The sequence below is a fragment of the Sphaerodactylus townsendi genome, linkage group LG03 (genome assembly GCF_021028975.2).
Source record: "Sphaerodactylus townsendi isolate TG3544 linkage group LG03, MPM_Stown_v2.3, whole genome shotgun sequence".
Lineage (NCBI taxonomy): Eukaryota > Metazoa > Chordata > Lepidosauria > Squamata > Sphaerodactylidae > Sphaerodactylus > Sphaerodactylus townsendi.
This window is the reverse complement of record NC_059427.1, coordinates 24,171,428-24,315,606: the sequence shown is the minus strand read 5'-3', so window position 1 is coordinate 24,315,606 and position 144,179 is coordinate 24,171,428. Positions and strand designations below refer to the sequence as shown.

At 44.4% G+C, this 144,179-nt stretch overlaps 3 protein-coding genes across 3 annotated transcripts; 2 read left to right on the top strand and 1 right to left on the bottom strand.

The window, feature by feature from the left end:
• The first annotated feature begins 35,608 nt into the window (after positions 1-35,608).
• Positions 35,609-60,312, top strand: LOC125429435 (monoacylglycerol lipase ABHD6-like). Its single transcript, XM_048490555.1, has 9 exons — positions 35,609-35,724; positions 35,927-36,074; positions 40,784-40,940; positions 45,672-45,785; positions 48,482-48,614; positions 51,930-52,090; positions 54,969-55,023; positions 58,046-58,146; positions 59,518-60,312. Exons 2-9 carry the CDS (start codon positions 35,956-35,958, stop codon positions 59,683-59,685), a joined length of 1,008 nt encoding a protein of 335 aa, XP_048346512.1. The 5' UTR covers positions 35,609-35,724; positions 35,927-35,955; the 3' UTR covers positions 59,686-60,312.
• A 17,875-nt stretch (positions 60,313-78,187) lies between these two features.
• Positions 78,188-108,110, top strand: LOC125429436 (monoacylglycerol lipase ABHD6-like). The gene is given in 9 exon segments (XM_048490556.1): positions 78,188-78,309; positions 81,079-81,235; positions 83,308-83,433; positions 87,061-87,193; positions 89,202-89,359; positions 90,030-90,084; positions 91,213-91,313; positions 96,380-96,578; positions 107,349-108,110. Coding segments are annotated over 8 exon segments (1,020 nt in total). The 3' UTR covers positions 96,548-96,578; positions 107,349-108,110.
• An 8,393-nt stretch (positions 108,111-116,503) lies between these two features.
• LOC125430024 (monoacylglycerol lipase ABHD6-like) lies at positions 116,504-130,945 on the bottom strand. Its single transcript, XM_048491691.1, has 8 exons — positions 130,824-130,945; positions 127,083-127,239; positions 125,395-125,508; positions 123,619-123,751; positions 122,604-122,761; positions 122,069-122,123; positions 118,963-119,063; positions 116,504-116,671 (listed from the first exon to the last, which is right to left on the bottom strand). Exons 1-8 carry the CDS (start codon positions 130,943-130,945, stop codon positions 116,504-116,506), a joined length of 1,008 nt encoding a protein of 335 aa, XP_048347648.1.
• Between the last annotated feature and the right edge of the window lie 13,234 nt (positions 130,946-144,179).

Sequence of the window (144,179 nt, the reverse complement as noted above, 5' to 3'; positions counted from 1 at the left end):
ATTCCTGTTGTCAGGCTCTTTTCCCACCATCCTTGTTCCCCTTGGACCAATTCACCCTATCAGAAATCTTTCCACTTACTGGGTCTCCAACTCCTGCTGAGGGCAGATGACAAACAGCATTCCTGCCAAAGAGATACAGTTTCTTGGTTCCTCTTCTGGGTAGTGTCAGGACAGGGGCAGAGGAACTGTCTCTCAGACTAGTGAAAAGAGCGGGTGAAAAATGACACGTATCCTGTCCCTCAATTGAATAGGAAAACACAAGCATGCTTTCATCTCCACCAGGAGGTGGTGATGGCCACTAACCTGGATAGCTTTAAAAGGGGCTTGGACAGATTTATGGAGGAGAAGTCGATCTATGGCTACCAATCTTGATCCTCCCTTGATCTGAGATTGCAAATGCCTTAGCAGACCAGGTGATCGGGAGCAGCAGCAGCAGAAGGCCATTGCTTTCACATCCTGCATGTGAGCTCCCAAAGGCACCTGGTGGGCCACTGCGAGTAGCAGAGTGCTGGACTAGATGGACTCTGGTCTGATCCAGCAGGCTAGTTCTTATGGTCTTCTGTTCGCGCGCGCGCGCGCGCGTGTGTGTGTGTGAGTGAGTGTGTGTGTGTGTGTGTGTGTGTGTGTGTGTGAGAGAGAGAGAGAGAGAGAGAGAGAGAGAGAGAGAAAGGAAAAGCAGCCCCCTTCAGAGCAGGAAGCTTCACTTTTGCATGAAAAGGAGTGTTTGCATGTGTAAGAAGAAACACCTCTCCCCAGTCGCCAGCGCGTAAGTGCCCCCTATCTGTTTTGCCTCTAAGCCTCTGAACGCACACAGCACTGAAAAGCTTCCCTTCTCTCTATGAGACGATCCCATCAGAAGAAAGCAACAAACAGCCCCTTCCTCTGTGTGTGTGTGTGTGCGTACGTGCGAATGAACAGAGAGTCTGTTTTCAGCAGAAAAGCTCCCATTTGGCAAGGGCACACAACACTGAGAACAGAGAAGCCCTCACCGCCCCATTTGCTCCTAAGCCTCTGAAATTGCATGCATATTCATCAGTGAGTGCATGCAGTACTGAGACAGAAAAGGAGCCTCCATTTCAGCAGAAAGGCAAGCCTTCCCCAGACACTAGCAGTTAAGGCCAGACCATAGAAATGCAAACAGCTCTTAGCCATTAATGCAGTGCTTGAAAACCCATGCCATGCACACCTTAAGCAGCCTAAGTAAACAGATTCAGGATAAAACCTCTGAAAGCAGGAAATGGAAGCAGGAAGACCTAAACAGTTACATAGAAAACCCCAGGGTGAGGGATTTCAAGCAGCATTTGCAGAGAAAAGAACCCCTAGAAACTTTACAAGGGTTAAAGGAACTGCAAAGAGCAGCGCCGTCTACTGGCCAAGGCAGGCACTGTGGTGACAACCTAACCTAATGCAGCAGTGCCATCTTGAGCAGTACCAACCTACAACCTCTCAAAATCTAAGTATTAGGACAAGTCAAGGCAAAGGGGGAAGATGTCCGGTAATTCTGAAGATGTGCAACCCTCGGGCAAAGAAGAAGAGAAGGCTTCAACAATGCAGGCAGATGCAGATGACGAATGACTGCAGAACAATGATGCAGAGCAAATTAAGATTCTAACATCCAGGATGAAGGAGCATCTAGTCAATGAGAAGGCACAACTGGAACAGAAAGCTACGAGTCACTGAGGAAAGCTGCAGGTAGACCTCCAAGCAAGCAAAAAAAGTGACATTGGCAAAGAAGGAAAAAAAGTGATAAAAATATTGAAAAGAAAAGGAATTCAAACTGGCAAATTTGATCAGGGAAGGAGGAGAAATTATGACATTACAAAATTTTATAGAGATAGGAGGTTGGTTTTGAGAGGCATTTGGGAAAGGATAAAGGTTTCACGGATAAAAGGAGAATGTATAATGTCAAAATGTCTGGAACTATATGGAAAATGCAAAGGGAAAATTCTAGGGCATATATACAAATATATGGTAGATGATAAGGAATTCATGATAAGAACATTGAAACAAAAATGGGAGAAGGAAGGATTTCTAGACATTGGTAATACTGAAAAATTAATAGAAGTTGAAAAAATATAAAAATTGAGAAATATATGGAGTTAGAAAGAAAAGTGATATTAAAATGGTATAGAACACCAAAACAACTAGCATACATGATAAAAGGACTTAGTTCTAAATGCTGGCACTGTGGAGACCAAGAGGCATATTATAGCCATATGTAGATAGAATGTGCAGAAGTAAAAAAAATTTGGACAATTGTATTGTTATATATCGAGAAACTGGTGAAGACAAATATTGACTTCAATAATGACTTAATGTTCATGGGTGTAATGGAAGACAGAAGGGTGGATAAAACAATATAGTTATATGTATAAAATAATGATTGTGCTGGTTAACATGCAACACTAGCCTTGGGCTGGAAAGAAAAGAAAAAATGGACACTTCAGAAATGGTTAGAATATATCTGGGAACAAGTGACACTTGGTATTTTTGATATATTAACCAAAAATAAGACGTGGCAAGATAAACAGAATGAAATTTTGAAGATATGGATAATATACGGGGACTGGATGAAAGAAGCTCGAGTCGATGAAGAAATATGGGAGAAGAGGCTACAGAGAATGAACTTACTGCGGTTTGTGTGACAAAACTATGAAGAAGAAGTAATGGGGGGAGGGAGAAAAGGGGGGAAAGTATCATTTGAAAATGTATGAAGAAGGAAAATACTATAAACTGTAAAATTCAAATGATGCAATTAAATTTTTTTAAAAAAAGATAACTATCAAAAAAAGCAAAAATGTGACAGACTTGCAGGACCTGCACTCCTGCAAGTCTCGACTGCAAAGGCATGCAATGTTGCGGCATTGAGGACCATGATCTAAACTGTCTGAAACATTTGGATTCAAACAAAGACTTGGAAGAATGGCTGAACTTTATGCAGGGCCCCAAGGCGAAGGAAAATATTGCAAATGAGGCTGACACTGACATGAACACACAGATGTCATCTGGAGATTAATTATAATAGCAGAAGATCTCCAGGTACCACCTGGAGATTGGTAACCCTAAGTGCTGGTCACTGACATGAGCCCTTTATCCCAGTGCTAGTGGGGCTGGACTAGGCCCAGTTGCAGAGCATGGAACCTGAAATAATATGTTATGGATACCTCCCTTTCAGCTATTGCCTCTCCCCACACTGTTTTTCTGTGCCTGACAGACTCCCCATCCTCAGTTTTTCCTGCTCCCTTCTTGTAGCATTGTGAACAGCAAGACACATCAGTTTGGTTTTAACTTAAGAAGATTTTTTATTCCGCTCTCTGACACTCTCTTTCTCTCTAGCTTGGCCTTCTTTTAGTCAGCCTCTCAGTCTGCTCCCTCGGGAACCCGCTCACATAGGTGAGCTTATCAGGGCGAAAACTGCCCACTCACTAACCTGTGCTTTCCCATCTTCAGCTATATTTATTTGTTATTTCCTTCATTTATATCCTGCCTTTCTTCACAATTAAGACACAAAGCAGATTACATCATACTTATATCTTCCATTTTATTCTCGCAACCCGCAGGTATCTTCGAAACTATGGAGGCATGATAAGAGAATCAGGAATATGCACAGATTTCGAGTCTCTATAGCTTCAAAGATGCCTCTCTTTGAAGACTCATAATATCCAGTGTGGGGTTGTGAATAGAGTTTCACATTAGCACTTGGGAGATCCTTGTTTGAATTCCCTCTCCTGTACCAGATATAGATACTTAAAAATGGACCTCAAACTTAATAGAACGTGGAAATGGTGGTAGAAATCTGATAAGACAACACACACTACTACTCCCTGACCGCCAAATTTAGGCTGTGGCCATACTGAGAATCTTGAGTGACTACTGGAAAAGATCAGCCCTATACATTTTATTCCAGCAAGGTCTTGACAGTACAAATCAGATTAGCCTTCTCACCCTAAATTAAATTCCCAGAAGGCTATATTCTTCCCATGGACTGACCTGGTGGATTGTCAAACCCATCTTGGGCAATTCCTGAAAATGTTGGGATGATGCCTGAAGAAGGTAAAGTGGAGGGAGGCAAAGGAGCTCTGCAGGAATCTGATACCACACAAAATACCTTTGAAAAACTGCTATTTGCTCCAAGAAGACTCTGCAGTTTGGAAATCTGCTGTAATTCCTAGCACCTGTGGATTCAGTCCTGAAGTTGTACTCACCTGGCCAGCATAGCCTTGGTAATTGGCATGGATACATCAAATGTGCCCTGTCCTTCACAGGACCTGATCTTCTCTCACTTACATATAGACCTCTCCCTGTAACAGAAGATGTGGCGGCACCTCTCTTATACCTGAAGCATGTAGAGAAGAAACAAACTAAAATTAACATCGGACACTCAAACAAGGAAAACATATGCGCAGACAAAACACCGTCTATTCCACACAGGTCCCTAAAACTGCTTTGCCAACATTTGCAAGATGTTTTCAACCTGCCCGCGTTCATCTACATTCATCCAGAGGTGGGATCCAGCAGGTTCTCACCAGTTCCCAAGAGTGGGTTACTAATTATTTGTGTGTGCCGAGAGGGGGTTACTAATTGGGTCTGCTTTTCCGTTAGAAATTCCATTAGGTCCAAAAATCATAAAGTCCTGTTGTTTCCTATGTGGCTGGTTAGCGAAGGTAGAAAACGGGATAATTCTCCCTGTTTTAAAAACATGTTTTAATAATATGGTAAAGTTCCTTGTTTAAGGAAAGTATCCTTCTTTTGATTTCTAGAAACAAAATTAAGTATTTGAATATGTATTTGACAGGCAGTCAATTAGAGGAGAAGTAGTTGTTTCTGTTGGCAGTAGATGATAGGACTTGCTATAATGAGTTTAAATTATGGACAGAAAGATTGATACCAGCTGGAAATTAGGAACTTTTTTTTTACAGTAAGAGTTTTTTACAGTAACAGAGAAATGATTAATGCCTCGCCCCTGGAATGCCCGGCCACGCCCCCGTCGTGCCCTGCCCAGCCCCATTGGCGCTATGCCACTGTTTGAATCCCCCCACCATGGGAACCTGTTACTAAAATTTTTGGATCCCACCACTGCATTCACCCCCTCAAAATGATTGCTGGCAGCCAGACGGTGGTTCTGTTTCTTTTGAAAAACTCCATGGATCTGATGCTGCAAAGCGTCAGAGCCTCAAGCTGCCATTCTTTAGGGGTCATGCCTTTGTAGCTATGAAGACACAATTCCCCAAAATAAAAAACCTAAAAAGATATACAGACAGAAGCCTTTATTGGCATTATAAATTACCATATTACAATATTAAAAACAAAAAAGGGAACGTTTATCAATTAACTGAACCCATTAAAACACATTAAAAATATGCATTAAATATCTACGTCCAGACCCTGTTATACAGAACACAGAGCTAAATTAACCATGACTATTTTGTGGAGAATAATTACGTGTCGCCAGGTAATGCTTCAGAAAGCTTGCAACATTCTCACAGATAAAATCACAAGAACCATTGAGTAGGAAGTTCATAACAGATGATGACATATCAATATTTAACCTCTCTATAAAGGTATGAATATACATGGAGCGTGGAAGATCATATGTAGAACACTCTAAAAGTACATGTTGCACAGTCTCAACAGCCATTTTACACAGGCATAGCCTATTCTCATTGTATCTGTAATGTCATAGCATTAGGCAAGGCATTGAAACGAGCTAATGAGTATGCTCTGCGTTGTTTAGGATTGCTCAAGATGTACAAATAGTTGGCACAATAATCTGACCTGTCAATCCCCAAGGACTGAGGAGAGCAACTTTTCCCCTCTCCTGCATCATTTCCTGTTTCTCTTGTTCTATTAATGCAGATTTGATTTCATTATAGATTCTGGTGGCAGACATTTTGTGGAATTGGTCCAAAGATATAGTGCCAGAAGGCCAGCCGAGCTCAAGAAATGGTGCCAACGAGGAAGTCCAGGAGGCAGAGGAAACATGTTAAAGAGATCACACAGCAAGTGAAAATGTTTTCAGAAAAAGAACCACCAGGGAACAGCATGCAAATACACCGTTCTAAAGCTGGAAACAAAATATTTTGGGCTAAAAACGTTGCTGAACTCCATTTTATTCCCTGCCTGAAAACATTTTATTTGGGTTGTGTGGAATGAACCACTGTTTCTCAATAATCTGTCTGAATTCTTCGAGGTCTTTTCCGCACCAGTCACTTAGAAGGTTTCCACAACGCCCCCCTTTACTACAATACTTGTCTCCTCTTACCTCCTACAAATGTTTCATGGCTGCCATAATATTTTTTAAAAAACTGCTTATTTATTGGAAAAAAATGCTTTGTTGATCCATTGATGTGATGTTGTGTCGATGCAGGCGATGAAACATTGATTAACTGGGGCCCCTTCCGCACACGCAGAATAATGCACTTTCAATCCACTTTCAATCCACTTTGCAGCTGGATTTTACTGAGCAGAATAGCAAAACCTGCTTGCAAACAATTGTGAAAGTGGATTGGAAGTGCATTAAACTGCTTGTGCGGAAGGGGCCCCAGTTAATCAATGTTTCATTGATTTACCCAAAACAGCCCAAACAAAATCCATGAAATGACGAAAATGAAGAGGCGAGGGGGGAAAGGAGTGAGGTGATTGTAGTAAGGATAGAATTACGAGGAGGGGAATAAAGAAAGATGCTTTCTGACCCATGGGGGAGAAAGGCAGCATCTGACATTTGTTGCTGACAGTTTGCAAAAAAGGATGCTTAGTCTTGCTGTTACATCATCCAGTCTTACTGCCACTTTTTTGACAGCAAGAACTGCTCATTCAGTATTTAAATAACCATTAAAATATGATGAGTGGCGCGAGGTGGCACACCTTGACTAAATAATAATGATCAATTATTGCAAGGGAACATAACTCCATAGCAGATTGCATTTTAACAGGTGAAGCAACCTCAGGAAGCAGCAGTGGCGTAGTGGTTAAGACCAGCAGTGGTGTAGTGGTTAAGAGCAGGTGCACTCTAATCTGGAGGAACCGGGTTTGATTCCCCGCTCTGCTGCCTGAGCTGTGGAGGCTTATCTGGGGAATTCAGATTAGCCTGGGCACTCCCACACACGCCAGCTGGGTGACCTTGGGCTAGTCACAGCTTTCCGGAGCTGTCTCAGCCCCACCCACCTCACAGGGTGTTTGTTGTGAGGGGGGAAGGGCAAGGAGATTGCAAGCCCCTTTGAGTCTCCTATAGGAGAGAAGGGGGGGATATAAATCCAAACTACTCCTCCTCCTCTTCTTCCTCTTCTTCCTCTTCTTCTTCCTCTTCTTCTTTCTCTTCTTCTCTGTCCTTTACAAAAATACATACAAACAAAGTTGTTTTATGGCATCACAGCAATAACAGATTTATTGTACTTAAGGCAATTGCTGTTGGCTTATAATTTAACAATCGGCTGTATTAACTAAAACTAACAGGTGGTAGCCACAGAATCTTATTGTTGCGGGTTATACTCTGAGGCTTGGTCACAGGAGCAGGGTCAGGTGCAAGGCATGGCAACACAGTCCAGTCAGCCAAAGAGGTGGAGAATGAGAACCCAAGCTAAGGGATTTCCGAGAGAGTCATCAAAGCAGTCCAAGTAACTCAGGGAACCAAGGAGACCGAGAGAGTCCAAACCAAAGGGGAGTCCAAGAAAGCACATCAAACAGTCCAAGGTTGTAGCCAGCCCAGAGACAGACAAACTGGTAGGTCAAGGTTGCAAAAAAGCAGTAGCACAAGCCAAGCAGACATGTTGCTTCTGCAGAGGCAGCGGAGCCTCACTCTTGCACATGCAGAGGAATGCATTTTTAATCCACTTTCAATCGGCTTTGCAGCTGGACTTTACTGTGCGAAAATCCATTTGCAAACAATTGTGGAAGTGGATTGAAAGTGCATTATTATGCATGCGTGAAGTGCCCTCAGTCTCTCATATTCCTGCGCCTCCTTTCCAAGGGTGAGGGAGAGTCTGGTGGATTGGGACAGTGGCTAGCTCTGAGAATCCACAGTCAGGAGGTGAAAGAGGTGTGGGATCATCAAGATCTGAGCTGCTTGTCTGCTTTGATCTATTGGTGTCAATTCCAGATCTGTAATAAGTGAGAGAATCAGCAGCTGGCAAGAATGGAAAGAGGTTTCCTCTTTTCTGTCTGAATCAATGGAAGCTGCGTCAGGGTAAAGAGAAGTCATGACACTTAAGCTGCAAGAAGCCTGTTAGTCTTTAAAAGGGTGCAAGATTTCCTTTTGGTTTTGCCAGATCAGACTGACAGGGCTACCCCTCTAGAATTTGTCTCCAGAATTAAGCCTGCCCATTTGATCTTCTGGAGGCAGTTGAAGATGGTTTTATTTAGAACTGCATTAGATTACATTACTAACAGTTCTAAATTGTGGCTTTAAATTTTGGTTGTATGTATTTTATGAATTCTATTTCATGTATGTTATCTATGGGCGTTTCCCCACTTACCTTTGCTGCCCTTTGCTACGCGCTACTCTCAGCGCGCGTCATCTCTGGTGCGCGCCCGGGCATCCCCATGTCATCAAAAGGCGCCGTTTCGAGGAGCACCAGGGATGCCGCGTGCTGAGGGGGCACAAGAGCGGCAGTGTCGGGGCGGCTGCGTTGTCGCCGCCCCTGTAGTGGGGAGTGCCGTGGGACCCCGCGCTACTTGAGGAGAGTAGCACGCGGCTTAAGCTAAGTGGGGAAAGGGCCTATATTGTAAGCCAACCTGAGCTCTGCAAGGAAGAGAGGCCAGCAAGTAAACATTTTAAATAAATAAAACAGGACTGCAGTCTATGCCACTGTGTATGCTGTATATTTTCTATTTGTTGTATGAGCTAACTGCATTATTATCTTCTATTGTACTTCCATTTTCTGTGTTGCTTCACGTATCATTTCTGATATGCTTTGCACTGTTCCTTTTTTGTAATCCTAGTCCTATTGCAATGCTTGTTAGCTCTCTTGTGCTATTGGAATACCTTGTTTTACACCACATAATTTGCCTCACATCTCAGTGAGAAAAGCAGACTATAAATGAATGAATAAAATGGGAGGTAGCAAGATGAAGGGCAGGATGAGTTCAACATACAACGATAGATATCTGTGCTGAAATTAGCAAACTCAAGGTGGGACCACAAGTTCTCTTGGGATTACAATATATCTTCAGACTACACAGATCATTTCCTATGGATGAACTGGAAGTTTCAATGGACAGACTCTAGCTGACCTTCTTCCCAAACCCTGCTGACCTTCTTCCCTAACTGTTGCTTTCCCCAAGCAAAGATCTCCAGGAATTACCTAAACCAGAGCTGGCAACCTTGCAGTCTTTGCATTTGAGGCAGATCGGTGCAATAGTCCTAGCTATGCTAAGGATGAAAATTTAATACAGTAGGTATCCAATTCACAGCAAAATTGAATGGAAAATTAATATCACCTGAATCAAAAACAGGAACAGTAGTAGAGTCCAAAGAAACATGGCCAATCAGAGTGCGGTATGCTGATGATGTCCCTGTGTTACTCATCTATGGAAGGAGTCAATCCAAAAATCTTTCTGATGTTACATCTCCATGATGTCGCCTACATCACCACACAGAAAAAAGCACAATCCAGAAGATATAAACTCAGCACAGTACATGTACCTGTTTCCAGCATCAAGAACTCTATACAACAGCTGTGTAACTAGTACTTTTCAAAGATCCTTCATATGGAAATTTTAATCTTGTTTTATCAGAAACATTTCCCTTTTTTGCATATGCAGATGTTATGATAAATTGGAGTTAGAGGAAGACTTCTGATTTCAATCTCAGAGTGCAAAAAGATAACCATCTTCTTACACCCCCAATTTGATCAGTTGATACATACTTGGAATATAAACATATAATATAATCAGATCCTCTGAAGATGCCAGACACAGATGCAGGCGAAACGTCAGGAGAGAGTGCTGCTAGAACACGGCCATACAGCCCGGAAACCACACAGCACCCCGACATATAATTTATTTTATAGTTTAGTTTGTGGAATTTAGTATTGATAAATTCACGAACAGTCATGAATTTTGATTCATTAGGTAAGCAATGGAATGCACAAGAAATATTTTATTATCAAAGTAAGTTATGAATCATTGTAGTATCTAGAAAACATCTGCATACCTCAAACAACCCCCCTTTACAATAATTAAAGGATCACATATCACTTAAAAAGGTGGCAGACCTAAATAACATCTTAGGGGAGGGCCTGTGGCCAGGGGCTCACATGTCCCCGGGCGCCAGGTCTGGGGGGGTGAAAAATTCCCCCACATCTCCCTGTGTAGAGGCGCCCCTGCCCGGCATTCCCCCCTCCCCAGGGAGACCATGGCGCCATTCACCTGCTGAACTGTCTGCCACAGCTGCAGGCCTCCTGCCCTCCCCAGTCACCAACACCCCTCTGCCGTACCGGATTGAGGGACCCCGGACAAGCCGGCAGGTGCAGCAGGGCTCAGCTGCCAACCCCCCATTTGACCGCACTTACAGCCTCCCAGCCCGTGGGGGCCGTCCTTCCACAGGAAGGCGGGGTGGCAGCTGGGCCTGCAATTTTGCAAGATGGTCCCTCAAATATGTGGGTCACAGATCATGAAGGGCTTTAATGGTCATAGCCATCTTCTGGAGTTGAATTTGGAAATGGAATTTGGAAATAACAGCCTGTAAAGGTTTCAGCGTGTTGATGCGGCGCAGTCGCCTAACCCCCCGCGCAGTACATTCCACAAGTCTGGCGATGGGTCATTTCATCGGGCGGAGACTTTATCTCTGCGCGGGAGATGAGGTCTCCGTTCCCATGGGAAGCCGGGAGGGGGATGGGATGAATAGAGTTATAACCTGTGCTTCTGGCGGGAAGTGTCATTCCTGCCACTGCGTGTACTTGAGCTTTCTAAGATGTCTGAATAAACGGTCTTTTTTCACCAAAGAGCCTTTTATTTCTGCTTCTATGGAATTCCTTACACAGCCAGTATTGCTGTGTTAAAATGGACATATGTCTGGGTGGCTAGCCCCTGATTATAATCAGGCTGCCATATTCTGGACCAGTTGTCATTTCCAGCTTATCTTCATGGGCAGCCCCACATATAGCATGTTGCAGTAATCCCACCATGAGAACAGTCATGACCTTTATAGCTGAAGGAACCAAAGATTCAGGATTCACCACACAAAGTACTTCTTCACGCAGCGTAGAATTACACAAGATGCAGTGATGGCCACCTGGACAGGTGTTGGCTTTAAAAACAGTTGAACAAATTCCTGGGTGAAAAGTCCATAAATGCCTATTAAGCATGATGGGAAAATGGGACTTCCTTGTACGAAGATAATTCACTGTTGAACACCAGTTGCAATAGTCCAACAATAGAGGGCGCTCTTGGCTTTCCAGAGGCATCTGGTTGGCTGTGTGTGGAAACAGGATTCTAGCGCTGACAAACTTTTGACTTGACCTAGCAGAACTCATCATGTTATGCTTTTACAACAGTGTGAAAACCAGCCTATTATGTTCAAGGGTGGCTGTGGTCTGGTGGCTTCAAGGCGGCAGTAGTAGACAAGTCAGTACATTCATTTCAGAAGAGTTCAAGGTGTGGGAGGCACATTGTCATTTCTCCTTGCACTTGGATAACTAGTTTGTAACCTCCTCCCAACTTGAGTAGAAAGGTTACAAAAAAGGTTACAAAAAAGGGGTCTTTTATAATTTAACAAGGTGCAAAAGCTAACATTGGCCCCCTCCGCACACGCAAAATAATGCGTTTTCAAGCCACTTTCACAACTGTTTGCAAGTGGATTTTGCTATTCTGCACAGCTTCAAAGAGCACTAAAAGCAGTTTGAAAGTGCATTATTCTGCATGTGCGGAATGAGCCATTGTTTGTGTAGGATACAAATGTAACATTTTTCCCTCCAAGGCTATCTTACCTATCAACTGCTGTGTAGGAAGCAACTTATTCAGGAAAGACTTAAAGTGGCTAATGAACAATTGTGAAGTTGCTTGACAGTGCATCCCATTCAACTCATGAACAAAAATAAACTGAGGTTTAGCTTGCATGTAAACAATAGGACAGAAAGTTTAAGTGCTAATAATTTTCACCCTGAAGGTCTCTGCCTGTCTGGCTTTTAATCACTGTAGTGAGCTGACTTTTAGGAGCATACAACATGATCAAATGCATCAATAAATCCAAACATTATTCATTTTTGAATTTCTTAGCAAATAAAATACAGTTTTATTCTTTGGTGCAATTTTCACATGTTTATGTCTTTCTTTGGAAGTAAGACCAGTTTAGAAGACCAGCCCGCCGCTTCATGCCATCATCGAATGCTCCTGAACGCCTCTCAAGACCGCCTCACACCCCTCACGGCGCGCTCTTCGGTGCAGGCAAGACGTGCCCTTGGTCCTCTGGGCGCTACGCCACTGGCAGGAGGCAACTGGCTTTTTAACAACTTGTGCTTCTTCCCCGTGGCAGATATCTCAGAATTTTGCCCAGGGCTCCAGTTTGCCTAGGTATGCCACTGTCAGGATTACATTAGCACATCATTGTCCAAAAGCAGAGCGAACAGCAGGCACAATTGGTAGTAGCACTGGATGTGGGCAGGAAGGTGTAGAAACCTACTTTTCTTGTTCATACAATTCCAAGGGGATGATCTTTCAGAGCTAGAGAAAAACCAACAAAGCGGATGGCTATGTGATAATGTTGTGTGGAAGCCCCAAAAAGAACTCCTTCAGTTTGGAGGTGAAATGGAATAAAACCTTCAGGCTTCGTTATACCCATTTGAATTAGAACTTTCAGGGAAGTATTTCATTTCAAAATACAGTAATGACATCTACGGTGCTATACCAACAAGATGTAGGCAGTCAACTTCAGTGGACTGAGAAGCATAGAACTCTGCTTACGATGGATCAGCAGACTTGATGGCATTAAATAAATTGTTTGGACAAAATGTTACAGAAACGTTGTCTTAAATGCCTTACACTTGTGCAACCAAAGACATGTTTTTAAAAATCTGCACAGTCCTTCAAATCTCCAATGGCCAATTAGAACCCTTGCTGAGCAAAAAATCCCATTTGGCACCATCCATTTTCTAATACACTTGCCAGGTGCCATGAAAGGTTTTAGCATGTGCCTTGGTATTCAAAAGCATATATTGGAGACCTCAGCTTTACTAGATGTGGCAATCATAAAAAAGGGAAACTGCAATGCACCATAGCACACAAATGTTGAGTTAAAAAAATACTTGCATGATAGCACGAATGAATAACATGATCAACAATCCTCAGCAGTTCTACTTGGAAGTTAGTTCCATTTTATTCACTGACGCTTAATCTCGAGGGAGTGTTTTAAGACTGCATTCATAACCACCTTCAACATTATCATTATTGCAGCTGTTTTTTGATTGTAAAGAATGTTTCAGCAACAAACTTAATGATGAAACCTGTTGTTATTTTTACTTTCCAGTGATCTGGTGAACAACATATGTCAATGCAGCAAAATTAACCCATAATCAAAACACATAACAATTTCACATGCCATTTTGTTCTCTCTTTAAAAAAAAATAGAGCTCATAAGCATTTCTCAAGTGCATACATGTAAAATATGTACAGCACAGAAGTTACCTTTTGTTCACCTCAAATACCTCCAGGGCTAGTCTTTCAGGAAATTTGTCCCCTGAGGCATTATCTACTATAATAACAAAATTAATCTTGGCAAATAACATTTAAAATTTTTTAGCACATTCAGATTAGGTAGAAAACAGGCTAAAATCTTTACCTGTCAAAAAATTTTTATCAAGCTAGAGCTTCCTACAAATGCTATGTTGCATTTGGCAACTAGTTCTGACCATGAATTGCGCCAAACATATGCTTTGAGACTAAAAGAAGAGCAGCAAATGCTGGCTACTAAGACAGGAAGGTATGCATGGTGTTGGTATTTATAGGTTTGAGAAGAAGCATAAAATAAAGGAAATGGAAGGATCGCTACAAACAAATAATGAAGCAAATGTTTAAGAAAGAGAGAAAGGAAGGAAGGAAGGAAGGAAGGAAGGAAGGAAGGAAGGAAGGAAGGAAGGAAGGAAGTAAGGAAGGAAGGAAGGAAGGAAGGAAGGAAGGAAGGAAGGAAGGAAGGAAGGAATGGAAGAAAATAGAAGAAAGGAAGGCGAAGGAAGGAAGGAAAGAAAAAGAATGAAGGAAAAGAAAAGAAAGAAAGAAAGAAAGAGACAAAGAAAGAAAGAAAGAAAGAGGAGAGACAAAAAGAAAGAAAGAAAGAAAGAAAGAAAGAAAGAAAGAAAGAAAGAAAGAAAGAAAGAAAGAAAGAAAGAAAGAAAGAAAGAAAGAAAGATCACTTCCCCACACACACCCAGACCTGAACAGAACTGAACATACTTATTGCCTCTTACAGCAGAATTTCAGCTGGAGGGAGGAAAGGAAACAGAAGGGGTGATCAGATTCTCTTGATCAAGTTGATAACAGTTCATAATAGCATACAGTGAGCAGAATAATGACTGGGGCCCCAATTCCCCCTCTCCCATTTCAAGAAGCTACAAACTGTTGGAAGTACTGACGGCTTTGCAGCTCAAAATATTTCCGGGTGGGTTTATAGGTATTAATTAGGGTCAGAAGAAAAGCTCTTCCTTTGATCTTATTTAGGCTATCCTGCATAGGCGAAGTAGAATGGTTCACTTACCTTGGTAGCACACTGGCCTGTGATGGAGATATCGAAGCCGATGTGAAAGAATTGGCAAAGCATTGGCAGTGTTCCAGAGGATGTGCCAAATCTGGCCAACATCTACTATCAATATTAGGATGCAAATATGACTCTTCAGTACCATCATTGTACCAACTGCAATTTATGCCAGTGAAATATGGAAGATCACCGCAAGAATATCCCGAAAGTTGAATGTGTTTCAACAGTGATGCCTTCGCAAGATTCTTGGACTCACTTACTGTGACCACATTACACACTAGGAAATTCTGCACAGAAGTGGTATACGGAGGCTGCAGGACATTGTGACAGAGCGATGATTGCGTCTTGCTAGGCACATCCTACATTTACCAGGTCACCATCACCCAAAGACTGCAATGCGATGGGTATGGAGGTGTATGGCCTTTAGGGACATGGGGTCACCCATGTCCCTGGGTGCATGCCACCAAGCCATGCCCCCCCACCTTCATGCAGGCCTCCCCAGGCCCTCCCCAGGCAGATGCATCTGACCTATAGGGAAATGGGGTCACCCCTGTCCCCGGGCACACGCCTTTGGTCACTGGCTCCCTGCAGGCTGGCTTAGGAGCCGGCCTGCACAGAGGTAGGGGGAGGACAGGGCTTGGAGTCGGGCAGCTTTGGCAATTGCCCGGGCTGCCATCGAGCCCTGCCCCTGGCCTCCATGAAGGCCTCCCCAGGCCCTCCCCCAGCCCTGTGGGGCTGCATAGAGGTTGGGGGGCAGGCCTCAGTGGTGGGTGGCCCTGCCCCTTGAGCCCCACCCAAGCCCTGCCGGCCTGCACAGAGGCTGGGGGTGGTGAGTGCTGGGGTGGGACTTGGCCTGCATGAAGGCCAGGGGCGGGGCTCAGTGACAGGCAGCTCCACACCTCTGAGCCCCAGCCCAGCTTCCATGCAGGCCTTCCCAGCCCCTTCCGAGGCACTGCTGGTCTTCACAGAGGCTGGGGGCAAATCTCAGTGGCAGGTGGACCCACCCCCCAAGCACCAGCTTCCATGCAGGCCTCCCCAGGCCCTGCCAGCCTGCACAGAGTCAGGAGTGGGTCTCAGCCTGCACAAAGGCTGGGGGGGGTCTCTGCAGAGGGTGGCCCAGCCTACCATGCCCCATTCCCTAGCCTCCATGCAGGCCTCCCCAGGCCCTTCCATGGCCCTGCCGGCCTGCACGGAGACCTGGGGGTGGACATGGGTCTCAGCGATGCGATGGATATGGAGGTGTATGGCCTATAGGGACATGTATGGCCTTCAGGGGTGGTTCCTCCCCTCTGAGCCCCACCTCAGCCTCCATACAGGCCTCTCCAGACCCTGCCAGCCTCATAGAGGCCGGGGTGGAGATCAGCCTGCACAGAGGCTGGGGGCGGGGCTTGGCAATGGGCGGCCACCCTATGAACCCCACCCTTGAGCACAGAGGGCACATGGAGAAGGGGTTGTCTCCGGGCGCCATTTCCCCCCCGAGACGGCTCTGGATGGGTACCATATGGAGGAAAGCAAAAATGAGGTAGACCATGGAAGACATGGCACCAGACCTTCAAAGAAGACCTAAGTGAAATTTGCATTTGAAGTGAGATTTGAAGTTGAACTGACCAACTGACCAAAATTGTTGGAGAACGCTTGTTGCCCAATGTGCCCAGTTTGCAGTTGCAGAACTAAGTCTAAGTAAGTCTAAGCATAGGCGAAGGGGGGAAGCCCATCTTAAAGTATCCTTAAATGGGAAGAGAAATTAGAATTAGGGAATGCATCCCTCATCCCTCAAGTAGTATGTGACCCTCAGAATTCATCAGTCACTCACATACTACTTGATTGAAGAAAGGCAGTGAAGGTAGGGTGATTCCCTTCCTCTCGCAGTTTCCTGCTTGTTTCCAACTTGTAAACAAAACACAGACAATGGCAGATAAGTAAAGAAGAGACACATAAAACCCTGGAAACACTTTGTCTAGCAGACGCCCAACGGTAGGTGATGGAGGGTGGAGGATAATGAGATATTCCACCCTTCTCCCTAACCCTCCTAGATTTGTACTGGGTGCCTGTAAAAGACTCAGGTGGTGTTTGGGGACAAGGAAACAAGTAGAGCAACCTCTCTCTCTTTCTCTCTCTCCCATCTTGAAGCTGGACAATCACCAGCCCAGGATTGGGCATCTGGATAAGCTTCTGGGCTGGATAAGCACCAAAGGGTGATACCATGACCTCTGTGTCATGCCCCTCTGGTGTGGGACACCAGTCAAGAACGGATTTTATGTGTTTTTATATGAGCTGAATGTGTTAGTCATAACCATTCAACGTTCTCATGAAAAATTTTAGAAGGTATAGTAGGGGCTGGTTTTCTGCTGGGCTTTGTTTGGCTGGTTGGAGGGAAATTGGAGATGGCTTTAGAGATATTGAGGTGTTGCACATATTAAGAAGAGGAAGAGTTTGGATTTATATCCCCTTTTCTCTCCTGTAGGAGACTCAAAGGGGCTTACAATCTCCTTGCCCTTCCCCCCTCACAACAAACACCCTGTAAGGCAGGTGGGGCTGAGAGAGCTCTGAGAAGCTGTGACTAGCCCAAGGTCACCCAGCTGGGGTGTGTGGGAGTGTACAGGCTAATCTGAATTCCCCAGAGAAGCCTCCACAACTCAAGCGGCAGAGCTGGGAATCAAACCCGGTTCCTCCAGGTCAGAGTGCACCTGCTCTTAGCCACTGCTCTTAGCCACTACGCCACTGCTGCTCCAGGAAATATAGTGAAAGGTGGGGTGTAGGTTGGGTAAGGAAATATAGTGAAAGGTGGGGTGTAGGTTGGGTAAGATGGACTTTGAGATATAAGTATGCTCACTGCCTTTCTTATCTCCATTCCATCCTTTGGTATGTAGGTGAAAGGACTCAATTTATTTCCACACTTCTTCTTTGATATCATGGAAGGCTAAGTCAGTTCATAATAAGATTTTACTGACCTGTAAAGATACTGACTTGACCTGGTTGACTTGATGAAGATCACAATTTTATTCTGCTTCAGATTGGTATATAATCTTTCATTAGTCCTGATCTAGTAGGCGGTGAAGAAGTACAGCAATCCTCTCTTTCTTAAGTATCAATAGAGAATATTGCGGCAACCAGGTGTTGTCAGGGGCTGGTTGGGTGCATTACTGAAGTCTTTGCACTGTCTTTCTGTGTGTTTTAAGGTTAAATTCAAGATAAGGCAAAGCCCTTCCTGGGATTCACATATTTCAAGGAACAACATACCTCGTTCTCGATGTGTGGTGACTCCATTTCTCAAAAAAAAAAAAGCTTTTTCTTTCAGTTCCTCCCTTTTCTGTGTCCCTCTTTCTTAGTCTCAGCCCCCCCCCCTTTTGCACAGAAGACTCCATTTTGTGCAGAACATCCCCACATCTTTAGCATGCAGTCATAATACTGAGCCCTTTTTAAAGGGTTGTGGGCATGGCACTGTTAGATTTGTTTGATTATAGTGTGAAATACAACCATTATATTTTGGTGCTTTAAAAAAAAGGATTGTATTAATTCTGATTTGTACGTTGTTACCAACCCCGGGGCCCTATGTTGGGGAGAAAGGTTTTATTTATTTGTTTTTTGAAATATTTCTAAATTGCCTTTCCTTTTGGTTCAAGGGGGCTTTCAATAACAGTTAAAGCGTCCCCAGCTAAAACCAAAGATAAAATAGCAAGCCACAACAACTCCCCCCCCCCCGTGTGCCATTTAAAACCCCTTAAGAACATAAGAACAAGCCAGCAGGATCAGACCAGAGTCCATCTAGTCCAGCTCTCTGCTACTTGCAGTGGCCCACCAGGTGCCATTGGGAGCTCACATGCAGGATGTGAAAGCAATGGCCTTCTGCGGTTTTTGCTCCTGAGCACCTGGTCTGCTAAGGCATTTGCAATCTCAGATCAAAGAGGATCAAGATTGGTAGCCATAAATCGACTTCTCCTCCATAAATCTATCCAAGTGCCTTTTAAAGGTATCCAGATTAGTGGCCATCACTACCTCCTGTGGCAGCATATTCCAAACACCAATCACACGTTGCGTGAAGAAGTGTTTCCTTTTATTAGTCCTAATTCTTCCCCCCCAGCATTTTCAATGAATGCCCCCTGATTCTAGTATTGTGAGAAAGAGAGAAAAATTTCTCTCTGTCAACATTTTCTACCCCATGCATAATTTTATAGACTTCAATCATATCCCCCCTCAGACGTCTCCTCTCCAAACTAAAGAGTCCCCTTAAAAGCTCTGTCAAGTAGGGAGGCATTACAATACCTCCTGAAAATCTCGAGGGGAGGGAACTTCTCACCTCTTCAGGGAGCCTATTCCACAGAGCCACAAAGGAAAAGCCCCAGGCTCTGTTTGATGCCTGAGGGGTCACCCTAAGTGGTGGGATAGCCAACAGATGGCTGCCTGATTATCATAGTTGGAAGTGGCGTAGCACCAAGGGGCCGGGGGCACGCAATGCACTAGGTGCGGCCAGTGCAGGGATGTGGGGGGGCATGGCAGGGGCGTAGTGGGGGCATAGCAGGGGTGCAAGGCGCACGCTTGCCCTGGACGCAGTTTTTCCCAGCTCCGCCCTTGATGGTTGGCACACAGGGCAATATGGAAGGAGATGGTCTCTCAAATATTATTGTAGATTTCACAGCTGCCAGATCTTTAGCTGGTTGTTGGCCTTCATTACAATTCGAGCCTCACCCAGAAGCCTAGGAAGTTGTAATGTATCGGCATAGTATTCGTGCGGATCCCAGCAGGGCTGCCTTCTGAATTTGACAGATGTTAATTTTGTCAATTTGAAGATGTTTCAAGTGCTGCCCTAGTGTTTTTATTATTATTATTATTATTGTAGATTTCACAGCTGCCAGATCTTTAGCTGGTTGTTGGCCTTCATTACAATTCGAGCCTCACCCAGAGGCCTAGGAAGTTGTAATGTATCGGCGTAGTATTCGTGCGGATCCCAGCAGGGCTGCCTTCATCATCATCATCATCATCATCATCATCATCATCATCATCATCATCATCATCATCATCATCATCATCATCATCATCATCATCATCATTTAGGTTTATATACCACCCACCCTCGAAGGTGTACAGCATAAAATGACATAACATAACAGGAAGAGCACAATCATAATCTCAAATATAAGTGTAAATATAAATATAGGCTCTATAACATGGGTCCAGGATCATGAAGGGTTTCAAAGGTCATGACCAGAACCTTGAAGTCAACTTGGAAACAGACTGGAAGTCAGCAAAGATGTTTCTAAATGGATAAATAGATAGCATTCTAAATGGAATGAGAGGAACTAGTTCCTGACAACAGCTGGACTGCAGCATTCTGTTATAGTTTCTGGGTTATCAAAGCCAGCCCTACATAGAGTGTGTTGCAGTAATCCAGCCAAGAAGTTATGGAAATATGGATCAGCATGACCAGATCAGTTGAGTCTAAGTAGCAAGAAAGCTGGCAAATCAGATACAGCTGATAGAAGGAACTCTGGGCCAACAACCTGCCAACCTGCTCTTTTCAAACAGCACCTTCCAAGCCCTTGACCTGCTCTGAAAAAGCCAACATCACTCCATATAGCACAAGTGGATTCAGTCCCTCTAGAAATATCAGCCTTCCCAACCAGCATTACCTCATCTGGATTCAGCTTCAGCTTGTTCTGCTTTGGCCACCTGACCACAGCCTTTTTGTTAGAGTCTCCGAAAACCATGAATAGGAGGAAGTTTTTGCCTTCTTTGGGGTATTTGGTCCTGAAGTATTTCTATCAGGCCGATTATGCATGGAACTCTTACCTCTTTGCTGCTCAGTAGGCTTCTAGTCGGGTCTCCTTGCATTTTTCTGTTTACATACAAGGAGGCACTCATTCCTTATGTAACCTATATCTGTGGGTTCTGTGGGGCAGAACTTGGAATGAGTTTGCAACAACAAATTAAAACAAAAATGGTTTACTTTCTTAACATATAACATCAACATTTAACATCACACTTCAAGGTCCTGTTCAGGTTGCATTTTCAAGTCCTTATATTTACAGTCTACTGATACTGCCAAGTCCAATTCTTCTTTGCAAGTGGGTTGGCTCCTGAAGACTCCAAGGGTTTGATGAACAGGATTCAACATGATGAAGGTTTCCAGGAGAACTCTCACCCATTACAAACATAAAAAACCCTGAAACAAAAAACTCCAACATTTACAACATAGCAAAAATAAACAACTACCTTCCCACTAGTTCCCAACAACATTGCAGTTACCTTAACAAGGTATTAAGGGCTTATACAAACCAAGGTCCGAGTTTGGTACCCTTGTCTCCTCCAAACTACATGAGCTCTGCAGCCTCCTGCTCCACCCCTTTCTGGATCAACCCATTCTGAGCATGGGGGTTACACTTACACTGTAGCTTTTCGGCTGAGAACTCAACTGGGCCTTCTGAGAACTCTACTATTTACACTATGCCCAATGGCTTAAAACATATACACAGAGAAGGAAGTGGAAGTGCTCTATTTATGTGTAATAAACATACAAACATATATACTAATTCCTTTATTGTACTGCTTATTTCCCAATACAGATACCAATTTCATTTCCAATTTCTAAAAGAACATTTAAGTCCTTTTAAATCGCCACAGTCCTCAAAAGAATAGATTTTCACCAGTATCCTGAATGTCCACAACTTGTAGAGAATTTATACATGTTCCAGACCAAAATTATACATGTTCCAGACCAAAATTATACATGTTCCAGACCAGAACCGCAGTTGTGGAAGGTTTTCAGTTCTTCTTCAGTGGCACTGGAAGTTCCAAATCTGGCTTGTTCGGAGTCATTTGAGGGGATCTAAATTATAGACATATAATGTCTCATAACATTTGCTCATTTTTAGAATATCATATCATTTAAGACAATTTTATATTTACTTACATTTATCTTGGTATTATGCCCGGCGTACCTCTTTACCGACAGCACTAATTGGTCATAAATTGCAGTATGCTGGCTCGTTACAACCGGGAGATAAATCCTCCCAGAACATGCAGGTGATACTAATTACATCAATTTAGTTGCAACAGCTTAAAGTTATTCCAACATTTTGTTACTGGTATCTACTCTCATGAAATATAATAAGAGAAGTAACTACCAATTACACATAGCAGAAAACATGTGAAGTCTACTTATGTATTCATTCCCCACTGAGTATGGCTTTCCATTTAAAAAATCAATTTTATTTCTTGCCTCATTAAAATCTTTTTTATATTATTTATGCATGCATGTATGTATGTATGTATGTATGTATGTATGTATGTATGTATGTATGTATGTATGTATGTATGTATTTATTTATTTATTTATTTATTATTGCATTTATAAACCGCCCCATCCCCTAAGGGCTCTGGGCAGTGAACAACAGATATTATAAACAATATAGCAATAGGTGGCATTCTCAGAGATGCTACCCGTTCCACGCGCAGGGCGAGCTAGGCAAGCGGAGATACAGGGTCTCAATGCGTGGATGAGAAGGTGGTGTAAGGCAGAGGGTTTCAGATTTGTCAGGAACTGGGGAACCTTTTGGGACAAGGTAGGCCTGTACAAACGGGACGGGCTTCATCTTAACCAAAGAGGAACCAGGCTGCTGGCGCTCAACATTAAAAAGGTGGCAGAACAGCTTTTAAACTGATCACTGGGGAAAGCCATTACAGGAGCTTCGGAGGTGACTTCGGTTCTGAATTACACTATCTATGGGGATGCAGACAGAGAGGGAGGTTTTTTCTAACCAACCACATACAAGCGAGTAGGAACATAGCAATGTGCATGTGACAAGGGATAGCAGGTCCTGCAAAAGACTTGAGGGTAAAGCACATAAATCCCAGGTTAAGGACAGAGACAGGGTATACAGGTGTCTCTATGCTGATAGTAGAAGCACTGACCTAAAATGGGGGAGCTAGAGTACAGAGTTTTGAAGGAGGACTTTGATATAGTGGGCATTACAGAGACATGGTGGAATGAGAAGAACCAGTGGGATGCTGTTATACCAGGCTACAGGCTCTATAGGAAGGATAGGACAGGGCGCATTGGGTGGAGTTGCCCTTTACATCAAAGAGAGCATAGTATCACATAAAATAGACAATTCAAGGGGAGCTGGTTCCCCTACAGAATCACTGTGGATATCAATACCAGGTGTGAAGGACAGTTTAATATTAGGAATATATTATCGTCCCCCTGACCAAAGTGCACAAGAGGATTCTGAGATGGAAAAAGAAATTAGAGAGGCCAACAAAAAAAAAAATGTAGTGGTAATGGGTGATTTTAACTATCCCCATATAAACTGGAAAAATGCATGTTCAGGTCATAGTAAGGAGAGAGCATTCCTGGATATGCTAAATGACTGTGGCTTAGAGCAGATGGTTGTGGAACCAACCAGGTGATCCTAGATCTAATTCTCAGGGACTCAGGACCTGGTGCAGGAAGTCAGTGTTGTTGAGCCAATAGGGAACAGCGACCACAATGCTGTCAGATTCAGTATCTCAGCATGCGAACAAGTGACAACTACTAATGTAGTTACATTCGGCCAGAAAGGGAAATTTCAAAGATGAGGGGGGATAGTGCGAGGAAGCTGAAAGGAAAATCAAGAGAGTCAAAACTGTCCAGGATGCTTGGAGGTTATTTAAAACACAGTAATAAAAGCTCAGCTGGAAATGTGTTCCACAGGTTAGAAAAGCAGCACCCAGTCCAAAAAAGAAAGCCACCATGGTTAACAAGAGAGGTTGAGGAAATTATCAGAAAAAGAAAATGTCTTTTAGAAAGTGGAAGTCCAGTTTGGCTGATGAAGAATATGAGAGGGAACACAAATGGTGGCAAAAGAGAAGCGCGCTAGCTGTAAGGGAGGCAAAAGGATTATGAGGAACGATGGCTGCAAAACATCAAGATCCAGCAACAAACAGTTCTTCAAGTACATCAAAAGCAGGAAGCCAGCAAGGGAAGCGTAGGCCCGTTAGGATGACAAAGGAACAAAGGGTGTGCTAAAAGATGGCAGGGAGATTGCAGAGAAGCTGAATGAATTCTTTGCATCTGTCTTCACCCAAGAGGAGGTGAGGAACATTCCTGCACCTGGAACCAAGCTCTTTTAGGAGGCTAACTGAGGAACTAGCGAAGATAGTGGTAGACAAGGAAGAAGTTCTTGGCAGCCATTGATAAACTAAATGTTACCAAATCCCTGGCCCAGATTGCATTCATCCAAGAGTTCTTAAAGAGCCTGCCATGAAATTGTTGATCTTCTCACTTTAATATGCAACTTATCCCTGAAATCAGGCTCCATCCCTGAAGACTGGAAGATGGGCCAATGTCACACCAATGTCACACCAATCTTTATAAGGATCTAGGGGACCCGAAATTAAGCAGACCAGTCAGCTTTGACATCTGTTCCTGGGTGTAAATTAGTAGAATCTATCATTAAAGATAAAATTATAAAACACGTGAGAAAAGCAAGACCTGCTGAGAAAGAGCTTCAGCATGGCTTTTGGGCAGAGGGCAAATCCTGCCTTACAAACTTACTTTCATGAGTTCTTTGAGGGTGTAAACAGGCATGCGGACAGGGTGAACCGGTGGACATTGGACATTGTCTACTTGGATTTCCAAAAGGCTTTTGACAAAGTTCCTCACCAGAGACTGTTGAGAAAACTCAGCAATGAAGGAATAAGAGGGGAAGTCCTCCTATGGATTAAAAACTGGTTGAGAAACAGGAAACAAAGAGTGGGTGTAAATGGGAAGTTCTCACAATGGAGAGATGTCGGGAAGTTCTCACAATGGAGAGATGTCGGGAGTGGTGTCCCCCAAGGATCCGTTTTGGGACCAGTGCTCTTTAACCTATTCATAAATGACCTGGAAGTAGGGGAGGTAGGAAGTAGATTTCCCCCCTTTGTTGACTCTGGTAACTTAACAGAATGGTTGGCAAATTATGTAGGGTGGTGAGAACCACAAAGGATTGCGAAGAGCTCCAAGCGGACCTTGATAAAGTGGCCCTGGCATTCCCTGGCAAACTTCCTTCCACCCAAGTACTAACCTGCGTAGCTTCTGAAATCAGGTCAGGGCGCAGGGATGCATGCAGCTGTTTCATACTGAAACCCATCATTCATCTAAAGTTAGCATTGTGTGCCATGAGTGGCAGCAGCTCCTCACAGTTTTGGTTAAAGCTCCTTCTCCTACTGCCTGATCCTTTTAACTGGCAAACTCTATGCTGGGGATCATTAGAAAAGGAATTGATAACAAAACTGCAAAGATTGTCATGCCTTTATATAAAGCCGTGGTGCGACTGCACTTGGAGTACTGGAGTACAGTTCTGGTCGCCACATCTCAAAAAGGATATTGAGGAGATAGAAAAAGTGCAGAGAAGGGCAACAAGGATGATTGAGGGACTGGAGCACCTTTCCTATGAGGAGAGGCTGCAGCGTTTGGGACTCTTTAGTTTGGAGAGGAGGCGGCTGAGGGGGGATATGATTGAAGTCTACAAAATTATGCATGGGGTAGAAAATGTTGACAGAGAGAAATTTTTCTCTCTTTCTCACAATACCAGAACCAGGGGGCATTCATTGAAAATGCTGGGGGGAAGAATTAGGACTAACAAAAGGAAACACTTCTTCAATGCGAACGCGGTGATTGGGTGTTTGGAATATGCTGCCATTATGAGGTGGTGATGGCCACTAACCTGGGATAGCTTCTTTAAAAGGGCTCTTGGACAGGATTTTATGGAGGAGAAGTTGATTTTATGGGCTACTCAATCTTGGATCCTCTTGATCTGGAGAGAGATTGCAAAATGCCTCCTTGAACATGACCAGGTGATCGGGAGCAACAGCCGCAGAAGGCCATTGTGTTCACATCCTGCATGTGAGCTCCCAAAGGCACCTGGTGGGCCACTGCGAGTAGCAGAGAGCTGGACTAGATGGTGGACTCTGGTCTGATCCAGCTGGCTTGTTCTTATGTTCTTATGTTCTTATTTAAAATTGATTGGAATTTCTTCCTATGTATTCTATGTATGACTCAGTACAAACCCATGTAGACTTGTTCCAATTAATGAGACAAATAAAATTAAAATAATTGTTGATAATAAGCCAAATACTACAAATCCGGCTTTTAAATGCTGCTGGGGAAAAAGGGACCACGTTGTACAACTGATATTCTCTTCTCCTCCCTCCTCCACTCCATATACACATAATTTCCTGTTGCTGCTGCTGCTGCAAAAGAAGACAGAAGCTTGTTATTTCCAGACACACTCTGGTCGTTTCCCCACTTACCTGCAGTGAGTGGTTACGCCGCTACATTCCCAGTGCGCGCCGCTGATTGACGCCAGCCACCGGCTTCCCCATCGTGCTACCAAGCCAAAAGTTTCCGTGTTATGCCAGGAATGTCGCTACGCTGAGGGGCGCCGACAGTGGCAGCGCTTTGGGGCAGCTAAGGCGTTGCTGATACCGGAAATGGGGAGGCCAGGGACCCCGCGCTACTTTGCCTAGAGTAGCGTGGGGCAGAAGGTAAGTGGGATAACGCCCTTTAATATTGATATATCAGTATGGGAACTAAGAGGTTGGTGTGCTTTGGCTGAGCCCATGTGGTTGAGCTTCTTTTATTTGACTTCCACTTGCTGACTACCTAAATATGCCAGCAGAGAGTAGGAAGAAGGAAGGAGCCGGCAACATGGAAAGGGGGACAGCAGGGTGAAGCTAGGTATGCTGGCTGTGGGCAGAGGGAAGGTGTTCAGGACAATGCTGTAGTCACTGGCAAATCTGCCCCACTGTAGTGGAGAAGCAAATTAAACTCACACAAGAAGTGGCCCATTCTGTGGATGGCCAGCCAAAGAGTAGCATAAGGCTGATGAGGCAGGCTTTCCTTTCATCACTATCATAGTAACTAGGATGCATGGGGACATTTAAGAGGTATCATTATACATTATATACATCTGCAGTCTACATTTGCAACAGTATACATTTGCAACAGAGCAGCTCATGCGTACAACCTAATGCCCTCTTTTCAATGCTATACTTGTGTACAAAATCACAACCTCGCCTCTGATTCCTAATCCCTTTTAATTATCATTTATAGTGGGTTATTGCCACCAACCTTCTGTACACACTGTTCGGTGTGGAAAATACCTAATGGCTTCTTAGAACACAGCTCCAAAAGATAGGTCAGGCTTAATGGTAGTACAACAGAGTCAGAGATGACCATTCCACTGTTTGGACTGCAAATGGTTCATACATTGCAACACCCACAACCCTTTGAAGAAAATAATTTTAAACTAGAAGTAAAAGCCCATTTCAAGGGGAAATGAAATGGGCTCCAGCGGGGGGGGGGGGCAGCCTTTTCCAACTGGCCTTCTTCTGGCAGTTCTTCTGCCCGCCCCCCCCCCCCCATCACCATTCATGTCAGCTGGCTGGGAGCTTTTATTTATTTATTTATTTACTTACTTACTTACTTACTTACTTACTTACTTACTTACTTACTTACTTATTTAATTGTTTGGATTTGTAGACCTACCCATCCCCCATGGGCTCTTGGGCTAAAAGTAACAACAATATCCACATGTGTACCATTTATCATTACTAAATCAGTGCAATTACTAAAACCAAATAAAATCCATTAAAAGCAGCGGTCAAACAAAGATATCAAAGGCCCCAAAACCCATTCTATTTTAGAGGGCCTCCCTAAGAAGAGGGGAACGGGCTCTGGGTCTCCCTCTAAGAGGGTAGCATAAGATGGTAAATTAAACATGTATAGGGGCACATTTCAATGGCTTACTTGGACATCTTCTTAGGTTCCTGGCTCGGTGGGAACACTCTTTCCTCCAGCTGCTGTCCGGGTCTCCCAAGGGACCTTGGAACAACTTCAGTTTTACAGGCTCTCAAGTGAACTCTCACTACACGTCGTTTAGGGCCTGGACAGCTGGAGGAAGAGTGTTCCACCAGGCCGGAGCCAGGGCTATAAAGGTCCTGGCCCGTGTGGAGGCCAGCCGCATCATCATCAGGGTTTGGAGGTGGGGTGGGGTGGAGTGGGAGGCTAGAGGCCAGGGCCCCGGAAAGGAGGGCCTGGGTTGGTTTCTGGGGCTGGGAGAGGGTGAGTGGGGAGAATGGTGGGCAGGGAAAGGGGCAGCTTTTGGTTGGGCCAGTGGGAGAGAGGGTGTTGGCAGTGCTCTCCTGCGGAGGCCAGCTTTGGTTTGGGATTCAGGAGAAGGGGGGCAGCCTTGGTTTGTGGTGTGTAGATGGGCTGACAGCTTTTGCTGGGCACGGTGGGAGAGTGCAGGTCACAGTCACTCTGGCGCAGAGCCCAACCTTACTTTTGGGTGTGGGGAAGGTTGGCAAGGGGAAAGGCCACTTATTACCAGGCCCAGCAGGAAAGAATGGGTTCAGTGCCATTTTCCCGCTGGGTCCAGCTTTGGTTTGGGGTCGGGGTGAGAGGTGGGGACCAAGATGGGGACCAAGTTTTTGTATTTGAGGAAGAAGACTAGGCAAGAACCCTTCCTTGTAATACTGTGTTTCCCCGAAAATAAGACAGTGTCTTACATTAATTTTTGCTCCCGAAGATGCACTATGTCTTATTTCTCTAGGGGATGTCTTTATTTTTCTGTGTTCTGTTTGTCGGGCATGCTTCCAAACAAAAAACTTTGCTACGTCTTACTTTCGGGGGATGCCTTATATTTCACACTTCAGCAAAACCTCTAGTACGTCTTATTTTCAGGGGATGTCTTACATTTGGGGAAACAGGGTACTGATATGGATATAGCTCATCCTAAGAGTTTCCTTAGGCTGCCAAGTATGCTTATGACAAGTTGGGGTCTGAACACAGGACTGCCTGGTAAATAGTTCACACTCTTGGCTGCTATACCAGCCGAGCTGCAATATGTATTCTAGGTTAGCAATCTAGGAATCTTCTTTGTCTGGAAGACGTGTTTATGTGTCAACTCAGAAGTCCCATTTTATTCAAAAGGGCTTGCTCCAAGGCAAACACTCTAAGGCAGTGGTGGCAAGCCTATGGCACTCCAGATGTTCATGAACTGCAATTCCCATCAGCCCCAATTGGCCATGCTGGCAGGGCTGATGGGATTTGTAGTCCATGAACATCTGGAGTGCCATAGGTTCGCCACCATGGCTCTAAGGCATGCAGCCTAAGTCAGCCTGTGAGAGTATTGGGAGCAAATGCATTGCATTGTTCATTACAATATGTAATGCTGCACATACACCCACACACATACACCCACACAAATGCACAAACAAACCCTACTCTAGGTTACTTGGTAGGTAAATCCAAGAATATCCACAATTACCATGTAGGGCAAGTATTTGTAATTTCCATAGATTTCCCCCCTTTGTTGACTCTGGTAACTTAACAGAATGGTTGGCAAGTTTTGTAAAGGCTGGATATTCTAGACAGATTTCTGAAGTCTGTCACTTAGAAGTGGGGGTGTCAGTTTCAGAGCCTTTATTGGTATATCATAATATTAAAATAAAATATTAGGATAAAACTAGAATAATAAAAAAGGGGGGAAGGTTATATATATTTGTTCTATACATACAAACACAGACAATTTAGTGAATCATTTGCTTTCAATTATTTCAAGAAGAAAATTTGCAACCATTCTACTGTCATTGTCAGTAGAAAACACTGACTTTGTTGGATCAATGGTCTGATTCAGCGTAAGGCAGCTTCACGTGTTTATGTGTCAACTCAGAAATAAGTCCCATTTTATTCAACAGGGCTAGCTCCAAGGCAAACACTCTAAGGCATGCAGCCTAAGTCAGCCTGTGAGAGTATTGGGGGCGAATGCATTGCATTGTTTATTACAATATTCAAACCCTACCTTTTTCTTTTGCTTAGGATGGCTCACCAGCAAACAAGCAAATTAAAAACAGCAATCGACCCAGTAAAATTATAACATTACTACAGCCACAAAAATAATATTGGAAGAAATGTTGCAGGTATCAAGTTGACATTATAACAAAACAATAAATGGCATTATTTAAAGAAACACCATGTCTAGCTCATTCCAGCACCCCAAGTGCCCTTTTAAGGAGTACCACCTAGTTTTCATTCCAGAATTACAATACAGTGGGTGCTTTTTGGATTTACTCAGGAAGCCTGTTCCAAAGTACTGATGCAACAGTCAAGAACCATCAGTGGTCTTTACCTTTTCTAAATTCAGCACATTAGAGTACTGTAACAGAAAAAGGAGGAGCCAGAATTATGATCTTACCAGTGTCGAGGCCAGAATCTTTGTTAACAGACCCAAAGAGCTGGGTCAGCAATCACAAGACATACCATAGTGAGAAACAAGCCACAGATCACAGCAGTCCAATCAATGAATAGCATCAGCTCATCAGTGTGGTGTAATGGTTAGGAGCAGATAGAGCTCCAAATCTGGAGCTGGGTTTGATTTCCTGCTCTTCTGCATGAGCGGCAGACTAATCTGGTGAGCCAGGTTTTTCTCTTACTCTTCCACATGAAGCCTGCCGGGTGACCTTGGGCTAGTCACAGTTGTCTCGGAACTCACTCAGTCCCACCTGCCTCACAAGGTGTCTGTGGTGGGGACAGGAAGGGAAAGAGTTTGTATACCACTTTGAGACTCCTTGTGGCAGAGAAAAGCATTACATAAACCCAATTCTTCATCTTCTTAATCCAAAGGCAAGTGAGCCTTCTGAAGAACAACTCCAAGGGAGTAGATGTGAGCAGTGCAAACGGAGGGCTTTTCAGAAATTGTATTTTCCTTGCTTATGTCTTCCTGTTACTTTTGCGGAAAGGGTTCTCTTCTGTGTGTGTTTTGCTCCCTCATTTTATATTCAGAACATCTTGAAGATTTAAACTGCAGGTTTTTATGCCAGACAAAAAGTGATGTAATATCAAATTGACCACCATAGGGAGCAAAACCCATATGAGGCAGGGGCAGGGCGGGGCGGGGCGAACCTGGAACAACAAGATCATGCAAACAAGCAAAATGAGAATGTGGAAAAACTCAGTAGTTCCCATACAGAAAAAAAAATCATGTTCCCTCTGAATGTTCATCGGAGGGCGCAAGAGTAGCCTCTCAGCTGCAAGAGCACGTCCAGCCGGTTTCTTCCCAGATCCAGAAACTCAAAAGATTGGTGGCATGCAACAAAAGGGGCTCAGCTTGGTAGTCCACCAGCACATCCACCAAAGCCCAGCTTGCGCATATCACATTCACACCCGTGCCAACTGTCTCCCCAGTGGCCATCCCAGGAGCTGATGTGGGGGGACCCTGGTAGGGTTGCCAGTCTCCGGGCTGAACTGGAAGTCACACAACAGCCAAAACCATGGCCAAGCTTTAATCCGCAGAAAAGGATCAATGGCTTTAAAATCCTCCACTCATTTATTGCAGATGTGTCTCTTGGAGTTAAGGCTCACTTATGCCACAAAACTCTACAATGCATCTGTATTGCAATACACAATGCCTAACAAGTCCTTTGCATTGTAGTCTTTGTTGTGACGTAGGAGGTTAAGATTCGTGTATCTAATCTTGGAGGAACCCGGGTTTGGATCTCCCAGCTCTGCCGCCTTCGAGCTGTGGGAGGCTTATCTGGGGAATTCAGATTAGCCTGTACACTCCCCACACACGCCCCAGCTGGGTGACTCTTGGGCTAGTCACAGCTTCCTCGGAGTTTCTCAAGAGCTCTCCACCCACCCTCACAGGTGGGTGTTTGTTGTGAGGGGGGAAGGGCAAGGAGATTGTAAGCCCCTTTGAGTCTCATGCAGGAGAGAAAGGGGGGATATAAATCCAAACTCTTCTCTTCTCCTTCTCCTTCTCCTTCTTCTAAATATCCTTTGCAGATTAGGGTAACTCATTTCTGGCTTCCCACAACAAGTTCTCCAAATGATCCACTTGGTTCATATCATGGATATGAAATTATGACAGCCACATCCCTGTAAGATACTAGGCAAGAATATTTAGGAGCTCCAGGATTAGGAGAAATTTATCATGGATGTAAAGGCAAGATCACTGTCTGATCTGTGTACTGTTGCAGATACAAAGAGCCACTGAATACTGATAGTGATTGTATATGCTTAGTTGGTAGATCTATGAGTGATTGCAGAATTAGTGTTATACTCACCCCTGCAAGGTAAGCAAATTAGTATTATACTCACACCTGTTAGGTAAGAATATTTAAGAGCTTCAGGATTAGGAGGAGTTTATTATGACTGTAAAAGCATAATCACAGTTTGATCTGTGTATTGTTGAAGATTTCATGTTCGTGCTTAGGGGTAGGAATAAGTTGTTCCTCTTGATGTACTTATTTTAATGAATTGGTGAATAAAAATTGCAGACTAGTCAGGCTACTATAGGAATATCCTTTATGGTATTGTATTCTTGGGAGGAGGGAATATAATAGTCTTTCTTGGCACCTGATGAATCAACAGTTTATTGGGCACCATAAGAGATGAGTGGCTCATCTGGAGAACTTGTTGTGGGATGCCAGAAATGGAATACCGTAATCTGTCAAAGATATTCAAGTTCTATATTATAAAGACTATAATGCAAAGGACGTGTTGGGCGTTGTTTATTGCAATACAGATATATTGCAGAGTCTTCTTGTTATTTGAAAGGATGTCATGTTGGTGAGGGAGCAAACTTGTTTTCTGCTGCTCCAGAGACTAGGACCAGGAGTAATGGGTTCAAGGTGAAAGAAAAGGAATTCCAACTAAACATCAGGAAAAACTTCCTGACAGTGCTGTTCGACAGTGGAATGCACTACCTAGGAGTGTGGTGGAGTCTGGAGGTTTTTAAAGAGACGGGATGGCCATCTGTCAGGACTGCTTTGATTAGGTATTTCTGCATTTCAGGGGGTTGGACTTGATGGCCCTTGTGGTCTCTTCCAACTCTATGATTCTATGATTAATTGAGAGAGAGAGAGAGGGAGAGAGAGAGAGAGAGAGAGAGATGTAATAAATCAGTGGACGATTTTAAATGCAATGATCTCATGGAGTAGTTTATAGTCAGTCAGTCAGTCAGTCAAGTATTTATTGTTTGAGCCATTGGCTATAACAATACAGAGATACATGCAGTTAAAACAGTAACTTAGTTAAAACAATAATTTAAATTAAAACAATAACTTAGTTTTACGTTAAAATATAAATTATTTGTATTCGCAATCTGTAGTTTATAGCTTGGTCAGGGCTTTGGTCATTGTATTATAGCAGCCTTTTCCTCATTCTTTTTTTGTTGCATTGGGACTGGGAGCTATCCTAGAATTACAGCTGATCGCCAGACTACAGAGATCAGTGTCCCTAGAGAAAATGGTTCTTTGGAAAGTGGACTCTATAGAATTATTTTCTGCAAAACTTCCTCTCCAAACTCAAAAATCTCCAGGTGTTTTCCAATCAAGAGTTGCAACCAAACTGCCCAGAAAGAGTGGCAGTATGGGGAACCAAAGGGATGTTTTCCTTCTCTTCTCCCTCTCCTGAAGGTAGTGTGACCTCCAGGTCTATGCACTTAAAAGGGCGTCATCTAGATTATGATCATACATTAAAGCTTAACAACATGGTCATGGGTAAACTATTGTCAGGAGATGGGCTAAATGTAACCTGAATGTAACCTTTGATATCTGTAACCAACCTGATATGTGTAACCAGCCTGGTGAATGTAACCAGAGGTGGGATCCAGCAGGTTCTCACAGGTTCCCAAGAGTAGGTTACTAATTATTTGTGGGTGCCGAGAGGGGGTTACTAATTGGTGATTTTGCCACGTGGATTTTTTTTGCCTTTGGTTACTTCCTCCTCTCAGCAGTAGCTGCTGCAGAACTTCTTGAAGCACTTCTAGCGTAGGAGGTGCACTCCAGCGCGGCGCGGGCGGTGCCTCGCGCCTCGCGCAGACCTGGGCTTCCCCTCGGCCCCAATGACTCCCTGATCAGCGCGAGAAAGCTGCCGCGCCTCTGCCAGAGCCCTCGCCCAGGAATGCCTCCCCAGAATGCCTCTGTGAATGCCCCATGCCCCCCCTCAAGCAGTTGTGCTACCAGCCCCATTGGCTTACGCCACAGTTTGAATCCCACCCGCCACCATGGGAAACTTCGTTATTGTGTATCTTTGGATCCCACCACTGAATGTAACCATTGTCACCTATGCAGAGGTGGGATCCAGCAGGTTCTCACCAGTTCCCGAGAGTGGGTTGCTAATTATTTGTGTGTGCCAAGAGGGGGTTACTAATTGGGTCTGCTTTTCCATTAGAAATTCCATTAGGTCCAAAAATCATAAAGTCCTGTTTCCTATGTGGCTGGTTAGCGAAGGTAGAAAACGGGATAATTCTCCCTGTTTTAAAAACATGCTTTAGAAATATGGTAAAGTTCCTTGTTCAAGGAAAGTATCCTTCTTTTGATTTCTTCAGGAAAACAAAATTAATTACATTTGAAAGTATTAATGTGATTTGACAAGCAGTCAATTAGAGGAGAAGTAGTTGCTCTGTGTTGGCAGAACGGCAGGACTTGCTATAATGTGAGCTTTAAATCTCATGGACAGAAAGATTGATACCTCAGCTGGGAATTAGGAACTTTTTTTTTTACAGTAAGAGCTTTTTTACAGTAACAGAGAAAATTGTTAATGCCCCACTTCGGAATGCCCCGCCATGCCCCAGTCGCGTCTCCCTGCCCAGGCCAGACATGCCACGCCACTGTTTGAATCCCACCACTGTGGGAACCTGTTACTAAAATTTTTGGATCCCACCACTGCATCTATGCATTCTTTCCTGATTTTATGGCTTACCGACTCTTGTTAGAGAAGTAGGCCTCCCCTGGCATGATTGATGCATAGGAAATAATAATTGTTGTTATCTTGTCACAGGCAGAGACAGCCACTGCTGACCTTGGTGCCTGGCACAAATATAATCTAGGCACCAGATGCTTGCTCTGGGAAATTGATAGGGAGGAACCTAGGGGAATGTATGGAGCTAACGTTGCCAGTTCAGATAGATTGGCTTTCTCTTAATCTATACCTGATCTACCTCTTCAATTTAGGCTGCTGCATCATATGCTAGAGTATGTTTATTGAGCAAAGATCCAGGGATCTTACAACTATTGTGGAGAGGGCATTCCACAACTTAAGCACTACCATACAAAGGCCTTTTCTCTGATTTTCTCCACATTATCTTAAAAGATGGAAGGAAAAAAGCAGCGCCTCTGGTTCCAATCTTAACTGTGGGGAAAGTTCACGTACAGCCCCATCCAAGAGGCCAGGCACTTGAGTGGGTGCTGCAGCTACACTGAGCCACTACTAATTATTTGTGTGTGCCGAGAGGGGGTTACTAATTGGTGATTTTGCCACGTGATTTTTGCCTTAGTTATGCCCCTCCTCTCAGCAGTACCGCGCAGAGCTTGAAGCAGTCTATAGCAGGAGGCGGTGCACCGCTAAGCGCGGGCAGCCTGGCACCTGTGTGCATTCCTTTCTCTGCCCAAGGATCTCATGCCCAGCCGCCGCGCCCTTGCCACAGCCCCGCCCCAGGAACACCCCCACCCTCTTGAATACTCCTCGCCGCCACGCTCTGTTGTGCCCCCCAGTCCCTTCCACCCAGCCCCATTGGCGCTACTCCACAGTTTGAATCCCACCACCATGGGAACCTGTTACTAAAATTTTTGGATCCCACTACTGCCTATAACCCATTCCAGTCAGACATCTGGCTGTAGAATTCTGCTTCAGGGCATTCTTTGTAGATGGCTCCACATACAACACATTAGAATACTGTAATCTAGAGGTGATCAGGGAAACATACCACAGTGACAAGATCTTTTTTGCCCAAGCTAATTCGGGCAAAATGATACCTAATTGATACATGTTGCTTGCAATCCAAACTATGTGACACGTGTTAAAAAAGCAGCTCAGTTTCAACATAGAGTCTTGTGACTACTCAAAGGTTAGATCGTGCTACAAGATTTCATGACCGAGGCCATTTCGTCAGGCACGAAGTGTTTCATTGAGTTGCCAGGAAGATGCACATTTATAAACTTTTAAGCAGACGGAAGGCAGAGTAGTGAAGGAAGATGCTACAAACCAATGCCAGAAAGACTAGCATTTCAAGTCCCAGGTATGTTACAAGTTCATTCAGGATAAATTTATCATTCAGCCAGTTCTGTAAGAGTAATGTGCACCAGCCATGGTTAGTTAATTTGTATAACAACAGACAACATTTTGATTTCCATGTCTTAACTGTGCTAATGCTCCCGCTCGTTTCTTGTATCATATTTTATTGTATCCTTTTTTTCTTATTGCCTTTTTGCTATGCGCAGGTAGCAAAGATCTATCTTAACTAGGAGGGATGGAGATCAATATGATCACAGTATTCTGGATGACTGCAAGCTGTGTTGTGGCTGCCTTGATTACTTTTGCCACGATGTACTACTGGAGACCTTCCTTAGTAGTCAAGTTCCTGATATGGTGAGTAGTTATCTAGGATCATGTAGGAACAGCTTCATGTAGGAACAGCTTCCCTCTCCTTTATTATAACATCAAGTGGATCCACCGCCTCATCCCCCCTCTGGGGCTCTGGGTGAACTGAGCTGGCACCATCTTGTTTTAATGTTAGTTTAATGTTAATTTTAATAATGTTGTATTTTAATAAGATAGGGTTTATTTTTTAGAGCCATATTAACTTATATTTATTGGATTTTAATTATTATTGTGCTCTGTTATATGCTGTTCACCGCCCTGAGCCCTCCAGGGGAGGGCGGTCTATAAGCCCAATAAATAATAATAATAATAATAATAATAACAATAATAATAATAATAATAATAATAATAATAATAATAATAATAATAATAATAATAATAATAATAATAATAATAATAATAATCCAGAGACACAGAAGACTGGAAATTCAAAGGAACTAGTACACGGGTAGGGAACCTGCGGCTCTCCAGATGTTCAGGAACTACAATTGCGACACGTGTTAAATTGGCCATGCTGACAGAGGCTGATGGGAATTGTAGTTCCTGAACATCTGGAGAGCCGCAGTTTCCCTACCCCTGCACTCTCACCATCCAGCTAGCTAGACAGATTCAAATAGAGAACCTATCTCTCCCCTTTTCTATCCAGAATGGAGTTCACTAATAAAGACTCCTTTTACTAGTTAGAAACTAGGAACTGACTCCAAGTTTTCTTTGTTGCCAGCACACACATGCATGCCTGGGGGAAGCTCTACTGTGTTTTGCTTCCTGCTTTTAATGCAAGGTATATCTTGTAATGCAAGGTATATACCTGCTTGTAATGCAAGGCATATCTTACCAGAGAGAATTACCAACCACATGGACTGCCAAATAGACAAAAAAGTGGGCCCTCAGCTTGTAAGGCCTGAGCAAGGCTCTTAATAACATGGCATTTTGGAGGTCATTAATTCATAGGCTTGCCCACCCCCACCCACAAGAGGACTTGGTGGGTCCCTTAAAATCTTCATTTGCTAAAATCCTAAAGCACAAATACATTATAATGACTGATTGCCATGAGTTATTGGTTATTGAGAATACCAGGAAGCCCATAGGCTCAGGGAATTCTTCAGTTTACCAGCATGGCCAATTGGCCATGCTGACAGAGGCTGATGGGAATTGTAGTTCCTGAACATCTGGAGAGCCGCAGGTTCCCTACCCCTGCACTAGACTTTAGAGGATCAGCAAACATGATGTTGTGGGTTTTTCTGGGTTGTATGGGCATGTTCCAGTAATATTTTCTCCTGACATTTCACCTGCATCTGTGGTTGGCATCTTCAGTGCCTCAACCCTTGGACTTATGACACCCTATGGACTTATGACACCCTTGGACTTATGACACCCTTGGACTTATGACACCCTTGGCCCTCAGTCCTGCAGCAGTGAAACCCAGAAGACTGGGCCATGACAGGGCTGTGCTGGCACCCCAGATGGACAGAAGTATGGGGGGACAGGTTCCCGGGGTTTTCCTGGGAATGGAGTCAATGTAAGTAGGCTTCCTCCTGGGGTTTCAGGCCAAGAACGCAGTGCCTCAACCCTTGGGCTTGTGACACCCTAGGGGACTTTCCAGCAGTGGGGGATGGCAGAGGTGTTTTTTTTTTTTTTGCTCCCTCCACCCTCAGAGAGCCCTCTTGGAGGTGGCAGGATGATGCCACATTGGCTTTGGATGGGGCTGAAAATCATCATTCAGTTTTCACATATTGTTGCAAAATTAATCTGGGGTGGGAGACGACATCAAAATAAATCACTGCTCTAACTTGTATCACGCGTGCCTTCTAAAAAAGAAGGCCACTTGAGTCTCTCAAATTATGTCTATATCTCAAAATTTAATAATCAACAAGAATGAAAATTTTTAAAAGATAATACCTTCCTAACTAGTGATTTAGATTGTGATTTAAATCATAATATTAATACATTTTATTTAAATCCACTGAACTTTGACTAATTTTCAACAGTGACACAGAACAGCTCTTCTCTAGACCTTCCCTAATGGTTTTGTTATGGACAAAAGTTATGGGAGGCCAGGGTGCTCCAAAAACAAAAGGATGCAAGGTCTTTTCAAGTATCCCATCAAAATAATAAAAAACTGCATGCAAGTGTAACCTCAGCTCGTGGGTTCTGTGGGGCAGAACTTGGAATGAGTTTGCAACAACAAATTTTAAAAACAAAATGCTTTACTTTCTTAACATATAACATCAACATTTAACATCACACTTCAAGGTAACCTGTCTAGTTGCATTTTCAAGTCCTTATATTTACAGTCTACTGATATTGCCAAGTCCAATTCTTCTTTGCAAGTGGGTTGGCTCCTGAAGACTCCAAGGGCTTGATGAACAGGATTCAACATGATGGCGGTTTCCAGGAGAACTCTCACCCATTACAACCACAAAAAAGAAACCCTTAACAAGGTGTTAAGGGCTTATACAAATCAAGGTCCGAGTCTGGTAGCCTTGTCTCCAAACTATGAGCTCTGCAGCCTTCTGCTGCTTTGAGTCTCCACCCCTTTCTGGGTCAATCCATTCTGAGCATGGGGGTACACAAGCTCTTTAAGTCTCCAGAAGTCTTCATCAAGCTTGATGTTTCAGAGCCAAAAAAGGTGGGGAGGGAGATTTTCTGGGCCCCTGTTCTCTTCATCCTGCTAAGACTGTGGTTGAATCTGCCATTGAATGAATTGGTGGTGCTTCTAGTTACCTTAGATGGAGAGTGAGAGCAGTGTTGCCTTGGATCTAATGGTTAGAAGATAGCCTCCTGCTTGCTGTTGAATGAGATGCTGCTCAGAGGCTGACTGTAGAGGATGGCATTCTTGAGCTGTAAGAAAGGCTTGCTTGATGTAGTGTGAGTTGACATGAAGCAACAGGTTTTGACATCCAGAAAGGGACAGGGAGGGCTGTGAGTTGGCTGAAAGTGAAGCTCCATGAGAGGTAAAAGTCTTTCTGAAGTTTGGACATGCTGCAGCAGTTCTGCCACCTTGTAGGAGTATCCTTTTGTTGTTGTTGTTGCTCTTATTCATTCTAGGGTTGCCAAACTCCCAGATTTCCCAGAATAAAATCTGATCTCCAGGTTACAGAGATCAGTTTTCCCTGGAGAAAATGGCTGCTTTGGAGGGGGGGGGGACTGTATGGTATCATACTCTACTGAGGTCCTCTCCCACCCCAGGCTCCACCCCTAAAATATCCAGGTGTTTCCCATCCCACAGTTAGTAACCTTACTTCAAACATATAATTGTAAATTAAGTAATGGTCACAAAGACTACACCAGGGGTCTGCAACCTGTGGCTCTCCAGATGTTCATGGACTACAATTCCCATCAGCCCCTGCCAGCATGGCCAATTGTCAGCATGGCCAGAGGTTGCAGACCCCTGGACTACACAAACTTCCAATGCCAGACCCAGGAACCTTCATTGCTTCGGGAAATCACCTAAAAATGAACCACCATCGTCAACAAGATCTTTTTGTCTCCCCTTTCCCACTACCCCAGAATCTGATGTAGGAACATCCTTCATATAGAGTGGTGGCGAACCTTAATTCGATACACTGAGGATCGATAATTCCCATCAGCCCCTGCCAATTGGCCATGCTGGCAGGGGCTGATGGGAATTGTAGTCCATAACATCTGGAGTGCTAAAGGTTCGCCACCACGAAACTACGGCAACTTTTAACAACACACAAAAAAACCAGTGCCTTCATAAATCTGGCAGTGTCTTCTGACATTTGACCTGGTGACTTTTTAGATGAGCGGTGTCTTTGATAGCAGGATCATTAAAAAAAACAAAACCCAGGAACCATAATGGAATTTCCGCAAAGAAATGTATGTTGTTTTTAAACAGAGAGCTGGATGTAGCATTCCATTAACCTTGTGCAAACCTCTTCCAACATCTGGTGTGTTGATTTTCAGGGTCAGCAGAAACTCATGGAGTAACAGCCAATGAATGAGTGGGATGCAGTGAGGAGGGGAAAGGGGGTACTCAATGCAGCACCATTGAAGGAAGAGACAAAAAGGGCAATATCTTCCTCTTGAACACTTGAAGCTGCCTTATACCGATTCAGACCTTTGGTCCATTGAAGTCATTATTGGTTCATTTGTCTTAGTTGCAATAGTCTTAGCCAGGGTGCCTTCAGTAGAACACAAACTTACCCTCAAACCTGGTTAGTTTGTGTTCTGAAACCTGGCTAAGACGGTAGTGGGGATTCGACTGGGGAGGTCATCCCTCAAACCTGGTTAGTTTGTGTTCTGAAACCTGGCTAAGACGGTAGTGAGGATTCGACCTTGGACTGGCAGTGTTTATCCAGGGTCTCAGGCAAAGATATTCCACATCACCTCCTTCCTGATCCTTGTAATTGGAGATGCCAGGGATTAAGCCTGGGTCCCCCTGTATGCTAAGCTGATTAGCAGCCCCCACCCCACCTTTCTCCCTCTTCACTGGAGCCCACCAGTCTACATGACTGCTACTCCATGTGGGTCCTGCAATCTACAAAATTAATGCCTCAGGGTCCAAAGGGCAGAAGAGAAAGCAGGAAAGACCTATAATTGTCAGCATCTTGTACTGATGGATGGTTGGATCCGACTCAAAGAAACATCCTGGTTTTAAAACGTAAGTCGCTAAAAAATACCCTTCCTGAGCAGAATCATTTCTCTGACCATCTTGCTAACCTTTTTGCCTTTAGGTCCGCGAGTAAATTTATTCGTGCGGAGATCAAATATGTTGAGCAAGACGGCTACAAGTTCTGTTACCTCAGCCATGGAAAGCCAGGATCCCAGCCATCTATCTTGATGTTTCACGGGTTCTCACTTGATAAAAACATGTGGTTGCCTATAATGAAAGTAGGTTTCCATTTTTCTATTCTGAAAGTACTATAGCCCAGACAAAAGTGATCCAAGATGTGGTGGTGGTGGTTGGGTTCCGGATAAAGGCTCTATCTCCACACTTGCGCGCATTCTCGACCTGGGTTCCCGAAGCAAGCAAGCAAGTGTTTCAACCTGGTGCTCAAGACAAAACTCACTGGGATCGACGAGTTTTGTGTACCAGCTTCGGCTTCACCCCCCCATGTAACGTCAAATTTCCTAATTCCAGTTGGGAACTACTACTTTTTCAGGGAACCACGCTTCGAACCTTTTCAGCTCGGATTCCAGTAAAGTGCGGAATCTCTGGTGCCAGGAGTCCCCATTCAGCTCAATCACAGCTGAGTGTTTTGTAGGCATGCTGCAGTTGGCTGGCTAAAGGCTGATCAAAAATGCCAATTTCGTCCCCTCCATTCCTGTGGCAGTTTTTTTTTTAATAACATGTGTGGGGGATAGGGACGGAACATGGCCGTAGAGAACAGTAGCCACTTGGAACAGAGCCAGCTAAGAGTAAGCACACAGGATGATTCTCCTGCCCTCCAAGCTGGGGATCAAGCTGGTTGCAGTGGGGAACAACAATGGCTTCTGACGGGATTAGGTCAGTACCTCCTTTCCTTCAGGAACTTCAAGTCGAAAGCTCTATTTTTTACTCATCATGTGCGGAATCGCCCAAAGAGTCCTGATACAGTTCCATTGAAAGGGCATGTGTAGAAGTTTCCCACTGGATTCTGTCTGATCTGCCTGCTCCCAAATCTGCTTCCTGACTTGACTATGGCTGAATGAGTGGATGAGGCTCCATGAATCATCAGTCATTTATCTTGCAGTACACTGAGTGGCATAGGCCAATTACAAAAGCAGCAAAACCAAGCCCTCTTTAGAAGAAGAGTTTGGATTTATATCCCTCTTTTCCCAACTACAAGGATTCCGAAAGCGGCTTGCAAACTCCTTCCCTTCCTTTACCCAGTGCAGACACCTTGTGAAAGAGGTGGGGCTGAGAGAGTTCTGAAGAACTGTCACTAGTCCAAGGTCACCCAGCAGGCCACATGTGTAGGAGTAGGGAAACAAAGGTGGTGCATCCGATTAGAATCTGCCGCTCTTGTGAAAGTGGGGAAGTACGCCCAGTTCTCCAGATTAGAGTCTGCATCTCCTGACCACTATGCCACACTTAGCCATAGACAAGGTTGAGGTTTTTACATCATCAGGTCATGGGGAGAAATGATTTTGTCAGGCAAAAGGAAAACAAAAACAACCGGATGAGAATGGGGCGTTCTTCCAAAATCACAGAATATTGAGAGCAGCTGAGCTGAGGTTCAAAAGGAGGTTTGGAAATTTGAAAGCTGAGAGTGCTTATTTCTAAAATGCTATTTTGAAATGCTGTTTAAAGGTGGGAGTTGGTGGGAGCTTGGTCCCTTTTCCCTCGCTATTTAAGCTCCTCAAGGCCACTTTCCTAAAAGTAGCTGGGTCCAGCTGCACTCCCCACTTCAGGGGCGGCGAGAACACAGCTTCACGCCTGGACGCTGCCTTCCTCTCAAGCGCTCCTCAGCACGGTAATTCCTGGTGCCTCTTTCAAATGGCTTCTTTGATGACACGCTGGCCTGTCGGAAGCCAAGGCCACGCTGGAATTGCGCATACTGGAATTAAGCTTCAGCAACCCTCCGACAAGGGTAAGTGGGGAAAGGGCCTCTCTCACTTCGATGAGTTTTGTCTACAAATAGTCCAGTATAATTAGCTGCTGTTTTTTTATCCAGCTGCCCTGTCCAAACCGTCTCGTAATTGCCAAACCCCTGATTCATTTCTGGTTTTGCTATCATCTGGGCCTACAGCTCATACACAGCTCTTGTCAAGAGGAGTTTTATTTCTTCCCTCTCCTTCCTATTGAAACAAATTAATATTCTTTTACTTTGTCTAGTTTTTGCACAGTGCCTGCTGATACCTGGGCAGCTGATTTGTCCCATACAGCTGAGTAAATCAACTGTGGCTAAACGAATAGTTTAAAAATGGAACCTCTGTGTACAGAAACACTTCATTTTCAAAAGACTGAAAAGGAGTGGTTCTCGTCATCATGCCTTGTTTCCCAGAGACATCAGTTTCACAGTTCACTACTATTACACATGACAAGGGTCCTTACTTTATTGAGCCTGCAGGCACTTTTGAAATTCTGTCAGTTTGGTGGGTTCAGCCACAAGATGAATGTGGCTGGCATCTTCAGAAATATGTCACAGTGGGATGCGTTTGATTCCCCGCTCTGCTGCCTGAGCTGTGGAGGCTTATCTGGGGAATTCAGATTAGCCAGTGCACTCCCACACACGCCAGCTGAGTGACCTTGGGCTAGTCACAGCTCTTTGGAGCTCTCTCAACCCCACCCACCTCACAGGGTGTTTGTTGTGGGGGGGGGGGAGGGAAAGGAGTTTGTCAGCCCCTTTGAGTCTCCTACAGAAGAGAAAGGGGGATATAAATCCAAACTCCCTCCTCCCTCCTCCTCCCTCCCTCCTCCTTCCCTCGCACAGTGTGGGAGTGGGATTGTCCTGGTGTGGTATATATTTTTGCATTCAAAGTGTCTGGAGTGGGAGTTCATTTATTGAAGCTGCAGGTATTTTTTGCATTCTCCTCACAACTGCATCTAAATTTGCAGTCACATACACAACTGCACTAGCAATTGCATTAGCATGTGTTTTTGGATGGAGTTCATTGGCACTTGTCTTTGAATGTCTCTGGATTTTGGTTTTGGTGTATTTTAGTACCAGGGGGCAACATATTTTTGACAGAAAACAAAGTACTGGTTGCAATATGCATAAATCACTTCAAGTACAGAGTGGGAAAGAATCATGAAAAAACATCTACGCTTGCATAAGAGATACATTGTACACTTGCTACCTGAAAACACCCATCTACTTTATCAGAGAGCCTCTGCAGTGTAACTATTAATCTGCCACTAGAAAAACCATGGACCAAATCCCCATTCAGGCATGGCACACATTGAATGACTTGGGTCCAGAGGTGGGATCCAGCAGGTTTACTTCACTTCTGAAGTTCCCTTTAGAGTGGAGTGTTACTAATTATTTTGTGCCTCTTGTACCGAGAGGGGGGGTTACTAATTGGGCCCCTGTTTTCTCCTTTCCTTAGAAAATGCCATTAGGTCCAAAAAAAACTACATATAAAAGTCCTGTTGTTCGATGTGGCTGGTTAGCTTAAGGTAGAAAATGGGATAATTCTCCTGCTGGGCTGTTTTAAAACATGTTTTAAAATATGGTAAAGTTCCTTGTTTAAGGAAAGTATCCTTCTTTTGATTTCTAGAAACAAAATTAAGTATTTGAAAGTATTAAGTATTTGACAGGCAGTCAATTAGATGAGAAGTAGTTGTTTCTGTTGGCAGATGATAGGACTTTATGGACAGAAAGATACCAGCTGGAAATTAGGAACTTTTTTTTTTACAGTAAGAGTTTTTTACAGTAACGCCCCCGTCGTGCCCCGCCCAGCCCCATTGCCGCTACACCACTGTTTGAATCCCACCACCATGGGAACCTGTTAGCATAAGCATAAGCATTTTATTGTCATTGTGCACGCACAACGAAATTTACAGCAGCATTCCTCGATGCACACAATTTCAGACTCATACCCCATCCTCACTTTCCCCTGAAATTTTTGGATCCCACCACTGCTTGGGTCAATCATGTTCTTCCTGTCTCAGCTGATGCACCTCGCAGAGTTGCTGGGTGGATAAAATAGAGAACAGAGTAATGTACCCGAACATGTGCTCCCTGGAAAAGATACAAATATGACAAAAAAATCAGGAATATGCAAGACCGAAAAAAGCCCTCTCCGATGTTTTACAGCTGAATATTTGATGTTATTTTGCTGTATTATAAAGCATTTCTATTGGATATATGGTTATTAATGGAGTTTAAATTCATTAACCACTGTATCTGAGGAAGCAAATTTTCATAGCTCCCATTGCTTGATTTTGATAGGCACAGGGCAAGGCCCTGTCCACAGAGCAAAGGCTCTGACCGGTTACAAAAAAATAACCATCCACAAGCTTCTTCAGTGTTCAGAGATTTATTGTTTTCAATTCTGCGCAGAAGAGGGAACTCTCCTCTGTTAGCAACAGGGAGGAGGTTCAAAGGGGCCGTTGCTTGTGTAACATAATTTATACCCTCTTACAAACATCCCTCCTTGTCTTCTGACCATTGGCTAAATTTGGAATAATGCACACATTGCCATTTGAATTTCCACTCCTCTCTAAAGCCCACCTTGCTTTCCACAATTGGGCGTAGAGTCTTTATAAACAGGAACCTGAGGGCTTTCCAGATACCAGGGAATTCAGCATCTCCTATCAGTTCCCTACCAGCATGGCCAATTGGCCATGCTGACAGAGGCTGATGGGAATTGTAGTTCCTGAACATCTGGAGAGCCGCAGGTTCCCTACCCCTGCTCTATGTCATCTTGCCCCATTCAGAGACTTTGGTTGCTATAGTATTTTGCCCTTTGTGTTTGTGAGCTTCTGCTAATTCCTTATCTCCTTGGTGGGGCCCTGTTTTCCCAAATCAAAGCTCAGTGTCAGGCTGCTCTATGAGTTTCGTTTCTTCCAACGAAAGTAAGTTTTTGAAGTGATTGGTACCCAGTGAATTACACTCATATAACTTATATGATTAAATACAATGGCTTAAAACATTATAAACTATATGTTCATATCAATTTCATTTGTTTCACAAGTATATTCCAAAGAAGGTGCACGTGGTCTGTGTGGACCTGCCTGGACATGGAGGAACAACTCGCTTGCCAGGAGAGAGCTACACAGCAGTTGAGCAGGCTAAGCGGATGCACCAGGTAAAGCTTCCCTCTTGACGCCCTCAGGTTACGTTCCACCAGCAGCGGCTGTAGAAAACATCCCTCTTTTTTAAAACTCTCTTAACTGATCAATGGAGCATAAAAATTGTCATTACAGTAACTGGTTGAGAAAGTGCCGTTAAGAGAGAATGGGACAGTTCAGTGGTGGGATTCAAATAATTTAACAACCGGTTCCACTGGTGGGATTCAAACAATTTAACCACCGGTTGTTTACAAGCGCCAGTTTAACTGAATGCCGAACTGGTGTGTACTGGTGTGAACCTGCTGAATCCCATCACTGGGACAGTTGCTAGAAACTAATTTGTGCATATCTGCAATCATTTTTGGCACCAGGCACTGCTGCTATTGTAACCCCTATGTTCAGAATGGGTTGACCCAGAAAGGGGTGGAGACTCAAAGCAGCAGAAGGCTGCAAAAACTGGTGAAGTTGGAGGAAGCAAGGCTACCAGGCTGGGACCTTGATTTAATTCTTTATAAGCTCTTAAGACCTTGTTTAAGGGCTTGCTATGTATGTAGTTGATGGGAGTTCTTTTGGGGACCTTCATCATCTTGGATCCCATTCACCAAGCCTCTGAAGTTCATATATTCATAGGAAGGGTTCTATCTCCAGATACAGGTGGACTATAATTTATCAGCCAGTTTGGCCAGTTGGCCATGCTGGCAGGGGCTGATGGGAATTGTAGTCCATAACATCTGGAGTGCCAAAGGTTCGCCACCACTATCATAAGCCAACCACCAGCAGGAAGAATTGGACTTGGCATTATCAGTAGATCGTAAATATAAGGACTTGAAATGCAACCTAAAAGGACTGTAAATTGTTAATGTTCAATGTTAATGTTAAAAGGGTTATTTGTTAAGGAAGTAAACCATTTTGTTTTAAATTTAGTTCTTTGCAACTCCTTCCAAGTTCTGCCCCACAGAACCCACAGATAGAGGTTACACTATGCTATCACAATACAGAGGAAAATCTTGTCAGCTTCGTAGTCACAAGTTCAGAAATATATAATGTGAGTAAAGGGTGGTCTCAAGTCATGAGTCAGCAATGCCCTTCTATCTTCTACATACCTATCATATAGATGGAAGAGAGGCAGCAGATATTTTGAATCCAACAGCATCACATCCCAAGGCTTGGGAGCTACTACAACAGGGGTCTGCAACCTGCGGCTCTCCAGATGTTCATGGACTACAAATCCCATCAAATTGGCCATGCTGGCAGCGGCTGATGGGATTTGTAGTCCATAAACATCTGGAGAGCTGCAGGTTGCAGACCCCTGTACTACAGACACATGGTGGAACTTTGAATTTCTATTTCTGTCCAGAGTTCTCACCATGTCAGAAGAATTCACAGCTTTATTGGACACCTCATTATTCTATTACAAAACTTCTCTGTTCAGCTTGGAGAGAATTAAAGATGGAATGATAGGAGACAGTGCTGCCTCTGAGGTATGCATTTCTTTTGTTCCATAACCATTTCTAGCCAAAAAATAAACAGAAGACAGAAACCCTGCAGATTTTTGAAGCACCACAAAACTGCAATGCTTTTTCAATCAAAGATGATCATGCATACCACACTGACCACTTCTCCTACTTGTAGTGTTTTAACACTTTAAACAAAGAGCAAGTGTTTGTGCCAGTCATAGACAGTTCAGAAAATGTTCTCAACCACTTCCACATTGTTTCTCAAACTCAGGTCTACAACAGGCTGTCAGACGATCCTTGCCAAATCCATAAACATACTCAGGACTGTCAAAATAGTGGAGATTGGAAGCCCAAAGAAAAGGGCAAATCAGATTACTCTTTTTCTGGGTAGTGGTGTGACCAAAGGAAACTTTGGCCCTTTCCCCACTTACCTTTAGCCCTGCGCTACTCTAAAGTAGCGCGGGGTCCCCCGGCACTCCCCACTACAGGGGCGGCGACAACGCAGCCACCCTGATGCTGCCGCTCTCGCGCCCCCTCAGCGTTCGGCATCCCTGGCGCTCCTCAAAATGGCGCCTTTTGATGACTCCATGCAGAGCCCAGGCGCGCGCCAGAGATGCCGCACGCTGAGAGTAGCGTGCAGCAAAGGGCAGCAAAGGTAAGTGGGGAAACGCCACAAATGCCACTTTGTCTTGACTCCCTCAGTGGCTTTCAGCAGTCCTGTGCTTACAGTGCCACACCCATGACTGATCTTAGCTTTGAGGCTGAGAAGAAGTGCACGTGTAGCACACTACACATACTTGCTCAAGAACGTTAGAAACCATACTAGCAGGAAACTACAAAACATCACATGGAAGGGGATGAAGAATAGAAGGAGAGAAACCAGGCAGGGGATAAAAGAAGAAAGAAATGAGTCTCTTTGTCGGTCATATTTTTTGGTCAGAGTTTCTTCTCTTGGTCATATTTTTCATGAGCACAGATCAGTTGGAATATCCTGGACAAGTAGCAGCAATGCTTATGTGTATCTTCTCACTAGCAGCAGAGTGGAAGGAATGACCCATTGGCCACCATGAAGGTCACTGACTTGAACTTCTTCAGCCAAGCAGTGGTAGCAACATTTGACCTTCTTGCATGCTGCTGTCCCTCTCATTCCCTACCTATCTCATATCACGCAGGAACAGAAACACCTTTCTTGCAGAATGCCCTAAGCGAGCATTTAGAGCTGACACATGCTTCTTCCTTCATGCTTCTTCTCCTAGTTTGTTGAGTGCACTGGTCTGAACAGAAGGCCTTTCCACCTGGTCGGCACTTCCTTGGGCGGAATGGTTGCTGGGGTTTATGCTGCTCTTTATCCATCAGATGTCTACTGTTTGTCCCTCCTTTGTCCAGCAGGTGAGTGTTAAAACCCTGAAGCAGCTTATTTTGGAACTAGCCCCCAAAGCCCATCTTAATCTGAAATAAAATGGGGTCTGGTGGAGGGGGAGTGAGGGCTAGAGGGGGATTTGCCACCCCATCCTTTCTCCCCCCCCCCGGGGTCTGCACCCATACCATCGTGCACCCAAGGTAGACCCATCTACTTTATCAGACAGAGATCTGAGAGTTCAGTGCAAAGCTTGGCTTTAACTGCTGCTGCTCCCTCTGAGTTTCTGGTGATTCGACTCTTCCATCCCTTGGATTCCTGCCTGTTTGCCTGCTGCCTGGAGAAGATGTCGAAACAATTGGAGACTCCATTAGAAAGATGGGGCACATCCTTTGGGGGCCCATAAAATTGGGCCCTCTGACCCAAACTTCATCCAACTTGGTGGTTCTTTTAAGACGTGTCTCCCAGGGCGTTTTGGCGTAGGACATACCTGGGCATTATACGGCCCGCGGGCCACATCCGGCCCGCCGGATGACCCTGACTGGCCCCCTTGCCGTGCTGGGGAGCGAGGCGCCTTTGAAACCCCCGCAGAAGCCGGCAGCCAAGGCAACCGGCTACTGCGGGGCTTTCAAAGGCACCTCGTCCCCCTGCCTTTTGGCCCGGCCCTCCACAATATTTTCTGTTTCTTATGCGGCCCCATGGAAAAAATAATTGCCCACCCCTGGCATAGGAGGTTAAGAGCAGTGGCGTAGGAGGTCAAGAGCTCGTGTATCTAATCTGGAGGAACCGGGTTTGATTCTCCACTCTGCCGCCTGAGCTGTGGAGGCTTATCTGGGGAATTCAGATTAGCCACTGCACTCCCCTTTGAGTCTCCTGCAGGAGAGAAAGGGGGGATATAAATCCAAACTCTTCTTCTCTTCTTCCTGCATCTAGGCACAAATTTTGTGTCTCTACCTTGAAAAACAGCCCCTAGAGCCCCCATATAATTCCCCATAGACTTTAATGAAGTTGAAAATTTTCAATGTCAAAATTTTCAATGTTAAAAAAAGGCAGAAAAAACATTTACTGATACAAGTAATCAGGTTTTAAAGCTTTTTCTGATGAGGGGGGCAAAATATGAAAAATACCCCCCCCCCCCAAAAAAAGTGATGCACACCTCTATTTTGGATTTCGGCTCTCCCAAATCCTAGGGATCTCTGACTACTAACTCAGCACTGGTTCTCATGCACACTATGTGCTTGGTTCACATGGGGGCTGATATCAAGGTATGTGAACATCTTAGGCCGTTTCCGCATGGCCACGATTGGGATTCGCACGAACGGTCCCAGAAACAGCCGGGAAGACGGCGCCATGGAGCGCTGTCGCCCGGTCGACCTGCCGTTTCTGTGGCCGTCTGGCACGTTGCCGAGGCCTGGGGACACCCCCCCCCCCTGCCCTGCGCGACTGCTCCGGCGTCACAGGACAGGGGGCGTGTCCCCAGGCCTCGGCGACACGCTGGACGGCCACAGAAACGGTAGGTGGACGGTGACAAGGGGGAGGGAGGGCACCTTTGAGCTGTTGCCGTTCGCACGGCAGCGGCTCGAAGCTGCCGTTTTCCATAAACCTCGCTTCGGAAGCGAGGTAGGGAAACGGTGGCTTCGTGCCACTCAGGCAGAGCTAGGGCGGCGCGGCTGCGAAGCAGCTGCGCCCCCTGTGCGAACAGCTCCCTGGGGAAGGCTTTTTTGCCGTCCCCAGGGCGTCGTATTTGGCCCGTGCGGAAAGGGCCTTAGACACATTTCCTCTCTACACCTCCAAACATCTTTTCAGTATTAACCCATGGAGCCCCACATCATCTTCTTTCTCCACTACTCTTTGTGATTTCCCCTTCCCTAGAAGTAACTTTTCCTAGCTCATGGTCAACCTCCCAAACAAGTGTGATGACATAATATTTTGGGAGCAGATCTGGATCTCATTGGAGGAGGGTGGAGACTGGTAGTAGGTAATGTGACTACCCACCAGGGACAGGGTGATTCCAGATGAGTAGATTCACTTTTCCATGGCAGTGTAATCCAGTGGCACAGTTGAGACTAACAAAATTTATTCCAGTGTATGCTTTCAGGATTCAGTACTCGCTTCATCAGGTGCCTAAAGTGTACATTAATTAATGTCAATACATTTTATTACATCAGGAAGATGGGACAAAGAGAGACGTTTCAGAGAGGCCAGTTTGAAACGAGATTGATCAGGGAGAGTGGCTCATGCAGACGCCTCACAAAACCTTGGTTTGATTAAACTAGAGCCTACTAGTGATGGTGGGGGAAACAAGCTCCAATATAAAAAGTACTCAGTCCAGTGAGACTGCATGAGGGCCAGTTTCAACTGTTGTCAGCTAGCCAGATTGAGATCAACATGAAATCCAATGCAGGAAGAAGATAAGCAGACTTACTAGGAAGTTACAAGAGGCTATCACGGAATTAATTAACATCTCAAAGGGTTTGAATATACGAGATATTAGAAGGGCACATCCCATCACGAGGACATAAAGGCAGGGAATATATTTTGTAAATAACAATGAGTGGAGAAGAATAATAAATAACAAAACATCATGAGTGAGGAGTTCCAAGAACTTAAAAACCAAAAGGGTAAATTATCTTGAACTTCTTAAAGAATTACAATCCAGCAATTTTACATTAGATTCCGCTGGAAATGTTTTTGTAAGAGATCAGCAACAAAACGCCCTGGGAGATAAAACTGCTTGTCCACTGTTTTCTGACTACTATGGTTCTTAATGTCCAACTGGTGTCCATTTACGCTTCTGAACAGAGACTGACCTGTTTGGCCTGTCCTATGCTGATATATGATCGTGGACACCTGGTCCCATTATTTATGCCCATTAATTAGTAACTGTACCTTTGTAATTTCCTGATGCATTTGCATATCTTGCTTCATCCTGCATTAGATCTTATGGTAATTCCATTTTGCCTGTCTAATAATATTTTGGAATGCCACCCACTCTGAGTGAACTGAAATGGTCACTCATTCAGCCAGAACTTGTTTTAAACTTGCCTCTCTAGCACCCCCACACACAAGCACCCCCACAAACCACGACCACCACCTTTCTGTTGTGACTATACACTTAATAGATGCATACTTCCAGTTTATGCTGGAATGAATGCTGTTACTCTCTAATGCTGCCACTGAGGTATCAGGTAGTGGGTGATATGAAAGTCCTCAGCCTACGACCCTGGAAAACCAGTGCCGGGCAGACTAGAGAGTCCAAGAGTTTCACTCAGTAGAAGACAGATTCATGCATTCATGTGTTTGCTACTAAAGTAGTTTTCAACTATGCATGCTTTCTCAACTCTTAGGTCTAAGGTATCCAACAGATAATGACTTTGTGAAGCACTTGAGGGAGCTGGAGAAAAGCAAGAACTATAATGACAACCCTCTCGCTCCTGTGACTATAAAACAGTCAGAAGAAACGCTCAAACTTCTTTTCCACCGTGTCCCACTGAAGCCAACCAAACAGGTGAAAAAGTGGTGTTTTGAAGGCTATGGGGCTCCAGCGCAGTCTTCTATAGCTCTCTTAACTGCTTTTATTGCGAAAGCAGCCAGTGGCGTAGCGCTAATGGGGACATCCGGGGCGGCTTGTCCCGGGCGCGCCCCTGCCAGCTCACGTGGGGGGCGCAAAAACACCCCCACGCACAGGCAGGGAAACCCCTCTGCTCCAGGGAGCAGGCTCCATAGGGCAGAGGGGGAATGGAAGCGGCGCCCTGCTTGATGCCACCGGCTCTTGTGCCGTGGGAGCCGGCGGCGCCAAGCAGGGAACCCCCTCTGTCCCACGGAGGAGGCAGAGGGGGGAATGGAAGTGTGCCCTGCTTGGTGCTGCCAGCTTTCGCTCCGCAGGAGCCGGCAGCAATGAGCAGGGAAATCCCCCTCTGCCCCACCAGAGCATGCTGTCCATGGGGCAGAGGGGGGATGGATGGCGGCCTCCGTGTTTTCTGCACCCCCATGGGTCACTGTGCCGCAGCCACCTCCACGCACCATCATTCAGGATAAGGTAAGTGGTGGTGCAGGGGTGATGTGGGGGCCATGGGGGGGGGGGCAGAAAATGTGGAGGCTGTCCCAGGTGCAGGTTTGCCCAGCTACGCCTCTGGGCAGAACATATAGACATTGAAATCTGGGGTGGGGGTGGGGGGAGGTAATGAACAGTGTTTGAGGAACATGCAAAGTATCCCTAAGGAAGAAACACACACCCCAAAGTGCCCTTTCTTGCAGGACTGTGTACAGAGTATCACTGTTGCCTGTCCAGAAGTCACTCGGGTCTTTTCTGAAAGCCAGTAGTGTACCAATAACCACACTTATATCAGGCATATTTGCATGCTTAACGACCAGCACACCAGATTAACAAGAAATTGTTTGGTTTCATGGCCTGGGAGAAAAAGAGCAAAAATAAATGCGGGAATACAGCAATGAGCAATAACCAGCACAAGTTATTCCTTCTATATTCTGTCCATTTGTTGGGCTTTCTGTTAGCTTATAACAGATGCCTTTTAAGTTATGAAAGCTTATGCCAGGAACTGACGTAGAAGAACTATTTTTCCTTGATTTTTTTTTTGTAATTTTCAGTGTATTTGTGCTATTCTTATCAGAATCTGTCTTCACAGCTAAGCAATAATGTCTTGTGCGGAGCTGCTATAGATCAACCTCCCTTGTGTGGGTCTTGGTCTTTTCTTGGTCTGGTTCTCAAAGCCTGGGCCCAGCCTTCCAAGGGCGATGCAGACATTTTCTAGAGAATGCAACAGTCACTCTTCGTCTTTGTCATTCTAGACCAGTGGTGGCGAACCTATGGCACGGGTGCCAGAGGTGGCACTCAGAGCCCTCTCTGTGGGCACTCACACACAGAGTTCATCATGTGGGAGGAGGGTGGAAAATCACCCCCCCCACACACACACACACACATATAGGCAAGCCTGGGCATGATCCTTTACCTGGGAGTAAGCTCGGTTGCTGGCAATGGGACTTGCTTCTGAGTAAACCCTCCTAGAATCGTGATTCACCCGTTGAAAGCGTTGCACAGTTGCTTCACTAAGCTTACTCCTGAGTAACGCGTGCCTCAGAGCCAACCGGTTTTTCTAAACGAAAACCTCAGTATTCAGGTTAAATTGCCGTGTTGGCACTTTGCGATAAATAAGTGGGTTTTGGGTTGCAATTTGGGCACTCGGTCTCGAAAAGGTTCGCCATCACTGTTCGAGACCACAAGATAGATGGTGTGCGTGCTGTGCTGTGCTCCACTGAAGAAGATATGGGGTGATGGTGCACCAGCATTTAGTATTCTTCAAACTGGCACCCTGTTCCTCTGGCAGTGTCACCCTTGTGTAGATCCCCCAAATGTTTCCAGACAGAGTACGTTTGGCTGTTGTTGGTGTTCCGAGCTGTGTGGCCATGGTCTGGTAGTTTTTGCTCCTAGCATTTCACCTGCATCTTCAGAGGCATGTCATGGTAGGATGCCGTGACATCAGCCTCTGAAGAATAGGTGCAAGTGAAATGATAAGAGCAAGAACTACCAGACCGTGCCCACACAGCCTGGAAATCCCACAACAGTCAGTTGGCTTTTGGCTGCAAAAGCCTTCAACGATACAGGATGTCTGTTTGCTCAGAAGGGTATTTAGAGCTCCCTCCAGCAACATCGTGATGGTTTGCTCCAGCACTGAGAGCTGCTCCTTTGGTGACTATCCATCCTATTAGGTTGCTTAATTGTTGAACAGGGATCAAGTCCATTATCCCAAACTGTTTCAAATGAATATGAGCAATCTCAAACTAATTTTTTTAAAGTTCATTCCATTTGGACTGTGGAATACATAAACCAAGAAATGAGGCAAAAGGAAAAGGCTGAGATATAGTAATACTCAGTGGTGGGATCCAAAAATTTTAGTAACAGGTTCCCATGGTGGTGGGATTCAAACTGTGGCATAGCGCCAATGGGGCTGGGCGGGGCATGACGGGGGCGTGGCCAGGCATCCCAGGGCGGGGCATTTCTGGGTGGGGCTGTGGCAAGGACGCAGCCACTGCGCCGGTCCTTGGGCGGAAAACGAATGCACGCAGGCGCAGGCTGCCACGCACGCCGGTGCACCTCCTGCTAGACTGCTTCAAGTTCTGCGAACTACTGCTGAGAGGAGGGGCGTAACTAAGGCAAAAATCACATGGCAAATTCACCAATTAGTAACCCCCTCTCGGGACACACAAATAATTAGTAACCTACTCTCGGGAACCTGTGAGAACCTGCTGGATCCCACCTCTGGTAATACTTCTCTCTTCCTCCAGAAAGCATTTACGTAGTGAAGCTCAAGAGCAGCTTCTTCTATACTCCTGACCCCACTCCTCTGTATCTTTTCCTTCCCATTTAGATCGTGCAGGGACTTATTGATGATCGGAAACCACACATTCCATTTTTCATTAAATGTAAGTACAAGCCATGAACAGACTCTACCCGAGATCTACGAAGCAGAAGGAAAACCAGGTTTCCTTCTTACACTCAACAGAGTGCTTCAGCTGCAATAACAAAACAGTGGGCTCTTCTGCACGCAAGCAACAAAAATGTCAATGTGGGAGAGTCCAGAATTGACTTCTAGAAGGAACTTGTTCATTTTGTCAGAGATATCTGAGTTTAATGACTCTTATTTGTCAATTTCTCACCAGTTATGTCCTTTGGAAAAGGAGACCCGATGGGCTCAGTGGCCTCCACATCTGCTTTGCATAACAATGGTCCAAGTTCAATCCCTGGCACCTCCAGTTTAAGAAAAAGGATAAGGAAGTAGATGTTGAGAAAGACCTCCCCCTGGGATCTTGGAGAGCTCCAGCCGGTTAGAATTTAACACTGCCCTCAACAGATCACTTTAAAAGTCCTGAACTCTGAGTTGTCTCAGACAAACGGAAATTGGGGCAACACAAACATCTACATGTTAAAATCCTATATTGTAGTTTGGCCCTTAAAACAAAAATGAGGGTTTGCTCATCAGTAAGCACTTGACCTGGATGGCCCAAACTGACCAGCTCTCATCAGATCTTGGAAGCTAAGTAGGCCTGACCCTGGTTAATATTTGCATGAAAGACCCCCAAGGTAGTCCAGGGTCACTATGCAGAGGAGGAGGAGGAGAAGGAGGAGAAGGAGGAGGAGGAGGAGGAGGAGGAGAAGGAGAAGAAGTAGTTACCCAGTTTAACAGGTTATGAACGTATTTTTAAGAAATCTCCACCAGCTGCTAAGAGTGTAACAGCACACGAATATCTTTAAACTGGCAATGAGGAAAATAGCTCGGCTTGGCAATGCTTTGGGGAATTAGCTCACTTGTTGATACGAGAGGCAGACTGGGAGGGGATCTTTTAGACTATGTATACAGGGAAATATAGCATGGAGCATTCCGCAGAGTAACACAAGGAGTCCAAATCAAGTTTAAAATGTTTATATAAATTTGGTTTCAAGCACACATACAGGAAGATATGGAGGCACATACACACAAGTTCCTAGAGGTATAAAAAGGTGAGAAAAATAGGTTTGGATGATAGAGAGGGAATTGGGAAGGCAGCAGGGTGATACGTTACCTAATGGTTCCAATGCAGCAGAGGAAGTAGAAAACAGGGACTCTATGCCAGCACAGAGATCCCGTAGAAGGACAATATCGTGTCTCACACCAACTTGACCAAGAAAGGTTCAGGTTGGAAATGAGCAATGAGCTTAAGGTGAGCAGGGCTTTTTTAGGGTGGATCGCTAGTTTGGCGGGAAAATAGACCCTTTGCATTAGGTTTCATTTCTTGCAGCTGTGCTGGGTTGCAAGGGCTGAGCTAATCAGCAGCTCTATCTATTGTCCTAAACCCAGGGGTTGGTAGCCAATTGTTTCCTTGATTACGTTAGCAACACCTTGAATAGGTGGTCGGAAGAGCAAGTCTCTGGCTATTGTAATTTAGCTGAGGCAGCGAGATTAAATCAGGGATGGGAGTACTTAGGGGCTTTTAGGAACAGCTGAAGGAAAGGAAGGGTGCAGCATCTCAATTCAAGGGATAGTTTTTTAATAGAATTTACAATTCTATTGACTGTAGCTTTGGCTTGGGTGTGGACATCAAGGAGCAAATGAGTAGATTTAAGAACATAAGAACATAAGAACAAGCCAGCTGGATCAGACCAGAGTCCATCTAGTCCAGCTCTTTGCTACTCGTAGTGGCCCACCAAGTGCCACTGGGAGCTCACATTCAGGATGTGAAAGCAATGGCCTTCTGCGGCTGTTGCTCCCGAGCACCTGGACTGTTAAGGCATTTGCAATCTCAGATAAAAGAGGATCAAGATGGGTAGCCATAAATCGACTTCTCCTCCATAAATCTGTCCAAGCCCCTTTTAAAGCTATCCAGGTTAGTGGCCATCACCACCTCCTGTGGCAGCATATTCCAAACACCAATCACACATTGTGTGAAGAAGTGTTTCCTTTTGTTAGTCCTAATTCTTCCCCCCAGCATTTTCAATGAATGCCCCCTGGTTCTAGTATTGTGAGAAAGAGAGAAAAATTTCTCTCTGTCAACATTTTCTACTCCATGCATAATTTTATAGACTTCAATCATATCATCCCTCAGACGTCTCCTCTCCAAACTAAAGAGTCCCAAACACTGCAGCCTCTCCTCATAAGGAAGGTGCTCTAGTCCCTCAATCATCCTCATTGCCCTTCTCTGCACTTTTTCTATCTCCTCAATATCCTTTTTGAGATGTGGCGACCAGAACTGAACACAGTACTCCAAGTGCGGTCGCACCACTGCTTTATATAAGGGCATGACAATCTTTGCAGTTTTATTATCAATTCCTTTCCTAATGATCCCCAGGGTAGAGTTTGCCTTTTTCACAGCTGCCATGCATTAAGTTGACATTCCCATGGAACTATCAACTAAGACGCCCAAATCCCTTTCCTGGTCTGTGACTGATTTATTTTCTACTGACTGTTTGCTATTCCTTAGGCTTGCTGTTAGCCCATTTTATCCTGTGCCACACCATATATATTTGTTAGCCTTAATATAACCCAGAAATATATCTCATATATACCTTTGTATTCATAAATATCCCGGCTTGGATGCGTGATCTGAGATGTGGGGTGCAAGGGATACATAACAAAGAGGAGGCAGAGGAGGAGGAGGAGTTTGGATTTATACCCCCCTTTCTCTCCTGTAGGAGACTCAAAGGGGCTGACAATCTCCTTGCCCTTCCCCCCTCACAACAAAAACCCTGTGAGGTGGGTGGGGCTTAGAGAGCTCCGAGAAGCTGTGACTAGCCCAAGGTCACCCTTTTGCTGATACAATGTGCGTACAAGGTACAATGGCAAACCACCAGTGAATGTCTCTCAACTCTGAATGTTTCTCTCAGGTTGCCTAAATTGGCTGCAATTTGATAACACATCCCACCACCACCAAACAAGAAACTGAACAAGGTCTGTTTTTCTTTCTTTCTAAGGCTTTTTAGATTTTACCAGTGTGGAGTCCAGGTACAGCCTTCAGGACCATCTAAGCAGGATAATAGCTCCAACACAAGTTATCTGGGGAGAAAACGATAAGGTAACGTATTCAGCTGCCTTCAGAAGAAATTCATTTCCAGAGCTGGCAGCTGTTGGAAAGTAAGAGTGAGGCTGCTGATCCAAACCAATCTCTCTGAATCCTGAGAGAGCCATATGTTCTGGTGTATTTGATCAAGGTAACGGTTAGCACAGTGTTTCCCAACCTTTTTGAGGTCAGGGTACCCTTGACCTCACTCTTCATATCTCACGGTACCCCTGGCGCCACCCTCCACCATCCCCTCCCATTGCCCCTGCTTGCCACACACACACCCTTCCCCTCCCAGGGTGAAGGGAAGCACTGGGGGTGGGGGTGGCTGCTGACCTTGTGGCAGGCCCTGCCCCATGGGCCAGCTCCATGTCCTTGCTGGCGCCGGTGGGAGACACCACAAAAATGAGGGGGGGGGGCAGTAGTGTTTCCACAGTACCCCTGGGACATGCTCACAGCACCCCAGGGTACCCCGGAACCCTGGTTGAGAATGGCTGGGTTAGCATATTGGTAAGCAATGCTTTCAGATACAGGCTCTTTCTTGTCCTTTATGAATATAGATCAGTGTTTCCCAACCTTTTCGAGGTCAGGGTACCCTTGACCTCACTCTTCATATCTCATGGTACCCCTGCCGCCACCCTCCACCCTCCCCTCCCATTGCCCCTGCTTGCCACACCCCCCACCTTCCCCTCCCAGGGTCAAGGGATGCACTGGAGGGGGGTGGCTGCTGACCTTGTGGCAGGCCCTGCCCCATGGGCCAGCTCCATGTCCTTGCTGGCTGTGGGAGACACACTACAAAAATGAGGGGGGGGGCGGTAGTGCTGCTTCGCTGCACTCTGCACATGCTCTGCACCCCAGGGTACTCAGCCAGAACCCTGGTTGAGAATGGCTGGGTTAGCTGCATTGGTAAGCACTGCTTTCAGATACAGCCTCTTTCTTGTCCTTTTTTTATGAATATGAATCCAGTGTTTCCCAACCTTTTTTAGTCCCGGGGTACCCTTGACCTCACTCTTCATATCTCATGGTACCCCTGCCGCCACCCTCCACCCTCCCCTCCCATTGCCCCTGCTTGCCACCCCCACCTTCCCCTCCCAGGGTCAAGGAGGATGCACTGGAGGGTGGCTGCTGTTGACTTCTGCTGTGGCGACCCTGCCCCATGGGCCAGCTCCATGTCCTTTACTGGCGGTGGGAGACACCACAAAAAATGAGGCGTGAGTGCAGCGGTACCCCTGGGACATGCTCACGGCACCCCAGGGTACCACAGAACCCTGGTTGAGAATGGCTGGGTTAGCGTATTGGTAAGCAATGCTTTCAGATACAGGCTCTTTCTTGTCCTTTATGAACATAGATCAAAACAAAAGTTTACACTAACTCTTTGTTGTTCAGATGCTTGATCCAGCTGGTGGAAAAATTTTTGCCAGTGCCATGCCTAGCTGCCAAGTGCATATGCTGGATAGATGTGGGCATTTTATTGTATTGGAGAGACCAAGGAAATCAGCAAAGCTGATCTTCGAATTCCATGCTTCAGTTTGTGGCATACAGAAGAATAAATAGGAAGAGTCTTCATTCAGGAGTAAAACAACTGGAGTATTCAACGTTTTTTTCCTCTCTCACTACTCCGGAAAGAAAAATGTAGAGGTGTCGTGATGGAGTGAAGTGATTGTCATCCCATATTTGGAAGCTGGTTCTTAAAAGATGGTTCTTAAAACATTTTCCCCACTCCACCCTAAGCTAAATTTGCCATTTTAATCTTTGCATTTCTGTACCTCTAAGTAAGCATAAGCTGAAATAATGAACTGGGGTTTTGAAACCATTCAGAGGATAACATTTTTGAACAGGACAAAGTCATTTCAACCAAACAATATTTAGAACAATCTTTTTCAGTTTTAAAACTGAATTGCAGAACTTCGTGAAAGCTGTTAACAGTGAATGTTGACATTTGAATGTCCACGGGTTTCTTCCCTGTCTTGTAGAAGCAATCAGCCTTTCCGTTTCCCCCTCAAACTATTAAGCAAGCCTGCCAAATTTCTAGCTGTCTCCAGCATTTAGTGTGTGCTCCTTTACAAGGACTATTCTTAATGCCATGATGTAATGTATGTTTCTATGTGACAGTTTTGGCCTTCAATTTGCCACTTCCTCACTGTTCCTTCATTAAAGATGGCCCCTCTGGCATCAGCAAAAGACCCTGCTTCATGATGTCTGTTTCCACTTCCCTAGGAAGTGAAGGACACTAGCAACTAAGACTCTGACTCGTTTATTCTTGCAGCTCTACTAAGCTCTACTAATGAACACATGTATTTCTGACAATAAACTGCCCTTGAAGACTTTCCAGAAACTACAGTTGGTACAGAATGTTGCGGTCAGATTATTGACTGGAGTGAGTTGTGAGACCCTATCAGTCAAGTCTTGTTCCTCGTACATCGGCTTCCGATTTGTTCAAGTCAGGGTTTTGGTATTGACCTCTGAAGCCCTGTATGGGCTGGAATCAATATATTTTAAGGACAGTCTTCTCCCATAAGACCCTACCAGCATTCTCCATTCATCCTCAGAGACCTGCTTCAGTTGTCCTCACCATCTGAGTTTAGGCTGGTGGAGATCTGTTAGATCTCAGAACCTTAAGCCAACAAACAGGTTCTGAGGTATTGATCAGCAGTGTTTATTGTTGAGGTAACAGAGAATCCAAGCTTGGCAAAGCCAGTTCTCACGAACCTGGCCTTTGCCAGCCCCTTTATTCCCCATTGTAAATCCCCCCTCCCATTTCCCCAAGAAGTTGTGAAAGACAGAAAAACAGTCCCTGGAGCTGAGGCACCCCAAAGTTGGCAGCTGATGGTAAGAGAGAGACACCTGACTTCCTGCCCCATGAGATAACGGAGGCAATTCCATTGCCTTGGAATCCACACAAGAGGCCCAGGGGTAGCCCAGTTATCTGCAAAGTCTGTGAAGCCATTAAGTAAGGATCAAGGGAAGAATGCCCCAGATGGAGATGGTTACACATATCTTTTAGCAGCATTGGTTTGTTGTTTTAAATGGTTGCATTGATTCAGGAATGGATCTCCATCACATAGATACCATCCCCCTGACAAGATTCATTGTGGCTGAGCTGTCTCTGTGTTCACCACAAGGTGCTGCAGATTTATTTCTTATGAGAGCAGCAGTGGCGTAGGAGGTTAAGAGCTCGTGTATCTAATCTGGAGGAACCGGGTTTGATTCGCCGCTCTGCCGCCTGAGCTGTGGAGGCTTATCTGGGGAATTCAGATTAGCCTGTACACTCCCACACACGCCAGCTGGGTGACCTTGGGCTAGTCACAGCTCTTCGAAGCTCTCTCAGCCCCACCTACCTCACAGGGTGTTTGTTGTGAGGGGGGAAGGGCAAGGAGATTGTAAGCCCCTTTGAGTCTCCTGCAGGAGAGAAAGGGGGGATATAAATCCAAACTCCTCCTCCTCCTCCTCCTCCTCCTCCTCCTCCTCCTCCTCCTCCTCCTCTTCTAATTCTTCTTCTTCTTCTTCTTCTTCTTCTATTTCTATTTCTATGTTGCTTATTCAGAGTCCTCCCTGAGGTGACTTACCATTAATAACCACAGTATAAAGTCCAAGCCATTAGATGACATGAAATGCTAGGCTATTTGCCACCAGTCCATAAAACTGCACAATCAAAGTGTAAGGATCTTACGGTACAATCTTGAACAGAGTTACACCCTTCTAAGCCCATGTAAGTCTCCTTGGAATTGCTTTGCCCCTGTGCAATTCCCACTCGCTCTGGCCCTGCATGGTAGTTGTCATGATTGTCAGCTAATGGTCATCAAATTGAACTCTTTCTTGTCTCAACCTGTCCTACTGCAGGGTTGTTGTTTTTTCTCAGACTTTAGGATGTAAAAATTGTAAACTTTCAACTGCCATTCTTTTTTAGTAGGAAGTATCTGGGTCTTGAAATGTCTAGTGAAAATAGTTCTTGCCATGGTCAATACAGAAAGTTTACAAAGTTTTTTTACATAACTTGGAGTAATTTCAGTCATTCCACTGCTTGAAAACCATCCTTGCTAATAAACTGCTAGTAGTGAGGTCCTCACAGACTATGGGCGTTTTCCCACTTACCTTCTGCCCCGCGCTACTGTAGCCAAGTAGCGCGGGGTCCCCCGGCACTCCCCACTACAGGAACTGGCGATTAACGAAAGCCGCTCTCGACACTGCCGCTAAAGCTAAGCGCCTCTCAGCTGTCATTCCTGGCACTTCTTCAAAACGGCGCTTCTTCGAATGAATCCCTCGCCAGCTGGGTCGTGGGGAAGCCCAAGCGCATCGCTTGTAGAAAATGATTCGCGCTGAGAGTAGCGCGCGGCATAGGGGGCTATAGGTAAGTGGGGAAACACCTTTTGTTTCGGCTGCTTCCACATGAACTCTTTGCTCATCTTGCCTCTCCAAATGGAGTTGGGGGAAGGTTAGGTTCCATATGATAATGTTGTGGCATATCCACCTTCAAGGTTTTCCCATACCTCTTTGCATTTTCCCCCAAACTGGTTCTGGTATACTCTTTTCAGAAAATGAGTTCTCTTAAGAGGGTTTTGTCATCCTGTGGATGGGAAGGTGCAGATTTTCAGTGGCATTTCCCCATCCTAAAGTCTGAGAAAAAACAACAACCCTGCAGTAGGACAGGTTGAGAGTGAAGGGACAGAAAGCAGAAGTTGGAGAGTCCCTCCATGTTGATGCTCTGCTGCCACTGAAAATATTGCACTCACAGCATCAGGGAGTAACCCCTCTCCCATCTGGAAAAAGACTTTGATCTCTTGGTATCAAGTGGGGGCCCTTGGGGAATCTGCAGTCAAATCTTTGGCACAAATATTGTACAGTATGGACATGGTTTTGACTATAAGTCTGATGACTTTGCATTCTGTAGTTGCAATTCTGGGAGATCTGGCCCGATTGCAAGGATAAAGTTCTAGGTACTCATAGGAAACTGCTGCTAAATTTTTTGACCATGGCAAGAACTATTTTCACTAGACCAGGGGTCTGCAACCTGTGGCTCTCCAGTTGTTCGTGGACTACAATTCCCATCAGCCCCTGCCATCATGGCCAATTGGCCATGCTGGCAGGGGCTGATGGGAATTGTAGTTCATGAACATCTGGAGAGCCGCAGGTTGCAGACTCCTGCACTAGACATTTCAAGACCCAGATACTTCCTACTAAAAAAAAATGGCAGTTCAAAGTTTACAATATTCTGTGAATGCTAACATTAACTGTGCTACAACTGCATTCCAAGTGTGCTTCACATTTCGGGAATGCGAAGTATGATGAAGAAAGTTGGCAACCTTTAATTAGCTATTTCATAGTAAAGTAATTGGCTATTTAGTCGTAAAGCAATGCATAAAATCATGTGGTTTGTTAATTATAAATGAATGCCATCTAATTTTCAAACTGAAGATTGTTTTGCATAATTAAATGTATGTGAAGATGCTGCAATTGATAATATATGATTTTCAAAAATTGAAAAAGAAGGGTAGCAGAGGAGGAGGAGACTATGTATACTGCCCTAAATTCCTTCCTTGAAGGGAGGGCTGTAGAGGACTTAGAATACGTGACCATCATTGTCCCAAGTATATTTCATCCTTAACCTTCCCTTCTTTTAAGGAAGATATTTACAAGCCTAAGTTATGTGTGGTCCTTGGGTATGGTAGATGTCGCTGAACATTACATTTAATGTTGGACTTTTGTGCACTTACAGCTTTCTGTGCATCTGTGCGCTTCACAGTGAATTCTTCGCTCTGCTTTCTTAGCAAACAGGATTCTCCTGCTGCAAAACACCTCCCCACACCCCACAGCCACACGGATCCACTCTTCTGACTGCCCCCCCCCCCACATTTCGTGGCTGTATCCCTGCCAGAGAACCGCTGTTGTGTGAGTGGATAAAGTCAGAAGGAGCAAGAAGACCCACACAAAGCAACACGCACATTTTTCTTTCACTTTCTCTGCAAAGAAGGGGGAAGAGTTGAGCTTGTCCAGTTTTTTAAAGCCACAGGACTTCTCTCATCTGAGGCAGGCTGAATTCAAAGGAGGGGAAAATGTGTGTGTTGGAGGGAGATTCCCCCAAAGGGGGAGTGAATGCTCACGGTGGAGGACACTCCGCTTGCAGGAAAAAAAAAACATTGTTCCTTCATAATGGTCCCAAAGATTTCTCTTTCATTACTGGTCCTATATAGGAATGTGTCCAGTTGTACCATTAACTGTGCTCCACGATCAGACAAGGATCTACTAATTCCATATGAAACTGCATTGCTGTCTATAATAGCCACATTTGTAGTAGGCATCTCATAGACTATTACTGAATCCATGTTGGCTACCAATTCATTTGGGAACATGCACAATGCACTCTGTTTCCCTGGAATGACCTTTTCATTTTGAATTTATAAGCAAGATTAGTAGTGCATCATGTCTGAATATTATGGTTAACTTATATTACAATCATCATAAACAATAAAGTGTTGAAATCAAGTACAAACAGCAACGTTTCTCTGGGTGTTTCAGTAAAACTAATCCCTAACCAAGCAGTAGAACTTGATTTTTAATTCATGTGGCACCCCAGGGCAAAAGTTTTTGGTACTGTATGAAACAGGAAACTGCATTAGATAAACTGTCATCTGATCCAGAAGGGCTCTTCTTATGCTGTTACTAAAAACAAAACAATAAACAGATATCATCAATAATCTCTAGAATGTGTTGATGGAAATTAGCAATGCACAGGACAACAACGACGATCCACTGAAAAGTCTCTCTTGTGGATTTGCACGCTCTTTCAATCCCTGGTCACTGGACTGATTTTTTATGGAGGAGATTTTTAATGGAGATCTTTCTCCCTGCTGATTTTTAGAAAGTCGTATAAGGACATAATATTTCAGAAGGCTTTAAGATATGGAGTGTTTCATTTTTTTAATGATGGTGAGAATTTTTTCCAGTCCTGCTTTAAATAAAAGTCATATAATCACTTTGATTCAATTCAGCTAAATAAGCACAGTGCAAAACTTTTGAGTTTTGGGGGGGGACTGTTTTGGAATTGAGGCTGGGATGACGACGAAAAAAAGATACTTCGGGATATGATTTTTTGCATCCTCTGTAGAAGGCCAAGTAGATTTAACGTTATGAACTCCCAAAAGGGGTGCCCCCATCCCCCATTGTTTCCAATGGGAGCTAATAGGAGATGGGGGCTACACCTTTGAGGGTCCATAACTTTGGACCCCCTGAACCAAACTTCATCAAACCTGGGTGGCATCATCAGGAGAGTCTCCTAAAGATACCCTGAAATTTTGGTGCTGTTAACAATTGCACCCTTGACAGCAGGCACCCCGCCCCAAATTTCCCCAGATTCTCCTTTTAAATCCACCCCCTTTGGCATGGATTTAAGGGGAGAATCTGAGGTCCACAGTTTAAACATTGAAAGTGATGTTGTTTCAGGGTAGGAGAGAACCCACCCCAAAACATCATCACTTTCAATGTTGTTTTAACTGGGGTCCCAGATTCTCCCTTTAAGGTGGATTTAAAAGGAGAATCCAGGCTCCCTAAACACCATTGAAAGTGATGCTGTTTGGGGGTGGATTCCAACATCACAACAACCACCCATGGGGGATTGGCGGTGCAAAACTCAGATTTTGCATTGAGCTCCATTTTTCCTAGCTACGCCTCTGGGTCAGGGCAGGAAAAATGTATCACAGACTTCTGACACAGACAGAACTTTCTAATATAAAGCAGAATCAAAACTCCTAAGACAATCGTAACATAAGTGACATATACAATATATTGAATACAGGGGTATATCAGGCATAGCCTAGTCTAGTACATAAGCAACTAACTAATAAGCACAATACTGAGTGGTGTGAAGATGTGTAAACTCATGCAAAACTAGGAAAACAAGGAAGCCTAAAATCTAATTCTGGGGTGACGCTACATTAACTCAGGCCTACTATCAGAGTTACAAAAGTATAGCCTCTTTTAAATTAAAGGATGAGGTTTGAACTCAAGTGTGAAAAAGGTACAATAAAAGAAACCTCACTAGGCAATCACAGAGGAAGATTTCTGTTGAGGAATCAGGAGAGTCTCCTAAAAATACCCTGAAATTTTGGTGCTGTTAACTTAACAATTGCACCCCTGACAGCAGGCACCCCCCCCCCCAAATTTCCCCAGATTCTCCTTTTAAATCCACCCCCTTTGGCATGGATTTAAAGGGAAAATCTGAGGTCCACAGTTTAAACATTGAAAGTGATGCTGTTTCAGGGTAGGGGAGAATCCACCCCAAAACAGCATCACTTTCAATGTTGTTTTAACTGGGGACCCCAGATTCTCCCTTTAAGGTAGATTTAAAAGGAGAATCCAGGCTCCCTAGTTTAAACACCATTGAAAGTGAGCTAGACTGTTGTCTAGCATCTGAAAGTGATGCCTAGACTGAAAGTGATGCCTAGACTGAAAGTGATGCCTAGACTGTTGCTGCTGTTTCAATATGGTGTTTTTGTAAATTATTGTTAGTTGCCTTGGGCTGGATGAAGAAAGATGGGTTGGTGGGGGGGGGTGCTTTAAAAAGGTGAATGCAAGTGTTGTTTAAGAGGGAACTATTCTGGGAGACAACAATGATGTTATTTTTCTGCTCTATACCTTAGGAATTGCCTTGTGTACTCCTGCAGCTGATGATGGATGTAAGTGAAATACACCAGAAGGGGAGTAGGCCCTTTGGTCAGTGCTGGTCTCCCAAACAGCCTCTGCCTTAAATACTGATGATGATCCCAAGCATGCTCCGGAGAGAAACAAAGGCAGTCCATTTCCGGCTGGTCCTAGGGGAGGCTGTATTATTCTAAGGAGGGACTCAAATTTGGAGCTCAGATCGAAGACAAATTAATGTATCTGGACTGCTTTAGCAACAATCTCACTGCATACAGCGTAGACATATCTTTCCAGATTTTTCACATTACAGGGGAAGATAACTTTGCTTATTTGCCGCAAAACCTTATTGATCACTTAACAGACCAGGTGATTGGGAGCAACAGCCGCAGAAGGCCATTGCTTTCACCTCCTGCACGTGAGCTCCCAAAGGCACCTGGTGGGCCACTGCCAGTAGCAGAGAGCTGGACTAGATGGACTCTGGTCTGATCCAGCTGGCTTGTTCTTATGTTCTTATGTTCTTATGTGGATGATACAGAAAACGCAGCACAGTGAAAGGCACAAGAAACTTCCTCTAGTTTTCAGGAAAACATTGATCTCTTATTAATAATTGTGATGAATGGATACATGACTGGATGGACTCAGCTTGCTGCTGAAAAAAATAAAATATAAAAGAAGGCCATCTGCTTGGATTATGGGAACAAGCCCGATGATATTCACCTCCTGCCATGCCTGTCAATCAAACGGCCCACTTGGGAGGAAGCTGGTCATGCACCGTGGCTAATGGACCCACCCCAAGCAATCTTTTTATAAGATGCCTGTCTGGCAAACTGGGAGAGCAGGCAGACAAATAAACCGTCATAACAGAAGACCAATCTCTGCGGTATTTAATTTGCAGTCCATTAAATACTTATCTGGCCTGATGAATAATTTCAGTTTTTGTGTGGAACCAGCAATTATCATCTTGATCACAGAACAGCTTGCCTGCAAAGGTTGCTTAATAGAGAGAGAGGCGATCTTCTCGAGCTTTGAAATGTGGTGCTGCAGGATCAGCAGCGCTGATGTGGTAGCAGGATCGACTCCACCAACTCCCCAGACTAAGGAAGGAATTGTATTTTTAAATCTGCGTTTTGAAAACATGGCCTTGCTAGTCAACTGGGTAGAGGCTGTCAGAAGGGAGGAAGCTGAAGATTGGGAACAGATAAAGGTAGATTTGTCATTAGGTGGGAAGGCAGGAAGGAAGCAGGAAAAGAGGAGAGATTATAGGGGCTTTCAGGGGAGGGAAAGAGGAAATGAGATACCCCGCAGAAGTCCATCCAGGTCCCCAACTTGTAGTCATGTAAAATTCTGGAAAAAAATTTTTTTAAAAAACCCTGCAGAAACTAAGGTTCAAAATAGACATTATAAGAACATAAAAACTAGCCTGCTGGATCAGACCAGAGTCCATCTAGTCCAGCACTCTGCTACTCTCAGTGGCCCACCAGGTGCCTTTGGGAGCTCACACGCAGGATGTGAAAGCAATGGCCTTCTGCTGCTGCTCCTCCCGAGCACCTGGTCTGCTAAGGCATTAGCAATCTCAGATCATGGAGGATCAAGATTGGTAGCCAGAGATCGACTTCTCCTCCATAAATCTGTCCAAGCCCTTTTTAAAGCTATCTAGGTTAGTGGCCATCACCACCTCCTGTGGCAGCATATTCCAAACACCAATCACAGGTTGCGTGAAGAAGTGTTTCCTTTTATTAGTCCTAATTCTCCCCGCCCCCCAGCATTTTCAATGGATGCCCCCTGGTTCTAGTATTGTGAGAAAGAGAGAAAAAATTCTCTCTTATGATTGTTCACATTATGATTGTTCACAGATTGGGTCTGGGTTCCCCAACTTGACTTTCAGAATGTCACTCAAATTGCTGAGAATTCATTTTCCAAGCATGCAGCCCAACTTTGTATCAGGATGACGGTCTGGAGGAAGAAAGGGCTTCAGCTTTTCCCATCATGCCACTGTCCATTTGTTAATTTTCCACAGGTTTCTCATTGTGCTTTTTCAAACTGCCTTCAACCCAACACTGAGAAAATTTTCCCATCATGCCAACTGAGATGTTTTCCCATCATGCCAAAATTGTCCTGGAGGTCACTATTTGCCTTGGGGTGGGGAGCCACACACCCACTGATGTCCTACACATACAAATCTCTGACATAATAAAACAGCTCTCCTCCAGGGCTGTTTCAGATTGGGAAGAGGGGAGACTGACGCCCCTTCTCCCCTCACAAACTGTTTCCCAATCCTAACATTGCCATTGTCCATTTGTTAACTTTCCAAAGGTTTCTCATTGTTCTTTTTCAAACTGCCTTCAACCCAACATTGAGAAAATGTGGTGAACAAACAAACACAAAAAGGCTATAAATGGAAAACGATGTTGCAAGGCACCTCAAAGGAAAAAAGTTCCATGTGAATCCATCTGCTTCTCCTTGGGTGCTGAAATCAACTAGATCAGTGGTGGCGAACCTATGGCACGGGTGCCAGAGGTGGCACAGAGCCCTCTCTGTGGGCACTCGCAGACAGAGTTCATCATGTGGGAGCGGGGTGGAAAATCACCCCCCCACACACACACACACACATCTAGGCTGGCCTGGGCATGATAATTTACCTGGGAGTAAGCTCAGTTGCTGGCAATGGGACTTGCTTCTGAGTAAACTCTCCTAGGATCGTGATTTACCCATTGGAAGCATTGCACAGCTGCTTCACTAAGCTTACTCCTGAGTAACGCGTGCCTTGGAGCCAACCATTTTTTTCTAAACTAAAACCTCAGTATTCAGATTAAATTGCCGTGTTGGCACTTTGCAAAAAATAAGTGGTTTTGGGGTTGCAATTTGGGCACTTGGTCTCGAAAAGGTTTGCCATCACTGAAGTAGATCAATGCACTGTTGAAAGCTTTCCCAGCCAGAAACAACTGGGTATTGTCAGTTTTCTGGGCTGTGTGGCCATGGTCTGGTAGATTTTGCTCCTAATGTTTTGCCTGCGCATGCCCCACCACACAATCACCCCACTCTGTGCCACAAAGAGAAATACATAAGAACATAAGAACATAAGAACAAGCCATCTGGATCAGACCAAAGTCCATCTAGTCCAGCTCTCTGCTACTCGCAGTGGCCCACCAGGTGCCTTTGGGAGCTCACATGTAGGATGTGAACGCAATGGCCTTCTGCAGCTGTTGCTCTCAATCACCTGGTCTGTTAAGGCATTTGCAATCTCAGATCAAGGAGGATCAAGATTGGTAGCCATAAATCGACTTCTCCTCCATAAATCTGTCCAAGCCCCTTTTAAAGCTATCCAGGTTAGTGGCCATCACCACCTCCTGTGGCAGCATATTCCAAACACCAATCACACGTTGCGTGAAGAAGTGTTTCCTTTTATTAGTTCTAATTCTCCCTAGCATTTTCAATGTATGCCCCCTGGTTCTAGTATTGTGAGAAAGAGAGAAAATTTTCTCTCTGTCAACATTTTCTACCCCATGCATAATTTTGTAGACTTCAACCATATCCCCCCTCAGCCACCTCCTCTCCAAACTAAAGAGTCCCAAACGCTGCAGCCTCTCCTCATAGGGAAGGTGCTCCAGTCCCTCAATCATCCTTGTTGCCCTTCTCTGCACTTTTTCTATCTCCTCAATATCCTTTTTGAGATGCGGCGACCAGAACTGGACACAGTACTCCAAGTGCGGTCGCACCACTGCTTTATATAAGGGCATGACAATCTTTGCAGTTTTATTATCAATTCCTTTTCTAATGATCCCCAGCACAGAGTTTGCCTTTTTTACAGCTGCCATGCATTGAGTTGACATTCCCATGGAACTATCAACTAAGAATAAAAATTAAAATAAAAAAATAAGAATAAAAAATACATCTCACTGTGATATGCCTCTGAAGATGCCAGCCATAGATGAGAGAGAGCAGAATGTTAGGAGCAAAAACTACCAGACTATGGCCACACAGCCCAGAAAATCCATAAGACCCAGTCAACCAGATCACTTTGTAGTGGTTTTTGGCAGGCAGGCAGGAGGTCTGCTTAATATCATTCCACAAAGAAAATATAAATTTTGTTCTTGAATGTGCAGGAACTGTTCCTGCTCAATTTTTTAAAAATCATTTGAAGTTTTAATGTTGCAATGCACAAATTTTGTTCATAACTTTTAAAAGGGCAAAGTCATTATTATACTTTATTTTAACATTGTCCTGCTCCTCAACCCATTGGTAGGGTTCCAGAAGTGGCTAAATATTGGGTATGCACCATGTGAATTTACAGTGCCCTGAAATCCTTAGAGGAAGGGTGGGGTTAAAAAAATTAATAAATATACACACATGTATACACCTATCACTTGTGGGGGTAGAAATAATTTAAAAAACCTTTAAAATTCACTGTAATGACAGGGTAAGAAAGAATATTGTCACCGTCGGATTTGTGGAAATTATGTATAGTTTTATGTCTAGATTTTATTATATTTATTATGTGAATTTATTTTTGTTGGAAACTGCCCTGAGCCCAAAAGGGGTGGGGTGGCATAGAAAGTTAATAAATAAATAAATACATTTATTGCCTCTACACCCTTCCTTTCTTCCAAGGAACTCAAGATGACATTCTTAAGAATCCTTCTCTCAGAAAGAAAAAAAATGTTCCCAGAAAAGCTTACCTAAAATATTCATATTGCTGCCGCTCTGCCCTCCAAAGCACCAAAATTTAGTCCTCAGGATGGGGACATGAGTTAGGGATGTCAGCCTCCAGGTGTGGCCTGGGGATACCCTGGAATTTCAGCTCATCTTCAGACTACAGAGATCGTTTACCTTGGAGAAAGTGGATGGTTTGGAGGGTGGACTCTATGGCATTGTACCCCATTGAAGTCCCTGTTCTCTCCAGACTCTATCCCCAAATCTCCAGGAGTTCCCCAACATGGATTTGGCAACCCTACCCACAATCCCCTGCAAGCAGAGGTGGGATCCAGCAGGTTCTCACCAGTTCCCGAGAGTGTGGGTTACTAATTATTTGTGTGTGCCGAGAGGGGGTTACTAATTGGGCCCGCTTTTCCATCTCCACACCCTTGCCTCCCCAAGAGGCATACTGCCTTTGAACGTGAGGGTTCCATATAGCAATTGCGACTAATAATGTAACTCCCTGAACTGGAATTTAATCCCCTTTCAGGTGCACTACGCACCTATCGGATTCTCAGCCTGCATTCGTGCCTTTTTATCCTCACTCAGTCTCTATCAAAGAACCTGTGTGTTTCACCATTGCTGTGTTCAGATTTGTGAGTTGGGCCATTTTCTATAATGTGATGATGATTTAGAAATGACCTGGTGCAAAAAAAGATTTTTGGGGTCGTGGTGGGGTGTCTGCCCATGGTGGGGGGGGGCATCCAACTCATGGGTTTCTTTTGGCCCCTAGGGCTCCTAGGTTTGCCTCTTAGGGTACGCCTCTGCCCCTTTCTTTGCTTGAGGGAGGGGGCTTGGGCGAGGAAACCTTTGTTACTAAAAATTCTTTTGGATCCCCACCTCACCTTCGCTCTCGCAGAGTGACCTCAGGAGGGCCTAGCAACCCTACCATGAATTCTTCTTCTGTCATCCTGGACGGATAGTATGACAGACTTCTGTAAGATGGCATGACCCTCCTTAACAGCCTCCCTTGGCCTTCCCAATGAAATATGGCCAGATATGTTTCTGCAGTTATGGACACCCAGAAGAGAAACAAAGAATGCAAACAAGCAGGAGCCATGGCCTCTAACCCTTAGATCACGGAACCTCTGGGTGTCTCCATGTTAGGGAAATGATGATTCTCCATCAGTGGGGAAAAAAGCTTCAGGTGTAGGAGATAGAATCGTCATAACACCTCCACAAAACCAAAAGACTTTAAAAAGGCTCCTCCACCCAGCATGAAGATGCAGATCCCAGGAACTACATCAGCACTAGAAAGGGTGGACACCACTCCAGAACTGGCAGTCTCAGGTAAGGCTCAATATATGTCTGATATATGGAATTGGAAAAGGTCCAGCAGAAATAACTTGTAGAGACTCTGCACAATATGTTCATCTTCTTAGTGTATATCTCTTACCTTTCACCATTTTGATGAGCTTAGCTTGGTAAGTAAGAGGAAGGCAATTAATACATGGCATTGAATGGGCAACTAGGCAGTTCTAACGAGCAGTGTCTAAAGATGGTAACTAACCAGACTAATCGGTAGTATTACAAACTTACCTTGGTATTAAAACAAGTATTATGTGAAGATGTCTTTTGTCTTGACTCCATTACCCATCAACTTTGTCAGATGCCCCTGCTTTCTGTATTTTGGGAGAAGGAAAAAAAGTTATTTTCTCTTCTCCACACCATGTATAATTTTATAAGAATTCTTATCAACCCTACCTAAACTCATCTTTACTTCTAAACCAGCAGTTCTCAACCTGTGGGTTGCGACCCCTTTGGGGGTCGAACGACCCTTTCACAGGGTTCGCCTAAGACCATCGGAAAACACATATTTCCAATGGTCTTAGGAACTGAGACACAAATAATTTTATGGTTGGGGGTCACCATAACATGAGGAACTGTATTAAAGGGTCACTAGGAAGGTTGAGAACCACTGTTCTAAACCAAGAATCTCCATATTCCTATATTGTGTTGTGTTTTTAATTTGCTGATAAAACAATATTAGCAAGTAACATTTAAATCACTATATCCCAAATATTGGGGGGAAATCCACCATTGGGAAAATTACATTATTTTACACGTAATATGAAACAGTCATATTTGCAGAATAAACTACATTTCCTTTCAACTCCAGATTCACATACTTTGCCAATTCTGTAGGAGTCTTAATAGCTTCTGAGCTTCTCAGTGTATCTCAAGATAATATTCTAGAATTTTGCAAGTTTACTACATTAAGAAAAGAAATGAACGTGAGACTCACCACACTGCCAACAAAACATTTGATAATTTCCTCACCCAATCACATGAATTTCATAAAATGAATTTCCATATTTATTGTGAATCTATTGGAGACCTTTATCCAAACTGAATTCTATGTTGTCTAGTTCTTCCTTCATCCATCTGTGCTCATAACTATCACTATGTCCACTAGCAGGGAATCCCATAATTTCTTATTGAGTAAAGAAGAAATTCAATAAAAGAATTTTATTGAGTAAATAATAATAATAATAATAATAATAATAATAATAATAATAATAATAATAATAATAATAATAATAATAATAAAAAAACTGTTCAAAACCCTTTCAGCAGCTGCGGTTTGCATTAGATAGGGCCAGGGGCAGTCTCTGCTAATGAGCAACAGGGGCCCCTGACCCATGCTCTGTTTTGAGGAGTACACCCACCAATGGCCCCACTTCTCAACAGAGAAGGGGAAAGAACCAAAGAGCAGGTTTCCATCACTAGCACCGCTCCCGCCCAGAGCCTGGGCAGTCTGCTCACAGCAGTAGACAAATATGTAGGGAGAACAAGAAGACCCAATTACAAAATCAAAGGGCTGTATGAGAACATTTGATGAGAGCTGGCCTTGATTCATAAATCTTATGCCTTCTGCTTTCCATAAATAAACAATGACAGAAGGGCCAAAAAGCATCTTTATTTATTGTTGAAGGCTTTCACGGCCGGAATCACTGGGGTGCTGTGTGGTTTCTGGGCTGTATGGCCGTGTTCTAGCAGCATTCTCTCCTGACGTTTCGCCTGCATCTGTGGCTGGCATCAGATCCTCTGAAGATGCCAGCCACAGATGCAGGCGAAACGTCAGGAGAGAATGCTGCTAGAACACGGCCATACAGCCCGGAAACCACACATCTTTATTTAGTTCTGTATAATACTGAGGATTGACTTTTCCTGGAGTTGCCCTTGAAGCTTCAGCAGGTTTTTAAGGAAGCAACTTGCCTTATGATAGAGTGTGGAAGCCTAGGACTTTGTCAACCAGCCACACTGGATGGCTTCTGGAAAGGACACAGTTCTTATCTTTACAAATCTATTTGATCTTGCTGATCTCACCACATCCCCCTCCCATCTCTCCTTTATGGAGCAGCCAAGTCCCCAGCAATTCAAGCCCTGAGATTTATTTGAGGGGCAGGGCCTGGTGAATATCACACTAATTAGCAGCCAAACGGAAAGGGAAGAATTAAACAAGATTTCCCTGCCCATGCTTTTTCTGCTCAGATGATTTAGATTTAAAGATTTTTATTTTTAAAAAACTATGGATACAACTGTCTTATGATTGAATCACACGAAACTATTTTGTACTGAATCAAACCATTTGGTCCATGGAGGTCAATAGGATTTCAGGCAGAGGTCTTTCACATCACCTAATGCTTGGTCCTTTTTTTACTGGAGATGGTGGGAATTGAACTTGGAACCGTCTGCATGCACAGAAGAGGTTCTTCCACTGAGCTATGTCTCCTGACCACTTATTTGCTTTTGTTTACCAGTCTATGCACAGAAGTGGAAGTTTTTCATCATTCCTCTCTGTTCTTTTCTTAAATTTTATTTTATATCTGGAAAAAAACGTTCTGCATATATTACAATTACTAACACCAATAATACATAATAGTCTTGCCTACATTTCCACCAGATTTAGCTAGTGATAAAAAAAACCCACATTCATAATCATAGGCTTCCATATATGGTCAATTGGCCATGCTGGCAGGGGCTGATGGGAATTGTAGTCCATAACATCTGGAGTGCCAAAGGTTCGCCACCACGGGTCTTGTTTGTTCTGTCCCTAATTTTCTGATATTCAGTTGAATAAGTGTATACAATACTGTCATCTTATAGTTTCTGGCCCCCAGAAAGATAATTTCCAGGGTGGTAGGACCCATATCAATGTAGAGGAACATGGGTTGGGTGGCTGTGATTAGAAAGGACATGGGGTTGAAATCACTTGTCCCTCTTCTTTGGCAAGCACAAGTCTGCTAAGGAAAAGGGGTGAGTTCGTCTTCCTTTTCCCGCCCCGTTCCAGCCCACTAACCTCTATCAGGATCCTGTGACTCCAAGAATTACCTTTCTGAAGACTGGAAGAGGCATCAGCAATAGATAGGAATATGGAATAACTCTGCTTTCTGTGCATTAGATAGTTGAATGCCAGCCAATGTGTAGTTTGAGCCTGAAGGCCAAAAGAATGAATGCCAAAAGATCAACATCTTTTGTTTACAATATTAGTTAGCTTTGATCTGCACTGACAAATGTAGCCGATGTTATTGGGAGGTTTGAAAATCACCACACACACTAAAAATGGTTTTTAAAAAATCCCTGTTTACCTTAAATAAACAGAAAATTCTTAACAGCTTGCTGAGAACTTTCAAACACACACACTTCTTTATGCGAACGCATACATTGAAATCTGAAAGGTTAATAAGGTAAAGTGAGCTGTCAAGTCGCAACCAGTTTGCAGAAGTGCCATCATCAAGTTTTCAAGGCAGATTGATAAGCAGAGATGGTTTGCCATTGCCGTCCTCTGCAGAGCAACCCCAAACTTCTTTGATGGTCTTCCATCCAAGAAGAAGAAGAAGTAGTAGTAGTAGTAGTAGTAGTAGTAGTAGTAGTAGTAGTAGTAGTAGTAGTAGTAGTAGTAGTAGTAGTAGTAGAAGAAGAAGAAGAAGAAGAAGAAGAAGAAGAAGAAGAAGAGGAGGAGGAGGAGGAGGAGGAGGAGGAGGAGGAGGAGGAGGAGGAGGAGGAGTAGTTTGGATTTATATCCCCCCTTTCTCTCCTGCAGGAGACTCAAAGGGGCTTACAATCTCCTTGCCCTTCCCCCCTCACAACAAACACCCTGTGAGGTAGGTGGGGCTGAGAGAGCTCCGGAAAGCTGTGACTAGCCCAAGGTCACCCAGCTGGCGTGTGTGGGAGTGCCCAGGCTAATCTGAATTCCCCAGATAAGCCTCCACAGCTCAGGCGGCAGAGCTGGCAATCAAACCCGGTTCCTCCAGATTAGATACACGAGCTCTTAACCTCCTACGCTACTGCTGCTCCATGTCTGACCTTACTTAGCTTCTGAGTACTAAGATCAAGTTAGTCTAGTCCAGGGGTCTGCAACCTGCGGCTCTCCAGATGTTCATTAGCCATGCTGGCAGGGGCTGATGGGAATTGTAGTCCATGAACATCTGGAGAGCCGCAGGTTGCAGACCCATGGTCTAGTCTATCTAGGGCCCTTTCCACATGGGCCAATAAAAGTAGGGGGAAGGCGGGTTACATAAACCTATCTTCCCCTCCACACAGCTGGCTGTCCTGTGGAAAGCCAGCACATTGGCCGTGGTGCACGCCTTCGCACGGAGGTGCTTTTTTTCCTTCCCTGCCTGGCTTTTTTGTTTCCCTGCCTGCCTGCAAAATCGCATTATGTGCGATTCTCTTGTTTTAATGCGGCTCATAGCCATGCCTGTTTGCTTCGCCATGGCTGCAAGCCATGTTAAAACACAAGAATCGCACAAAACACGATTGTCAAAAAACCCAGGTTGGGAGGGGGGACGCAGAGCAGATCTGCATTAGGATCTGGATCCATGCAATGATCTCCTTCAACCCTGGCTTTTTACTGGGTTTATCCCGGTGTAATTGGCCCGTGCAAAAAGGGCCTTGGCTATTCAGAGGCTGGTAAAATGAAATAAACCTCCAGGACCATGGACCTAGATCCATCAGAGAAGGCACAAATCATATCAATGATGCTGCTGTAAAGACGGGAGAGATCATGTTGAATAATCTCTCGCAGTGGCGTAGTGGCTAAGAGCAGTGGCTAAGAGCAGGTGCATTCTGATCTGGAGGAACCGGGTTTGATTCCCAGCTCTGCCGCTTGAGTTGTGGAGGCTTATCTGGGGAATTCAGATTAGCCTGCGCACTCCCACACACGCCAGCTGAGTGACCTTGGGCTAGTCGCAGCTTTTCGGAGCTCTCTCAGCCCCACCCACCTCACAGGGTGTTTGTTGTGAGGGGGGAAGGGCAAGGAGATTGTAAGCCCCCTTGAGTCTCCTACAGGAGAGAAAAGGGGATATGAATCCAAACTACTACTACTACTACTACTACTACTACTACTACTACTACTACTACTACTACTACTACTACTATTATTATCATTATGATGATGATGATGATGATGATGAATAATTCTGTGCCACCTCTTCTTGTTGTTCAATTCAAACCACACAGGAAATAAAAGAAAATGTTCAAGTTGAGTAGCATTAAAACCAAATGGTGAAAACAGTCTACTCCTAACAGCCCACCTCCCACCCTGCCAAGGACAGGTCTAGCAGCAGAGCACATTGTAATTTATGGACCTTGATGGTATTAAATGCTACTTCGTTTTCTTTTTATCCTGACATGCAACTTATTCTTGTTTTCTTATTTGTAATGTTATCCAAAACGTCTTACACTATGTTGTGCAGGCAGCAAGGGCAACACATAACCAGAAACCATGGAGCTCACTTGGATTAAGATACTGTACATCGTTCTTGGCTCCATTTTGGCTTGTATCACAAGTATTCTCGTTGCAAGGTACAACTTGTGGCATAAAATACTGTTCCAGACGTGGCTATGGTGAGTGTGTATCATGGCATTATATTCATTTGGAGAGAACTAGGAAATATTATCTTAGGCGAAAATTAGTCTCCCACAGAAATCCATCCCAGAGAGATAAATACTAGCAAGGCTGGCCCCCACTGGTAACTGGATGAGAAACCACACCGGAATTCCCTATGCATGGCTGGGACCTCATGAAAGTAAATGATACAATTGTCATAAAAACATAATAAAAAAGTTTTTCCAAATAGTAATATTGCTGTGTTAAAAGAACAAATTGCCCCCTGTAAGACATCTTGGTCTGAGGGACTGTTTTGAATAACCAATAATATCGGGGGATGGTTAACACACGGATTTTTACAAGGAAAAACAGGATTTGTTTTTAAAGGAAGAAAGCAAGGAGGCTATGAAATCCTTAGAAACTTCACAATTGTTACTTCCTGTTATGGACTGACAGTTGCTCCCCAGAGCCTTGCTCACCTAATTTTCCCATTCAATCTTCTTCTGCATAGCAGCCCCAGACTTCCTTCGTGGTCTCACACCCATGTACAACCCTGCCTACCATTTGAGCTGTGATGAGATCTGGCTAGTCTAGGCAATTAGGGCTGTTACTAGTAACTGCCAGTGAGGATTGAAACTGAGGTTTAAAACGCCTTCCCTAATCAAATTGGCAGCCTCACACAGCAGCTTTGGAGTTAAAGATCCTGACCATTCGTCTCCCACAATCCTTCTGCACAGTAAGTTGAGGCCAGTTTTCTACCCGAATAGCGGAGCTGCCTGTTTTGACAGCATTTTGGGATGTATGTAGGTTGCTGGGTGCCAAATTCTTATGTTTTATTTTGATGTCTGACCCCTTCCGCACATGCAAAATAATGCATTTTCAAACCACTTTCACAACTGTTTGCAAGTGGATTTTGCCATTCCGCACAGCTTCAAAGAGCACTGAAAGCAGTTTGAAAGTGCCTTATTCTGCATGTGCGGAATGAGCCCAAGTTAGGATACTATCTTACTATCTTACTTATTTTAGGCTGGTCTCTGACTGTAGTCGAAATAAAGAAATACTTATTTTGAGATTTTGTTAGTTTTGCTTTGGTTGATCAATTGTTCATTGAATTGTTGTGAGCCACTCAAGCCCTGTGTTGGGTAAGTGGTATAAGTCAAAAATTAAGTAAAGTAAGAATTCTGCATTCTGCATTGATTGTCTTTGTAGATGCAGAAGCATTCACCACTGGCAAGAGAATGACCATAGGCAATTCCCTGTACTATTTTCCCTGTTAGCTACCATTTGCCTTGCATTTTCCCCCCTGCTAGGCTACCAGAGGACTTCTGAGGTTTTGTTTTTTTAAAAAAAAAATCAGTAATTGCTATAGTGCAATTCAAGTCTGGTAGCACTTTAAAGACCAGCAACATTTTCAGAGTATGAGTTTTCAAGAGCACTATAACAATTAACCATGAGTTTTCAAGAGCACTATAACAATTATTATTATTATTATTATTATTATTATTATTATTATTATTATTATTATTATTATTATTATTATTGTTGTTGTTGTTGTTGTTGTTGTTGTTGTTGTTGTTGTTGTTGCTGCTGCTGCTGCTGCTGCTGCTGTTGTTGTTGTTGTTGTTGTTGTTGTTGTTCATTAGATATATAGGCTGCCTCATCCCCAAAGGGCTCGAGACGGCTCACAATACAGCTGTTCCAATAACAGCACATAAAATACATAACTAAAACTAACCCCATTAAAACAAATTTCCACAGCAGCAATTTCTTAAAATTTAAATAACAAAGTTAAGAGCAAGCAAAATTAAAGACAAAATTAAAGACAGGCGCCCGATCAAAAAGGCTGAGAGGGGAGGGGCAGGGCCCAAGATGGAATCAAGGCCCTGCCAAGATGGAAAATTGGCAGCCTCAGTGGGGGGCGATAGATCTGCGGCCAGCCTCCCCAAAGGCCCGGTGGAACAGCTCAATCTTACAGGCCCTGCAGAACTCACCAAGGTCCCGCAGGGCCCGGACAGCTGTAAAAAAACCTACGGGTTGCATGGGAGAGAAAGATGGCACCCATATGGGCAAGATTTTTTTAAAATTGAAATAAGTTTTATGTAAGGCATTGAAATAAGTACAATATCATAAGTACTGATGTTACATATAGAAATGTAACAATATTTAGACAGGTTTTCATGTTTGTCACTTATATATCTCTAAATAAATTATTTATTGATTTGAACTGGTTTTATGGTTGTAATTGGGTTTTATATGATTGGAATTTACATGTTGTACACCCCTCAGAGCCCTTTGAGGGTGGGTGGTGGTATAAGAAATCCAACAAACAAATAAATACATAAATAAACATTTCTATTGTAAGTTGTTACTAATGTTTTCTTATTAGTGGGCACGAATTTCAATGCAAATGTTCCCATCCAGATGGCGTGCTATCCTGCTTGAAGTCTGTTTTTTCCCAAAAAGATGGTAGTTAACCAGATCTGAGAAAAGAATGGAGAAAGGATGGAGAAAACCTGGATAGAGGATGTGTTGAAAACCAGCATTTTTGTTTGGAAGCAGAGGAAGAGAAAAAGTATCCATGTTAGGCCCCTCTGAAAAATCCTGAGGACTAGGATCATAGTTTGAGGACTGGGATCGTGCTCATTTGGTATATTGGCAATTCTATGAATCCAGTGTCTTCCTCATGCGTGTAGAAACTGTTCCACCGTAGCTATAAGTGTGTGGTGCTAAAAATATTCATCCAGTCCAGAACCCCTTGTTTGTTTGTGTGGGTTTTTTGCTTTTAGGTTTAGACGCATGAAACGGGGCGTGAAGGTGAAACACATCAAACACAACAGCTACAACTTCTGTTACTTCACTCGAGGGAAGCCTGGAGTCCAGCCATCTATACTGATGCTTCATGGGTTTTCACTCAGCAAAGACATGTGGTTAGATACTATTAAGGTATATTATTTTTGGTTGGCCCTGCTTCCCATGGCAGCCATTTTGTTGATACATCCACCCTGTTGTGTCAGAATTCCAAACGTGCCCCACAGCTTGAAAGAGGACCCCTGATCTAGGCTATTCCTACTGAAGTTTCAGGCACCACAGAGAATTAAGCATAAGCATTTATTGTCATTGTGCACGCAGAACGAAATTTACAGCAGCATTCCTCGATGCACACAATTTCAGACTCATACCCCATCCTCACTTTCCCCTTCCTCCACCCATCCCTACATAGCCCCAAACACATCAACACGAAGCCGCGGAGTTTAGCATAGCCACAGCTCTAGATAGAAGCTGTCTCTAAGCCTCTTTGTCCTAGTTATGATAGACCTGTATCGTCTGCCGGATGGTAACAGTTCAAAAAGAGAGTGTGCTGGATGAGACGGGTCTCTCAGAATATTTTGGGCTTTCTTTAGGCTTCGGGAATTATAGAATTTTTCCAAGGAGGGAAGAGGGCAGCCGATAATCCTCTGTGCAGTAGTGATCACCCTTTGGAGCACCTTCCTATCTGCCACTGTGCAACTGGAGAACCATTCTTGATATAGCTTCCAGTGAGGATGGAAAAAACAGAAGTTGGTACTGCCTTGCCACCTTGTGTAAACATTCATTCCAGACCCGTGTGCCTTTGGTATCCAAAGCTGCTCCTGTTCATTTTCTTTTTTCGCCAGTTTCAAGCCACATCACCAGCTGTTGCCAGAAGCTGTTTAGAGAAAGCATTCTCATTAATCTGTGAAATGGGATTTAAATTTGGATTTAATATATTACTGTAATTGCAAAGGAGGATCACTGGACATTATAATTATCCCAGGGCTCATTCACGTTGCGCAACATTTTCAGAATATCTCATTAGTTTGTGCTCACCCCCTCGAAAATGCTCCCTGGCCTCCATTTTGCGGTTATGCCAGGTATTTTTTTTTACAGATCTGTAGATTCAATGCTACGAGGCTTCAAAGCCTCACGCTGTAGTTCTCTAGGGTATGCGTCCACATAGCTATGTAGGCACAACACCCTGATTTTTGTTTTGTTTTAAAAATGGCAGAAATATAGCACAAGACTGCCTGTGGGAGCTCACAACATTGTGCCAATGAGAAAGACCACAGACTGCAGAGCGGCATAGGAAATGTGTTAAAGAGGTCCGCACAGCAAGTGAAAAGGATTCCACAAAAGTTTTCAGAAAAACACAGCTTGGGAACAGCTTCCAAATAAAATGTTTTGACCAGAGGTGGGATCCAGCAGGTTCTCACCAGTTCCCGAGAGTGGGTTACTCATTATTTGTGTGTGCCGAGAGGGGGTTATTAATTGGGTCTGCTTTTCCGTTAGAAATTCCATTAGGTCCAAAAATCATAAAGTCCTGTTGTTTCCTATGTGGCTGGTTAGCAAAGGTAGAAAATGGGATAATTCTTCCTGTTGGGCTGTTTTAAAAACATGTTTTAGAAATATGGTCAAGTTCCTTGTTTAAGGAAAGTATCCTTCTTTTGATTTCTAGAAACAAAATTAAGTATTCGAAAGTATTAAGTATTTGACAGGCAGTCAATTAGAGGAGAAGTAGTTGTTTCTGTTGGCAGTAGACGATAGGACTTGCTATAATGAGTTTAAATTATGGACAGAAAGATTGATACCAGCTGGGAATTAGGAACTTTTTTTTTACAGTAAGAGTTTTTTACAGTAACAGAGAAATTATTAATGCCCCACTCCCGGAATGCCCGGCCATGCCCCCGTCGTGCCCCACCCAGCCCCATTGGCGCTACGCCACTGTTTGAATCTCACCACCGTGGGAACCTGTTACTAAAATTTTTGGATCCCACCACGGTTTTGACACAGAAAATAAAGGGGTTGGGGCTAAAAAAAAAACCCCATGTGGAACCACTTCAGCACACTGGCACTTACATCCCTCTCATTGCATATTCTGCATTATGTTTCTCTTGAAAACTAGCAGCAGTGTTCCAAGAAGATTAACCTCTTCATGGTTTGATATTTAAAGGATCTTAGTGCCATTATTCTGATTCATTTTTAATGGTGTTTTCTCACAGTATATGCCTGAGGACATCCACGTGGTCTGTGTTGACCTTCCTGGTCATGGAGCAACCACCCGCTTGCTGGGAGATAGCTACAGAGCACCTTCGGAGCCAGGGCGCTAGAAGGCGGGAATTCATGAGGTGATTGGAGACCTCCCTCTATGAATGTCACTCAGGTTTAGCTAGGTCTACAGCAGAGTTGAGGCAGTCACTGGATCTAGTAATAATGCCAAAGATTTCACCGATCCAGTAAAGGATGGAAAGTGGTGGTTGCTTCAAGAACAACAAGCAGGGTAGTTACCTTACCGGGCAGCCGGTTGTGCGTTTCAGTAGTTAACATTGCGCATTGTGTCATTATCATCCTGGTACAAAGGAAATTCTCATCTGTTTCTGACAAATCTTTTTTTAAAAAGTATTTCACCAGCTTTTATGTCTCACTCAGGGCGTTTCCCTCTACTCACCCACAGGCCTCGCTATGCCTTAGACGCGCTGCTACTCAGCGTAGCGTCATTTTCTGAAAGTGATACTGCCTTCGAGGCGTCCCCAAGTAGGGTCATCAAAAGGCGCCGTTTACAAGAGCGCCAGGAATGACGCATGCTGAGCGGCAGCGTCGGGGCAGCTGCATTGTCACTGCCCCTGTAATGGGGAGTGCCGGGGGACCCCACGCTACTTGAGGAGAGTAGCATGGGGCTTACAGTAAGTGGGGAAAGGCCCTCAGTCACAGAGAAGGAAGAGTTGCTGCAGATCATTTGAGTCCAGCCCCCCACCTGAAGGCCTCGTAGATGACAAAAAGAGGGGCAGATACAGCATTACCCGTCCTAGAAATCCCCTTATACTCTCGCAATATATTATTCCTGGGATTGTAGGAAGTAGATGATTTTGCCCTTTTCTCCCTCCTCGCTGCAACTGCTGGGATACTTAAAACTTCTGCTAATGGAAGGGGCAGGGAAAATTCCCACCGATTCCTTCTCCTTGCTGCCAACTCCCTATTTTCTTCTCACGCTTTCAGGAGGACCTGCTGTCCCCGTGGAGAAGTAGTTTGGGGGAGATCAGTAGACAGTAAGAAAAGGGGGACAACAGCAGCATTCTATTCTGCTGATTGAAGTGCCTTGCGTGAGTGGAAAATTTAGTCTGGATCCAGCCCCCTAACCCAAGCGGATGCTTGTCCATGTGACCCCTGCAGCTACAGCAATGATCTTGGGTGGAGGGGGTCTAAAGGAGTGGTTCTCAACCTGTGGGTTGGGACCCCTTTGCGGGTCGAACGACCCTTCCACAGGGGTCGCCTAAGACTCTCTACATCAGTGTTCTCCATCTGTAAAATGGATCAATGTTAGGGTTGGGGGTCACCACAACACGAGGAACTGTACCAAAGGGTCGCGGCATTAGGAAGGTTGAGGACCACTGGTCTAAAGTGACCTCTAAAGAGAAGGGAAGCACTGGGACAGTGTGTTACCACCTTCTGTCAGTGGTTGGTTGGATACCTAATGTGCCTCTGTCCAGACCAGGGGTAGGGAACCTGTGGCTCTCCAGATGTTCAGGAACTACAATTCCCATCAGCCCCTACCAGCATGGCCAATTGGCCATGCTGACAGAGGCTGATGGGAATTGTAGTTCCTGAACATCTGGAGAGCCGCAGGTTCCCTACCCCTGGTCCAGACATTTCTGCAGACTCTCCAAGTCAAGAGAATCCACAGTTTCTCTAGGGCAGTGGTGGCGAACCTTTGGCACTCCAGATGTTAGATGCTAATACAGATTTCCACCATCATTTTACCAGCAGTGGCCCAATTGGCCCATGCTGGTGAAACTGATAAAGAGTATGTAATCCCCATGGAGATCTGAGGCCAGAGTCTCGCCTGCAATGCTCTAAAGGGAGTTTATTCCATTGTTGAACAGCTCATTTTTAAGAGAAATAAAGGGGGAATCACAGAAGACAATATTACCCTTACCATTTCCATTACAAATGTCTCTTGTTCCACTGTGCTCTCTGTTCAAACCACTTTGGCAGGTTTTGGCATCTCCACCAAAACTTGCAAAACTGCTTTTCCAGAGATAAGGTGATTTTATAGGGAAGCTTCCGTTGCACACTTTAAACCTTGTGTGGGGGTGGGGGGGGGGGAGGAGGAAGTATTGTTGATCTTCGAAACGTGTCTCCTGAGAGATAAGCCTTTCTGCCTTTCCGGCAAAACAATAAATGCCGGCTCCACGCACAAAAGTATTGTGGAGGAGGGAAACTGAACAGGGATGTGTGTGTGTGTGTGTGTGTGTGTGAATGTGGGTTTCTGTGTAAAGTGCCATCAAGATACTTCAGGGTTTTCAAGGCAAGAGACAAGCAGAGGCAATTTGCCATGGCTGTCCTCTGCATAGTGGCCCTGGCATTCCCTGGCAAACTTCCTTCCACCCAAGTACTAACCTGCGTAGCTTCTGAAATCAGGATAGGGCGCAGGGATGCATGCAGCTGTTTCATACTGAAACCCATCATTCATCTAAAGTTAGCATTGTGTGCCATGAGTGGCAGCAGCTCCTCACAGTTTTGGTTAAAGCTCCTTCTCCTACTGCCTGATCCTTTTAACTGGCAAACTCTATGCTGGGGATCATTAGAAAAGGAATTGATAACAAAACTGCAAAGATTGTCATGCCTTTATATAAAGCCGTGGTGCAACTGCACTTGGAGTACTGGAGTACAGTTCTGGTCGCCACATCTCAAAAAGGATATTGAAGAGATAGAAAAAGTGCAGAGAAGGGCAACGAGGATGATTGAGGGACTGGAGCACCTTCCCTATGAGGAGAGGCTGCAGCGTTTGGGACTCTTTAGTTTGAGAGAGGTGGCATTTTGAGGGGAGGATATGAGATTGAAGTCTATAAAATTATGCATGGGGTAGAAAATGTTGGACAGAGAGAATTTTCTCTCTTTCTCACAATACTAGAACCAGAGGGCATGTACATTTGAAAATGCTGGGGAAGAATTAGGACTAATAAAAGGAAACACTTCTTCACTTAACGTGTGATTGGTGTTTGGAATATGCTGCCACAGGAGGTGGTGATGGCCACTAACCTGGATAGCTTTAAAAGGGGCTTGGATAGATTTATAGGAGGAGAAGCTCCATGGGTTATGGCTCACTCAAACTTGATCCCTCCTTGATCTCAGATTGCAAAATGCCTTATGTGTATAGACCAGGTGCTTGGGAGCAACAGCTGCAGAAGGCCATTGCTTTCACCTCCTGCATGTGAGCTCTCAAAGGCACCTGGTGGGCCACTGCGAGTAGCAGAGAGCTGGACTAGATGGACTCTGGTCTGATCGAGCTGGCTTGTTCTTATGTTCTTATGTTCTAACTGGAGATGCCAGGAATTGAACTTGCAACCTTTTCCATGCAAAGCAAATGCTCTACCAGTATGCCATGGCCCCTCTAAACAAAAGCACCATCTGATTGCCTGACATGGCTCAGGCCACAATATCCTCTTCTGAGTAGCATCAGGTGCCTCACCTCCACGAAGGCAATGTGGAGCATTACATTGGTTGCTATGATTGGGGAAGGCTTTAAGAACATAAGAACATAAGAACAAGCCAGCTGGATCAGACCAGAGTCCATCTAGTCCAGCTCTCTGCTACTCGCAGTGGCCCACCAGGTGCAGTATGTGAAAGCCTCTGGAAATGTCATAGTCATAGTTCCCCTTGCATTCTCCTTGCATACATTGCCCAAGAAATTGAAGCAAGGATCTTGAAAAAAACCCAGAGCAGTATTTAGCTCTTTTTTCTTGCTTCTTTCACAGTTTGTCGAGTGCATTGGTCTGGATAAAAATCCCTTCCACCTGGTTGGGTTCTCCATGGGCGGAATGATTGCCGGGGTTTATGCCGCTCTTTATCCGTTCCATGTCTGCTGTTTGTCCCTCCTTAGCCCAGGTGGTAAGTGTCTGAATTCTTTTTAGGGGGTCCGACCAGTTACCGAATAATGCAAACAAAATTCAATGAATGTAAATAGGAGAATGGATAGTTATACCAAAGGCCCTAGCACAGTGGTGGCGAACCTATGGCACTCCAGATGTTATGGACTACAATCCCCATCAGCCCCTGCTAATTGGCCATGCTGGCAGGGGCTGATGGGAATTGTAGTCCATAACATCTGGAGTGCCAAAGGTTTGCCACCACGGCCCTAGCAAGACACTGCATTCCACCCTCTACATGAGTCCTCATAATCCACACGCACTTGTACGTTCTACCCTGGTAATTCAGTTCCCTGAACAAAGAAAAGAGGGAGCAAACTTAACCCTGCAGAACTAGAATTCAGTACTTAGAAGGTCAAGAAAATGTTTAAAGGATCACTAATACAACTTCTAAATGTCAAAACCACATAAGTATTTATTACAGATTAAAATCATTTACACATGTAAAAGGCCACAAGAGCTGACCTCATACATACAAAATCACACTTAGAATGTACAGAAGGGTCCAGTAGGATACTTTTTTGACACTAACAAACAGATACATTTCAGCCAAACAGCTTTTCTTGGTGGTCAAAATTAATACAATAATGTAGTGTCAAGCTTCCAGACTACAAATAGCAGCTATAAAGCTTTTTTTTAAAAGACTGTGAAAAAATAGTCTATAAAAAACAAAAAAAGGGAAAAAGAAAATAAATAATTAGCCAATGTGATATAACACATTAAATGTTCATAAAAAATAATGCATACATGAAATGTCTGAAACTTACTGAAGAGTATCTTGGAGGCCCCTTTGCATACGCGGACTAATAAGCAAGTATTCATTAATGAGAGGCTGCATGCATCACAGCAGCCACCTCTTGCTCCTCCCCTCAGTGGCGGAAGCGGCTGTTTCCTATGGTTTTCTAGAGCAACAGTATTTCCAGCCGCTGCAGTGAACAGTACTTGGCGGCTGGAAGCGCTTCATCCCCCCCCCCCCTTTCCCGAGTCGACTTACCTTCCCTCTGATGACCTTCCGCGTCGCTTCCAGGCTCTGAGGACCACGCTCTGCCCTGCAAGTACTCACAGAGCTGCACGCCAGAAGCTGGGTTGTCAGAGGGAAGATGACGGGTTCATTCGGCGACGTTACGGCGAAGCAATGCCAGCGTAGCGTCTTCTACCCTACCGGGACCATTCGAGGCAAAGCTGGTCCTGGAATCGCGTCAGCTGCTTGTAATGCATGCCGACATCGACTCCTCAGGGTGGCCGTGCTGAAACGGCCTTAAATTGGTACCCTGGTCTTCCACACAAAGTCATTTTCTCTTAGAAAGTGCAATACAGTCTGCCAATCATCCCCAATTCTTAAAGAGAAAACAAATTAAAAAAAACAAATTCATAATTATTTCCAGCGAGGGGAAAAATTTATGTTACATATAGCTGTATATCTACCAAAAATCCAAATTTATCCCCTAATTAATTACCTGCTAGTGAAAAAACTCATAATGCCTCAGTTATAATAAATTCTTCTAGTCTGGAACAGAGTTCCAGGGGGGACCTCAGAAGCACATATCTGACTGACTGAGAGGTCACATCATGGCAGGCCCAGTCTCAACCCATGTATTGGGCGTAGCGCCAAAGCATTCATCAGGTTTTTATCATCTTGTAACGCCCCTTATTAAGGGCTAGAAATTAAAGAGAACCATGGTAGATTTCACAGTGTAAAAACTTCTTGGGCAGTCTCTAAATCTGCATCTTTCCGTTTTCTCCCTCAACCCATTCCCATAACTTTTGGCTACTCTTCCTCCTCCCCCTCTCCTCCCCCTTCTCCAAGACTTGGCCTTTGGTGTTACTTTCTCACTCCACCCCGTCGTTAATTGCCTCGTCATCTTCATAACAAACTATCTTCTCAGAGCTGATCTAAATCCCATTTTTTTAGGATCAAATTTGTCACTAATTTCTGTCAAACAATCGGCACATTGTCTCCCAATTCATAGGTCTCCAGTATCAAGGAGGTTATGAGTTCATCAAGCACTTGAGGGAAGTGGAGAAATCTATCAATGTGGGAAGCAATCACCTCCTTTCTTTGACCGAGAGACAGGGAGAAGAGCTATTGAAGCTTGGCCTATACCACCCAAGCATATCACAGTTGCAGGTAAAGAGGGGCATGATAGGATGCCGTGCTCTGGTCCAGTCTTTCATTACAAAATTGTACAGTTTTGCACATCTGTCTGTCACTCTGTTCATATTTTGCTGGTGTGAGCAGCAAAGGCACTGTCTTAAATCAGAGAGTTAGCTAATAAACTGTTGGGGGGTATCTCGCAACCTTTAATCTCCAACTTAGACATACATACCCCTTCCAAAACTTTTGCCCCTAGAAACTGCACACAGATCTCTAACAGTCATTCCAGTTCTTTTTTTGTTGGTCAAGAATCGCTTCTATTGCATCAAAGGGTCTTAAACTATAATTAGTAAGAGTTGCCACTTGGGCTAGTAAATGTACATTAACTGACTGTCACATAGCAGAAGGATTCTCCTATCTCGCCACATATAGCAGCCATCGAGTCACCGGTGGCAGCCATTGCGGCAGAGTGAGCAACACGAGGCAAAGAGAAGGGGGCATTCAGCTCATAAGTGAAGTTGCAGGGAGCTGCTTGCCATTGGCCTGAGCTGAAAAGTGGCGAGGAGCAGCAAGAGCTATATAAGTGCCACGCCCCGAGCCTCGGCCTTCTTGGCTAGCCGAGGCTCAACGGAAGGAATATTTTGTTGCCTGGCAGAAACTTTTCATTTCCTGCCACTCTGACACATCTCTTTTTCCTCCTCAGCTCCTTAAGGGATATCTTGATGATGATAGACCACAAAGGATGTTCTTCATTAAAAGTGAGTGAAATAGCAGAAATGCAAGCTACTTTGGTCATTTCACAAATTACACATCAAGGGTACTCTCGGACAGGCAGTGACAACCAGCCACTGCTCCAACCAACATCCAGAAGAGCTCATGTGTGCAGAGAAGTCATAGGATACAGATTCAGCCTTAGTTTCTTGACTTAATGGTAGACGTTTATCCGAGTGAGAATGAGAATCCCAAGGGTGTTCCCTGCCCATGCCTTTTTAAATAGTTACTCTTAGATCACACAACCCAAGATAGGACAAAGTCAAGAGTTTCTAATGCCTGCGAGATGTACACAGATCTTCAGTTTCCAGAGACATCCAGATGGGACTCTATAAATAATCCTCAGTCTTAGTGTCTGGATTTCTCACTGATGCTTTCTGACAAACCCGTCTTATACAAATCTAAGCAAACTTCTCAATGTTGTTGGGGTTGCAGCTTTGGCCCAGCCTTCCCAGCATCAGTGGGGCGAAGTTGAGGCAGGGAGGGGGGCACTTAAGTATTCTGGTGGGAGCCAATCCCTTGTACTCTTCTTCACTATGCAGCCTTGACGTTTCCTGGAGTGCTGTGCAGAGTGAAATGGCCAGGATGTTCCCACTGTGGAATGGTCACTTGGAGGAGTCAGGCTGTGAATCAGAAGAGAAACGTGGGGACATTTTGAAAGAGACAAGGGAAAGCCAGCACAAAAGCTTAACACGGATGGAAACAGCAGACTCAGCCTGAAAGAGCATGTGTGTGGCCCACTTAAGACATCAGTGAAGGAAGAAATGATTTTTCAGTCCAAGATATGTAGCCTCAGTTGAGAATAGGGCTGCCAATCTCCAGGTATGGCCTGAAGATTTCCCATCTATCTCCAGACTACAAATATCAGTTTTGCTGGAGAAAATGATTGCTCTGGAAGGTGAACTCCATCACATTATATCCCATTTAGGTCCGTGCCTTCTCTTCCGTCTATATCACCCCTCCTTCCCCTGGTCCCAACCTCAAATCTCCATGAATTTCCCAACTTGGAGTTTGCAACCCTAGCATACAGGGAGACACAAACAGCCCTGCTTCAGGAGAAGATGCACGTTTGTAGCAGTGATGACAGCTCTAACTCTGATTCTTTCTTGGGAAAGGCTTTCTAGACCTTTCCAGTATGGAGTCCAGGTACAGCCTTCAGGACAATGCAAGCAAGATCAAGGCTCCAACTGAGATCATCTGGGGAAAGTATGACAAGGTAGGACAACGGGGCGAGAAAACCATCCATGAATGCCAATTACCTGGTTTCAGTGGCTTTTCATTTCCAACCGGTGGTAGATCTAGGGAACTAGAAGCGTGAGGCTGCTGCACCAAACATCCAAGTTCCTGGTCTCGGCCATGATTCCTGAGTAGTAACATGGGTGTAGAACTAATCCGCTGTAGGATCAAATGACGAAAACAAATGTAGGAATCCATAAACTTGCCAATTTATACATCTGACTCAACCATGCACCTCTAATTGCAGGCACCAATAATTACAAACAGATACAATTACTCATACAGATCCCAGCCACTGTGCCTCATATACCTAATATTTAAGTCCAAACAGTAAACGCCTTTAATATCACTTATGCTCATCTTGAATCTGAAATTTAAAGCACCAAATTGCTAACATTTTGGTCTGGTCTAACAGAACAGGTGATGTGGAGACTGAAGGACGTAGTAAATTTTCTTTGAGGAGGAAGCAATGCCAGCAAAATATTCATGATGTACAGATGCAGCCCCAAATATCTGATTTATGCTGCACCCCATCTAGAGATCTTAGGCCTGGTACCTGCAACAAGATGGACTCTAGAAGAAGTTACAAAAATGTCAAGTTAGGTAGAAATAAAAACTGTTTAAGATAAGGAGGCAAAGAGAGGAGGAGCATCATGACAGCCTCCAAGTAATTGGAATAGCAGAAAGAAGCTGGAAATGGTTGGCCATTTTTCCTACTGAGGCTAGAATGACATCATCTCTTGAAACTTGATTTAAGACCTCCTGAAACTCTTCCAGCCGTGACTCTCATTGAACAACTCACAATGCAGTCCAAGAAGGAACACCAGTACATCCTAGGGAAAGACAGAACATCATACAATGAAAGTAGCCTCACTTGCATGCTTTAGCCCTATGGCGGAAGGAGCCAGGGGCAGGGCTCCTGGAGTGTGTTCAAAAGGCCCAGGTTCAGACCCTGTCATCTCTATTTCAACTACCTTAAGTAGCAGGTACCAAGGATGTAGGTAAGGGGGGGTTCTTGGGTTCAAACCCCCCATTGCATGTCCAAAGCTCCATCCCCCGTTTGTGGGGGTTTTTTTGTATTTTAAAGTGTTTTCCGGTTTTTGCGTGCAGGGGTGCAATTTATAGGCTAGAAGCACCACAATTTCAGTTTTGGGAGCAGCAGTGGTGTAGGAGGTTAAGAGCTCGTGTATCTAATCTGGAGGAACCAGGTTTGATTCCCAGCTCTGCTGCCTGAGCTGTGGAGGCTTATCTGGGGAATTCAGATTAGCCTGTACACTCCCACACACGCCAGCTGGGTGACCTTGGGCTAGTCACAGCTTCTCGAACTTTCCTCTGGCCCCACCCACCTCACAGGGTGTTTGTTGTGAGCGGGAAGGGCAAGGAGATTGTAAGCCCCTTTGAGTCTCCTACAGGAGAGAAAGGGGGATATAAATCCAAACTCTTCTTCTTCTTCTTCCTGATGATTGTCCACTTGGGTTTGGTGAGGGTTTGGTTCAAGGGGTCCGGCAGGGATTATGGACTCCCTATAACTCCTGCTCCCGATGCTCTATTTGTTTCCAATGGGAGCTAATAGGAGATGGAGGCTACACCTTTGAGGGTCCATAACCTTTGGACCTCCTAGAACCAAACTCTCACCAAACCTGGGAGGTATCATCAGAGGAAAATCTACTGACATACCATTCAGGCGTTTTGTGAAGTTTGGTCCAGGGGGGTCCAACGTTATGGACTCCTTTAAAGGGAGTGCCCCATCCCCAATTGTTTCCCAACGGGAGCTAATAGAAGATGGGGCTACACCTTTGAGGGTCCATAACTCTTAGACCCTGAAACAAACTTCACCAAACCTGGGTGGTTATCAGTAAGAGAACCTCCTAATCGAGATGGCTTGAAAGTTTGGTGCTGCTAGCATAAAGGCAATTGCACCCTGACAGCAAGCACCCTCCAAATTCTCTCCAGATTCTCCTCCTTTTTTTAAATCCCCCCCCCCTTTGGCAATGGATTTAAAGGGAGAATCTGAGGTCCCCAGTTCTAAACATTGAAAGTGATGCTGTTTCTCAGGGTGTGGGATAAATCCATCACTAAAGCAGCATCACTTTTCAATGTTGTTTTAACTGGGGACCCCAGCTTTCTCCCTCTTTAAGATGGGATTTAAGGTGGGCTCTCTTAGTTTAAAGCAATTCATTGAAAAGTGATGCTGTTTGGGGTGGATTCCAGCATCAATAGCGAAGTCTACTGCCCCCCCCCCCCAAGAAAAACTCAGAATTTTCACTGGGTTGAATGTATTTCCTAGCTATGCTAGGGAACATCAAGAGCCAGCAACAAACAAAGTTCTTCAAGTACATCAAAAGCCTGAGGGAAGCCAAAACAAGGGAAGCGGTAGGCCCGTTAGATGATGACAGAGGAACAAAGGGTGTGCTAAAAGATGGCAGGAGATTACGTGAGAAGAGAGGCTGAATGTCTGATTCTTTGCATCTGTTCAAATTCACCCAAGAGGAGGTGAGGAGACATTCCTGCACCTGAGACAGAAGCCCTTCAGGGAGGCTTAATCCAGGGAACTAGCGAAGATAGTGGTAGACAAAGGAAGAAGTTCTTGGCAGCCATTGATAAACTAAATGTTACCCAAATCCCCTGGCTAGATTGCATCTACACCCAAGAGTTCTTTAAAGAGCTCAAACAGCAGAGTGCTGATCTTCTCACTTTAATGTGCAACTTATCCCTGAAATCAGGCTCCATCCCTGAGAAGACTGGAAGATGGCCATAATGTGTCACACCAGAAATCGCTTTAGAAAAAGGGATCCTACAGAGGGACCCAAGGAAATTACAGGCCAGTCAGTTTGACATCTGTTCCTTGAGCCAAATTAGTAGAATCTTATCATTAAAGATAGCATTATAAAAACATGTAGAAAAGCAAGACCTGCTGAGAAAGAGTCAGCATGGCTTTTGCAAGAGCAAAATCCGATCTTACAAACTTACTTCAGAGTTCTTTGAGGGTGTAAACAGGCATGTGGACAGGGGTGAACCCACGGTGGACATTGTCTGCTTGGATTTCCAAAGAAACTTTTGTAGAAGTTCCTCACCAGAGACTGTTTAAAAAACTCAGCAATGAAAGAAGGAATAAGAGGGAGATCCTCCTATGGGATTAAAAACTGGTTGAAACAGTGGAAACAAGAGTGGGTGTAAATGGGAAGTTCTCTCACAATGAGAGATGTCGAGTGGGTGTCCCCAAGGATCCGTTTTGGGACCAGTGCTCTTTAACCTATTCATAAAATGACCTAGAGTAGGGTGGGTAGTGTGGTGGCCAAGTTTGCAGATGATACCAAATTATGTAGGGTGGTGGAGAACCACAAAGGATTGCTTGAAGAGCTCAAAGCGGACCTTGATAAATTAGGTGAGAGTGGACTCAGAAATGGCAAATACAGTTCAATGTAGCAAAATGTAAAGTGATGCACATAGGGGCAAAAAAAGCCAAACTTCACATACACACTACAGGGGTCAGTGCTATCAGTCACAGACCAGGAAAGGGATTTAAAGCTGTCTTAGTTGATAGTTCCATGGGAATGTCAACTCAATGCATAACAGCTGTAAAAAAGGCAAGCTCTATGTTGGGGATAATTAGGAAAGGAATTGATAATAAAATGCAAAGATTGTCATGCCCTTATATATAAAGCAGTGAAAAGTGCGACCCTTTGCCATCTTGGTACTTGATGTCCAATTCTGGTCGCCCATCTCAAAAAAAGGATATTGAGGAGATAGAAAAAAGTGCAGAGAAAGGGCAACAAGGATGATCGAGGGACTGGAGCACCTTCCCTATGAGGAGAGGCTGCAGCGTTTGGGACTCTTTAGTTTGAGAGGAGGCTGACTGAGGGGGGGATATGGATTGAAGTCTACAAAATTATGCATGGGGTAGAAAATGTTGACAGAGAGAATTTTTCTCTCTTTCTCACAATACTAGGAACCAGGGGGGCATTCATTGAAAATGCTACCAGGGAAGAATTAGGACCTAATAAAAGGAAACACTTCTTTCCACGCTAGCGTGTGATTGGTGTTTGGAATATGCTGCAACAGGAGGTGGTGATGGCCACTAGCCTGGATGGCTTTAAAATGAGCTTAAGACAGATTTTATGGAGGAGAAGTGGGTTTATAGCTGCCAATCTTGATCTCTTTGATCTGAGATTTACAAATGCCTTAACTGATCCAGGTGATCGGGAGCAACCGCAGAAGGCCATTGCGTTCACATCCTACATGTGAGCTCCCAAAAGGCACCTGGTGGGCCACTGCGAGTAGCAGAGAGCTGGACTAGATGGACTTTGGTCTGATCCAGCTGGCTTGTTCTTATGTTCTTATGTTCTTACGCCTCTGCTCAGAGGGGCTACCGGCTACTTCTTCTGCAAGCTCCAGCAGTGGAGTGAGGAGTCGAGAGTGAGTGCATGGTAGGGGAGTCTGCTGTCTCCGGAAGAGCACTTTATAAGTACTGAGGCCAAGAGCGGGGCTTTGGGATGCGTGGCCATGCCCCCTGTGGTGGGTGGGGTTGTGGCCCTGCCCCCCCTAAATACCCCCATAAAAAAATCTATACCTAAGTCCCTGGCAGGTACGCTGACCTGGATGGCCCAGGCTAGCCTGCTTTCCCTAGATTCTACCACCAAATCTCCAATAATTTTTCAACACAGGGTTGACAACCTAATTGTATCTTAGCCCAAACTAATAAGGGGAAACTACAGCTGCCCTGTGAATGAGGTGGTAGAAAGCTAAAGCAGAAGGTAAACGTGTTCATTCCTAGCTGTTAGCTGTTCCTATAAAATAAGCAATTAGATCATTGGTAGATTGTTGGGCGGTAGGGAAGAAAAGTTTTGGGTCATTCAAATCCTAATCCAGTTGCACTTTCAATACTGCTTATTGTTGCTTGTATTATGTTTGTTGTACACCGCCCTGAGCCCTTCGGGAGAGGGCAGTACATAAATTAAATTACCATTCCATCAGAGAGCTTACATTCCTCCTTCCATTTTTCAGCACCTTCTCAGCTTACACTGTTTAAATTCTGTTGTTGTTCAGATACTTGATCCCTCTGGAGCAGACATTTTAGCCAAAGCTATTCCTCACTGCCAAGCATACATACTGCAAAGATGCGGACACTTCATCACCATAGACAGGCCACAGAAATCTGCAGAGCTCATCCTGGAATTCCACATTTCAGTTTGTGGCACCAAGAAGACTAACTAGTTGACATAAACCTCATGTGGGCACCAACCAGGTAGAGTATTTAAAGCTACTTTCCGGGCTGGAAAAAAACTGGAACTTGAAGGGTGGGAGGTTTTTTTTTTAGCTTCCCTTATTGTTTCAAAGTTGATGTTGAAAAGATGGCCTCTCTGTTCCTTGCCCCAGACTGAATTTGGGCTTTTGATGCTCAAGTCAACTTCTGTCTTCTACAATTGCAACTTTTAATAAGGCCTTGCTGGTGAATTGAGTGCTGGGTATAATCGTAAATAGTAGGACTATAGTGGCTTCCACACAGGGCAAATAGAACGGGTGCAGAGTACAACACAAACCATTTGGGGAGGGGGCTTCACCCAGGTCCCATCCCCAAAAATGAGTTTGGTTCCCATTTTGTTTCCCCTCAGAATTAGGGATTTTTCAAAATGAAAACTATACCAGTGATTCTTTGTAGCCGGTCCTGGGCTAGAGCCACTCCTGGGTCAACAGCCAGGCAGGAGTCCCTTTATTTCCCTCCCTTCCACCCTGTTCACTGTAAGTTCCGCACTGTCCACTATGAGGGAGAATTTGCCCACCTGCCATTCTATGCAGGTCACCCAGGAGGTTGTGGGCAGATTCTCTGAGCGCCCCAGAGGGTACAAAATCCCCCAAGCATGTTTTTTTCCTGTGGCCGCAGGTATGACCGATCTACAGCAACACATTCATTGGAGTGCTGTGTGGTTTTCTGAAGCTTCCGTATGGCCGTATTCTAGCAGCATTCTAGCAGGATCATCTGAAGATGCCAGCCACAGATGCAGGCGAAACATCAGGAGAGAATGCTCCTGGAACACGACCATGCAGCCCAGAAACCACACAGCACCCCAGTGATTCCGGCCGTGAAAGCCTTTGACAATACAACACATTCATTCTTGCCCAGCTGCTGCGAGAAGGTCCCTTTTTCTTTTATTTTGTGTGTTGCACCTGTGCAGCTATGCTGGTGCAGCCCATCATATTGTGGGATGAGCAGCACGGCTGCGGGTGTTCATTTCTGTGCCTGTGCAGCTATGCATGTGTTGCAGGACATTAAAAAAAGAAGCATCTCGGGTGAAGGCACAAAAACAACCCGGATTGTTTCCCAGGGCTGCAGTCGCTGCCTGAACAGCATGCACGTAAATGCAGAAAAGGAAAATAGGTTCCTTTATAACAACTGCAAACCGTAATACATTTGTTTGTGGAATCTACCTATGAGGGGTGAATAAGAACTTTAAAATTATAACGATTTTGGCGGCACCAATCCAGAATATTTTTATCTTATCTTTCCTCCGTGAGAATCAGGGTTGCATACATGGCTCTTCCCTGTTTTATCCTCAAACAACTTTGTGAGTACTGTTGCAAGCTCCAGATAGGAAATACATGGAGATTTTGGGGGTGGAGCCTGATGATAAAGGGTTAGAGAAAAGGAAAGCACTTCAGTGGGATATGATGCCATAGAATCCCCCTTCCATTTTCTCCAACTGAACTGATCTCTGTTCCTTGGGGATCAGTTGTTCCCCAAATTCTAACCCAAGACTGTAACAACCACACCAACACTGGTCACTTATGTATCTTTTATTTTACAATTAAAAGTGCTGTTTCTTACTTCAGACTTCTCCCAAAGTTTGCCAGGATGGTGTTAGGACAGGCAGGCTTTGCTTCCAATGTGCAATGACTCTCACCAAATCTCCCACATTCAGCCCCTTCCCACAATGCAGTTCAAAAAGCCCTGCCCTCGTTCTCCATCTCCTCAGCTAAAGCTGTTGGGGTTTCCTTGCCACATCTCAGCCTCATCTCTGGCCATATTTCAGCTCTCAAAATATTCCACCACCACCACCACCACCACCACCACCACCCACAAAAGCTGTTCCCTTCTGTATCTATTCCACTCTTTCTCCTTCCCTTTAAAGATTTTCATGGTCTTCACCCTCACAAACTTACTGTGTCACCCATTCACAGCATTTGTTCAGTTTCAGTCGCTGCCAGTTGATAGAACTGACATTACCCAGTTCTTGGCAGAGTAAAAATGTAACACAATTTTTAAAAGGAATTATCCTTTATTAGAATTCTAATTAAAAATTGGGCTACAAAATATACACAACAAAAAGAGAAAGACACAAAAAAATCAGGTGCAAAAATGCACGAGGAAGCAAACAAGCTTACATAGTGACAAACAGCATCAACAACACAGCTTAAGGACAAAAGAGTAGCAGGAGAATAAGGTAAAGGGGTTTAAAAAAACAGAGGAGTAAGAAGCATACAAAACTACACAATTATATACAAAAAAGGAAGGTGACCCCCAATTAACGTATTAGCAGCTTACCTGCCCTTCATTAACAAAAACAACCAAGTAAATGCAGCTATCTTACTCCTGCAAGGACTTACTGAAAGAATCACTAGGAATGCCAAATATTCTAACACCAGTCACCCTAACATGTGCTGTTCCTAAAAACAACTCTTCTCATTTTGCTGTGCTGTCCCTCCTCTCCCCAATCCTGGTCTGCTCCAATCCCCAATAAACAGCGGTTTTCCCCTCCACTCTTGTGTCCCTCCTCAAAGCCCACCTGTCCTTTGAATCCATTTGCTAAACCCCTTAGGGGCCATGCCCCCATCTGAAATTGAGCTTGGATACATCCCCTATCCCAGTGGTGGCGAACCTTTGGCACTCCAGATGTTATGGACTACAATTCCCATCAGCCCCTGCCAATTGGCCATGCTGGGAGGGGCTGATGGGAATTGTAGTCCATAACATCTGGAGTGCCAAAGGTTTGCCACCACGGCCCTATCCGATCACATACATCCCTTCCTACCCTTCACCAGCTTCCCTGATGAAATTTACAGCATAGTCTTCTTGGGGGTCGGGACCTCTCTTAATAATATTTGGAGTTAGGAGTCAAGCTTCCGCAAATTCTTTTGACAGACGTGTTTTACCCTCCATTTCCTCCTTCTGCAGTATCCCTCTAAGTATCCCCAAAAGTCCTACTGCGGGGCTTTGGGACCTTCCACTACAGTATGCTGTATGGGGAGCTAAATGAAGAAAGGGTGAGGGGTGGCCCAAACCCTAAGTTCAACCCCCTCCCCCCATGCTGTTTGACATATCGTCCTGCAGGGATCCTCAACACTGAACTAGGGGTCTCTGGGGAAAGGACCTTTAATTGAACCCTGTGTGTCTTCTGTAATGTGGGGATTTCAATTAACTAGAAAAACCAGCTATCTCTCAAATCTTTGAAGACTTAGCTGGAAAAATAAAGATAGATGATAGAACCATGGTGGCGAACCTTTGGCACTCCAGATGTTCTGGACTACAATTCCCATCAGCCCCTGCCAGCATGGCCAATTGGCCATGCTAACAGGGGCTGATGGGAATTGTAGTCCAGAACATCTGGAGTGCCAAAGGTTCGCCACCACTGTGATAGAACATTACCACTCCTGCTATAAACGTTGACAGAGGGATCACCATCAGTCTCTGGGGTCTCCGTGGTGCTTAAGTTTGATATGCCGTTCAAGAACATGCAATTGCAGGAAAATCCTGTCCGCTTGCTCTGCCATGGGACTGGTTGAGACGTCACTTCTGTTAGCTTTCTTGTGCAACCGGAGCGCTTGTTTTCCTGTCAATATGAGTCACTTTTAATAAACTTATGCTGAGCATGACCAGCTCTTGTTAATACATGAGGAATGCTCCCCAGGGGAAAAGTTCATTACACCCTTGATTCCATTTAGACCTTGCCATTTTTACCCCAGAGAAACTCAAGTGGGCAGCTATCAACAGCAAAACAACATTTCTCACGTAGCACCCGGTGCTCCAACGAGTTCTATGGCACAATCCCTATGTCAACAAATTAGTCAGCAACCCCAGCTTGGTGAGGGTGGGGCATGTCAGATGTCAGATAATAAATGATAGCATTTGAAGAGGAAGAGTTTGGGTTCATACAAAGCCATAAAGACGCCCAAAGCATCTTACAAACTCTGTCCTTTCCCCTTCCTACAGCAGACACTTTGTGAGGTAGAGGGGGTTGAGAGAGTAAAGAGAGAACTGTGACTAGCCCAAGGTCACCCAGCAGGCTTCATGGGTAGGAGTGGGGAAACAAATCATGTTCACTAAATAAGAATCCGCTGCTCATGTGGAGGAGAAGGGAGTCTCAAACCCAGTTCTCCAGATCAAAGTCTGCCGCTGTTAACCATTATACCATGCTGTACTACACAAAACAGATTTAATTTTCTCAGTCTTGCATAATACTGGAGTTTAAGTTTTCCCGATGAAGTTGATCAAGATTAGACTCAGTCTGGACAAAAAGGAATACAACATACAAAGTAAACCATTTACAGAACTTACTCCCAAACTGAGGTAGCTTTTGGAAAACTATTAGAAAAATTCATGGAACACACAACTCTCTCAACAAGTGCTAACTATGGCCAGTTACACACAAGGCATCTTGCTGCACGATGGGGGCAAATGTCTGTGGCAGCAAGATTTCTTGTACGGACGTATTTCCTTCAAGCCCTGCTTTCGCCTTGTAGTCTCCCTGCAGCAACCAAGACCACTTGTGGCACAAATTTAATTTTGGTTGACCACCAAAGCAGGGAGCTCTTATAGTGAGCGCAGCTTTGCCCCAGATCTCTTTCCTTTGTCCAGGGCCCGCCTGCTTAGCTCCACCCTTTCCACTTCTTGCACTGCCATCCATGCCTTCCCCGTGACCTTCCTCTTCCATGTTGCTGGCTCCTTCCTTCTTCTCTAAATGCTCATTTCAATATATGAATGTATCAATATAATAGAGTTGACCTTTGCAAGGAGCAGCACAAGCAGGGTCTGTTTCTGGTTCCAACCTACCTCCCCCACTCTGCTTTAGCTTTTCGCAGGTGCAGGGGCGTGGTGGGGGTGAGCGTGGTGGGGCACAGGCATGCCCCGGGTGCAGTTCCCCCTTGCTCCACTTCTGAGAAAGAGAAAGGGTAGGCTTTCCCCACTACAGAAGGGAGCTAAGGTTGACTCGGTTCCCTTCAGTGGAGGGCGATTCCAGGCTGTCCCTGCAGCAACTGAGTTGGCTCCCGGGAACCAAGCTAAGTGGGCGGGATCATCTTGGTGCCTGTTTCGCTTCTCGATCGTGATTGTCACTAGTGTTACGGCAGGAAATGGGAGCGTTCTTTTTTTTACAGTTTTTACAGTTTACACTTACACTTACATGCGCTTTCGGCCTGCCACGACTCTCCTGTTCTGCGCATGCCACAAAAGCTGCTCATGATTGGTTGAACGGATGAGGTGTCGTTTCGATGCTTCCCCACTTTGAAGCTTCAAAGCAGTATCGACCTTGTTCCGGCAGAAAAGTGTAGTTCATAACTGCGACAAGGATGTCTCAGTTCTGAGGGGGAGGGAACTGAGACAAAACAATGTTGAGCTCGGTGGCAGTGGGGATTCACTGAGGCGAACCTAGGTAGAAACCAGTTCAATTCTGTCAGTGGGGAAAGCCCCAGAGAGAAAGAGAGAGAGAGAATAGAGGGGAAGGGGGAAGAATATCACATTAGTTTGAGGTGATGTAGCAGCATTCAGTTTCCTGAAAACAATAGCTTTCCATTTAACAAGCTTTCATTTTAATTAGTTTCTGGTCTATTGAAAGCCATACCAATGAAATCTCAGAAGCCAAGCTGGATGGCTAGACAAAATTTCCAGGTGTCAAGAAGTAGGGCCTATATAGCTATATACAAGGACGTAGGTAAGGGGTGAGTTCATGGATTCACCCCCCCCCCATATTACATGTCTGGCTTGCTTGAAAGCAGAAGCATACCGGGGGTAAATGCTTTTAACCACCTGGAGATTGGGCTCGCTCCCCCTGCTGACCCCCCTCTGCCCCTGCCACTAGCCAGCAGTCCCTTCTGCCCTCCGCTTCAGGGAGGTCAGAACAGACTGCCGTCCCCGACCTCGGAGAACAGCTTTTATAAGCACTGAGGGTGGGGTGGGCCTCAGGGGGTGGGCCTACACCCCCACCTGCCCTGAGGGCATGGCCACACCTCCCTAAGCCCCACCCCACCTAATAATTGCTGGGGGCACCAAACCCACCCCATAAAAAATCTATACCTACGTCCCATATGCCATTCCCTTTGAGAAACAAAACCAGAATTATGGGCATGAGTCAAATTAGGAGAATTATGCAAAATAGGAGAAAAGATACAAATATTCTTCATGGCCCTGGGCACTCTTGACAGAAGATTTTAATTACCTTTGACATTGCTCCAGGTTTTAAACCCAAATTATAAACACCTTCTCATAGTAAACTCTTCACACTCCAGCTCTCTCCAGAGAAACCATGAAAATTCAGCCCCAATTGTTCACCAAACGACATATGACCATGAGACCGCAGTGTGTGTGGTGACGTGTGCCTTTAAGAGCTTGAATTTGTAACCTACTTACCCTTGGCCACATCACTCTCCATTGGAGACCCATTGGAGTTAATATAGTGACAGCACCCTGTGATTTGACAAACAAATATGAAATTGCTTGAACTAATTAACAAACCTTTAATTTAAACACAACAACTTTCTATCACTTAGGGATAAATAATAGTGAACATATATATGTATATATGTACAGCACAACTCAATTATGCAAAATCTTCAGTGCCTTTTAAGAAAAAGCACTCAATACAATTACAACTACTAACAGTGCCCAATAAATAAGGAATAGTAAGGAAGTCCAAACTATTAATAATGCAGGGCTTCTTTATCTCATCTGTTCTTCTGCATAGGATGTAGCTGCTGCAGGTCTTTCTTCAACTTGGGCCTGTAAAAAAAAGTAATTCCTACAATTGAGCTATAGGCCTTCCTACTCCTGTTGCAGGCCAGATCAACGCAGGAGTATTGCATAATTAACAAACTAATACACCCTTCCATTACATTGGGGAAACTCTAATATACTTTTCTTTCTTATTGGGCCCAATGCATACCTGTAAAAAAATTAATAATTCCCTCAATTAGCAGCAGCAGCAGCAAGCCTTTATCGGCATAGACAACAGTACAACAATAGTAAAAAACTGATCCACCCCCCTCCCCGCTTTCTCCATAACATCTGTGAACCTACCGCCCTTTCTTTCCCATTTCCTTTTCAGGGGACTGATTAGAGAGACGCCATCGATATATTTGATGTTAGAACGCTGCTTTTAATGGGGTTGGGTTTTAATATATAGAGCTGTTCCTAATTGATTTTATAGTTGATATTACTGATTTTACTGTGCTCTATTGTCTGTTGTTCGCCGCCCTGAGCCCTTCGGGGGAGGGCGGCTTAATATAAATATAAATATAAATATAAATATAAATATAAATATAAATATAAATATAAATATAATAATAATAATAATAATAATAATAATAATAATAATAATAATAATAATAATAATAATAATAATAATAATAAAACATATACAGTACAGGAAATAAATGTTAAGTGGAAGGAAATCTACTGGCATTTAGTAATTTCCAGAAGAAAGTCTGCCACTATCATACAGAGAGAAGGATCAGGATTGTCCAGCAAGTAGTGTAATCTAAATAAATCAGGGAGATCGGGTAAATGTAAAGGAGTAAGATTCACATACTTGGATCTGATTTCCTTGAACCTGAAACAGTGCAGTAATTGGTGGGCCAGAGATTCAACTGAGCCATCATTACACGGGCACAATCTATTAGCCTTTTCTTGCTTGTTAAATCTGCCAAATTCCCTCAATTGAATTGTAGGCCTTCTCCTGTTGCAGGCCAGGTCAACTGAGGAGGGCAGGGCTCTTGCAGTTGATAATAAGTAAGCAAGCTTACCAACTGCACATGCTCATTGAGCTCTTATCCCTTGGGCCCTAAGATCCAAACAAAACACAAATACTAAAATGGCATGGGTTACAAATGGATGGGTGGAATTGAGGGACCTGGGAAAATAAGTTGAAATTGAGACCTGGGAGAATTAAGACTGTTGCAGTTCTTATTGTCAGTTGTCAATAAACCTGTTTGAAACCACTAGTGTTGTCCTGCCATCCATCAGGACATGGTGTCAGAAGTTTGAACTCCAGTCTTCTCCATAGCTTTTGCAAAGGCCTGCAGTTTTTTTTCTCTTTGAAGCTTGAGAGAGAGAACAGGGAACCTAAACAGCAGAAAATGGCAAAATTCTCCCCACCAGAAGCCTTTGACTGCAATCAGCCCACTGGACGGTCTGCCTGGAAGCAGTACTTTTCCATGTACAGAATTGCCACTCAGTTGCATGAGGAGGTAGGAGAGATCCAAGTATGTTCCTTAATTTATGCCATGGGCTCCTGAGCAGAGCCGATTTTCAGCACCGTCATCTTTGTAGCAGGAGGGGATAAGAATAGCTTTGCCCTAGTCCTTGGAAAATTTAAATAATATTTTGTACTTAAATGCAACCTAATCCATGAGAGAGAACATAAGAACATAAGAACTAGCCTGCTGGATCAGACCAGAGTCCATCTAGTCCAGCTCTCTGCTACTCGCAGTGGCCCACCAGGTGCCTTTGGGAGCTCACGTGCAGGATGTGAAAGCAATGGCCTTCTGCTGCTGCTGCTGCTGCTCCTGAGCACCTGGTCTGCTAAGGCATTTGCAATCTCAGATCGAAGAGGATAAAGATTGGTAGCCATAGATCGACTTCTCCTCCATAAATCTGTCCAAGCCCTTTTTAAAGCTATCCAGGTTAGTGGGCCTTTCCCCACTTTCGTCCTTCCCCTCTATGCCGCGCGCTGCTCTCAGCACGCAGCATCCCAGGCGCGCGCCCGGCCGTCCCCACAAACCACGTCACTCTCCGCGGAGCTACTGGGGCAAAAGGCGCCGTTGAAAAGAGTTAACCTGGGATGCTTTCTTGCTGAGGGGCCTTGTTCCAGCAGCAGCTTTAGGCTGACTGCTGTCGCCGCCCCTCTCAGTGGGGAGTGCCAAGGAACCCCGCACTACTCTCCTCGAGTAGAGCGGGGCTTAAGGGAAGTGGGGAAAGGCCCAGTGGCCATCACCACCTCCTGTGGCAGCATATTCCAAACACCAATCACATGTTGCGTGAAGAAGTGTTTCCTTTTATTAGTTCTAATTCTTCCCCCCAGCATTTTCAATGAATGCCCCCTGGTTCTAGTATTGTGAGAAAGAGAGAAAAAAGAGCTTGTTTTTATCAGAGGAAACAGAAACCTGGTGAATTTGCATAAGCTTATACAAGATGGCTGCATCAGCAAGCCGATGTTTGTGGCTTTGAGGCTAGGAAAAGTGAAAACATCAGTTAGTTGTGGGCATTCTAGACAGAGACCTTTCTCAGAAGCTGCAACTTAAAAGTGACCTCACTCTGGATGTTGCAATCCAACTCATTAAAAACTCTGAACTGGTAAGAAAACAGGACCTTGGACAGAGTTCTTCAAAAAGACTTCAAAAGGTTGCTAGGAGAGCAAAGTTTCCTAAATGCTCCCCCCTCCCCAAGTGAGGAAAAGTTCCAGGCCTTTCTAGAAGTATCTTAGTGATCCAGTTAAGCTACTGCACTGCGCGCCAAACCCTTAAGCGTGCACTGTGGAAAAAAGCATGCACAGAGTATTCTGCAAAGCCTGCAGAGTGCTATAAGGGCAAACGAATAGGACAGTTTGCTACAGTCTGACCAGATATTTTTAAGACCAGTCAGCTGCTCCAAACCCATAACTGATCCAGGAGTGGTTTCTTTGCCATTTTTTTTGTCTGATTTTGGCATTCAAAATAGAGACTGGAGCTGACATGAATGTGATTTCAGAGTCTGTTTACAGATGCTTCAAGAACTGTCCTCACCTTTATCAAATCTCTTGCACATTCTCTAGCCCAGATTGAGACAACTTGAACCGCATGTGATATTTCCAAGCTCAAACCAGTTTCCAAGGAAACTAACTATAGTTTCAAGGTTCATGTACTCAAAACTGGATCCAGCAACCTCCTAAGCAGAGACACAGCTGTTTCAATGGGTTTGATCAGTCGCCTAGATGACTTTCCACAAGAATCTCAACAGGATTGGGAACTTTACAAACAATTAAAATAAGACTAAAATACAACGCTACACCCAAAGTTGTCGGCACTGCTAGGTCCAAATCAGTACCTCAACTTCCAAAAGTGACAGCAAGCAAGCAAGCAAGCCTTTATTGGCATAGACAGCAGAACAACAATAATAAAAAGCGGATTAAAAAGCATATACAATACAGGAAATACATGTTAGAAAAGTGGTAGCTGAATTGGACAGAATGGTTCACTGTGGAGTAATTGGACCAATCACAGAATGTACAGATTGGTATCCTCCATTGGTGCCAGTACCCAAGAAAGATGGTTCAGTATGTATCTGTATAAAAACAACTGAACAAAGCGGTCAAACTAAATTAAGAAGAAGAAGAAGAGTTTGGATTTATATCCCCCCTTTCTCTCCTGCAGGAGACTCAAAGGGGCTTACAATCTCCTTGCCCTTCCCCCCTCACAACAAACACCCTGTGAGGTGGGTGGGGCTGAGGGAGCTCCAAGAAGCTGTGACTAGCCCAAGGTCACCCAGCTGGCGTGTGTGGGAGTGCACAGGCTAAGCTGAATTCCCCAGATAAGCCTCCACAGCTCAGGCGGCAGAGCTGGGAATCAAACCCGGTTCCTCCAGATTAGATACACGAGCTCTTAACCTCCTACGCCACTGCTGCTCCTTAACACTTTAACACTTTATTTTTCCTATAGATTAGCCAGTGCTCATGTATTTTCACTGCTGGATGCTGCAAGTGAATTTTGGCTTGGAGCCTGAAAGTACAAAACTAATCATTTTCATTATAACTTTTGACCAATATTTCTTTCATAGATTGCGATTTGGAATTTCTAGTTCTCCAGAGTTATTCCAGAGAGAAATGACTCACCCGTTGCAGCACCTAGAAGCCATATCTGTTTATATGGATGACATCTTGGCCATAGAGAAGAACAACATGATTCTGGACTACACAAAGTCCTTCACACCTTACAGAAGACAGGTCTTCAGCTGAACAAAACAAAATGCCTTCTGTGCCAAAAGTCTTTCACCTATCTAGGACATCACACATTGCCATCGCTCCCAATAAGATCACAAGTGAGATGATAAAGAATGGTCCGGTCTTGAAGTAGTCATGGAACAAAACCAAACACCACGATCATATCTCATCAAGACCAATACTGGAACTCTTTGTAGAAATGTAAAACACCTCCAGGCAGTTCCAGAACCAGTAAATCCAGAATCAGAGACTCCAAAACAGAGATTTCAGAACCAGATTCTCCAACCACAATTGAATCTTGTATACCAGATCTAGTTCAAGATCAGCCTGCGATAACAACTACTTCCTCTCCATTACCAAACACAGAGACAGCAGTCTTGAGAGGGAGACTGATTAGAAAACTTGCACGTATCGAGACTAACATATAGACTAATAGATGTAGATATTTAGTAATAGCCACCTACTACAGGGCAGAATAATTCTCAGGTGCTATTGGGGTGTATGATAGTCTATTCATCACTCAAGTTAGGAAATAACTTGTATATATGCACAGTAATTATTTGTATTGATATTTAGATAATTAATCAATTTATTACACATTCAGTTGTCCTACCATCCATTATGACACAGTGAATGGAATTTCTATGGGTTATAGAAGTATTAATGGCTAAGCCTATTGAACTTGTTTTTCTTGCCCTACCAACTGGGTTTCCCAGCCCGCAGTGAGATCTGGAATTTTCCAGGAACTGCAGATGATCTCGAGGCTACAGAGATCAGTTCTTCTGGAGAACATGGCAGCTTTGGGGGATGAACTGTGTGACCTACCTCTCTGCTGAGCTCCCTCTGCTCCCAAAACTCCCCCATCTACAGGTTCTACACCATAATCTCCAGAAATTTTCCAACTCAGAGTTGGCAACCCTACCACCTGAAGGGGCCTCCTGGCAACATGTACATATCTCCCCTCACCCATTTCTCCCCCCAGATCCATCATCCTGTGTAACAAATTAAACTGAGAGAAGGTGATTGGCTCAGGGGTTCCGGACATACCAGAGGTTTGATCCCCATTCTCAACAGTCCTAGTGCAACACTCTAACTACTGAGTCACACTGGTTCTCACTATCAAGACAGTGGCATTTGGGGGAGGGCTTTTAACACTTTATCCACTCCACACCATTTGTCCACTATAAACTACGCTTATTGGATTTGATGCTAAGGTTGCCAAACTCCAGGTGGTGTGCACCATGTTAGAAAAAATGGGGGGTGGGTGGGTGGGAGGTGCACCAAAAGTAGGGAAAATGAATAATCTGCACCAATACATTCAAAGTATGTTTGTGCTATATATTGAACAGAAACAAATTATACAATCCCTCAATTCTTCAGTCAGGCTATTATATACAAAGCAAACTGGGATGAACCAGTATTACATTTATATAGAAAGAATCGTAGCTACCCCGATAAATACATACAAAATGTACCATAGCCACAAGGCTCCACATACAGCTGAAAAGGAATTTTTAAAGAGACCGTGCTCCCATCGGAGTCGCAGCAAGTCCTGAATTCTGGGTTATTATCATGGGCAGTCTACTTCCACATAGTCTAAATCTTTGTATACCAGCTTCACAGAGGCCCGTTTATATGGCCACATTTTGGGTTGGAAAACGCCTTACGGGCCCAGCAGAACTGGTTAAGGACTCACTGAGTGTCCACTGAGAAAGAGTTCCACTAGACTGGAGCCAGGGTCGAAAAAGCCTAGGCTCTGGGCAAGGCCAACTGGATATCCATCGGGCTGGGAACCACCAGCAGATTATTGTCAGACAATCAGAAGGTCCTCTGTGGGCAATGCAGAGAGATATGGAGAGATGTATGCTCTCTTTCCATCATTCTTCTTAGCTGTTTTCCGTTTGAAGGATGCCAGAACTTTTTGTATCAGGTGAGACATATGTACATTTAAGACTCCAATTTTTTTTAAAAAAAAAACACCCTATACTTTGAATTATAATTGAACCTTTTGTTTTTAGGAAGGGGGTGAAAGCTATAACTCTGCAAATGGACACAAACTGACTGGGTGGGGCTGGTGTGCTGCCACAGCAGCACACAGTACTGAAGAGGCTTACAGCTGGGGCTGGGCTGCTGACAGTTCAGCAAGGTATAAAGTCCAAAGATACCAAGTCCATGGGAGAGTCCAGAGATATTTCAGTCGAGCCAGAAGTCAAATGTCAGGAACGTTTACAACAACCAGGAAAATCCAAGAATCAAGGTCAGAAGCTGGTCTGTTGCCAGTCAGGGTCTAGAGACAGCAGTGGTGTACAGTGAAGGTCCGGTAGAGCAACACTTTGCAACCACAATTGCAGTTCCTGCCCAAAAGCCTTTTATTTCTCAGAGCTACTTGCCTGGGACTGCTCCTGCAAAGACTCTGGGTAATGCCTAGCCTGTAGTCTTGCTGAATGGTGTCTCTCCTTTAAAGCCAGTCTCAATCTTCATTTGCAATGCAGGCTTGCATCTGGAGACCCAACTAGCTAGCATCTTCCTTAGGTCTGTTGATTAATTCTGAGCCAGAAGTGGCCTGACGCCGCCCTGTGGGAGGGGGAGGGGAGCCAGACTTTGGCGCTAAGCCAAGGCTGTAGGTTTCAGCCAGCGAACGTAGTCCCCGGGGACGGCTTTTTTGCCGTCCCCAGGGCACCATAAATGGCCCATGCAGAAAGGGCCAAACTCTGAGAACAAGAGTTTGTAGCCAGGCTACAATCAAGGAGGAGGGCCAGAACAGTGGAAGAGCCAGTCTCAGGTCAGCCACCAGGAGGCTGAAGCAAGGGAGAGGGGATTTGGGGAAGCAAAATGAATGTCCTTTTTCATTTAGCTGGGTCTCTGGTTTTAATCCTTAATGTGGAACATCTTGCTTCACCTTGCCTGTATAAAGGAATACTTATGTTTGAGCATGTGTAGAATGCCTTTTTCTCACCAGAAAAAAACCACTGTCACGCTCTGGCGGTGGCGGAGGAGGCAGCTAAAGAGCTGAAGAGGCACAGTGCTCGGGAAGGTTTAAACTCTGGAACCTCTTGCTATGGAAAACAATTCTTACTAAAGGGAAGACAAACGAATGAAGGTGTGTCACGCCCAAGGATAACCTGTATCATTTCTCACTACAGACAAAAGCCTGCTTGTGCCAAAAGCCTGTTTGTGCCAAAAGTAATCAGATTTTTGAATGCTGAGACTGCAAATGCTCTGTATACATGCAGAGAGCATTTCACTATGCAGTAACCACACATACCAATCTGTTGAGTATTCTTGTATTATTTATAGGATGGAGGAAGTAATTTCCAGACTGGTGTAACTTTTAATAATGAAGGTACTGGTTGATTGCTATCTACCCCGCCCACTGCCAGCTTTCCAAATAGTTTTGAATGCTACCCTGCTGTGTTATCCCCTGCAATATCTTGCAAAAACTATGTAGGTGCACAAAGGGCTCCATAAGCAAATCACTTCAGATTGGATAGCTGTTGGTGGTTCCTTTCTACAAATGTTGGTTGTGATAACTCCTGTTTGTGTGCACTAGAGATGAAAGGCAAGAGAACTGGCACTAAAAGCTTGACTACATTTTACATTCAGCATGTCGTTCATGGTTTTATAAGTTAGCCTGGTAAACAGACAGCTTCCTCAAAAACATTTTATCGTGACACAGATTGAAAAAGAAGAGTTGGTTTTTATAGCCGACTTTTCTCTACCTTTTAATGAGACTCAAAGTGGCTTACCACTGCCTTCTCTTCAACTCCTCACAGCAGCCACCTTGTGAGGTACCGTGTTTCCCCGAAAATAAGTCCTATCATGATTTTTCATGATTTTTGAAGGAGGCTTAAAATATAAGCCCTACTCCAAAAATAAGCCCTCCCGGTAGTTACAGATCAGGATGGCGTTATCCAGCAGGGTGCTCCCTGCCAATGAGGATGCAGCTTGCATCACACGTGACGGGGAAGCAACGGGGGCTGCTGAGATCCCGCCTTAATGAATTGTGAAGGTATCGTATTTCCCCTAAAATAAGCCCTACCCCGAAAATAAGCCCTAGTGCATCTTTTGGTGCAAAAATTAATATAAGGCCCTGTCTTATTTTCGGGGAAACACGGTAGGTGGGAGTCAGAGAGTTCAGAGAGAACCCCTCAAGCTTCATGGGGAGGGATGGAAAAACAAACCTACTTTACCAGTTCAGAGTTTGAGGTGATTGCAGGTGATTTGCTCATTACCGAAAACTGGGGGCAATTGAGAAAGTCCAGGGCTCAATAAAGATGTCACTATTCTTCAAGAAGCATTCCTTATAAAATAGAATCTAATTTAGACACTTGCTTCCCAAAGTATGTATAACTTAGCCATTTTCCAATACAGCAATTAAGGCACTGATTAATTATTCCCCTCATTTTTCCCACCCCACCTTTTCCGACCCAGTGTTGAATCTTACCCTGCCCTCTTTTGCTCAGCAATATCTCTTGAGAGAGGAGTCTAGTTACGTTAATTAAATCAACAAAGGCCTGCTAGTATGATCATTTTTAAAAATCCCTTTTCCCTGTATGGCTGATGGGTGTGCCGTGTTGCAAGCTGCATGGCTCTTTGAGATAACATAGCTGCTTGAGATATCTCCAACATGTGTAAATGGAAGACAGGAGTTGGTAATTTAATGTGACATCGCCAGACTCCTCCCAGTGACATCACCAAGTGTTGCCCAATTAATCGCAGAGTTTAAGATCAGGGCAACCCCACAACATGTCATTTGGAAAGCAACATAATTTTTGGTTAGTTTTTAGAGATCTGAGAGAGTGTCCAAGAGGGTGACCAGCAAGTTGAACCCCACCCCCCAAATAGATGAAGGCTGTGAAAAGGTTTTGTTAAAGACAAGCTGCTCTACAGTTACCGCCCACTAAAATGTTTGTGTACCAAGCTATAGCAGATGAGAAAAATCAGATTTCCTGACCCTGTGAAGATACTCGCTTGTCCTAAAAGTATTCTTTAGAGATAGGAGAAAATATTCTGTATCTTGTAAGTACAGTGGTCGTCTGCTGGAGAACTACATTTACTATCCTCGATGGCTCGCTTATGAAGTGAAAGGGTGACATACATTACTCCAGTAGAAACTTGGAATCCTCGCAGGAGATTAGGGGAATGGACCAGGAGAATCACACAGGTCAAAAGGGTCAGATAGGCACCCCCTGAGGAAAGGTATATAAACATAGTATACATTTGTACCAGACACACTAGCTTTGGAGCTTAGTCCCTTGTGTCTACCCTATTTTGTTTTCTGAACAGAAAACTTGGTTGTCCACCATTTTGAGTGGTTACTGGACTTCACTCTGTGAACTGACTCCATCCTGTGGAGACAACAGATCCTCTAAATATCAATATTGATTTCATTGCATTTTAGCGTCACTTGGGTCAACAACAACAACAACAACCTTTATTAGGCATTTAAAATAGGCTCTAGAACGTTACCAGATATTTATGAAGTAAGAACATAAGAACTAGCCTGCTGGATCAGACCAGAGTCCATCTAGTCCAGCACTCTGCTACTCGCAGTGGCCCACCAGGTGCCTTGGGGAGTTCACATGAAGGATGTGAAAGCAATGGCCTTCTGCTGCTGCTGCTCCTGAGCACCTGGTCTGCTAAGGCATTTGCAATCTCAGATCAAGGAGGATCAAGATTGGTAGCCATAGATCGACTTCTCCTCCATAACTCTGTCCAAGCCCTTTTTAAAGCTATCCAGGTTAGTGGCCATCACCACCTCCTGTGGCAGCATATTCCAAACACCAATCACACGTTGCGTGAAGTACAAATCAGGAGTACATTCAAAACGCAGACAGAAAGACTGTATATAGCAGTATACATTACTTAGAAAGTTCTGTCACTTGCAAAAGAACTTTTACTACTTTTCCAAGAGCATGACATCTGTATTGTTTAACAGAAGCTCCACAACAGAACTGGCATCACTTGGGTCATTTCCACATGGTCAAAATATCCTGGGTTGAGCAAGAAAAATATCCCTGTGCAGCCAAAATGTTTGCACGGTTCCCAGTCCTAAAACGGGTTTGCCCCGCAATATTTCCCTCATCCCAGGGTATTCAAAAACCACCAAATTGGTGGTTGTTTTCAAAAATCCCAGAGTGAGCCTGCTAAAGCCTGCTACCATGTGAAAACCAATTGGGAGCAAAACCAGTTTATTTTTCACATTCAGCCACCGGGTCTCCCCATTTGATGTTCATTCAAGCTACCACTCAGAAACAACAGCCAATCAGAATGTGGGACATCGGGCATGCTCAGATACGCTTGCAGTGTAAATACAGAAGTCTTGGGCTCATGCGAAACAAACTCCCAGATTTCCCTCCCAGACTTCACTCGACCCCTTCACAGAAACAAACAGCCATGCAAATGGAAAAACCAGGGTTAAACAGACCAGGGTTGTAAGGAACCGGTGTTACACAGGTATAATTCTGCCGTGCAGAAACGACCTTAGAATAACTGCAGCACCTAGTATTTGCATGCAGTCTGGTAAGCTTCCTAAGGTTATCTTTCCTGTGCATTCTCCGTGATTTAGTTTTAAAAGAAGCTTTTGCTTGGGTACTCCCAAATGGATCCTTAGCTATGGGAGGTATGTGCTAATTTCTCCTTTTCCCCTAGAACCAAAAGTGATGCCTTCCTTTATGTTTATGATCATAGTTGCACAACAGTAGAATCTTGGGAAAGAAAATGAAGGAATACCTTTGCAACCAAGGAGGAAAGCAATAATTAAAGTCTCCTTTGGGTAGAGCGGGTTCTAGATCAAATCAAGCCTGGACTCTTCCTAGAAGTTAACATGACTACATTGACCTTATTGTGAGAAAAGAAGACTCACTGGAAAAGACAATAATGCTATAAAAAGTTGAAAGCAGCAGGAAAAGAGGAAAATCTAAAAGAGATGGAATGACTATAATAAATGGCTTCTCGTGAAGATTCTTGGAAGCCAGATATTACTGGATACTGGCAGGTTGTTGTGGGTTTTCCAATTAGCTCAGAGAATTTTTATTTTTATTTATTTATTTATTTATTTCGATTTATAAACCGCCCCATCCCCAAGGGGCTCTGGGCGGTGCACAACATGGATATCTACACAATTAAATAGGGTTCACCATAGTGACCACACAACAATCAATATAACAACTAAAATCCATTAAAAACTATTAAAACAGCGGTTAACGTAACAATGACAGGCGTCCTATAGCCCAGTTCATTAAAATCTCCCCAAAAAGAAGGAGGAGAGGCCAGACTCCTCTCTAGGAGGGTAACATAGATGGAACCAAAATTAAGATGGTAAATGAATGCATAAAGCATGAGGGGGGGGGGCGCCACTCAGCGACTGGACACTCCAAAGGCCCGGCGGAACAACTCAGTCTTGCAGGCCCTGCGGAATTCACCAAGGTCCTGCAGGGCCCGGACAGCTGGAGGAAGGGTGTTCCACCAGGCCGGGGCCAGGGCCGTAAAGGTCCTGGCCCGTGTGGAGGCCAGCCGCATCATTGAGGGGCCAGGAACCACCAGCAAATTGGCCTCTGCTGAACGCAGAGGCAAATATGCTTTGACAAATTTGAAAATATTGAGGTGCTTATCTGTATCATAGCTCCGTTTGAAGACTTTGTTCACATTGTTGAGTAAAGCGTGAAGTTATTCAGTCTTATTGACTGCTAGCCATTGTTTGTGCAGTTATTACATTTCTGACTTTAGGAAAACAACCCCTCTACCACCTTTGTGTTTTCCATGTTTCCCTTGGGGGGAATTCTTCATGCATTCATAAGGGCTTTAGCTTGTTTGCTCAACATAAGTTTATTAACAGTGACTCATAATGGCAGGAAAACAAGCACTCTGGTTGCACAAGAAACCTAACAGAAGTTACATCTCTCTTAAGTAGTCCCACAGAAAAGCAAGTGGATGGGATTTTCTTGCAACTGCATGTTCTTGAATGGCATAATGAAAGTAGGCACTGGGGAGACACCAGAGACTGACAGTGATCCCTTTGTCAACTTTTATAGCAGGAGGTTTGTTTGATAATGTTCTATCATCTATCTTTAGAGCAGCAGTGGCGCAGGAGGTTAAGAGCTCGTGTATCTAATCTGGAGGAACCGGGTTTGATTCCCAGCTCTGCTGCCTGAGCTGTGGAGGCTTATCTGGGGAATTCAGATTAGCCTGTACACTCCCAAACACGCCAGCTGGGTGACCTTGGGCTAGTCACAGCTTCTCGGAGCTCTCTCAGCCCCACCTACCTCACAGGGTGTTTGTTGTGAGGGGGGAAGGGCAAGGAGATTGTAAGTCCCTTTGAGTCTCCTCCAGGAGAGAAAGGGGGAATATGAATCCAAACTCTTCTTCTTTTTCTTTATTTTTCCAGCTAAGTATTGAAGGATTTGAGAGATGGCTGGTTTTTCCAGTAAACTGAAATTCTCACGTAACAGAAGATACACAGTGTTGAACTAAAGCTCCTTTCTCCAGAAGCCTCTCATTCAGGTTTGGGGATCCCTCCACATAATACGCCAAGCAGCACTGGGGCAGTTGAAATCACGGTGCAGGCCACCCTCACCATTTTCTTTGTTTAGCACCCCCAAACAGCATACTTTAGTGGAGGGAAGAACTATGCCATGAAGTCTCATAGAGGAAGGATAGGATAAAAATATTCTGGAAGGCTCCAAAGTTGTTATAATTTGATAGTTCTTTTTCATCCCTCGAAGTTCTATTATTTATTTAATACTATATCCAGCACGCAATTCACCAGCAAGGCCTTATTACAGGTTGCCATTGCAGAAGACAGAAGTTGACTTGAACATTGAAAAAAAAACCAAATTCAGTCTGGGGCAAGGAACAGAGAGGCCATCTTTTCAATGTAGTCTTCAAAATGATAGAGGAACCCCAAACGAACTCCATCCTTCCAGTTTTGTCCAGCCTAGAAAGTGGCTTTAAATACTCCACCTGGTTGGTGCCCACATGAGGTTTATGTCAACTAGTTAGTCTTCTTGGTGCCACAAACTGAATTGTGGAATTCCAGGATGAGCTCTGCAGATTTCTGTGGCCTGTTTATGGTTATGAAGTGTCCACATCTATCCAATAAGTACACCTGGCACTGAGGAATAGCTTTGGCTAAAACGTCTGCTCCAGAGGAATCAAGTACCTGAACAACAACAGAATTTAAACAGTGTAAGCTGAGAAGGTGCTGAAAAACGGAAGGAAGAGTGTAAGCATTACGGCGAAAGTGCAATTGGATTAAAATTTGAATGACCCAAAACATTTCTTCCCTACCACCCAATAATCTACCAATAATCTAATTGCTTATTTTAAAGGAACAGCTAACAGCTAAGAATGAGTTCCGCACGTTTACCTTCTGCTTTAGCTTTCCACCACCTCATTCACAGGGCAGCTGTGATTTACCCTTATTGGTTTGGGCTAAGATATAATGAGGTTGTCAACTCTGTGTTGGGAAATTCTTGGAGATTTGATGCTGAAATCTAGGGAAAGCAGGATTTGGGAAGGGGTGTGGTCTTAGCTGAGTCTAATGCCATAGAGTCCATCCTCCAAAGCTTCTAATTTTCTCCAGGGAAACTACATAATCTGGAAAACAATTGTAACTGGGCGAGAGCTCCAGACATGACATGCAGGTTGGCAACCAAGCGTAGAAGGAAGACTGCATCCTAGTGGCATGAGAGGGTTTGCCCAACGATAACAGTATATAAATGAGTTGACTAGAAGGACTTGGGTTTTATTTGTGTTACAAAGTTAGATGAATTTTATACTAATATATCCCATGAATGCCCCTTTGAAATCAGGGGAATTGTATTTTGAGGATTCTAATTGGGAGCTATAGTTTCCAGGATTCTCTTGGACTCAGGAATTATTTTTATTTTTCTGGATGCCCCCAACTGTCCCTCTCCACATATACTACAAATATGGAGCAGCCTTAAACCGAGTCAGAACACTGGCTCATCAAGCTTAGTACATTCTACTGTAAATGGCAGAAGGTCCTATTGCTTGCTGCTTAGTGTTGGTGATGGTGGGAAGTGCCAACATGTCACAGGCAATTTATGGTGGCCCTTTATGGGGTTTTCAAGGGAAGAGATGTTCACATGTGGTTTGCCATTGCCTGCCTCTGCATAGCAGCCCTGGGCTTCCTTGGGGTTATCCCATCCACATATAAACAGGGCCAACCCTGCTTAGCTTCCAAGATCTTCTATGATCAGGCTAGCCTGGGCTGTCCAGGTCAGGGCACCTGCTACTTAAGGTCCTTAAAGTAGAGATGACATTATTTGAACCTGGACCTTTTGCACACATTCCAGGAGCCCTGCCCCTGGCTCCTCCTGCCATAGGGCTGAAGCATATAAATGGTATGATGTTCTGTCACAGTATGATGTTCTGTCTTTCCCTAAGATGTACTGGTGTTTCTTCTTGGACTGCATAATGAGTTGTCCAAAGAGAGTCACGGCTGGAAGAGTTTCAGGAGGTCAAGTTTCAAGAGATGATGTAGTTCTGGACTCAGTAGGAAAAATGGCCAGCAATTTTCCAGCTGCTTTCTGCTATTTCAGTTATTTGGAGGTTGTCATGATGCTCCTTCCCTCGTTGCCTCCATATCATACAGAGTTTTTCTTTCTACCTAACTGAACACTCACTCACTCACTGAACACCTGTAGAGCTCACTTTGTTGCATGCACCAGACCTAAGATCTCTAGAGGGGGTGCAGCATAAATCAGATATCCAGGGCTGCATTTGTACATCATTGGATATGTTTCTGGCATTGCACTATAGCTAAAGCTAATATTTGCATTTGGATTCTCCTGCATGGACAATACAGTACATTCATCGTCAGTGACTGCTACTGTCCAATAAGAGTTAGTTGGATATGCATGCCGTCTGAAATTATTTTAAGTCATAAAATAGTTGAGTGTTGTGCTTCTTCTCAGCTTATAAGCATTATCCTACAATGTTTCCTCCTCAGAGAAAATTCACTCTGTCCTTCAATATCCACCTATTCTGATATTCAATATCACCTATTCTGTTAGACCAGACCAAAATGCTGGCAATTTGGTGCCTTAAATTTCAGATTCTAGATGAGCATAATTGATATTAAAAGTGTTTACTGTTTGGACTTAATTATTAGGCATATGAGGCTCAGTGGCTGGGATCTGTATGAGTAATTGTATCTGATTGTAATTTTGGGTGCCTGCAATTGCAGGTGCATAGTTGAGTCAGATGTATCAGTTGACAGGCTAGTGCATTTCCATCCCAGCTGTTTTATTCATTTGATCCTACACTCATGATACTGAGGAATGATGGCCGAGACTGGGAACTTGAATGTTTGATGAAGCAGCCTCACGCTTCTAGTTCCCTAAATCTACCGCCTGTTGGAAATGAATGACCACCAAAACCAGCTACTTGGCATTCATGGATGGTTCTCTCACCCGGTTGTCCTACCTTGTCACATTTTCCCCAGATGATCTCAGTTGGAGCTGTGATCTTGCTTGCATTGTCCTGAAGGCTGTATCTGGACTCCACACTGGAGAGGTCTAAAAAGTCTTTTCCAAGAAAGAATCAGAGTTAGAGCTGTCATCGCCTTTATGGATGCATGTCTTCAGAGCTACTCAGATGCGGCACCAATAAGATGTCGATTTTGCCAGCCAGCAGAATGTGGAGGTTGGGGTCAGGAAACCCCAAAGCCCATCAGCAGCCGGTTTCTGTCCAGGTGTGCAAGAACCCCTTGCTGGCTGTGCCTTGAACCAAATTGTGCTTCAGGTTGACCAACAATGAATATTCATCTTCAGTTTAGAATTTTTAAAATTCTGAGTCTGTGATCATCTCTGCCGGAATGTATTAATGGGATCTCCTTGCTCCTTTATTATTCATTCATTTTATTTGTAGCCTGCATTTCATGCTAAGATTACAGGCAGATTGGTGGGGGTGCAAAGCACTGACAAGTGCAGCTGGCATATGGCAACCCAGCATCATGCTGGCAGGGGATGATGGGAACTGTAGTCCATAACATCTGGAGGGCCGTGAGTTTGACACCTATGCAGTAGGGTTTTCAAGGCAAGGGACCAGCTGAGATGGTTTGCTGTTGTCTTCCTCTGCATCATGACTCTGGAATCTCCAGATGGTCTCCCATCCAGTTATGAAGCAGGGACAACCTTGCTTAGCTTCTGAGATCTGATGAGATCAAACTAGCATGGGCCACCCAGGTCAGTGCAATAATCCTTTAGGTGGCTTTGTATGGTGGTGGTGAATACTGTTGTCTCATTGTCACAGCTGACTTATGGCAACCCTTTAGGGTTTTCAAGGCAAGAGATGAACAGAGGTGTCTTGCCATTGCTTGCCTCTGCATAGCAACCCTGGACTTCTTTGGTGGTCGCCCATCCAAGTATGAACCAGGACTGACCCAACTTAACTTCTGAGATCTGTTTAGACCAGGCTAGTCTAAACCATCCTGTGACTTAACAGCCTACTTTGTATACTTCCTTTAAAAAAACCTTCAGAAACAAAGGTTGTTCCCATGAAAGAAAGCTTGTGTGTGTTCTGCTGGTGGGTGCATTGCTTGCCTAGTCTGCTTGCCCATGAAGGGATGTACATACACACACACACACTGTTTCCTTAATGAAAGTTATATCTTGGTAGGCAAATCATAAAGCAATAATGGGCACATAATTTCACTGACATAACTTTGTTGCCATGGTTGTTTTTTAGGAGAGGGTCTTTAAGAAACTTAAAATAGCTGCCAATGCTGCATAAAGACATTGCATTCAGAATTTGTTAACAGTGAGATTGTAAGTGCATTTATATTGCATTATGCATTTAGGTTAGTTGTTGAGTTCATTCTAGGTGTTACATTGAAACTCTCTCTTTTTTATACAGCAGGGGCCAAATGAAGTCCTTGTGATGAGGTGTGACCCAACCAGAGCCCAACCACACAATGTTTGTCATTTTAGAAGAGAGGTTTTTAAGTTGTTACATCTGTAAAAAAAAAGTTTAGAGCTTTATAAATTGCTATTTCTGTAAAAAAAAAGTTTGCTGTTGATTTTGGAAATGAATTGTTAAATGATACACAAAGTCTGTTATCTGGCAAAATATTTATTAATTAAGAATATACATTATAATTCAGTTTTGAGCCACTGGTGTAGTTGTTATTACATGTCCATACTTGGAGATGAGTAGCCCTATTCTCCACTGAGGCTTTATATATCTTGGACTGAAAGAGATCCTATCTTCCTTCACTGACGTCTTCAGCAGACCACATACATGCTCTTTCAGGCTGAGCCTGCTGTTTCCTTATGTTTTAAGCTTTAGCACTGGATTTTCCTTAAGCCTCTTTTTGTTTGGCTTTGTCTTCCCTTCTCCAACTGCCTCCTCTTTCAAAATGCCCCCTCACCTGTCCTCTTGTTCACAGCCTGATTCCTCCAAGGGACCATTCCCTAATGTGAACACCCTGACTGTTTCACTCTGCACAGCACTTCAGGAAATGTCAAGGCTGCACAGTGAAGAAGAGCAGAAGGGGTTGGGCTCCCACCAGACATTTTAACCCCACCCCCCACCCCCGCCTCTATTTTAGTATGCCCCACTGATGCTGCAACCCCAACCATGTTGAGAAGTTTGCTTAGATGTGTACAAGACTCACGTTTGTCAGAAAGCATCAGTGAGAAATCAAGACACTAAAGAGAAGGATTATTTCTAGAGTCCCATCTGACTGTCTCTGCACCTGAAGACTTATGTACATCTTGCAGTCATTAGAAAATCTTGCCTTTATTTTGTCTTGGGCTGAGTGATCTAAGGCCATTTCTGCACAGGCCGAAAACAGTGCCCTAGGGACGGTAAAAACACTGTCCCTGGGGCGTTGTTCATACAGCTGCCGCTGATGCACCACAGTATCGCTGTGCTCCCCCTGCAGAACGGCAAGGAAACGCTCCATTCCTAACTCGCTCAATGAGCTAATTATTTGGAAAGCAATGTCTTCCCGCCTGTGTCGTGCGAAGGGCATCAGCGTGAGGGAGCTGCTTTTAGGCACTGACTGTGTTGTTTGCTTACCTTTTCTTCCCTCCAAGGCTCTGGAGGGAGAAAAGACATGCCCACGCTGCCCTCCAACCCCCAGGGGTCAGAGGGCAGCATGAGTGTGTCCCTTCCTTCCTGCAGAGCCCTGGAGGGAAGAAAAGGTAAGCAAACAACACAGACCAGAGGTAGCTCCATGCGGAGTTGCCTCTGCAGCCTGCAGTGACTTTGGCCCACCCACACGGTCCCTTGTGAATATTCATGCTGGTGGCCAGCTGCTTCTGCAATCAGTGCAGAAATGGCCTAAGAGTAACTATTTAAAAAGGCATACGCAGGGAACACCCTTGGGATTCTCACTGTGGATAAACATCTACCATAAAGTCAGGAAACTAAGGCTGAATCTATAATCTTTGGTTTCTCTGTACACACGAGCCCTTCTGAACATTGGTTGGAGCAGTGGCTGGTTGTCACTGCCTTTTTGAGAGTACCCTTGATGAATCGTTTGTGAAATGGCCCAAGTAGCTTGTATTCCTGCTATTTCACTTACTTTTAATGAAGAACATCGTTTCTGGTCTACCTTCATCAAGATATCCTTTAAGTTGCTGAGGAGGAAGGAGAAATGTGTCAGAGTGGCAGGCAGTGAAAAGTTTCTGTCAGGTAGCAAGATGTTCCTTCCTGAAAACCAATATGTGGTGAGATACGAAAAACCTTCTGATATGTGACGGTCAGTTAATGTTCATTTACTAGCCCAACTCTTACCAATCATAGTTGAAGACCTTTTGAGGCAATAGAATTGATTCTTGGCCAACAAAAAATGAACTGGAATGACTGTTAGAGATCTGCCTGCATTTTTAAGGGCAAGGGTTTTGGGAGGCGTGTGTATCTCAGTTGGAGCAAAAAGTTTGCAAGATATTCCCCAACTGTTTCTTAGCCAACTCTTATTCTCAGATACAAGACAGTGCCTTGGCTGCCCACACCAGCAAAATATGGACAGAGGAGTGACAGACAGATATGCAATGCTGAAATTTTATAATGAAAGACTGGACCAGAGCACGGCAGCCTATGATGTAGTCCTTCTTTACCTGCAACTGTGATACGCTTGGGTGGTATAGGCCAAGCTTCAATAGCTCTTCTGCCTGTCTCTTGGTCAAAGAAAGGAGTTTATTGCTTCCCACATTGATAGACATCTCCATCTCCCTCAAGTGCTGGACGATTTTGTAACCTTCTTGATACCGTAGACCTATGAATTGAGAGACAATGTACAAATTGTTAGACAGAAATCTGTGACAAATAACCTGGATGCTATTACCAGGAGGGCCTCCTGGAGCTACCTTGAAAGTCTGGTGCCTCTACCTTAAAAAATGTGCAGCTTTCTTATACACTTAGAAATTCCCCGTTGGCTACAATGGAGCCAAGGCACTGCAGAGCAGAGAATCTGGGCAAATTTCTTGAGGTGTCTGTCAGGGGCACATTTTTAAAGCTACTGACACCAGAATGTCAGGGTCTCATCCAGAGACTACCATGACTTTGAGATAACTTGGTGCAAAAATTGCTCTTTGGTCATGGGGGCCCCCATCTCCTGTTAGCTCCCAAGATGGGGCACCCACTTTGGGGGTCCATAACTTTGACCCCCTTGAACCAAATTTCACCAAACTTGGATGGCATCATCAGGACAGTCTCCGGATGAGACCCTGAAATTTTGGTGCTATTAGCTTTAAAAATATGCCACCTGCAGGCCAAAACGTGAAAAAACCAAAAAAAATCAGACCCAAATATATTCAGATATCTGAATCTGGTTTTCAGGCTTATTTGGGAATACAGATACTTTTATGCCCGAATAAGCTAGAATCTGAATTTTACCAAATATTTAAGGTATTGACCAAGCCTAGCTCCCTCTTTTGTTTGTTCAAGGAACTCAATTACCAAGGAGGAACCTACAAGTATATGTGGATTATGAGAACTCACGTAGGGGGTGAAATGAAATGTGTTGGTAGGCCCTTTGTTATAACTATCTAGTGTCCTATTTACATAAACTGAATTTTGTCTGCACTACCCAGTAACTTGTTAGACACTCTAAAAAAGAATTCAGACACTTACCGCCTGGGCTAAGGAGGGACAAACAGTGGACATAAGATGGATAAAGAGCAGCATAAACCCCAGCAATCATTCCGCCTATGGAGAAGCCAACCAGGTGGAAGGGTTTTTTTCCCAGACCAATGCACTCGACAAACTATGAAAAAAGCAAGAACAAAGAGCTAAATACTGCTTTGGGCTATTTTCAAGAAAAAATCTTGTTTCAATTTCTGGGCAGTGTAGGCTAGGAGCATGCAAGGGGACCCATGATCACCCCCCCCCCCCATGACCAAAGAACGATTTTTGTACCAGGTCATCTCTAAGTCACCATCACATTATAGTACATGCCCCAACTCACAAATCTGAACACAGAAATGGTCCATGCCACACAGTGAAAATACAAAAATTGACAACATTTTCAAAATGTTTTCAAATGTTTAACAACTGTTATAACACTTTAAAGTGTTTTAAGTGTCATACGACTTAAAATGCTTTCAAAATGTTTTATTACTGTGGAAACGTTTTATGGTGTTATATCCAGCCCCCCCCCCCCCCCCCAGCATTGGAAACAGCACAGAGCCAGGGAAGGAGGGAGGGAGAGGACAAGGACAAGGACAAGGACAAATTTCAAGTCATGTTTTTCACATGTTTTTCACACATTGAATTTTAATACTGACAATATAAGGCACTGACTAACATGAACTCACCGTCTTTACAAAATAACATCTCTTGCAATATTCAGAATAAAATACAAAGATTTCTGTAAGATAAGTTGGAAATAACAATATAGAAGGAATTTCAACAATTGGTACAAAATCGGGGTGAGGGGGAGAGAGATAGGGAGTTCTCAAATTGCCCAGGTCAGGGGTCTGCAACCTGGGGCTCTCCAAATGTTCATGGACTACAATTCCCACCAGCCCCTGCCAGCATGGCCAATTGGCCATGCTGACAGGGGCTGATGGGGTTTGTAGTCCATGAACATCTGGAGAGCCGCAGGTTGCAGACCCCTGGCCTAGGTGATGAACCCTAAGCAGAAAAATCACCATGGCTCACTCCACACAGGCCAAAAACAGCGCCCCTGGAACGGTAAAAACACACTGGTCCAGGGGAGTGCTACACTCGGCTGCCACCTCTGCAGCAAGGCAGCACCATGCTTTCCCTCCCCCCTAACCAGCAGGAAAATGCTGTTTTTCAAATTCGCTCAATGAGCGAGTCTTTTCAAAAACAGCGACTTGCACCCAGTGCTGAGCAAATGGCACTGGGTTGGAGGCACCACTTTTAGGTGCCTCTGTTTTGTTTGTAAACTTATCTTCTCTTCCCTGTGCAGCTCCACTGGGATGAGGGGGCACGCCTCCTGCCCTCCAACCCCCAAGGTGTTGCCATGGCCATGGGAGCATGTCCCCTCATCCCTGCGGAGCTGCGCAGGAAAGAGAAGTTTGCAAACAAAACGGAGGCGCCTCCATGCAAAGGTACCTGCGCAGTCTGTGGCAGCCCAGGAGCATACAAACAGTCATGGGGCTTCACCAGCATCATGTATGTGAGACATATAAGCTGGGGAAATACCAGGATGTTTTTTAGATTTGTCAGATGAGAATTTCCCTTGTACAGGAATGGTAATGATACAATGCACAATATTAACTGCTGAAATGTACAGCCAGCTTCCCAGAAACTGCTTGAAGCAACCACCACTATCGCAATTCCACCCTTACCTGATCAGAGAGATTTTTGGCATTATTACTGGATCCAGTGACTGCCTTCAAGGTAGACCACAACCTGAGGACATCTAGAGGGAGGTCTTACCTCATGAATTCGCTCAGCCTGGTCAGATGCTCTGTAGCTGTCTCCCAGCAAGCGGGTGGTTGCCCCATGACCAGGAAGGTCCACACAGACCACATGGATGTCCTCAGGAATATACTGTGAGAAAACACCATCAAAAATGAATCAGAATAATGGCACCAAGATCCTTTAACTATCGAACCATGAAGAGGTTAACTTTCTTGAACATGGCAGCTAATCTTGGAAAGAGACATAATTCAGAATAGACAATAGGGTACATGAGAGGGACATAAATGTGCTGCAGTGGTTTATTTTATGTATTTATTCCTTCACTTTTTATCCCACTTGTGATGACATGGCAGGATCAGAGTGTCTTCTAGTATATTCAATAAAGACATATTATGGCACCTAAAAATCCAATCAGGATGGAATAATTTAAACTAAAAAAAGTTTCCTCCAGCCCCTCTCTCACACAAACATACCAGAATCAAGAGGAAGGGGGCAGGAAGGGAAGGGAGACAAGACAAGTTAGACTACAACCCCACAGTTGCCCTCAGCTGTAGACCTGATGGAATAGCTCCATCTTCCAAGCCCTGCAGAACTGAGCTAAATCCCTCAGCATCCTAATTAGGGTTTTGGGCTAAGATGTGGGCCATATGGGTAGAATCCTGGCTCTGGGCATTTTTACTTAAAAATATTAGGAAGTACATGGTGTGAAAAGTCTTTCTCTACCCCAGACCCCGGAGAGATGATGCCAGTCAGAGTACATAATACTGAAATTGATAGGCTAATGTTGCAGTCATCTATTCAAGTCAGACCCACTTTTGAATCCCCACTATGCCATGAAATTTGCTAGGTGGCCTTGGGCCAGTCATTTTCTCTCAGCCTCACAAGATTGCTGTGGGGGCAGGAAGAGAATAATGTATACCCACCTTGAGGTTTTTGGAGGAAAGGCTGGGTGAAAATAAACTTAATAAACACATTAAAAAAAACAAGAACCTGCTGTATTGCCTAAGTATTGAGACAAGTTGGCTATACACTATCCATCATCCACAGTAGCATTAAGAAATTCTGATTTGTCACCGATAAGGCGACATGAATGAGCCCTGGGATAATTATAGTGTCCAGTGATGCTCCCTTGACATTAAAATAATGCTTAATGGTTTTAATGGATTTTAGTACATGTAATATTTGTTTATTTTGCTATAAACTGTATATATGTTGATCTTGTTGTGCACCACCTAGAGCTCCTTGGGGATGGGGCAGTCTACAAATCTAAACAATGAATGAATGAATGAATGAATGAATGAATGAATGAATGAATGAATGAATGAATGAATGAATGAATGAATCCAAATTTAAATCCCATTTCACGGATCAGTGAGAATGCTTTCTCTTTAAGTAGCTTCTGGCACTATCTGGTGATGAGGCCTGAAACTGTGGAGAAAGAAAATGAACAGAAGCAGGAAACCAAAGGCACATGGGTCTAGAATTGATGTTTTTATCAGGAGGCAAGGCAGTACCAAACTCCCACCATCTTCAGCGGAAGTCATATCAAGTATTCCCCATGGTGCCTGAAACTTCAATAGGAATAGCCTAGATTAGGGGTGCTCTTTCAAGCTGTGGGTCATGTTTGAATTTCTGACACAACATGTTGGGTGTATCAACAAAATGGTTGCCATGGGAAGCAGGGCCAACCAAAAATAATATACCTTAAGAGTATCTAACCACATGTCTTTGCTGAATAGGTACCCATGAAGCATCAGTATGGATGGCTGGGCTCCAGGCTTCCCTCGAGTGAAATAAGAGAAGTTGTAGTTGTTGTGTTTGATGTGTTTCACCTCCACGCCCCGTTTCATGCGTCTAAACCTAAAGGCAAAAAAAATAAACAAGGGATTTTGCACTGGAAGAATATTTCCACCACATACTGACAGCTAAGATGGAAGAGTTTCCATATGCATGGTGCAGACACTAGATTCGTAGGTTTACCAGTGTACTACCCTGTTTCTCTGAAAATAAGACATCCCCTGAGAATAAGACGTAGTAGAGGTTTTGCTGAAGTGCTAAATATAAAACATCCCCCGAAAGTAAGACATAGCAAAGTTTTTGTTTGGAAGCATGCCTGTCGAACAGAACACCAGAGCATGCAGCTGTGGAGCGGAAAAATAAGACATCCCCTGAAAATAAGACGTAGCACATCTTTGGGAGCAAAAATTAATATAAGACACTGTCTTATTTTTGGAGAAACACGGTAACTGAGCATAATCCCAACCCTCAAACTATAATCCCAGCCCTCACAATTTTTCAATGGGGTCTAACATGGATACTTTTTTTCCTGCCTCTGCTTCCAAATGGGAAGCCTGGTTTTTTTAAAGCATCCACTATCTCGGTTTTCTCCACCCTTGCTACACTTTTTCTCAGATCTGGTTTACTATCCTCTTTTTCAGAACACCCCCCCCCCCCCACTCCAAACAAAATAACATGTAATCTGGATTGGAACATTTCCATTTCTGAAGGACATACCTACATAGATACCATTTTCCCTGCCATGATGGTACCTGTAGGCTTTTTGAAGGTTTAAAAATGTTTAATTGTTATAGTGCTCTTGAAAGCTCATCCCCCAAATATGTTGTTGGTCTGTAAGGTGTCTTATGGCTATTCCCTTGCCAGTGGTGAATACCTCTGTATCCACAGAGGCAATCGATGCAAAATGGAGAATCCTTACTATATTTTACTTTATTTTAAACATATACCACTCTCCTCCCTTGGGGCACAAGGCTCGTGTGGCTCACAACAATTCGATGAACAATTGATCAACCAAGATAAAAACCCCAAAATTTTAAAATGCTAGATAGTAAGATAGTGTCCCAACAGACATCAAAATAAAACATACGAATTTGCACCCAGCAACCTGCAGCATCCCAGACTGCTGTCAAAAACAGGCAGCTCTGCTAATCGGGTAGAAAACTGGCCTCAACTTACTGTGCAGAAGGGTTGTGGGATATGACTGGTCAGGATCTTTAACCCAAAGCTACTGTGTGAGGCTGCCAATTTGATTAGGGAAGGCGTTTTAAACCTCAGTCTAAATCTCCACTAGCATCTGCTATTAGCAGCCCTAATTGTCCAGACTAGCCTGATCTCATCCAAGCTCAAAAGCGAAGCAGCATTAAGAACATAAGAACAAGCCAGCTGGATCAGACCAGAGTCCATCTAGTCCAGCTCTCTGCTACTCGCAGTGGCCCACCAGTGGCCCGCAGTGCCTTTGGGAGCTCACATGCAGGATGTGAAAGCAATGGCCTTCTGTGGCTGTTGCTCCTGAGCACCTGGTCGGCTAAGGCATTTGCAATCTGAGATCAAGGAAGATCAAGATTGGTAGCCATAGATCGACTTCTCCTCCATAAATCTGTCCAAGCCCTTTTTAAAGCTATCCAGGTTAGTGGCCATCACCACCTCCTGTGGCAGCATATTCCAAACACCAATCACACGTTACGTGAAGAAGTGTTTCCTTTTATTAGTCCTAATTCTTCCCCCCAGCATTTTCAATGAATGCCCTCTGGTTCTAGTATTGTGAGAAAGAGAGAAAAATTTCTCTCTGTCAACATTTTCTACCCCATGCATAATTTTATAGACTTCGATCACATCCCCCCTCAGACATCTCCTCTCCAAACTAAAGAGTCCCAAACGCTGCAGCCTCTCCTCATAAGGAAGGTGCTCCAATCCTTCAATCATCCTCGTTGCCCTTCTCTGCACTTTTTCTATCTCTTCAATATGTATGTGGGTGAGAGACAGTGGTGGGATTCAGCCTATTCGCACCAGTTCTGTAGAACCAGTAGCTAATTTTTTCAGTTCAGAGAGCTGGTTGTAATCCCACCACTGAGTCCCACCACCGGAAGTTCGGAACCGGTTGTTAAATTTGAATGCCACCACTGGTGAGAGACCTCGAAGAAAGCCTGGAACTGCTATGCAGAAGTTTGCATGAGAAGAGCAAGGGTCAGTCCTTTATCATGACAGGAACTAGCAATCCTGACATTTCTAAGGATTTCATACCCTCCTTGGTTTCTTCCTTTAAAAACAAATCCTGTTTTTCCTTGTGTAAATCCATGTGTTAACCATTCCCTGATATTATTGATTATTCAAAACAGTAACAGACCAAGATGTCTTACAGGGAGCAATTTGTTCTATTAACACAGCGATATTACTATTTGACAAACTATTTAATTATGTTTTTATTACATTTGTATAATTCACAACCATGCATGTGACCAGACGTACTAGTATTTATCTCCCTTAGGCTGTTTTTACATGATGAAGCTGTACAGGATCTGTCTCAGTGCCCCCTTGCAATATTTACGTTAGCCCAGGATTTTCAGAAATTGTTCACTCAAGCTGCCACTCAAAAGCAGCAGCCAATCAGAACGTAGGATACCGGGCAAGCTCACAGGTGCTTGCAGCTGCCACTCAAAAACAACAGCCAATCAGAACAATAACTTGGTCTATTTTCCTCAGTATAAGCTTTATTTTACATCAATTAGCAGACCTATTAACTAGTTATCTTCCTATGACAGCAAGATCTTATTTTAAACCATTAAAAACACTGATCAATTTCTTCCATTCCCACAGCACATACACAAAAACACCAATCGAGGGCAGACCAAGTGTATTGTTCACACCCAGCCGGATGAACTCCCTGCCTGACGTCCTTTCAAGCAGCCACTCAAAAGCAACAGCCAATCATAACATGGGACACTGGGCATGCTCAGAAATGCTTCCAAAGCAAATACAGAAGTCTGGGTCGTGCAGAGCAAACTGGAGCATTATTAATTCTGCTCCTGGGCAGAAGCAGGGAACCATATGTACACAGAAACTGGGATAAAATAGCCCAGGTATATATGATCTCAGCCAGAGGCGTAGCTGGGCCAAACGTGCCAATTGCACATTTTATATTCCGCCCCCACCCCCACCCCCTTCCCACACGTACCTTAGTTCCTTTCCTTTTTGAGAACTTTTTCAGGCTGTAAAAGGCCTGTTCTCAGTAAAAATGGCCTAATAGGAACTATACTTCCCAGGAGACCTTGTGAGCCCCAAGTTCCTCAGGATGTTTTTCCTGCGAACAGGCCTTTTGCAACCTGAAAAAGTTCTCAAAAAAAAATGGAAAAAGAATAAGGTAACAAGAAGATGAGAGAGGCTTTTCTGAAGGGGGTGCCGTGCGGGGCGCTGCGGAGGGGGGAAAGGGAAAGGGGGAGGGGCCTGGGGCAATTTCTGCGCCCCCCAGGTGTGCGCCCGGTGCACAGCGCACCCCGTCCCCTTGGAGCTTCACCACTGATCTCAGTTCAACCCCACTGTAATTGTGCCATGCAAAAACGGCCTCATTCTGTGGGAGATTAATTTTCACATCAGATACTATTCCCTAGAAAAGAACTCAAAGGGAATGTCATGCCATGATACACACTCACCGTGTCCACATCTTGAATAGTATTTTATGCCACAAGTTGTACCTTGCACCAAGAATACTTGTGATGTAAGCCAAAATGGAGCCAAGAACGATGTAGAGTATCTTGATGCAAGTGAGCTCCATGGTTCCTGGTTATGTGTTGCCCTTGCTGCCTGCCCAACTTGGTGTAAGAAGTTTTGGATAACAGTAAAAAAAGAAAACAAAAGAAGAATAAGTCATATATCGGGATAAAAAGAAAATGGGTGGCAAAGGATTCATAAATTACAATGCTCTCTGCTGCTAGGCCTTTTCGGGGGGATGTTAGGTGTAGACTGTTTTCACCATTCAGTTTTAATGCTACTCAACCTAAATATTTTCTTATCTTTTCTGTATGGTTTGAATTGAACAACAAGAACAGGCGGCACAGAATCATTCCAAATTAATTATTCAACATGTTCTCTTCCTTCTCTAGAGCAATGTCATTGATATGATTTGATGTGATTTGTGCCTTCTCTGGTGGATCTCCGTCTAGAGTTGTGGAAGTAGGTTTCCTTTTATTAGCTGCTGAGTAACCTAAATTTTTGCCATTTTAAGAGCGTATGGTGATTTTTACACCTCCCAATAACATCACTTCATTTTTCAGTGCAGGTCAAAGCTAGCCAATATTGTAAACAAAGGAATTTGATATTTTGGCATTTTCTCTTTTGGCTTTCTGGGTCAAACTACTCTGGCTGGCATACAACTATCCAATGCACAGAAAGCAGAGTTTTTCCTTATTCCTATCTATTGCTGAAGCCTCTTCCAGCCTCTAGAAAGATAATTCTTGGAGTCACATGATCCTAGTAGAGGTTGGTGGGCTGGAATGGGGTGGGGAAAAGGGGACGAACTCAACCCTTGTCCTTAGCTGACCTGTACTTGCCAAAGAAAAGGGAGGAGTGATTTCACCTCCTTGTCTTTTGTAATCACAGCCACCCAACCCACGTTGCTATACCTTGAAGTGGGACCTGGAAATTATCTTTCTGGGGGCCATAAACCAAAAATGACAGTATTGTATACACTTATTCAACTGAATATCAGAAAATTAGGGATAGAACAAACTAGGCAGTATATGGAAGCCTATGATTATGTAGGTGGGCTGTTTATCACTAGCTAAATCTGGTGAAAATGTAAGCAAGACTGCTACATAATAGCGATGTTAGTAATTTTATTTATTTTATTTTATATTTATTATCCTCCCCCAAGGGGCTCAGGCCAGCAAACAACAAATAGATAGAACAATATAACATTGTAATATGCGCCGAACATTTTGTTGTTGTAAACCGCCCTGAGCCCTCCGGGGGAGGGCGGTATATAAGTTTAACCAGAAATAAACAAACAAACAAACAAACTTACTTACTTTTAAATTTAAAGCTAAAAAAGCATGGGCAGAGAAAGCTTGTTTAATTCTTTTTCCCCTGGCCATATTGCTGCTAATTCAGTGGTTCTCAACCTTCCTAATGCCACGACCCTTTAATACAGTTCCTCATGTTGTGGTGACCCTCCAACCATAACATTATTTGTGTCTCGGTTCCTAAGACTATCGGAAATGTGTGTTTTCCGATGGTCTTAGACGACCCCTGTGAAAGGGTCGTTCGACCCCCAAAGGGGTCGCGACCCACAGGTTGAGAACTGCTGTGCTAATTAGTAATGACATCATCAGGCCCTTACCCACAAATAAATCTCAGGACTTGAGATGCCGGGGATTTGGCTGCCCCATAAAGGAGACATGGGAGGGGCATGTGGTGAGATCAGCAAGATCAAATCGAGCTGGGTCCTTTCCAGAAGCCATCCAGTGTGACTGGATGCCAGCAAAGGGCTGTTTGAGCAGCCTGGCATGAGTGAGCTGGCTCAGCTGTTGGAGCCGTCCCACACCTCTTTGGGGATTCACTGGGAGTGCTTTCTCACCTTTCAGCTTGGCTTGCTCAATTATAGATAGAGAGATTTCATATGAATAACTTAACACTAATGTCAAATGTCTTGTTGGCAACATAGTGAGTCACATGTTGATGTCTTATTCTTAATGTAGCGAACTTATGAAATTCTAAAATGTTATCTTCAGATACACGGAGAAGCTCAGCAACTATTGAAACTCCTTGAGAATGTGTGAAGTACGTGGATCTGAAGATGAAAGCAAATTTACTTTCTGCTGCAAAGATGGCCCCTTCCGCACACGCAAAATAATGCGTTTTCAAACCACTTTCACAACTTTTTGCAAGTGGATTTTGCTATTCCGCACAGCTTCAAAGACCACTGAAAGCAGTTTGAAAGTGCATTATTCTGCATGTGCGGAATGAGCCGATGACTGTTTCACATTACTTGTAAAATAACGTAATTCAACCAGTACTGGATTTTCCCCAATATTTGGGATATAGGGTCTTAAATGTTATTTGCTACTAGTTTGCCATTATATTTTCAAATATTTTTAATCAGCGTATTACAAACACAAAACAATAAAGAATTTGGAGATTCTCAGTTTAGAGGAAAAGATGATTTAAGGTAGGGATGATGACAGTTCATATAAAATTATACATGACACGGAGAAGGGGAGAGAAAGAACTTTTTTCTCCTTTTCCCTTAAATACCAGAACCCGGAGGCATCTGGCAAAATTGATATGTCAACAGACAAAAGACATCATCTCTTAATCTTTGTTTTAATACCTAGTTAAGTTCATATTACAAATTAAGCTGATTAGTTCCTTGGTTGCCCATTCAATGCCACGTATTCATTGTCTTCCTCTTACATACCAAGATGAGCTCATCAAAATGTCGAAAGATAAGGGATATACACTAAATAGTTGCACATATTGTGTCCAGTCTCCATCAGTTATTTCTGCTTGCCCATTCCCCATATTAGACATACATTGAGGCTTACCTGAGACTTCCAATTCTGGAGTGGTGTCCAATCTCTCTACTGCTGATGCAGTTCTTCGGATCTGCATCTTGATGCTGGGTGGAGTAGTCTTTTTAAAGTTCTTCTGTTCTGTGGGGGTGTTATGACACTTCTGCCTCCTACAGCTGAAGCTTTTTTCCCCATCATCAATTCCATAACATGGAAACACCCAGAGGTTCTGTTACCTAATGGTTAGAGGCCATGACTTCTGCCTATCTGCTTTTTTTTTTGTTTCTCTTTTGGGCATTCCAAATTGCAGATACATTTCATTGGGGAGGCCAAGGGAGACTGTTAAAGAGGGCCATGCCCATCTTTCAGAGGCCTGTCATACTGTCCCTCAAACCCCTTGGAAGCATCCTCATAAACACTTTTATCCAATGCTTGCTCTGAGAGCTGCCCTGAAAAATAGAGTCTGGAGAGATCATTGTTGGAAGGTAGCTGTCCAGGGATGGAACTGTCTTCCAGCACCCAGGAGCTTGTTCCACCACCCTCCTTCTCACGAATACCTACCCAGGGACCCTGAAGCACCCCACAACCAACACCTGCACCCCTGGACTCACCACGTGCAGCAGGAACCTTCAGGAAGCCAGCAGCAAGCACAAACACCAGAGAAATGGCAGGAGAACCTGAGCAGCAAGATGAGCAAGTCTCAGCAGTTCCAAGGAACAAGGTAGAGATAGCACAGCCTTAGCCAAGCTGCAATCAGCAGTCCTCAGCAGCCTTAGAAAGTGGGATGGAGGCAGCACAGTCCCAGCCAGGCTACAATCAAGGAGGAGGGCCAGGAAGGAGGAAGAGCCCATCTCAGGCCAGCAGAGCAAGACAGACAGCTTGCCGGTCTCTAGGAGACTGAAGCAGGGAGCTCCCAGGAAGAAGGGAATCTCCTGAGAGCGGTAAAACGTTGGCAGGGCAAGAGGGAAGGGGTTGGGGTGGTGCAGGGGCTCAAGCTTATAGTAGTGCTGTTAACTACCTGATGCAAGTAAAGAGCTTATGAACTGAAGCCAGAGCCGTGTCCCATTTGTTCCAAAAGGGTGACCGAGCTCCTATGAGGCCAAGGTGGCCTATCCTGCAGGGATGGTTGGCAAGGGGGTGTTCACAGTAATTATTAATCAATATGAGTCCACTACAATACCTGCTAAATGGCTTTCCAGTAAGGACCTACAATACAGGATCCCAAGGGAAGTATCAAATAACATGGGTTTTGAAAGTGTTGATACATGTTCTGTGCTATCTCTCAGCATTTTGTGTACAGTGCCTCTGAAATTTCTTGGCAGTAACTGTTTTCCTTTCACTATGCTTGAAGTAAGCTTACCATACGTACCAATCCGACCTGATTTGACAGGTCTTTCCTGGCATCCCAGATGAAAGTGCCAGGCGCCATGGCACCTGGCAGCTCAACCCCGCTTGCGGGCAAGTGAGTGAGTAGAAGTGCACAGCAGTGTGTGTGGGGGGGCTGCCTCCCACGGGATTCTTCGCTCCCCCACTATCATCTTCCCCTGCATCAATGAAGAGTAGTGGCCGTGTGGTCTCTTGGGTGTGATTAAACTGTCCCCCCCCCCTCCTCATTTGGAACTTTCAGCAGCTGGTCCCCACTCCAGACCTTTCTCTGGCTGAGAAGGTTTCCCCTTTCTGTTGGCACCTTCCTCTCCAGGTGGGTCACAGTCTTATTTAACTCTCCCATGAGAAGAATGGTTATTCTGAATACCTTTTTTATAAAGTGGAGAGAGAAAGAGAGAATTCAAACAAACTTTTGTGGTCGTGAGTAGTTTCTAGTCCCTTGGAATGTTGATGGGAGGAAAAAAAATTGCAGGAAATGCACACAACACATTACTTTAAAACAGGGATCTTCAAACTATGGCCCTCCAGATGTTCATGGACTACAATTCCCATCAGCCCCTGCCAGCATGGCCAAGTGGTAGGGCTCATGGGAATTGTAGTCTATGAACATCTGGAGGGCCATAGTTGGAAGACCCCTGCTTTAAAAGAAGGCAGGGCGAGAAGCCACATTTTGCAAAAGAAAGTTTCTTTCACCCTTCTAGTTTCCCTTCCCTTTACAGCTGTGAATCAGGGGAGCAGTAGTGATGGGAGAAAAAGAGGGCAGCCAATCTAAAAGGAGAGGGGAAGGAGGAAGAAACCGGCACTTCTTTTTTTAAAGTTTCTTTCTGCTGCTCTAGTTATTCTTCGCTCCCCACTCAGGATCAGAGGATCAGCCACAAAGGGAGAGAATAAGGCGGCCAACTAAAAACTAGAAAGTGGATAGATCAGGAGAGGGGAACATACTCAGCCCTATTGGTATGAACAAGCACTAACATACACCCAGCTGCCTCCCCTCTTCTTCCTCAAGCCCCCATTTCATACGTTCTCTAGCCAGCTCCTGATTTGGGATTTATACAACGCCAGGTACGCTCTGTGCAAAAAGAAGAAAGGTAGTCCTTTAATTAAGGGTGATTTGGTAGTAGCAGGATGGGAAATAAATCTACCAACACATCTTGGGGGAAAGTCCCTTTCCCACACTATTCATTTGGCACATACACTTGAGTTCCTATGGCAGTCACAGACAATAACACCATAGCCAGCACAGTTTCCTTACCTCTCCTCTAGGAATTGTAGCTCTATGAGGGATTTCAGGGAACCTTAGAAGGTTCATGGCCAAACTGCAGCCTGCAAGATTATTCGGAGGAAGCAAAGATAAAATGGAATAATACCAAATATATATATATTTTAGTGTGGACCTATAACAATTTAAAAAATAAGTAATTTCTCCCCAAGAGTTCCTTCCCTGACCATCCCCTTGGCCAACACTTTTTCATCCCATCCATCCCAGTTTAGACTCCTTCTTTCTCTCTTTTCATCTCTCTCTCTGTTCTCTAATCTCCTAGGATGGAAATGACACACAGTGTAATATTAAGGGAAGATGACGAATCCAGATAACACTATAGTGACTGCTGGGGGGGAAGCAGGGGAGATGATCAATAGCTAAAAAGATTTCTTGGAGTAGAGTTGTCTACTGTAGAGGCAGCCTTTATTTTGCGCCTATTCTGCATATGAATGGAGATGTGTGTGCATGGAGGTATTTTAGGCGTTTTCCCCACGGCCAATATATCCTGGGATAAGGAGGTGAAACATCCCAGTTCGGCCATGATTTCCGCATGGCTTCCAGGTCTAACTCGGGCCTGCCCCGTGAGATTTCCCTTATTCTGTGCTTTTCAAAAAACGATAAAATTTGGCTGGTTGTGGTGGGTTTTCCGGGCTGTGTGGCCGTGGTCTGGTGGATCTTGTTCCTAACGTTTCACCTGCATCTGTGGCTGGCATCTTCAGAGGTGTATCGCAGAGGGAAGTCTGTTACACACTGTGTCCAGTGAGAAGGGAATGTTTTAGTTGGGTATAAATTGTCAGGTGGGGAACCAATCAGTAAGTGTTTTGAGATGTGGCGACCAGAACTGAACACAGTGCTCCAAGTGCGGTCGCACCACGGCTTTGTATAAGGGCATGACAATCCTTGCAGTTTTATTATCAACTCCTTTCCTAATGATCCCCAGCATAGAGTTTGCCTTCTTCACAGCTGCCATGCATTGAGTTGACATTCCCATGGAACTATCAACTAAGACGCCCAAATCCCTTTCCTGGTCTGTGACTGATAGCACTGACCCTTGTAGCGTGTATGTGTATGCTTCCATCATAGCTAGCCATACATTCAGTTCGCCACGTCCTGCTTGTGACTTGAGAGCCTCTAGTCCAGGGAGGTAGAATGAAGGTAGAGAGTAGGACGTGGCGAACTGAATGTATGGCTAGCTATGATAGAAGTGTTGGAAGTGAAGGACTTTACGCTGTTTCCTGCCTGAACCTACAGAGGGGGTTTTACTAGAGAGTCAGTGGCTAGATGGGGATTTGGCACCTTTACTCTATCATGCTGGTTCTATCCCTTTTGTGTTAGACTGATACTCTCAGGGACTTCCTTCCTTCCGGCTTCTTCCTCGACCCCTTGTCCATTCCTTTTCTACCATGCCTAGAGAGAGGATGGATGCTCCGTGCATCCATTCCCATCCAGCTAGATTAAGATAGCTTAGTGACTCTATCTGCCTACCTTTCTATCCAGAATGGAGTTCACTGATGAATACTCTTTTTATTAGATTAGAAACTACAACTGACTCCGACTTTCTTTTGTGTAAGCTTGCCACACATTGGGATCCATCACACGCACGCACACAAGGTCAGGCTTCTGCTGTGGTCTAAGCCTCCCGTGCACTCCGCTAACTACGATGAAGAATAATCCCCAACTACGAGGGGCTCTTATTCCAACAGGAGGCCAGGTGGCTCAGCACTGCGTTCTGTTATCATATGCTTGTACATTCTTCAGAGGAGATCTGCTGAATCACACCAATGGTCCATCTAACTCATAGGTCAGCACTTTTCAGGCCCAACATGTAGCTCCACATTCTCCCACTAGCCCACTTTCAAACTTAAGTGTGGCTGCTTCACCTGAAATGCTCCCAGCAAAAGAGTCAATTACAGTGCTGGTTGAAAAACTTCCTACAGAAAATACAATGCAGTATCTGCTTTCATGAGTCTCTACCCATTCTGCTAAGGCAGCACTGACCAACCTCTTAACTGTTTCAAGGGCTGAAAGAGCATCTACAAGAATTCCCCAAAGCATCACTTCCCATAAGGCACTTTACCTCCAGAGACATAAGAAGCAGAACTGACTCTCTAAATAGTTCATATGTCTTCCTTTTCTTTGCATTGTTTTTCAGTAGAATTTTTCTGAACATCACTCGATCCTTTAAGCAACAGCACAAGAAAGGAGCTAATTTTCCTCAGTCATTATGGAGTTTGGAGAGCAAAAGCCAAAAAAATTGAGGATAAGCCACTGGCGTAATGCCCACTGGGCAAGGTGGGCAGCTGCCCAGGGCATCACCTTGTAGGGGGCATCAAAATGCTGGGTTCGTTTTTGGGTATTTTAGTGGTTTTCCATTTTTGGCCTGCAGGGGGCGCAGTTTTTAGGCTAGCGGCAGCAAAATTTCAGCGTATCATCTGGGGACTGTCCTTATGCTACCCCCCAAGTTTGGTGAGGTTTGGTTCAGGGAGTCCAAAGTTATGGACTCCCAAAGGGGGTGCCCCTATCCCCCATTGTTTCCAATGGGAGCTAATAGGAGATGGGGCTACAGTTTTGAGGGTCCATAACTTTGGCCCGCCTGAACCAAACTGCACCAAACTTGGGGGGTATCATTAGGGCAGTCTCCTGATGATACCCTGAAAGCTTTGACACTGTGCCTTCAGAAATGTGCTCCCCACAGCCTGCAACCCCCATTGACAGTAATGCAGAAAACTCAATGAAGAACAAAGATTCTTGGGCAAATTTCTAGGATGTTCCTGTAGGGGGTGCATTTTTGGATGTATCGGCACCAAAATTTCAGGGTATCATCTGGAGATGATGGCACCCCCCAAGTTTGGTGCAGTTTGGTTCAGGGGGTCCAAAGTTATGGACCCTCCCTTTGGGAGTCCATAACTTTGGACTCCTTGAACCAAACCTCACCACACTTGGGGAGTAGCATAAGGACAGTCACCTGATGATATGCTGAAATTATGGTGCTGCTATGTCTAAAAAGGCACCCCCTGCAGGCACCAATGTCCTGGTGCAAAAAAATTGGTCGTGGTGGAGTGGCCACCCGGGGGGGGGGGGCATCCAACTCAGGTTTTGCCCAGGGCTACAGTTTGCCCAGGGCTGCCTCGTTACGCCCCTGGGATAAGCAAAGAACAGTCCTCCAAGCTGGCCAAACAACCAGTTCCCAATGGTGAAGGAAAGAGAAATAAAGAGTCAGCTCAGCTTCCTCAAAAATCAGCACCAGCGGTCATGCTGCCCCAAATGCCATTTGTGCAAAGAACTGACCCTGAATGAAGACTACATAAGGGTCTGTATGGCAAATCCAGTGGAGAAGAACAGAAGACAGTACTGACCTCACACCACAACTCCCATGTTCATTCTTAACTCTCAGTAGGAATCAATGGAATATAATAAGGCCACTAGATGGCAGTATGAGACACAATGGATTAGAGATTCTCCAAACATGGTAGCGATTGTTGTGAGGATCAGATTCCCATGTTAAGTTTTCATGTTCTGAAAATACATCCGTGTGTACGAGGACCCAGTTGGAAAGGGCAGAGCAGTGTTGTTTTTGTCCAATGCACAGTAAACTGAGCAGAAATTGGCTTGGATCCCACAGAGCATTTCTACTGATGGAAGGATTTTTGTCAGTGGGATGTGAAACATTCTAGGATCCATTTATCCTATGGGGTTGGTGCAGATATTCTCTTAGCTATGGATAAGGGATCTGGACAAGGCTGTAAGCACAGGTACTCCCTCCTGCCTTCACTTCTCAGTGTTTAACACTAGTGGTGCACCACCACAAAATGGAAATGTGTCCCTGTACACACCCAGCCCGCAGCAAAACTCCCCACCCCCACCAAACTTGCTCTCCTTGTGAGTAAATAAGGAGAATAAAAGAGTGACATTGAAATCAGTTATTAAAAGTCTCAAAATCAATTTAAAATGACACAGTTTATTAATTAAAATGCCCACACCCAGAAACAGCGAAACAGCAGATTACAAACGATATATGGGATTCACAGCTGGAAAAACTTTGTTACCTAGGAAGACTTCCTGTGGCTCATTCCGCACATGCAGCATAATGCACTTTCAAACTGCTTTCAGTGCTCTTTGAAGCTGTGCGGAATAGCAAAGTCCACTTGCAAACAGTTGTGAAAGTGGTTTGAAAATGCATTATTTTGCATGTGCGGAAGGGGCCTGAGACCAGTGAGCAGTCTGTGGAGCAGTCTGTGACCTGTGTGGCTGGAATGCATGGCGGGAAAGCTTTTTGGTGTTACAGTATCTTATTTTCAGTGCTGTCTTTTCCCTCAGAATGCCACAAACTGCATTTAGTGGTGATGTCCTTGTATTTGAAATAGTTGTTAACTCTCCATGAGGATTAAAATATGCCAGAACTAACGAGTTTGATAGGTCTGAGCTGTTTTGCCCTCTGCAGGGTATGGCAGGTACTGCAGCTCCTAGGGTTAAAGAACTCAAGGCTCACCTGGTCTTGAAAAGCAATTAAACAAAACACTAGCTCCTACATTCAGGGACAGGGCTGCCTCTCAGCATCCAGCAGCCTATTCCACCACCCTCTCTTCACAAATGCCAACCTAGAGAAACTGGAGCGCCCCACAACTGACAGCCCCACAAGGAGCAGGGGCCTCCAAGAAACCAGCAGCAAGAACAAACAGCAGATACATGGCAGGGGAGCCTCAGCAGCAGCAACAACAACAGCAGAAACCTCAGCAGTTCTGGGAAACAGGGTGGAGGCAACAGGGCTGCAATCAGCAGTCCATAGTAGCCTTAGAGGGTGGGGCAGGCCAGCACAGCCCAATACAGGCTGCAATCAAGGAGGAGGGCCAGAAAGTTGGAAGAGCCCTGGGGAGAATATCTATGATAAAATGAATGGGCTTCCACGAACGTGACTTCTCTTCCAGGTGCTGCCAGTAATTAACACCGCAACACGCTTTAAGCAATGGCAAAAAGATGTGAGCAATCTTGTTTGGCAAGGCAAGAAACCAAGAATTAAATATAAACATTTGCAAGATGCAAAAGAGAGAGGAGGTTTAGCATTGCCAAATCTAAAAGTGTATTTCGAAGCAGCTGCATTGGTCTGGATTAGAGAACGGAGGATGCTGAAAAATGCTAGACTGTTGGACTTGGAGGGGTTTGATAGAAGATTTGGATGGTATGGTTATTTGTGGTGTGATAAAGGAAAGATACACAAAGTATTTTCAAACCATTATGCTAGAAGGAGTCTGCTTTGGATATGGTTGAGATATGGAAGGTTTATTGCAAGATTAACTCCCTTGTGGTTGTCCCCATTCGAAGCATTTTCAAGAAAAGAAGTGAACAGGCAGGAGAAATGGCTTAAATACAGAGAATTGTTAACATGCCAGAATGAGAAATGGGAGCTCAAGCCATTGGATGAATTAAAAGATATGGTTAAAAATTGGCTCTATTACTATCAATTATTAGAAACATTCAAAGCAGACAACAAAAATACAGGTTTTGTTATGCAGATAACAGAATTTGAAAGTAAACTATGTATCAAAGATGGTAGATTACCAAAATGTATAAGATGTTATTAAAGTCGGATATAGAGGAAGACAGGGAAAAATCAGTAATGGTAAAATGGGATAGTAACATGAGGAGAAGCATGCAAATGGGACAATGAGAAAGATTATGGAAAAAAGATTTGAAAATTACAGCTTGTTATAATTTGAAAGAAAATTACTACAAAATGATGTATGGATGATATTTAACACTGAAAAAACTGTTCAAAATGTATAAAGGGCGATCAAACATGCTGGAAATGTCAACTATGTGATGGTTCTTTTTTCATATGTTGTAAACGTATAAAGAGGCAAAATTGTTTTGGGATATGATTTTAAAAGAAATGCAAAAGATTATGAAAACAACAATTGAGAAAAAAAACCTGAGACATTCTTTTTTTAAAAAATGTATTGATGTTCAAGATTGAAATACATGGAAATAAGGTGAAAAGAAAAAAATACAAATCATAATAATATTGAATAATCAGAAGCTATCCATAAGTTCTCCCATTCTTCAATAAGGGAATTATACAATTAAGAAGAGAAAAGAGAAAACAAAACAAAACAAAACACAGAAACCCTGACTATTTCATTCTATTGTTTCAGTGCATTGCCATACTAATAGTAATAAAAAAGAAAGAAAGAAATTGAACAAGACATTATTGTATCTCTTCCCCACTAATACAATAGGATGGAGATTCTTATGTAGCTACAAACCAAATTAAAATCTTGTCTTGGTACAGAGTGTACTAATATCCCCTCCCCTGCTTCTAATTACCCTCTGTACTTAACCCCTCCCCGGACCTCCCCAACAGCTTGTTCTTTTAAAATGATTGTATCAACTTCCAAACTACTTGTAATTGTCCTGTTTATGATGTTTTGCTTTGTTGGTTAATATTGAATGTTATGATTATTGTTGATGTTATCCTGCAGCTGTTGTTCACCGCCCTGAGCCCTTCGGGGGTAGGGCGGTATACAAATCCAATAAACCAAACCAGGTGGTGGTTGGAGATCTGATTGCCAGGTGACCGAAGAAGAAGAAGAAGAAGAAGAAGAAGAAGAAGAAGAAGAAGAAGAGGTGGGGGGGGGGGGGGGTGGGGGGGGGGGGGGGTGGGGGGGGGGGGGGGTGGGGGGGGGGGGGGGTGGGGGGGGGGGGGGGTGTGGGGGGGGGGGGGTGAAGAAGAAGAAGAAGAAGAAGAAGAAGAAGAAGAGGAAGAAGAAGAGGAGGAAGAAGAGGAGGAGGAAGAGGAGGAGGAGGAAGAGGAGGAAGAAGAAGAGGAGGAGGAGGAGTTTGGATTTATATCCCCCCTTTCTCTCCTGTAGGAGACTCAAAGGGGCTTACAATCTCCTTGCCCTTCCCCCCTCACAACAAACACCCTGTGAGGTAGGTGGGGCTGAGAGAGCTCCGAGAAGCTGTGACTAGCCAAAGGTCACCCAGCTGGTGTGTGTGGGAGTGCACAAGCTAATCTGAATTCCCCAGATAAGCCTTCACAGCTCAGTCGGCAGAGCGGAGAATCAAACCCAGTTCCTCCAGATTAGATACACGGGCTCTTAACCTCATACACCACTGCTGCTCCTCTTAAGTCCCTTCCCTCCCCCAAACCTTCCATCATCAACCGCCACCCCCAACATTTCTATATATTTCCCTACCTGGAGCTGGCAACCATGCTCACAAAGTGGTTTGAGGATAAAACAGGGAAGAGCCATGTATGCCATGGAGTCCCATGGAATAACGATACAATAAAAAAAAGTCCTGGAACATGCTCCAAAACTTGTTATAATTTGAAAGTTTTTATTCATCCCTCAAAGTTCTACTATTTGTTTGTTATTCTACCCAGCACTCAGTTCACTAGCAAGGTTTAAAATCTTGGACCAATAATCAATAACCAGACTCTAGATGCAGGATCAGTAGCCTTTATTAGGTTGGCATCAAGTACTCAGCCTTCAGAAAGCCACTTCTGGCAATCCTGGCTTTCACTGTCATATTTCTCTCCTGTTGACTCCCCTGGAATTCTCCCTCCCTTCTTCCCAAAGAATGTGAGAAAATGAGGTGTGAAAGACTTTGTTTTCAAAGACAAGTATCCCAAGAGAGCAGCGATAGTCAGAGCAGCGATAGTCTTCTGTTGGGTTGCACCTGCAGCCTCCACTCTTTTCCCCCTCCCTTCCAGAGTACCATACAGGGCCGACCTAGTTATCTACATTACTATGCGCATTGAAACAGAACAAAGGTCCATTAACATATGACAGGTGTGGATACCTAGAGGGTCAGCACTCACACCCCCACCCCACCAGGACTGACTCCTTTAATCC

Bases quoted from the DNA above. Each gene is read 5' to 3' on its own strand.
- LOC125429435 (XM_048490555.1), top strand. From the start codon at position 35,956: ATGGAGATCAATATGATCACAGTATTCTGGATGACTGCAAGCTGTGTT. The intron at 40,941-45,671 runs GTAGGTTTCCAT...TTGTTTCACAAG, and splicing joins TGTGGTTGCCTATAATGAAA to TATATTCCAAAGAAGGTGCA. The intron at 48,615-51,929 runs GTGAGTGTTAAA...CTCAACTCTTAG, and splicing joins GTCCCTCCTTTGTCCAGCAG to GTCTAAGGTATCCAACAGAT.
- LOC125430024 (XM_048491691.1), bottom strand. From the start codon at position 130,945: ATGGAGCTCACTTGCATCAAGATACTCTACATCGTTCTTGGCTCCATT. The intron at 123,752-125,394 runs GTAAGACCTCCC...CTTTTTTCATAG, and splicing joins AGGCTGAGCGAATTCATGAG to TTTGTCGAGTGCATTGGTCT. The intron at 119,064-122,068 runs GTAAGTGAAATA...TTCTTGGAAAAG, and splicing joins AACGATGTTCTTCATTAAAA to ACTTTTTAGACCTCTCCAGT.